This window comes from Ipomoea nil, unplaced genomic scaffold, assembly GCF_001879475.1.
Source record: "Ipomoea nil cultivar Tokyo-kokei standard unplaced genomic scaffold, Asagao_1.1 scaffold1936, whole genome shotgun sequence".
NCBI lineage: Eukaryota > Viridiplantae > Streptophyta > Magnoliopsida > Solanales > Convolvulaceae > Ipomoea > Ipomoea nil.
In genome coordinates this window covers 1,459,703-1,603,881 of record NW_017618364.1, presented here as the reverse complement: position 1 = coordinate 1,603,881, position 144,179 = coordinate 1,459,703, and the positions used below count along the sequence as shown (strand labels likewise).

General features: G+C 35.7%; 9 protein-coding genes and 2 long non-coding RNA genes across 20 annotated transcripts; 9 read left to right on the top strand and 2 right to left on the bottom strand.

Annotated features, from left to right (window-relative positions):
* Positions 1 to 36,946: 36,946 nt before the first annotated feature.
* Positions 36,947 to 37,930, bottom strand: LOC109146685. The gene has a single exon (XM_019294335.1). The coding sequence runs from the start codon at positions 37,928 to 37,930 to the stop codon at positions 36,947 to 36,949; it is 984 nt and encodes a 327-aa protein (XP_019149880.1).
* A 15,200-nt stretch (positions 37,931 to 53,130) lies between these two features.
* On the bottom strand, positions 53,131 to 80,106 carry LOC109146806 (serotonin N-acetyltransferase 2, chloroplastic). Of its 2 annotated transcripts, XM_019294454.1 has the most exons (4): positions 80,028 to 80,106; positions 79,336 to 79,996; positions 53,948 to 53,958; positions 53,131 to 53,146 (listed from the first exon to the last, which is right to left on the bottom strand). In XM_019294454.1, exon 2 carries the CDS (start codon positions 79,934 to 79,936, stop codon positions 79,340 to 79,342), a length of 597 nt encoding a protein of 198 aa, XP_019149999.1. In that variant the 5' UTR covers positions 79,937 to 79,996; positions 80,028 to 80,106; the 3' UTR covers positions 53,131 to 53,146; positions 53,948 to 53,958; positions 79,336 to 79,339. The 2 variants fall into 2 exon arrangements, with proteins under 2 accessions (XP_019149999.1, XP_019149997.1); XM_019294452.1 differs by lacking the exons at positions 53,131 to 53,146; positions 53,948 to 53,958 and having other exon boundaries at positions 79,173 to 79,996.
* LOC109146808 (basic leucine zipper 43-like) lies at positions 63,981 to 64,841 on the top strand. The gene has a single exon (XM_019294455.1). It carries the CDS (start codon positions 64,058 to 64,060, stop codon positions 64,646 to 64,648), a length of 591 nt encoding a protein of 196 aa, XP_019150000.1. The 5' UTR covers positions 63,981 to 64,057; the 3' UTR covers positions 64,649 to 64,841.
* Positions 69,593 to 74,646, top strand: LOC109146805 (chaperonin 60 subunit beta 4, chloroplastic). The gene is made up of 14 exons (XM_019294451.1): positions 69,593 to 69,908; positions 69,980 to 70,105; positions 70,682 to 70,819; positions 70,966 to 71,061; positions 71,433 to 71,675; positions 71,749 to 71,983; positions 72,083 to 72,252; positions 72,368 to 72,445; positions 72,529 to 72,600; positions 72,681 to 72,785; positions 72,952 to 73,044; positions 73,129 to 73,221; positions 73,403 to 73,532; positions 74,175 to 74,646. Exons 1-14 carry the CDS (start codon positions 69,759 to 69,761, stop codon positions 74,195 to 74,197), a joined length of 1,752 nt encoding a protein of 583 aa, XP_019149996.1. The 5' UTR covers positions 69,593 to 69,758; the 3' UTR covers positions 74,198 to 74,646.
* Positions 75,379 to 78,219, top strand: LOC109146809. Its single transcript, XR_002048514.1, has 2 exons — positions 75,379 to 75,815; positions 77,933 to 78,219. It is a non-coding gene; the product is annotated as an uncharacterized LOC109146809 (long non-coding RNA).
* Positions 80,107 to 96,342: 16,236 nt separating the features above from the next.
* Positions 96,343 to 99,942, top strand: LOC109146825 (6-phosphogluconate dehydrogenase, decarboxylating 3). The gene is made up of 2 exons (XM_019294489.1): positions 96,343 to 96,680; positions 98,263 to 99,942. Exon 2 carries the CDS (start codon positions 98,272 to 98,274, stop codon positions 99,727 to 99,729), a length of 1,458 nt encoding a protein of 485 aa, XP_019150034.1. The 5' UTR covers positions 96,343 to 96,680; positions 98,263 to 98,271; the 3' UTR covers positions 99,730 to 99,942.
* A 1,104-nt stretch (positions 99,943 to 101,046) lies between these two features.
* LOC109146631 lies at positions 101,047 to 105,368 on the top strand. 2 transcript variants are annotated; one of them, XR_002048474.1, is made up of 4 exons: positions 101,047 to 101,473; positions 102,479 to 102,705; positions 103,024 to 103,199; positions 104,769 to 105,368. It is a non-coding gene; the product is annotated as an uncharacterized LOC109146631 (long non-coding RNA). The 2 variants fall into 2 exon arrangements; XR_002048475.1 differs by lacking the exon at positions 104,769 to 105,368 and having other exon boundaries at positions 103,024 to 103,328.
* Positions 105,369 to 109,941: 4,573 nt separating this feature from the next.
* Positions 109,942 to 122,443, top strand: LOC109146810 (ASC1-like protein). 3 transcript variants are annotated; one of them, XM_019294458.1, is made up of 7 exons: positions 109,942 to 110,256; positions 110,800 to 111,029; positions 111,775 to 111,930; positions 112,569 to 112,754; positions 113,160 to 113,344; positions 119,383 to 119,454; positions 122,353 to 122,443. In XM_019294458.1, the coding sequence occupies exons 1-6, from the start codon at positions 110,119 to 110,121 to the stop codon at positions 119,412 to 119,414; spliced, it is 927 nt and encodes a 308-aa protein (XP_019150003.1). In that variant the 5' UTR covers positions 109,942 to 110,118; the 3' UTR covers positions 119,415 to 119,454; positions 122,353 to 122,443. The 3 variants fall into 3 exon arrangements, with proteins under 3 accessions (XP_019150003.1, XP_019150001.1, XP_019150004.1); XM_019294456.1 differs by lacking the exon at positions 122,353 to 122,443 and adding an exon at positions 119,572 to 119,905; XM_019294459.1 differs by lacking the exon at positions 122,353 to 122,443 and adding an exon at positions 119,538 to 119,575.
* LOC109146811 lies at positions 119,821 to 122,961 on the top strand. Of its 2 annotated transcripts, none has more exons than XM_019294461.1 (2): positions 119,821 to 119,856; positions 121,978 to 122,943. In XM_019294461.1, exon 2 carries the CDS (start codon positions 121,998 to 122,000, stop codon positions 122,808 to 122,810), a length of 813 nt encoding a protein of 270 aa, XP_019150006.1. In that variant the 5' UTR covers positions 119,821 to 119,856; positions 121,978 to 121,997; the 3' UTR covers positions 122,811 to 122,943. The 2 variants fall into 2 exon arrangements, with proteins under 2 accessions (XP_019150006.1, XP_019150005.1); XM_019294460.1 differs by lacking the exon at positions 119,821 to 119,856 and adding an exon at positions 120,506 to 120,692 and having other exon boundaries at positions 121,978 to 122,961.
* A 2,035-nt stretch (positions 122,962 to 124,996) lies between these two features.
* On the top strand, positions 124,997 to 128,782 carry LOC109146637 (peroxidase 11-like). The gene is made up of 4 exons (XM_019294292.1): positions 124,997 to 125,344; positions 125,477 to 125,668; positions 126,219 to 126,384; positions 128,262 to 128,782. Exons 1-4 carry the CDS (start codon positions 125,057 to 125,059, stop codon positions 128,684 to 128,686), a joined length of 1,071 nt encoding a protein of 356 aa, XP_019149837.1. The 5' UTR covers positions 124,997 to 125,056; the 3' UTR covers positions 128,687 to 128,782.
* Positions 128,783 to 135,381: 6,599 nt separating this feature from the next.
* LOC109146826 (uridine-cytidine kinase C) lies at positions 135,382 to 141,013 on the top strand. Of its 5 annotated transcripts, none has more exons than XM_019294491.1 (12): positions 135,384 to 135,548; positions 135,631 to 135,670; positions 136,332 to 136,697; positions 136,935 to 137,049; positions 137,596 to 137,791; positions 137,873 to 137,986; positions 138,085 to 138,258; positions 138,341 to 138,535; positions 138,623 to 138,939; positions 139,594 to 139,717; positions 139,866 to 140,138; positions 140,560 to 141,013. In XM_019294491.1, exons 3-12 carry the CDS (start codon positions 136,361 to 136,363, stop codon positions 140,788 to 140,790), a joined length of 2,076 nt encoding a protein of 691 aa, XP_019150036.1. In that variant the 5' UTR covers positions 135,384 to 135,548; positions 135,631 to 135,670; positions 136,332 to 136,360; the 3' UTR covers positions 140,791 to 141,013. The 5 variants fall into 5 exon arrangements, with proteins under 5 accessions (XP_019150040.1, XP_019150036.1, XP_019150039.1 ...); XM_019294494.1 differs by having other exon boundaries at positions 135,384 to 135,670; positions 138,623 to 138,745; positions 138,815 to 138,939; XM_019294490.1 differs by having other exon boundaries at positions 135,384 to 135,670.
* The last annotated feature ends 3,166 nt before the right edge of the window (positions 141,014 to 144,179 follow it).

The window sequence follows — 144,179 nt, the reverse complement described above, 5'->3', positions numbered from 1 at the left end:
TGACCATCCACTAGATGCCTTCATCCCATGTCTCGTACGGTTAGAGACTTTTTTTAAAAAATAATTTTTTAATTTTTAGAAAAATTGTATAATTTTATAATGTTGCACTTTTTTTTAGTTAGTTGAATAGTCAAATTGTATTTTCATATTATGTTAAATGGCTAATTTGACCATTATTTCAAAGTGAAACTTTGTTGAAGAATTAATCCCATTGATTTTCAAATAAGGGGGTGTTTGGTTGGATGTAATTATAATTCTTTTTCTATTTTATTCCGTTGCAAGACAAATTACCGTGTTTGGTTGTAGGGAATTACAATTCTCTCATTTTGTTGAATTGCAATTCATCGTGTACTTCATGAATTGCAATTAATCGGGTACCTCATGAATTGCAATTCAATACTTTTGAAAAAGGAAAAAATAGATGAAATGACAAAAATACCATTGGTGATTATTATTCTTCTTATTACACAAGGACATTTTAATCTTTATACTATTTTTTTCTTTATCATTCACAATAATCCTATTCTTCCCACCAAATAATATAATTTAAATTCTTACATTATTCTTTTCCCACTGAATTACAATTCATTTCTTTCTTAATTCCTTTCTCCCAATCAAACACCCTATAAATGGTTTTTATTGTTCGAATCTGGGGATATTCCTTATGGTGGATATCATACAATGGGGTGAACCGTAACCCAACCAATAAAAGAAAAAAATTACAAACTGAAATATCAGAAATAATAATAATACATGAACATTGGGTTACGTAAGACTGAACGAAGCTATATATGAGTGCCGCCGCCGCCGGGGCAAATATCTACCTCCTTGCCCCCTTGTGGATCTGTGCCGCCGCCGCCGCCGCCGGGAACTGCAGCCACTACAAAAGGCAGCAGGGAGAAACCCCAGCAGATGGCCGGAACGAAGCGGAGCTCCGGCGGGAGGTAATTCCCGACCAAGACGTTGAAGCCAAGGAACACCGACCCCACGCCCGCCTGCTCCACAACAGCGGCGATCCTCGGGCACGTCTTGCGGAGCAACAAGCCGTTCCAGATGGCCGTGCACCCCGCCACGTTTGCCACCAGAGTGAAATGCACCGCCGTCGGCGACAGCGTGGCGCTCTTGAAGAACACAAGCCCCGTGCTCATCGGAACCGCTAGCATGAACACCGCTTTTCCCAGTTCCTGCTTTTCCATCATCTCCACAATCGGGTTCTCTTCCTCGCCGGAGCCCGGGATATTCTTTCTTGGTGGCGCCGCCTCCCGGTTCCGGCCACTCCTGAGGCCTCTGATGAAACCCATGACGTTCATAAATTTTCTGGACACTTTAGACCAAACACCGCCGCCAGAGAGGGTGGTTTTGGGCGCGCTGTCCTCTTTACCGATCACCACCGCTAGACTCATCTCACCGGCCATGGACTCCGTCGAAGATCAAAGGATGTTGGGTTAGAAGAATATTGTACTCCTAGAGAAAGCTGAAAGTATAGTATGAAATTGTGAAGACTATATACACACTTATATATACAACTATACAAGCAAAGAATGGATCAATGTTGACTTTTAACACTCTCCTTCTATACTTTTAATTTTTATTCTGGCATTTAAAATCTTCATATAGATACTTTTATTAGGACTTACATGAGAAAAATAGTGATTGTGGTAAAAGTGAGGGGAGCTCACCCTAAATTTAGGTAGAGTCCGAGGGGATTCATTGTTTTCATGTAAGAAAATATATTTGATATATTATAAGCTTAAAATAATTAAATAATAAGGTATTGATGACCCTATTTGGTAAAATAGTTAGCCTATAGATCAATATTGACTTATTTGACCATAGTTGTTTGACTTGATTTAAAAATCATTATAAGTGTTTGGTTAATTAGTTTTTTTTTTTTTTTGTACTTTAAAATGCTAAAATTCAAAAAGTTATCAATAAAACATTTTTTTTTTCAATTAGCTTTTTGATAAAAAAAAATTATACCAAACAACTATCAGCTAACAGCTAATTTATCAAACACTTTTCTACCATCAGCTAATGTTATCAACTAGTTATACCCTCTAATTAACCCCTAACAATTATCAGCTAACAGCTATGTACCAAATAGGGCCAATAAGAAATGAATTATCAAAGTATATCAAATTGACTTTTAAAAAAATAATGATAATAAAATGAGGTTAGGGATACTTCTAATATCGTTTGTCTAACATTGAAAATATGAATTAAATATCATATAACTTTTTAAAAAGTTTAATTTTGTGCACAAGAAAAGTTGGGACACCCTAAACCCAAATAACCAACAAATTAAGAGTATATTTGGTTCATGAATTTACACACTAGGAATGAGAATTAAAATCATAATTAGTGTTTGGTTGGTAATTTTTAAAACATGATTATGAGATTTGATTACTCCTTCAATTAAAAACGGCATTCCTTAATTAAAAACGGGTATCATTCCATCTCATCGGTAATATGATATTTAAGTTTAAAGTAGTGCTTTTGGATTATTTTTTATTTTTTTTTGTTTATATTGGTATTTTGGATGTCATTATATTACGATCAATTGTCTTAAATTTTTTATTTTTTATTTTTAAAACCTTTATTCCCATTATAAAGTCATACATAACCAAACATCAAAATTGATAATCATTCAAATTCTATCCTACTAATAAACATGCAAAATATATTCACCAAAACACATAATCATTATTAAGTATTTAATTCTCGTTCTGATTCTGATTCCGATTTCCTTATACGAACCTAACACACCCAGACACCCTAAATCATATCAAGCCGGGCTAATGGAAGCTTCGATTGTGCAACACTACAATTAGACAAAAATGCTGACGCAATAACAAGAAATGCTGATGCTCCAGGTGTTGACGTAAGCGATGGCATGGTTTCTGGATCTACTTGGACGCCAAGTTTAGGATAATACTCTCCGTATCTGATCTTTTTTTAATTTAAATTGCATTTGATCTCTTGTTGCCGGCGAAGGCCTAGTTGTAAATGTTTTTAGTTTTTATTTTTTATCTATACATAAAAATTTTAAAATCTTGTAAATTTGCTCATAATTTTTTGTAATTATTTTCAGAAGATAAATGAGAATCGTTTCACTTTTTCAAAACTTTCTGTATCTAATCTTATGCTTATGTCATAATTTATTTATTTATCTGTTTGTTCACACTTGACTGATGACCAGCCGGCCAAGTTGTTTTGGCGGTCCTACGTAGGAAAATGGTGGCTTTGTGATATCCACTTATTTAATGACTGATCCACATGAAAGACTGCGTCATATGCCCAAAAATTGACACAATATAAATAAATGGATATTGTATATATAGTAGTTGGTGATATTAGGAAATATGATTCAAAGAATCCCAGTAAATCACATAAGATAAGTAATTATCTATTCGATCACCCTTAGAACAGCTACAACAAAAGAAATGAATTAGAGGTTGTTTAGCGTCTCATAAGAAAGATAAATGAAAAAAAAAAGAAGAAAAAACATACTCAGAGTGATCCCAATAAGCGACAATCCTGACACGCTTAGTAGGTATTACTAATGCACGACCCCAATAAGCGACAATCCTAACACGCCTAGTAGGCATTACTAGTGCACGTAATGCATTCGTCTCTCTTTCTCTCTTTTTTTCCTTCCGTGACAACACAAAAAATACAAAACAACATAAATTTGATTATATATATATATATATATATATATATATATATATATATATATATATATATATATATTTAATGAGTGATTAGAAAATGACCTAATATTTCAGTTGATTTGGCCAATTTTAAGTGTTTAACTTGGTCAAATCGCTAAAATTGGTATTTTGTAAAATAACTTATTGATATAGTTGATTGGTCTAATTAATGAGTTGATTTTCAAAAGCTAATTTAATCAGTGTTTCTCATTAGCTTATTGCACTTTTCTTTTTTTAACACTTGAGCGGAACTTTAAAGGTTCTATTGAGTATAATCAAACTTAAAAAGAACCTAGAGCAAAATTTTAAAGATTTTGTTGAACCATAAACAGATTTAAATAGAACCTTGAACATGACTTTAAAGGCACGGTTCTTTTGATCATAATTTAACAGGCTCAAAACATTTAAAGTTTGGATAGAAATTTACAAGTTTCCGCTAGAAGTGTGAGATAGAGTAAAGTGTTTCTACGAGAGTTTAAAGATTCCTTTAGAAACCTTAAAGATACGGCTAGGGGTGATCGCAGTTCTGATTCCGGTCCGGATCAGGTTCTGTAAATGGCCAAACCGGAATAGGAACCTTATAGTAAGGTTCTGGTTCTACTTTCGGTTCTAACCGGATTTAATAAAAAAAAATGATATTTTTGGCCAATGGCCATGCTATTGGCCAGTAGGCCGGCGCTAATGGCCTGCTGGCCTAGTTTTCAAATTTCAACTTCAATTTTAATTTTTTTTTTCAGTTGGAACCGGAACCGTCAGATTCCTTTATTACGAGAACCTTAACCAGAACTTTATTGGTTCTAGTTAGGAACCAAAATCGGAACCGTACGAACGGTTCGGTTCTGGTTCCGATTCAACAATGCACGGTTCGAAGGACTATGGTCTCGCCTAGATACAACTGGAAATGATAAGCTAGTGAAGCTTGTTAAAACTTAATGTTTGCTAAAATCTGTGAAATTATATATTCACATATATTGCCAAGCACCTTGTGCACAGATGGCACTCGGGTTGGACTCCCATATGGGAGATTGTGAGTTTGAGCCTCGGTGGATGCGTTATTGGCTCTTTGTGCTTTAGTAGATTGAGAAAGTAGTTATGAAGAGATACTACATTGTAATAGAGGGATAAATCAATTTATATTTAAAACTTAAAATAACACAATACACTGATACCTTATGTATCATTTTACAAGTAATCATTTAATAATAAACAAATAATTTGCGAAGTAAATTTTTACAACTAACTAATATTATCATTTGGTCAAAACATCTCATACAAAACATTATAGCTATATTAATTGCCAAACACCGTCTTAACATTTTCTTATCTTCTTCCCTTGTAACCTCAAAGATAATATAAAAGGGCAAATTATGCTGTGCATCCGTATGCACCCTGCATGGTACATACGAATGCAAAAAGGACGTCGTTTTGCATAAAACGCGCACCCTACTTAAAAAAAAAAATCAGTTTTGATTCCCAGCAACAACATTATGTTATTCATTTTTAGTTCATTCATTTTGAATTTTTTAGTTATGAAATTCTGGAAGTATAGTTATGCAATTCTGGAAGTGTAGTTATGCAATTCTGGAAGTGTAGTTATGAAGTTATGGATGTGTAGTTATACAATTCTGGAAGTGTAGTTATGCAATTCTGGAAGTGTAGTTATGCAATTCTGGAAGTGTAGTTATGAAGTTATGGATGTGTAGTTATACAATTCTGGAAGTGTAGTTATGCAATTCTGGATGTGTAGTTATGCAATTCTGGAAGTGTAATTATGCAATTCTGAATGTATAATTATGAAATTATGGATGTGTAGTTATGCAATTCTGAATTTTTTTATTTTAAGTTAGATGTCAAAACGACGTCGTTTTTGTATCCGTATGCACGTACCATGCATGGTGCATACGGATGCTCGGCATAACACTCCATATAAAAGCTTCTAACTCCTAGAAAGTAAGAGGCCCATTTAAAATGGATTACAATAGGATTTGAAATATCAAAACTTATTTAAGAAATAAGTTGAACAAGGACTTATGAGTGGATGATTATAAAACTTCAGTCACTAGACAAAGTGAAATTCACCCACCAAAGAAACATGAATTGGGCTAGAAGCATATGGACTATATTTCATGTATAAACAGGAGACCAATACTTATACATTGCACCAAGGTGCACATAGCAATGTGCGTCGTACGTTTCTCAAAACGACGTCGTTTTGTTAATCTCAGGTGTAAAATTCTGTGCATTTTATTATATAATTCTGTACATTCGAAATATGAATTTTTTTTTAAAGAGTTAACGGCAGACACACAAAAAGATACAAAATGACATCATTTTTACACGGTATAATTTGCCATACAAGAGACACATGTCATTAAGCGAGGTGGTAGAATGCACAAAAATAGAGCACCTTGGAAAAGTGGGTCCGATTGAGGTCCTCCTTTGGGAACGAGCAATTTATGACAAACACTACTCTCTACCCTCAACATCTTAACATCCATCAACTCTTCCAATACTCAAATCAACTCTTTTATATATAGACCACTTATAGTTGTAATAGATAGGTAGTTGTCAAAATATAACTTACATATCAATTAGAGAATTGCATTATTAAAATAATTTGAAACTCGTATGATTTTTTAATAATTTCTCACAATTACAACTATACTCGATCAAAATCAAATTTAATACAAACTTAAAAAATAACAACAATAGATTTAAATAATGTGAGTGTCTAGATATTCATTATGGGAGAACATAATCCAATAATATTAACTAAGTTAATCAAATAATTGACAAAGTTTTAAATTTGATGTATAGTTGAAACTATTTGGTTTTCTCTTTGTAATTTTATTGGGTATATGAAAACCTTTGGGCAGTCAACAGAATTACCAAAATATGTAAGGCGCGATATGCAATTTCACATAAAACGAAACTTCCACGAAAGTGAGGAAACTGCGTGCAAGTCAAACTTATTGAAAAGCAGCAATCCTAGAAAGTAGAAACTGCATATCATCAAAGTCCAAGGTATGTTACTCGTAGTTTCTCTTCTCCTTCCTCGGAAAGATTCCGTTTGCAGAGATTCCGAGCAATTTCCTCCCGTTCTGTATGCATAAAAGTGGTGAAAAACACGCCACAAAACCTCGTATCAGAGAGCACCGGCGATCGAGATGCCGAGGACGACGTGCTCGGAGGACGTAATATTTAGAGTAGCATTTGCGGCGGCGTTTCTGCTCCTGCCGTTGCCGTACGAGAGGATAGGCGGAAACCCAGTTCCCACCGTCATCTTCAATAGAAGGCCGGCGTTGTTTCACGTGTTCCTTATGTCCCTCGCTGTCGCGTTTTCCGGCGCCTTCGTCACCATGTCTTTCCGGGAAAGTAACCCGAAGTTCGCCGGACGTTGCCGCTGGCTTGCTCTGTGTTCGACTGCGACGGCCGCCGGAGTTTTGACGGTGTCTCTGCTGTTGCCTTCGTCGCCGATGGCAATAGCTCAATCCTAGCGGTTTATACAGAGTGGTATGATGTAATATATACCGACAGTTGATAGTGTTGGTTGCGGTTGTATCATGTATGTAGCCTCTTCGCTCTTAAGTGTATTTTGATTTTTGTTTTTTCGAAATAAGTAATGCAAAACATAAGGGAAATAGTATATGTGCACAACACTTTGTCTCTTAATTAAATTCACATAATATTTTGCCTTTTAATTAGATCAGCACAATGAGAATTGAGATTAATTAAGTATGCTATGAGCCTAAAGGTATCGACATACCCATGACACCTCATTGTTACACTACTTATATGTGTCATCTATTATAAATGCACATAATCAAAATAGAGTTACATCACATTGACTCCTAATCTCAACTTTTTCACTTTTACTTCTTAATGTAACAAGTAATGATATATTTTCATTTTGTGAATCTCAATCTTCATCATAAAAATGTCATTGTCAAAATTTTATGTAATAGAGTAGAAGTTGGAAGTTCAAGTGGTATTTCCCATCAAAAGAATTCATTATGCTAAAATGAAAGTTTATCTTGCTTCTACCATATACAAAGTAAAGATTTGAATCAAGTATACATTCATCATCTACTAACTGAATGTACGTAATATATTAACTGAAAGTACATAATCTAGATCAGACGATTAGAAAATTATACTGACCATGAATAAAATGTTTACTTTTATATACTGAAAGTACATTATTTGTGTGCTAGAAATTCATTATTTGATAGTATACTAAATAATGAACTTTCATCACACAAATAATATACATTCACTAAATAAACATTTAAAATATTAAAAATATATCTTATATCAGTGGTTCATATTGTAAAGTGGATCCTAGCCTATTGCAATCATTATTGTGTGGACCATGGTCCACACAAGTTGCGTGTGCTATATTTTGTCTACTGTAAAATAATGTACATTTAGTATAAAAATAATGTACATTCAATACAAAAGTAATGTACATTGTATTCAGGGGATGTACATTATTTGTGTTCTGAGTGTACATTGTATAATATACATTCAATACAAAAATAATGTATATTTAGTGTATTAAAAATGTACTTTTTGTTATGGTCCACACAACATTGTGTGGACCATGGTCCACACAATAATTTGCCAGCCTATTATATAATGATTGATAACGAATGGTCTGATGCTCATTAGGGGTGTAAATGAGCCGAGCCACTCGCGAGTCGCTCATGAGCGGTTCGGTCAACGCTCGGCTCAAACTCGGTCAAAATCGAGCTCGGCTCGAGCTCGAGCAGCTCGTGGATTAAACGAGCACGAGACAAGCTTAGGTATTGTAGGCTCGCGGCTCGACGAGCCGCTCGCAAGCCTTGTAATATATTATATAATATATAATATAATTATATTATATTTAGTATATAAAAATAATAATTAGGGGAGGGAAATTAAAATACTTTAATAATTATGTATGGATAAAAGTCATAAAACAAAGTAGTATAAATTTTAAATCAAACAGGTCAAATTCGAGATCACTCAAATTCAAGCCTAAACTCGAGCTCGAATTCAGGCCCACATAATAAGTTTGGGCCGGATCCAATAAAAATAGCCGGATTTACTACCAGCACAAATTATGCCCTGGAAACGTGTTCACCGTGAATGGTGAACACAAGTCCAAACGACGTCGTTTTTACGCAAAAAAAAAAAAAAAATCACGAATGTGGAGTTAACAGCGCGCGTTTGATCAAATTATGAATTTTCTGTTATGAGATTATGAATGTAATGAAAATTCATAATCTCATAACAGAAAATTCATAATCGCATAAAAGTAAAATATTTATTAAATTATGAATTTTCTGTTATGAGATTATGAATGTAATGTAGATTCATAATCTCATAACAAAAAATTCATAATTTCATAACAGAAAATTCATAATCTCATAACAGAAAATTCATAATCTCATAACTGAAAATTCATAATCTCATAACTGAAAATTCATAATCTTATAACAGAAAATTCATAATCTCATGGTTCCAAAGTGAATGTGTAGGCATGGTTCCAAAGTGAATGTGCATGCATGGATTCATAATTTATGAATGTCCTTAATTTCGGACGGGAATGTGTAGGCATGGTTCCAAAGTGAATGTGCAGGCATGAATTCATAATTTATGAATGTCCGAAATCATTGCTCACCTCAAATTAAAGTAAAACCGCGAAATGTGAAAATGAAGAAGAAAAGTCACGCAATTAATTAAAAAAAAAAAGAAGAAAAAAATAACGGTGTACTAACACCGTTGGAACCGTGTTCACCATGAATGGTGAACACGGTGAACACGGTTCCATGGCATAACGATTGAATACCCAGTCCGAATTAGAAATACTACGTTCTCTCCTCTTTTATTCTAGTCTAGTAATCCAAAACAGTTTGGGCCTTAATCTACATCGAACCCAAAATATGTTCTAAAACTGATCAAGGCCCATTGGACATCAACCCAATAGAAGATGCCCTATTGCAGTTGCTCATCATTTTTATCTATGCTTCAAGGTTTGAGAAATCGAATTTATCCCTTGTTAATTTGTTATTGTTAGGCATATTTAATAGTGGATAGCTATTTTTAGGGAGCCAAGACCTTAACTTCACCACAGAAGTTAATTCATGAGTAGAGGTTGGCCCCAACTTAAGTACCATTCCACAATTTTTTGTAGAGTCGATGTGGGATCGTATCACTATCCAAGAAGTCGATGTCCACGGCAGTCGGCAGCTTACTCTAGACGGTTCACACTCCGGACTCTTCTCGGCACCATGTAGCAATTTTCCCCTTTAGATCAAATACCAGGTTGCCATTTTCTAGATCGTCCCCTGCGCTAGGCGGCACCGGATGAGTGGACGACTTCACTTTGGATTGCTTTCACGCTCAATAAAAGCACCAAATGAGAGGTTTGGCCCCAACTTAAATACTACTACTCCACAATCTCTTGTGGAGTCGATGTGGGATCGTATCATAGGGTGTGTTTGGAAACCCGAAAAATAATTTCTTTATATTATTTTCTGGGTTTGTGTTTGGTAAGGATTGGAAAACTAAAATCAAGAAAAATAACTTATGGTCAAAGGGAAAATTGATTGTGTTTTCCTGGTAAATAACTTCTCTTTTTTGAGAAAGCCATTTTCCATATCCACACATGTTTTTTTCTTTCTCGACCTAGGCCATCTTATGGTCCAAAGTTTCGGGCGATGGGTAGCCGGAAACCAGATTGGTTATCTGGTTTCTGGTTTGCGATTTTTTTTCTCTGTTATTTGAAAGAAAATAAATAAATAAATAAATAAATAAAGAAGAAAGAGGAGATCCATCTCATTTTCTGATTTCAAATACACCCTTCATTTACTTAGTTTTCAAATTATAAAGTCAAGGATGGACCTATGGAGTATGGATGAGATGATGCTCATCTAAATCATTAATTGGAGTCATTCTAGAGTTTCTAATAAAGGATTGACATTGTTAAATCAACCTGCAAAAGGTTTTACTGTTTAAGGCATTTGCTCTTTCTACACGTTGTTGACTCGATGTAGACTAAGTTTATGTAATCTGTTTCTCCCCTCCTCCTTTTTATGGAAACATAAATCAACTTATTTGTTCATTTATTTTAAAAAAAAAATGTTTGCAAAATTGAATTTTCAAATAGCTTTTAAAATTAACTAGGTCCAAGAGTATATTTACTTTCACCTTTGTCTAGTATTCTTTAAACCACTCAGGTCCTTTTTTTTTTTTGAAAGCAAATTGACAGGATAATAGGGCTGGCACCCGACCCGGATCACAAATGGGCATTGACTCAGCATCACATGGGAACCCAACGGGCAGAACTCCAACGGTCAGGAATTCCAACAGGTGCCACTTTACTACCATTGAAGCCAGCATTGAAGTCCCCATTGATGAGAGAGAGTTAAAGGCTAGGCTCCCCATTTATATCACATGTTGTTACCGTTAGGACTCTAAGTATAAATGGGGCTCCCCTCAGCTAGCAATGGACACACTGTACTTTCTATACTGAGACAAGAAGCAATACAACTATTGTTACATCTATTGTTACTTTGTCACATCATTTGTTATTCTAATATTATTACCAGTAACGTTTTTACCGTCATTGGTGCTTTCATTGAGAGCCTGAGTCCAATACTCAAGCAGGCTGCAACACAACTCTTTTTCTCTTTCAACAGCAAGCTTGAGAGAATGGCGTCCCGCAGCTCCCACGGTTCTCGCAACGTGAACAATGGCAACGCCTCAGGTGACCTCCGTGACCTACTCACCAACAATCGCGGAGGGGACCTCCGAGAACATCTCAACAACGGGAGGCCCGGGGACCTTCGAGATCAACTCAACAATGGAGGAGACCTTCGAGACCAACTCAACAATGGAGGAGACCTCCGAGATCAACCCCACAATGGAGGGGCGAACCAAGTCATGAGCCTCCAGGCAACCATTCAGCAAGCAGTGACGGCGGCACTAAACCAAGTGGCGGTGGGACTGCAAGGCCAAGTGCCCCCGCCGCGGCCTCGGGAAATAGAGGTAGAGTCCCCACGGAGAGTGGATGCCCAGGACGCAACCCATGCCGCGAGGGACGCAGGGCGTCGCACTAGGACTGGGGGCCCGGGAGAGGGCACCCAAAAAAGCGGACCGGCCGGACGGCAACCCAGGCCCTCCCGCTCTGCTTTAGAACGGTTGGGACACGGGGCGCCCGCTCGGCAAAGGCCGGAATCGCGTGCCGAGGGGTCTTCCGCTAGAGGCCCTCGCCGACACGAGGAAAGAGAAGCGGAGAGATCGCCCATAGAAAGGATGGCCGAGTCTCGTGGGCCGGCCTCGCGCCGCCACGGTAATGAGTCGGCCCCGCGTCGACACTCGGAAGAGCGACGCTTCGACGAACCGGCCCCGCGTCGGCACTCGGCGGAGCGACGCGTGGATGAGCCGGCTCCGCGTCGGCACTCAGCGGGCGAACGATGCATTGGTGAGCGGGTTCCACATCGACACTTGGATGGACAAAACGTCGAGGAACCAGCTCCGCGTCGACATTCAGATGGACGACACGAACTAGCCCCATACATGGAGGAGCGGCAGCCGGCCCCGCATCGGCACCCTGATGAATCAGCCCTGGTCGAAAGGCTGCAGAGAAGGATCGAGGAGTTAGCAAGAAGGGTGGAGGCACGGGAGCAGTCGTCGGAACCCGAGGTACGAATGGCAGCACCGTTCTCCCCAAGCATCATGGACGTACCTCTGCCGAGGGACTTCAGGTTACCCGCCATCAAGGCATACACAGGAGCCACTGACCCACATGTCCACATGACTAGGTACAAGGCTGCTATGGTGATGATTGGGGCAGGGGACGCCATCATGTGCCGAGCGTTCTTGTCCACCCTGGATGGAACGGCCCAAGATTGGTTCAACACCATCCCAGACGGGTCGATCCAAAATTTTGGAGAGTTGTCCAAAAGCTTCCTGACATACTTCTCTGGTAGCATACAGCGTAAGAAACCGTTCTCCCACCTCTGTGTGGTAAAGGAAGATAGAGGCGAGAGCCTCAAAGACTTCCTGATCAAGTGGAAAAAGGAAGTCAATAATGTCTACGATTTCGACTCCAAGGCGGCGATCCCGATATTCATCCACGCCTTGAGATCAGGGTATTTTCACAAGCAGCTGAACGCCCACCACCCCCGTTCGTACGAAGATTTGATGAGGACGGCTAGCCGCTATGCCGAAGCAGAGGACGTCGACAGGAAGAAAAAAGATGAGGAGGACGGCAGGAAGAATGGGAAACCTGGGAAAGTTGGTCCGCCCAGCCAGGCGCCACGTTCGAACCACCCGGCCGCAGGGAAAGGCCGGGACCATGAACGGCCTCGCCTGGTTCCCTTGCGTAACCTAACTCCGCTTACCCATCCCGTCAGCGTCATCCTAAAACAGGCTGAGGAGATGGGAATAGTCGAGTTCCCACCGGAATGCATGAAAGTCTCCCCAAAAGGAGACCAAGCAAAGTACTGCAGGTTCCATAGGCAACCCGGGCACGACACGGATGAATGTAACGTGCTAAAGAGACAAATAGAAGAACTCATCCAGCAGGGCTACTTTCGGCATTTTGTCAAGCGATCCAAGCAGCAGCAACAGCCGCAACGCGACCCATCAAAAAATTCACCAAAAAATGTTTGGAGGAAGGAGGATGGCGCCGAGCCATCCACCTCGAACGCCAAGAAAAGAGACCACGACCAGATATCGGAGCAGGATGATAGCGAGAAGGAAACCGAGATGGCGCCCAGACGACAAAAGAAACACACTATACATTTCATCTATGGTGGACCAGCTGGCGGCGACACACCCACAGAGAGGAGGAAGTGGAGCAGGCAGCTGTACGTGGGAGAAGTGGTGAGTCTTCCAAAAGGGATGAAGAAGAGGCGGGAGGCCATCACTTTCTGTGACGAGGACCTTCCCGAGGGCCCCTTACCCCATCGCGACGCACTAGTGATTAAGATGGACATTAATGATATGATCGTACATCGCATCTTGGTCGACACGGGAAGCTCGGTTAACGTGATGTACTACGACGCCTTCACCAAGTTGGGGCTACCTAGAGGCCAGCTCAAAGAGGTACGAACTCCATTGTCTGGGTTTACTGGGGATTCCGTGGAAACAGAAGGGTCGGTGACCCTGCCCGTGGAGATAGGCACGAGCCCCAACATTCGCAAGATGGACATGGAGTTCATCGTGGTAAGGCTCACTTGTGCGCACAACATCATACTGGGGAGGCCAGCACTAGAGGACCTCAAGGCCATAATACCAGTGGAACACTTGTGCATGAAGTTCCCCACTCCGAATGGGATAGGAGTCGTCAGAGGTGACCGACGGGCAGCCCGCAGTTGCTACGTGAAGGCATGCAAGAAGATTGGCAGCAAGGACTTACAGGTCCACAGGATCGCGGAGAAAATTTTCAAAGAAGAAGAGGCCTGGCCCCGCGCCGAGCCCGTGTCAGAGACGGAAGATATAGTTCTGGATCCCTCCAGACCAGACCGAGTGGTGAAGATCGGCACAGGCTTAAGCCCAGAGCTAAGGGCCCAAATAGTGGATGTAATTCGCCGTTCTCACACGGTGTTCGCATGGGGGCCAGAGGACATGCCGGGCATAGATCGAAGGATCATAACCCACAAGCTCGCAGTCGACCCCAGCGGAAAACCAGTGCATCAGCGAAAAAGGTATATGTCGGCAGAACGAAGAGAGTTCGTGAAAAAGGAGGTGACCGCATTACTCAACGTAGGGCACATCAAGGAAATTTACTACCCACAGTGGCTGAGCAACGTAGTCTTAGCTCCCAAAGGATCGACATGGAGGATGTGCGTGGACTACACGGACCTCAATAGGGCATGCCCTATGGACCGTTTTCCACTACCCAATATAGATCAATTGGTGGATGAGACGGCAGGATGTGAACTCATGAGCTTCATGGACGCCTTCCGTGGGTACCATCAGATATCCATGCATGAGGAGGACGCAGAGAAGACCGCCTTCACCACTCCCGAGGGGATATTCTGCTACTTGGTCATGCCGTTCGGATTGAAGAATGCCGGGGCCACATACACTCGCATGGTGGCAAAGCTGTTCAAGTCAGTACTGGGACGAAACATAGAAGCGTACGTGGACGACATGATCGTCAAAAGTCGCAAGGCCACTTCCCATGCCGAGGATCTCAGCGAGGTATTTTCCATTATGAAAAAATTTAATTTGCGCTTGAACCCAAAAAAATGCACCTTCGCCGTTGATGGGGGCAAATTTTTGGGCTTCATGGTCACCAGGAACGGCATTGAGCCGAATCCAGAAAAAGTAAGGACTATCCTTGACATGGAGCCTCCGCGGTCCATAAAGGAAGTCCAGAGACTCAACGGGCGTCTGGCGGCCTTAGGCCGTTTTCTATCGAAATCGGCTGAACGTTCCCTCCCCTTCTCCCAAATCTTTAAAACGAGCAAAGGGTTCGAGTGGACGCCGGACTGTCAGAAGGCCTCCGAAGAGTTGAAAAAATACTTGTTGTCCCCGCCCTTGCTAGCAAAGCCAGAGGCAGGTGAAACCCTAATCCTGTACTTGGGCGTATCACAGGGTGCGATCAGCTCCGTGCTGGTTAAAGAAGAAGGAGGGACTCAGCGTCCCATCTACTACGTAAGCAAAGCCCTTCACGACGCGGAGCTCCAGTACAGTGTGTTGGAGAAAACAGTATTTGCCATAGTCACTTCATCAAAAAGGTTAGCTCACTACTTCCAAGCTCACCCCATCCACATACTTTCACATCAGCCGTTGGGAAGTTTCCTACGGAATACTAACAGCTCCGCCAGGATGGCACGGTGGGCCATGCACCTCAGTCAGTTTGACATAGATTTTAAACCGAGGCCCGCCATCAAAGGCCAAGCTCTTGTAGACTTTATAGTGGAGTGCACAGCTCGGGAAGTAACGGATCAAGTAGAAACTGAAGATGGAGGGTGGTGGACTTTGTCCACAGACGGCTCTTCCAACAGCAAAGGCTGCGGCGGCGGCGTGGTGCTCGTCACTCCGGAGGGATTCTGCGCCTACTATGCCATCCGATTCCACTTCAAGTTGTCTAACAATGAGGCGAAGTACGAGGCCCTCCTCAATGGACTGCGATTGGCGGCGGGACTACGAGCTGAAAAGGTCCGAATTCGATGCGACTCCAAGCTGGTTGTCAGCCAGGTGTCCGGGGAGTATGAAGCCAACGAAGGAAGCATGCAGAAATACAGAGACGCGGTGTTGAGAACCTTGCGCGAGTTCGAGGGATATGAGATACACCAGGTACCGAGAGAGCAGAACGCCGACGCCGACATGCTCTCAAAGCTAAGTACCGGAGTCCCCAGCCACATTAGGAAGATCGCTCGACTAGAAGACCTCGAGACTTCAAGTATCGACGTCTCGTGGGTCTTCCCTGTGCAGACTAGGGAGCCATGTTGGATTGATCATATCAAGCGATACAAGGCAGATGGCACCCTACCGCAAGACGAGGCAGACGCCAAGGTATCGAAGTTACGGGCACCTAGCTACGTTGTCTCGAGCGATAAGTTGTACAAACGCTCCTACAACGGCACATTATTGAGGTGTCTATATCCAGATGAAGCGAAGTTGGTGATAAAAGAAGTCAACGAGGGAGTATGCTCCGCGCACCAAGGGGCGTACACCATTGCGCGCCGCATCATGCAACAAGGGTATTTTTGGCCCAAAATGCTGAGGGATTGCGCCGAATATACAAAGCGATGTCCCAAGTGCCAAGAATTCCAAGCACTGCCGGGTCGACCTGCGACGAACTACACCCCGGTAAGCACCGCGATTCCTTTTTCAAGATGGGGAATTGACCTGGTAGGGGCCCTTCCCACGGGGACTGGAAGCAGAAAGTACATCATCGTGGCCATTGACTATTTCACGAAATGGGTGGAGGCCGAGCCCCTAGCGAGCATCACTACAGCAAGGTGCAAAAGGTTTGTCGAGAAAAACATCCTGTATCGTTTCGGTATCCCCCTCCAGGTAATCACAGACAATGGTCGTCAGTTCGAGGCACGAGAATTTTCAGAATTCTTAGCAGGATGGGGCGTTAAGCATAGCCGGGTAGCGGTATCTTATCCTCAGGCGAATGGGCAAGTGGAGAATGCGAATAGAACCATCCTCGACGGCCTCAAGAAAAAGCTAGAAGTAGCCGGCGGAGCCTGGGTGGAGGAACTCGATGGCATCCTCTGGGCTTATCGCACGACACCAAGAAGGGCCACCGGAGAAACCACGTTCGCACTCGCCTATGGATTTGAAGCTCGGGCCCCGGTGGAAGTAATCATACCTAGTAGAAGGGTGGAGGAATTCGAGTCAGAACAAAATGAACTCCACCAAAGGGTGGATCTAAACTTGTTGGATGAAAAGAGAGAGGCGGCATTCTGCAAGATGGAGAACTATGGTTGTCAACTAAAGTCCTACCACGACGCAAAAGTCCGACCCCGTTACTTCCAAGTCGGCGACCTTGTGCTGCGAAGAAGGGAAGCCAGCCAACCCCTTGAAGGGGGAAAATTCGCAAAAAAGTAGGAGGGGCCTTACGTCGTGGAGGAAGTCGTTCGTCCAAGGACATACAAGTTAAGAACTACAGGGGGAAGAATGATCGATCGGGTATGGAACTCGGAACATTTGATCAAATACTTTCCTTAAAAACCTTGTAGTAGCAATCATTAGAATTAGTGCTTGGCAATCGCGGTCCGTCCGCTTTACACACTAAAAGTCCTGGGAAATAATATCTTACTTTCATGGTCTGTCCATGTTACTTAATAAAACAAGCTCGTTATCATCTTTTACAAAAAATTTTCGAAGTAATATCTCGTGCTCGTGGTCCGCCCACGTTTAAAAAAAAAAAAAAAAGCAGCGCCTCGGCCCCGATCGAAAAAAAAAAAAAAAAAAGAAGAAGAAAAAGCTGAGGCCGCGCCTCAGCCAAGGCCGAGGCTGAGGCCACAAAAAAAAAAAAAATGTAACAACATGTTTATTCCGAAGTAACAGGTTTATTTCGAATATTCTAAAAATAATAGCAAGTTGTTCAAAAACAGGAAGCAAATTGTTCAACGACATAACCAGAAAGCAAGGGAAAATCTAAAAGACTACAAACTACTCATGATCCGAGAGCTCCTCAATCATAATCTGATCCAGTGGAACATTGGGGACGTTGCTAGTGTCAATGCCGTGAAACTCGTCCACCAAAGAATCCTCCCGAGCGTCCGTGACATCATCAGTGGATTCATTCTCAGCATCAGGATCCGGATTCTTCTCTATCACAGACAAGCCAAGGGACACGGGGTCAAAATTTGGAACCTTCTCCCTCAGCACTGAAAAGATCTCCTGTTGCTTCGTGTACCGCCCAATATTAAAAGCCACCTGTGCCTCAGCCTCGACCGCCTCTTGGCCAGCCCTAGTCTTGAGGAACTCTCGGATAGCCTCAGGAATGCACATATAGTGCATCGCGTCCTCCCTAAACTCGGCGGAACTCTTATAGACCTCCACAGCCCGGCCGAGGGCGTCGGCATGGCCAGCACGGGTCCTCTCGTGGTCCTCCCGCTCCTTCACGATGGCAAGTTTAGCCGCTTCGTGCTCCTTCCTTAGGGCCTCAAGCTCGCCCTCCATCTTGCTTATAGCCTCCGCCCGAGCCAACAATGCTTGGTGTTCCTTCCTTAGCACCCCGAGCTCGCCTTCCATCTTGCTCAAGGCCCCTTCTCGGATCGATAGCAGGTCCTTGAGGCTCTTGTTGTCCGCGTCCCTAATTTTAACATCCTCAATGAGCGAGTCCATCACCCGCCCTCGTTGGGCATGAATGATCTGTCCCTCTAGCAGGGCCTGAAAGTAAACAGAGTAAGACACACGCCAGGGCAGAGAGGGAACATTAAGTATGAAAACACTAACCTCAAAACTGTGCCTGAGATAACGCTCTTGCAGCATGTTGACATCCATGGCTACAAGGTGTTCCAAGTCCGCAGGAGGAGCGATACGGGCAGCATACTCAACCGCATCAAGACTCTTATTTATTAACGACACTCCGGGTGGCACGTCCATTCCCAGTCGAATCATGTTGGTCCGAACACGCGAGCCGGACTCAGTAGAAGTATCTCCTCGCACCTCGGGGGGTTGAGGGGAAAAGGTAACGGCCGTGGGCGTCCGAGCCGATGGAGGCTGCGTCACCCCCTCGTCAACCTCGGTTGGAATAGGCACACGCACCTTCGGGGCGACCTTTTTTGGGGTAGGCGTACGCTCAACGTCCTTGGATGGAGTTGGCGTGCGTGCCGGCGGAGGCGGCATCACCTCCGTGGCCTCGACTTGACTCTTCTTTCCTTTCTCCACCTTGCTCTTCTTAGAGGGGGGATCCGGTCGCGACAAGTATCGGCTAGTCCTCGAAGATGAAGACATGGTACCTGCAATAAAAAGAAGACAAGTTAGAGTTAGTGGTTGACGAATAAAATACTGAGTGGTAACTAAAGAGTACCCGTGGGCGAAAAAACAGCCGGATGAGTCCTCACAAAGCCTAAGCCCGCGAGCTTCCACTCGGTAGTATAATCAACGATCGATAAGAGACCATCCCCCAGTAAATCATCTACATCTCGGCGGAGGGAGGGACTCATGTCAAGAGTAGGAGGGTAACGTTAATGGGATCCCCACGTGACACGAAACGGAAACGGACGACTCACAAGAGTGACAAAGACATATTTGGGTTTCCAATCCTTGTTATAAGTAGGACGGTCCTCAAAGAGTTTGAAATGTGGCCTGCTCGAAATCTGGACGAATCCCTTACCCTCCTGAGAAGCCCTACCAACTATGAAAAGAGCCTGGAAAAGATCTAGCGTGGGTTCTATCCCTTTGTCCTTACATATAGCAAGAAAGCCCGCAATTACCTGGTGACCATTGGGAACTAGCTGGCCGGGGACTATCTCATAGTGGTTCATAAAATCTACCACAAACCTATGGAGGGGAAACCGCAGCCCAACCTGTAGCGACAGAAGGTGGACCCCAAAATACTTATCCGAGGGTGGGTCGGTGATATTACCCCGAGGTTCAGGAGGGAGAGTCAGAACGTCAGGACTAAGGAGGCCTCTAATATCATCCCAATCCCGTTCCCCTAATTGAGGCTGTATGGACAAGACAAGGGACTTATCAAGAACAGAATAGGAGGCCTTGCGTTTTTTCTTCTTTTTCATTTGGGGCTTAGGTGTAGGCGAGTCAGATACAAATGGAAGAGGGGAAAAATCTTCGAACAGAGGGGAATCATCATATTCCTCATCAAAATCAAGTTCTCCAACATTAAATAAGGGAGTGACATCCATTATGAAGCCAAAGACACTAAACTCACCTCGGTTACGGATGACTTGGGTACAAAAACTGCCTGTCAGGAAAAGAGCGTGTCAAAAAAAAAAAAAAAAAAAAAAGGGCCGAGGCACACGCCTCGGCCCCGATCGAAAAAAAAAAAAAAAAAAAAAAAAAAGGCCGAGGCACACGCCTCGGCCCCTGCACACGCTTCGGCCCCTATCGAAAAAAAAAAAAAGAAAAAAAAAAAGAAGCTGAGGCCGCACCTCAGCCAAGGCCGAGGCGCACGCCTCGGCCCCTATCGAAAAAGAAAAAAAAAAAAAAAAAAAAAAACTGAGGCCGTGCCTCAGCCAAGGCCGAGGCGCACGCCTCGGCCACAGGCTGAGGCAGCGCCTCGGCCCCGAAAAAAAAAAAAAGGGAGAAAGTATATTCATACATGCATAAATACGTTGTAAAATAAATTGCAAAATAATAATGACAGCGAAGACTTACAGAACTGTGGCAGAAAGTTGTTGAAGAAGTGCTCTCAGATTGCTCAGAGAGACAGGGGTTTATATTGGAGAGGAGCTTGAGATAAAAAAGTTAAGTGAAGCAGGAAAAGATTGGGAAAGCACAAATCAGGGATTTGGAAGGCAAGTTAGGGATTTGGAAAACAAAACCAAATATCCTAAATCAAGCAGAATTCTACACAGGATCAAATAAAATATCCTAAATCAAGAGAATTCTACACAAGATCAAAACAGATTCAGCTTTACTCCCAAGTCAACTCAAACACATCCGTTGACTCATGAGTAGGGGGGACTGGTGACAGGATAATAGGGCTGGCACCCGACCTGGATCACAAATGGGCATTGACTCAGCATCACATGGGAACCCAACGGGCAAAACTCCAACGGTCAGGAATTCCAACAGGTGCCACTTTACTACCATTGAAGCCAGCATTGAAGTCCCCATTGATGAGAGAGAGTTAAAGGCTAGGCTCCCCATTTATATCCCATGTTGTTACCGTTAGGACTCTAAGTATAAATGGGGCTCCCCTCAGCTAGCAATGGACACACTGTACTTTCTATACTGAGACAAGAAGCAATACAACTATTGTTACATCTATTGTTACTTTGTCACATCATTTGTTATTCTAATATTATTACCGGTAACGTTTTTACCGTCACAAATAAACCGAAGTAGATTACTGCAAAATTGCTGAGATAAAGTCAGGAGGGACGAAATTGACAAGATTTGGAGGGGAAGGTTCAACAGATTAGGAGGAAAAGAAAGTGTTTTCTCATTACATTCAAACTGCAGAACCGCAAGTTTTATATACAGGGAAGAAACTAACCACCTATACTGCTAAACTGAAAGCTAACAGATTAACAGAATAAACTAAATGTTTAACTTGGCATTTGACTTAGCTACTGTATCCTCTAATATCCCCGGCAAGCTGGATCATACATATTATGTAGACCAAACTTGGATATGAAAGCCATGAAGGTGTTGGGAGCATGAGGCTTGGTGAAAACATCAGCTAGTTGGCTTGTAGTGGTGACATGTAGCAGCTTGAGTACTCCAGACTGTAGCTTTTCCCTTATGAGATGGCAATCTAACTCAATGTGTTTAGTTCTCTAGTGGAACACTAGGTTCTAAGTAATGGTCATAGCCGATTTACTATCTGTGAATAGGGTGGCAGGTGAATGAGAATTGGCTTCCAATGCTTCCAGCAAAGGCAGCAAGTAACACAACCATTGTACTTCACAAGAGGCTGCCGTAATGGCTTTGTATTCTGCCTCTGAAGATGATCTCGACACTTTCAGCTGTTTCTTTGCCTTCCAAGAGATCAAGGCTGATCCTAAGAATATGCAGAAACCAGAGACTGAGCGCCTAGTATCCGGGCATGCAGCCCAATCTGAATCAGCAAAACCCTTTAAATGCAGCTGATCTGATTAGCTGCTGGGAAGAATAAGCCTTGGGTAGGTGCACCTTTGATGTACCTAAGGACTCTGTGAGCAGCTTGCAACTGTATATCTGTGGGGCAATCCAAAAGCTGGGACAATTGTTGTGTGGAAAGCTTATATTTGGTCTTGTGATGTTGAGATATAAGAGCTTACCCACTAATCTTCTGTACTCAGTACTGTCTGCAAGTTTAGTGCCACTTTCTTTGCTTAGCTTTATTGAGGGAATCATAGAGGATCTGACTGGTTTGCTATGCATGAAACCAGTACTTTCTAACAACTCCAATGCATATTTCCTTTGATTGACAGAGATGCCTTCCTTATTTCTTGCAATTTCCAGGCCCAAGAAGAACTTAAGTGGACCTAGATCCTTGATCTGGAAAGCCTTGTGAAGATGCCCCTTGATATCTTGAATCTGTAGTTTATCTGGACTGGCTAGGACCACATCATCTACATACACCAGCAGAGCAATGAACTTGTCACATGTGCCTCTTGTGAATAATGATGGATCAACAATTGTCTGCTTAAAACCAAGCTGGATTAGCTCTGTGGTGAGTTTGGCATTCCATTGCCTGCTGGCATGCTTTAAGCCATAAAGGGACTTAGTTAATCTGCAAACCATATCAGGTTTAGGTGCAACAAATCCTGGTGGTAGTGTCATGTAGACTTCTTCATGGAGATCACCATGAAGAAAAGCATTGTTCACATCCAACTGGTGTAGGCTCCCTTCCTTAGCAGCTGCAACAGCTAAGAGAGTTCTTATGGTAGTAATCTTTGCTACTGGGCTAAAAGTGTCTAGATAGTCCAGCGCAGCTGTTTGTGTGTATCACTTTGCAACCAATCTAATCTTATACCTTTTAATGCTCCCATCAGACTTATGTTTGACCTTGAATACCCACTTGCAACCAATGGCCTGCTTGGTGGGAGGTAAAACTGCAAGTGTCCATGTCTGATTTTCCTGTAAAGCTTCAATTTCAGCAGTCATAGCCTGCTTCCAATAGTCTTGTTGTATGGCTTCATTATATGTATTGGGCTCCTTGATAGAGGAAATGCTCATCACATAGGCTTGGTGAGCTGAGGAAAGCCTATCATGTGATATAACTGAGGCCAAAGTATGAGGAAAAACTCCCCCTTTCTGGAGGTCATAGTCTGCCAAGTAAGATGGAATGGCTCTATGTCTGGTAGATCTCCTTAGGTCTGGGAGTGGAGGTTGTACTTCAGGCTGGATTTGTACTTTAGGTGTAGCATTTGGTTGCATTTCAGGCATAATGTCTGGTTCATTTGGTTGTTCTTGATTTTGTTGAGTGACTGTGGGCTCATAGCCAGTTCTAGTGGATAGTAGGATTGGTTGTGGGCTCACTTTATTCTGGAAAGGAAAAGAGTCTTCATAGAATACCACATCTCTTGAAACAAGAATCTCTTTGGTTTGAACATCATATAGCTTGTAGCCTTTAACCTCATTAGTATAACCCAAGAACATGCACCTTCTTGCTCTAGGTGAGAATTTTGTCCTATGACCAGCAAGGAATGATGCATATGCAAGACAGCCAAAGACCTTAAGGTGCCCATAGTTGGAAGCTTATTGAACAAAAGTCGATAAGGTACCTTATTGTTCAAGGCTGCTGAGGGTAATCTGTTGATTATGTACACAGCAAGCAATATGCACTCACCCCAAAGGAAATCAGGTAATCCAGCTTTGAATTTTAAGGCTCTAGCTGTAGCTAGAATGTGGACATGCTTTCTTTCAACTACACTGTTCTGTGAGGAGTGTAAACACGTGATGTCTGATGCAATGTGTCTGCCTGTAGATAATACTCAGGCATTGAGAACTCCTTCCCATTATCTGATCTGATGTACAGGGAAGAAGCTAACCACCTAGACTGCTAAACTGAAAGCTAACAGATTAACAGAATAAACTAAGTACAATGTGTTAACCTGATTATAAGCTATAGAAGCTAGAGAATGTGCTATCATATTAGAGCAATCAAGAAAAGAGGACATAACAACTCTACAGACATCAATAGAAATGCCAATGTAAGAACAAACATCAATGCTCTAATTTATGGCAAAGATTAATGGGGATGTACAGAGTTTATATGTCTATTTTCAATGGTTTCTAATTATCATAGTGTTTTTCTCAACCTCCTAGACTGGAAACTCAGCTTACCTATGCAAGTACGTAGGTAGAACATAAAGTGTCATTTCAACCATCCCATCAACCCGAATCATCTCAGCATCAACACGTAGCGTGACCAATTCAGAGGTGAGCGCCACATACCCCTTTTCGGTGGAATCTCATTATGTGTTCTCCAGTCGAACACTAGCTATAAAACGCTAGTTTGCTCGTCAAAAGAAAAGACTTTTTGACCTAAATTCTCTTAGTATTACTAGATCTTACTAACGCTTCCTAACTGTTAGCTCTATTGAATGTACTAAAAATCATACATAACATATATCAATCATTACTTTTATTTTTTTCAAGAATACATCTAACTAGTTTACATATCAACATCCCGTATTGCCATAAGATAATAAACGTTATCCAAGCCCCGTGGGGCTAACTCAAATGATCTGCCACTTAACCTAAAGTGATAACGACTCCAGTGGAAGAAACAAAATCTTGGAACTAAGACTCTCCAAGCTAGAGTTTGGGCCTTGGGCTCCCGGAGAGATGTGGGAAACTAATGTACCAAAAACAAAAAACATTATCCAAGATATATATGCATTAAAATTGCATGATGAAACAAGCATTATATTTGTGCAAAAACTCGATCATGATATGATGATTAGTTAGTTTCCCTGAAATGGAGGCCATTATTCATATTAATTTCCAAAGCGAAAATGACCTTTTGGATGAACGAAAGAGTGTTAAAATAAAAGAAGACAGACAGGTAGACCTACCTCCACTGCACTGCACAAACGTTGTCTCAACATCCAAACAAAAGCTGTTGTTTCAACACCACACTAATAATAATACTGGATAACTCCTGATGACCCAAAAGACACTTGTGGGATTTGGGGTGGTGGCTCTTGCTTGTGCTCATTAAAGAATCATCAATAGTTATTGCATGGACCACAGTTCAAAAACGACATGGTTTCACAATTTTTTTTCATGTAACTCACCGAAATATGTATTTTTATAACTCATAATATACATTATTCTAACACATAAATTATATTATTCTAACACATACATAATGTATATTATCTTACCCCAAAAGTTTCATTATTCTAACTCATAAATTACGTTATTTTAACACATAAGGTACATTATTCTAACACATAAATACATTATCTTACCCCAGAAATTTTATTGTTCTAACACATACATATTGTATATTATTCTAACTCATAAAATTCAACGACGTTGTTTTGAACTGTGGTTCACACAGCTGACTAGGGTCCACACAATAATTTTCCTTAAACAATATCAAAGAACAGCTCCACATAGTACAGCCAGGTACAAGAAAAGAGTCTCTATATTTTATTACCAAACTTTAATTTTCTCATTTATTTAATAGTATGAATAGGACAGCTTTCTAGGGCCTTCACAAGAGTACAAATATCTAACTGACTTCAGGGACGGAGCCAGAAAATATGTTAGAGGGACAAAGAAGTAGGGATGAATTCAATGGCGAATTCAGAAAATTTTGTCAGTGAGGGGAAAAAATTAAAATAAAAGAGAAAGTTTGAAAAAAAAAATGAAACACTTAAACAAGTATAACAATAAATATTGTTGGATATAGCGAAAAATAAAACATATTAAAATTTTATAAAAATATTTATAACAAAATATGAAACATAATTAATTTGATAAAATAATTCGAATATAAAACACATTATAAATTATACATTCCATTATTAATATAAAGAAAGTTATATATACATCTCATTATTATTAATATAAAATAGAAAGACATCTCATTATTAATATAAAAGAAAGTTATATATATATATATATATATATATATATATATATATATATATATATATATATATATATATCATTTTAAAATTTAATTGTATTAAAAACATTGTAGCATTGTCCATACAAGGACTTAAACCCAAGCTATTTTGAAACTCATACACATTTCCTACCACCTTGGGTCTACCAAAGCTTTTGCTTACATACTATGTTTTATAATACTAATATAAATAATGTACTATATATACATATTATATACAATATAGGGTAGGGGTGGGGTGGGGTGAGGGGGGCACCCCCCCTGCCCTCCCTTTGGCTCCGTCTCTGACGGACTTGTAATTTAAGTAGACGGTGTCTCGATTTTTCCAAATAATCTCAGATCATTCCCATCGACTCTATAAAAGATCAAGGAATAGTAGTTAAGTTAGAGTCAAATTGTTACTATCGAACTAATTTTTGTGATAGAGTTACACTTTTGCATTGGTTTGAGTTTTATATCATTTGGTGCTTTTGTTGAGAAACTAGTGCATAATGCATAATGAAAAAATGGATTACTCGGTGCTTGATAAGGTTTAAAAGGAATCGAGAAGAGTGAAGTCGTCCATTATTCTGATGTCGGCCTAGCTGAGAGGTGACCTAAGAAAAGATTATCGGTGTTTGATAAGATTTGGAGTAAAGTTGTCCAAACGGGAAAAAGGCTACCTGGTGTTGAGTCGTTGAGAAGAATTTGAAGTGTGAGTCAGTGATTGGGCCAAATCTTTAATTTTAAATTAACTTTTGTAATAAAGTTAAAAATTTGAATTGAATGTCATTATAAATTTATAATGTTTTGATTTTTGAATTTGAACTTTTTAAATGAAGCAAAATGCATTAGAAGAGCCCCAGAAATAATAATAATAATAATAATAATAATAATAATAATAATAATAATAATAATAATAATAATAATAATAATAATAATAATAATAATAATAATAATAATAATAATAATAATAATAATAATAATAATAATAATAATAATAATAATAATAATAATAATAATAATAATAATAATAATAATAATAATAATAATAATAATAATAATAATAATAATAATAATAATAATAATAATAATAATAATAATAATAATAATAATAATAATAATAATAATAATAATAATAATAATAATAATAATAATAATAATAATAATAATAATAATAATAATAATAATAATAATAATAATAATAATAATAATAATAATAATAATAATAATAATAATAATAATAATAATAATAGTAACCATCATAGAGTAACTCTTTTTTACGGGGAGGAACTCACACACCAAATAACAAGAGTACAAAATCATTTTCCTTCTTAATTATTTGTGTGAAGTTCTAATTAATTTTTTTGTTTTTCATTTTTGTCTCACGATTATTGGGTCATTTTTACATTTCGTCCATAATTATTAAATTTTTTATATTTAATTTCATAACTTTGAATACATTACCACATTTTCCAATGTAATTTACAATTATTGATGACTACATCTTTTCAATCGTTATACCCTACACCACGGCGCACATAGCACTGTGCACCGCGCGCCTCCCAAAACAACGTCGTTTTGGGAGGCGCGGTAGGAAGTTGCTGGAATTATGTGTATTTGTTCACACAGTTATGTATATTTGTTCATACAGTTATGTGTATTGGTTCATACAGTTATGTACATTTTTTATACAATTATGTACGTTCTTTTTATACAATAATGTACATCCGAATCAGAAAATTTGTGTGTATTATGTTAATAGTTGATGTGTATTATGTTAAAAGTTTATGTTTATTATGTATTATGTTAGATTATGTATATTATCTTTTAAAAAGAGTATGTATATTTTGTTATATAATTATGTACATTCATGTATACAATTATGTGTATTTTAGTATAACATTATGTACATTCTTGAACAGCGGATTTTTTTTTTTAAGAAAAAACTACTACCATTCACTGGGGCGGGAAATTTCAAAAAAAAAAAAATTAAATTAAAACGACGTCGTTTTGCATCTGGGCGCATAGTGCAACGCGCGCCGTGATGTAGGATATAAATTGCCATATCTTTTAGTTGAAAAAGTCATAAAAGTTACAAGTTTGTCTTTCAAGATAAATTACTCTTCACAATTGGACTCATGTTCAATAACATATGGATACAAATTTTATCACCGACGATTTGAAATTAGCTCAGATGATCAAACACGGCAGGTTTTAAAAGTCGTTAGACTAATAATATCAATATATTGCCTCAAACCAATTATATATATATATATATATATATATATATATATATATATATATATATATATATATATATATATATATATATATATATATATAGAGAGAGAGAGAGAGAGAGAATTAAGTTTCAGTGCGGGTGCATGTTTCCCGTGTAGTTGTGCGGTGAGTAATGTGCGTGAGTTTGTACTTAAAGTGCGTGAGGCTAGCTTGTGCTTAAGGTGCGTGAGTTTTGTACTTAAGGTGCGTTGGTGTGTACTTAATGTGAGTAGTTGTTGAAACTTAAGTTGCATGAGTTTTGTGATGCTTAAGGTGCGTGAGTTTTGTACTTAAGGTGTGTGAGTCTTATGTTTAAGGTGCGTGAGTTTGTGCTTAATGTAAGTAGTTGTTGAAACTTAAGATGCGTGTGTTTTGTGCTCAAAGTGCGTGAGTTTTGTGTTTAAGGTGCGTGGGTTTGTGTTCTGAAGGTATTTTAGGGTCTGTTTGGAAACCCGGAAAATGATTTTTGGAAATCATTTTCCGAGTTTTTGGTGTTTGGGAAGGCTGAAAATGAAATAGTCAAAGGAAAATGCTAGCTAGTCAATCGAAAATGAGGGCTAAAATCCGAAAAATGACTTCCCCTTTTTTTGGCGAAAGTCATTTTCCATCTTCCAATCAACATACACTCAAGCCTTCTTCTCTCACTTCACCTTTTCCATCTTCCGCTCAAGCCTTCGCTGCTTCTTCTCCGACATCACCTCCTCCTTCAACATTCAACAGAGAACTACCAACACTTCTCCTCCAACAATCCACAACCACAAAAGCGTCACCAACACCAGAAAAGTTACAAGGTATATTATTTTCCCTTGTTGATTTTTTTTTTCTCCAAAGGTATGGCTTCTTCACTGGTTTCCCCAGCCAGAAACCAAACTGGTTTCCGGCTGGGGAAACCAGTGAGTCTGGTTTTCCGCATCGGAAACCAGATCTGGTTTCCGATGCGGAAAACCAGTGCATTCACTGATTTCCAATCGGAAACCAGTGCAGTCACTGGTTTTCCGCATCGGAAACCGCATCTGGTTTCCGATGCAGAAAACCATACTCATTGGTTTCTGCGGAAACCAGTGAACTGGTTTCGCATCGGAAACCAGTGCTGGTTTCCGATGCAAAACCAGATGCAATTTTTTGATTATGTATGCTAAATCAGTGAACTTGTTGTTGCTATTTTTTTTACTGATTATATAATAAAATGCTTTATTTAATTTGTGGTTATATGTTAGTTTTAATTGTTGTTATTTGTTGTTATATTATTTTGATTGTATAGATGGATAGAAATCATGTGCGTGCAACTGTTATGGGTGCTGCAAGTGCTATACTAGCTATGGGACTCCTTCTATTGCAACAACTTAGGAATAGAAACCAAATAGAACATGACATCCTCAATAGAGATGATGAGCGAGAGAGTTACATAAATAGTATCTTGTGTGAGGGTGTAACAAATGCATTAGCGTTATTAGAATGCGACCTATTTCCTTCTATAAATTGTGTGACATTTTTGCTACTAAAAACTTATTATGCACAACTAGAGCCGTAAGTATTAAGGAACAAGTGTTAATATTTTTACATATAATAGGTCACAATGTATGCTTTCGAGTAATTGGGTCAATGTATTATAGGTCAATTGAGACAGTTCATCGTTACTTTAGAAGTGTTTTGAGAGCCATTTTATTTTTGTATACGAACCTCATAGTATTACCGGATTGTGAAGTAACTCCTCATGAAATCATTAGCAATCCGAGATGGCAAGAACAAATGTGGAATGACTTTATTATTAGGAATTAGTTTCTAGTTTCTTATTGTTATGTATTTGAGTATGCTTTGTTAATGAATATTATTAGTTGTTGAACATTTCTTATTGTTGTGTACTTGATTATACTTTTTTATTGGATATTATTAGTTGTATTTGAGTATGCTTTGTTGTTATTGGTTGTTATTGTTTTTATGTTATTATAGCAACATGAATAAGGGAAAGGGAATTGCCACTTCTAAACAATTTCGGTGGACAAAGCCAATGGAGGGCGTATTTTTAAAGATATTAGCTGAAGAGGCCGGCTAGGAATCCCAACAATCCAACTAATAGTTTTAAAGCCTTTTCATTCAATCGTGTTGCAACAGCCATATCCGAACAATTTAATGTTGCATGTGAACTCAAACATGTTGAGAATCACTTGAAAACAGTGAAGAACACTTGGATGATGATTTTGAAGCTGAAGAACATGAGTGGTCTTGGATGGGATGATAACTTAAAAATGGTCACATGTGATGAAGCCTCGTATATGGAGCTTATCACGGTAATATTTTAGTATCATAATTTGACTATTGCATAAATAATGTTTTTTTAATTAGAAAAGATCTCATGTTTTTTTTTATTTATAGGCAACTCCCAAGTATGAAACATTGTTGAACAGGAAGATTGATTTCTATGATGAGATGTCCATTGTCGTTGGCAGAGGTTACATGTTTGATTTCTACCAATTTTCATCCACGACTATTGTTTTAGTGCCAATTTTCATCCAAGACTATTCTTTTAGTACCAAAATTCATCACGCCAGTCACCCATTCGTTTAAGACATGCCAAAATATGAAATTATTAAGGGTATCTTCGTCTTTTTCAAATTAAGATCCTAATTTGAATATAAATAAAGAGATTTAAGCTCTAAGATCGATCTCATTCGCAATTCTCCTCCTCAAATTAAGGTAGGATGAGGAAGAGAACTGCGAATTGAGATCGATCTTAGGGCTTAAATCCCTTTAGTCATGCTCAAATTGAGATCTTAAGTTGAAAAGGACGAAAATACCCTTAAAATTTTTAGATTTCGGCATGTCTTAAACGAAGGGGTTACCAACGTGATGAGTTTTGGCGCTAAAAAAATAGTCGTGGATGAAAATTGGTACTAAAACAATAATCGTGGATGAATTGAAAATTGGTAGGAATTAAACATGTGGACTAAAATTATTATTTTGCTAATTCTCGTGGGATTAAAATTGGTATTTGCTCCTAATTGAAATTATATGTAAAATCACAAAAAGTCATTTTATATATTGTACTAATTTATTGTACACATATATTATTTTCAATTTTAACCTTATTACTTTTTCTCTCTCCCTCTATGTTATTAATGTTGTTAAATATAATATACATTGTATTTATTTTCTTGTGCATTTATAAATTCATTTTTATTTTACATTTCTTCTTTGTTTATGGTGTATTAATTATTTGGGATAAGGGTCAAATAGACCCTCAAATTATATACCAAAGTTTAATTAGCCTCTCGAACTAAAAAAAAAAAAAAAAAACCTTTAATTAAACCCTTAAACTTGTTAAAATAGTGCAATTAACCTATTTGACCTAGCCCAACATCTTGTGCTCAGATGACATGTAGTGACTCTCCCATATGGGAGGTCATGAGATCGAGCCCTACTGGAGGCGATGTTAGAAAGCATAGATGAACAGATACTACAATCTAATAGAGTCAGTAGCACATAAGATGCTAAGTCAATTAATATTTTAAGATTATTTTTTTAAAAAGTAAATTAATTATATTATAAAAAAATTTAAAAATTTTAAAAAAAAATTTAAAAAGAAAAAGGACAACGCCATAGCAGGCTGGAAGGCTGGCAACTTGCCCAGTCTGCCGCCATGGACTAGAAGCTTCTCCGTCCAAATTTGGACGACTTCACAAATGGAGAAGCCATGGCTTCTCTTCTCGATCCGTACATGGAGAAGCCAGCGAGCTTCTCCGTCCAGATCTGGACGAAGAAGCTTGCTAGCTTCTCCATGAACGGAGAAGAGAAACCAATGAGCTTCTCTGTTCAAATGTAACGGCGGCGTCAAACGGACGAATCCGGAGGCTAATCCGTCGCGGGCAACCACGAACGGACGAATCCGGCGACTTTTCTTTTAAGTTTTTTTTTTTTTTTTAATATTTAAATGAAATGCCATCTAAATGCCAAGTAAGCAAATTAACTTGTTACTTTTTGATAACTTGTTAAAAAGTGTAATTGCACACTTTTTTAATTCAACGGACTAATTGCACTTTGATATATAGTTTGAGGGTCTATTTAACCCTTATCCTTAATTATTTCTGTTATCTTTTTCTCTTTATAATTTAATTACTGTGTCTTCTCATTAAACATTTATTTAATTACGTAATATGTGAAATTTGACCAATAATACTATAAATAGTAATGTTTCAGCAACACACAATTTATTTCTGTATCAATAGTTTTTACATAATACATAATCACTATAATTTTAATAACAAAAATCATTTTTCTCAGTTTTAGAATTGAGTTGCACACTTACACGATTGGAAATCTCACAATTTCAGAATGGCCAGTACCCTAGAGTTTCTTATTAAAAATAAAATTTCTAATCACTTTGTTTTACCACATTAGGAATTTGAAAAAAAAAAAAGATAATGTAAAGATATATGAAATGTAAATTTAAAAAGAGTAATGCTAGAGGCCTCTAATATTTTTCCCTTCAATCAATCTTTTATAACGTAATAATCCTAATGTAATTATTTAACACCAATTTGACTGAATAACAAACATGGGACTAAATTAAGCAAAAACGTAAAAGTATGGGACTACATTAGGTCCCCAAAGTCATTTATGAAAAAATTGAGAAAAATCACTATAGTCGTGGACCATTTTGGGTATTAACTCAATATTTTAAGTTTGATTCTCAGTGGAGGTTTTTTTTTTTTTTTTTGAAACAAACCTGAAGTATATTAAATCAAAGAGGAAATACAAATTGGTGGGTGAGTAATCCACACCCCAAGGACAGAAGAAGAACCAGCAGCTTGCGCAAGCACATGTGCCACATGATTCGCTGGCCTTTTGACATGACGAATGAGTACATTCCCGATGTCACGTGCAATGACACGGCATTGCTCGATTAACCGGCCCGTATATGATCGGTCCGGACTATTAGAATTAAAACAATTACAGAAATTAAGACAATCTGATTCTAAAATAAAGCGTGAAGCCTGTTGCGTCTTCATCCATGATAAAGCTTCTCTCGCCGCCATCACCTCCGCGCAGTACGGGTCTCGGATACAATGCAACTCGCCGCTGCATGCTGCCACAAATTCCCCTCGATGATCCCGAAGTACCGCCCCGAAGAAAGTACCGTGGTCGGCCACAGCCACATCAACATTGCACTTTAAAACTCCTTCCGGTGGAGAAGTCCAGCGGATAGGCTCAGTCTGGTGACGAGATGTAGGATCTGCTGGTAGAAGATCCTGCCAAGTCACAACGAGGCCGTCAACGTGTCGGCTTAACTCATCTATATTCCATCCTTTGTTATTCCACACCACGTTGTTCCGAGTTTTCCATATGACCCAGATCCTCGCTGCCATAACCAGAAGAGACGGTCCAGGAAGGGTACGCATGTTGTGTTCCATGAATCCTGCAAAAGTTCGCCCTTGTAAAATATCATTCGTGCCCCATAATAGACGAGAAACCATACAAGTACCAAACAGATGCTCAACTGTCTCGCTGTCGGATGCACATAAGGGACATCCTCCGCCAATCCACACGCCCTTCGTTCGTAATGCCTCCTGTACAGGTAGGAAACCCCTTAGGCAACGCCACAAAAGATTTTTAACTTTCGGCGGGATAGGGAGATGCCATAACTTTCCCCAATCCGTGAACTCCGAAGGTAGGGAGTGCCTAATGTGGTTTGAGAGTTGCATGTGATAGCCCTGTTTGACGGAATAAATACCTTTAATATCATGGATCCACCTCCAGTCATCTGCGTATTGCGGTGATAAAGGTGTTTTGAGAATGCGATCCACATCCTGAGCCAGAAAAATGTCTCGCAACAACTCTAGGTCCCAAGTGCCCTCGTTCGTGGTCAGATTGCACACTTTGGCCTCGCACAATTCAGGCACGCATGGCGTGAGTAAGCCTCCCTTTGTTGCGTCGGCCACCCAAGAATGGCCCCAGATGAGGGTGCTAGTGCCGTCTCCCACTCGGCGTGCAACGCCGTCCCGCAAAATGGTCTGCCCCGCAAGGATACTCCGCCACAAATAACTCGGGTTTGAGCCAAGTTCTGCCTCCAGAAAGCCGACTTTAGGAAAATATTTCGCCTTAAGGATCTTGGTCACCAACGAATCGGGTTTGGATAATATGCGCCAACCCTGTTTCGCTAGGAGGGCCACGTTAAATTCGTGAAGGCGCCGAAAGCCTAACCCGCCATCATGTTTCGACTCTGCTAGCCGAGACCAGGAAGCCCAATGGATGCCTCGTCCAGTGTTACCCCCGCTTGTCCACCAAAACCGGTTCATGATCTTCTCAATTGAGTCACAGGTAGCTCTCGGTAAAAGAAACACAGACATGGCAAAAATTGGCATTGACTGTGCAACGCTTTTTAAAAGTGTCTCTTTACCTGCTCTGGACAAAAGCTTCTTCTGCCACGACACCACTCGATCTCTTACTCGTTGTTCAATGTATTTAAAAACCAAAGATTTGTTACGGCCTAGAAAAGATGGCAGACCGAGGTAACGCCCGAAATCAGTAACATGTTGAACCCCAAAAATAGACGCTAGATGTGCTTGTGTGTTTGACGTGGTGTTGGCGCTAAACAGAATGCTGGACTTATCAAAATTGACTGCTTGACCCGACACACGGCTATATAGCTCAAGGCAATCCCGGACAGTGTGTGCCTCCCTCTCAACTGCTTTGAAATAAAGAATACTATCGTCGGCAAAGAAGAGGTGTGAGACCGGTGGAGCTGCTCGCGCTACACGAATACCATGAATATTACCCCGGGCCTCCTCTTGTTGCAGCAACAAAGACAAGCCTTCCGCGCAGACAATGAACATATACGGGGACAATGGGTCCCCCTGCCTAATGCCCCGCGTTGGTATAACTGAGCCCACTGTATCTCCATTGACTACGATATTGTACTGTACGGAGTCCACACACATTAGCACAAGGTCAACCCACCCTCGGGCGAACCCCAACGCTAATAACATACCCCTTAGAAAACCCCATTCCATCCTGTCGTAGGCCTTGGCCATATCCAGCTTCAGCGCCGCCCAACCGACATTCCCTGTACGCTTACCTCTGAGAAAGTGTCCCAGCTCCCCGGCTACTAATATGTTGTTCGTTATCAATCTGTCTGGGATAAACGCGCTTTGAGATGGCGAGATCACCACCTCTAGAATCTCTTTTAACCTGTTTGCCACGACTTTTACTATTACCTTATATGCCACATTGCAAAGCGCAATCGGACGTAAGTCTGACACCCGCTCTGGATTATTCTTCTTCGGTATTAAGACCACGTTGGATTCGTTCAAACCTGCTGGCAGCCGGCAATTATGGATACAGTCCCTGACAAACCTGCACAGATCCCCTCCAACAATGGACCAAAAATGTTGGTAAAACGACGGTGACATACCGTCTGGGCCCGGGGCCTTATCCGGTGCTATGGAATACAAAGCCGCCTTGATCTCCTCATCCATAACAGGCCTCATCAAATGCTCATTCATGGAGTCAGTTACCCGACTCGGAATCCTGTCCATGATGGTGTCATTACAGGGTGACGCCGTGAAGATGTCCCTATAATAGCGCAAAATTTCCGCATGCATGCCTTCTCCTTCGACGAAGTCTCCAGCAATGTCCCGAATGCGCACAAGGGTGTTCCGTTTGCGACAGCTGGACGCCACTTTGTGGAAGTACTTAGTGTTGTGGTCACCCTCATGAAGCCAAAGCTGTTTAGATCTTTGTCTCCAGTACAGTTCTTCTTGCGCCAGAAGTCTGCGGAGTTCGTCTTCAACACTCCAGTACACAGCTACATCTCTGTCAAGCCGGCTTCCCCTTAAATTCTCTAGCCGAGCCTTCAAACTTTGAATTCTCTTCCCAAATTTGCGAAAATGCTCTCCACCCCAACGCCACAAGTCTTTGCCACAACGTTCTAGCCGTTGTTGAAAAGCAAGGGCACATGAGAAACCCCACGAGTGTTCCACCACCTTCCCGCATTCCCCGTCCAGAAGCCAAGCGGCTTCAAATCTGAATTTTTTGATCCTCCTGCGTTCCGGCCTATCCTCCAGAGACAATAAAATGGCACTATGGTCCGAGTTCAAAGTTAAAATATTCCGTACCCCGGCTTCTGGATATATATCGCACCAAGTTGATGATGCAACCGCCCGATCGAGACGTTCCTCAACCCAATGCTCCGTACCCCGTCCCTTAACCCAAGTGAATTCATAGCCTGACATGCCCAGATCCGACAAGTCACAGTCCTGCAGCGCTTCATTGAAACCCCTCACCAATCTGTCCGGGTGTGGATGAACACCTCTCTTCTCCGCGTGACTAGCCAGGTCGTTAAAGTCTCCGATCACAAGCCATGGTAAATTTGATCGGGTACTCAACTCCCTTAAAAGATCCCAAGATTGGGGACTCTTCGATTGATCCGGATGTCCGTAGAAGCCAGTCAGTCGCCATACAGGTGCCCCTGGCATTGAAACCTCCACATCAATATGATTATCGGAGTAACTTAATAAGGTTGCCATATCCTTGTCCCGCCACAACATTGCCAATCCGCCTCCCATTCCTGTTCTATCAACACATAGTAAACCATCAAATCCCAGTCGTACTCTAACGCGTTCCAAGTGCTCAAGACATGATTTAGTTTCTATCAAGAACACTAATTTGGGTTGTTTAATGGACACGAAGTCCACTAGTTCCCGAACTGTCTTGGGGCCACCCAATCCCCGACAGTTCCAGCTCAAAACATTCATTGTGTAGGGCGAGTCTGAGCTGTCAGACCCGCCGGAGATGAGTTTTTTGGGTTCTCAAACATAACCACGTCCTGCTCAACGCTACTCCCTTCCCTGCGTCTCTTCAGCTCGCCCTGTATACCACTGGCTTCTTCGATCTCTGTCACATCTCGTGGCTTCTCCCCTACGATGGATTCCTGCATGACTGTCGGAGTTTGTGGGAGATCGGCTAAGAGCCATTTCGCCCCAATTGGACGAGCCTGACGTCGAGCCCCCGCCCGCATCCATGCCCCGTATGGGTATTCTTCAGGAGTGACGCCTTCCTCATACACTTTCCTACAGAATTTCTCTGAGTGCCCGAGCACCCCACAACAAAAGCAAAAAGTGCCTAACCTTTCATATTTGAAATTGATCCACTGGACCGTGCCATCCTTCCGGTGCATCTTCATACGTCGCTTCAGAGGAGTCTGTACCTCCAGACGCACACGAATACGAAAGAAACTGTGCCAAGATCCCCCAAAATTGTGAGGATCCGCCGCCAGAAAAGTGCCCACATAATCGCCAATGCGAGCAATGAAATCAGATGATGCGTAAATGGTGGGGAGATCGTGGATCTGGACCCAAATCGAGATACCGGTGAGAAGCACCTCATCAGGCCTGATGCCCGTCGGAACCGTGGCACATACGAGCGTTTGATTTTCGAACGACCAGGGGCCGTCATCTATCACGCGTTGAAGATCCTTCAGGTGCGGAAATTGGAATACGATCAGGTTGTCATCCATCGGGAGAACACGCATGCCCATCACTGGGCGCCATACTGAGGCCAGTACCTGCTGCATGTGGTCGAATTTGATCGGTCGATCCGTCAGGAATCGCCCAACCAGATCGTGATGAGAGTTTGTCGTTTGGATCGTATGAATGTCCGGTGCCTCGAGACCCCCGACATCCTCTTCCGACAATGATAAAACGGCACATCCAGAGGCGATCGCGTTGATGTCCATCACGGATCGTTGATGATCGGATAAACGCTCTTGTTTGATGTCTACGTAAAGGTGGTGGAGGGAGACCGGCGATATGCATGAGTATAAATACATCCACGTAACGTGGAAGAGTAATAATCGACGTAGTGGGGAGATAACAGCCATAGTGGGGAGGTGAAACCCTAGAAAACTAGGGAGATACTCTCTAAGCACTACCTAGAGAGAGAACCACGTATATGATTGTATAATACTGACTCAAATTTTCATATTAGTTACACAGAAATGGTCTGGGCTCAGTGGAGGTTGATTTACCTCTTTATAATCTTTTGTCGCCTAAATTTATTATAAAATAAATTTGAGTTAATTTCAATGGAAGTCCTTTGTCTTTGGAGTCAAGTAGAGTTAAAGACAACATATCAAAGACAACGGTTAAATAAAACCGTTGTCTTTAAAAAAAAAAAAAAAACGCACATAGACAACGATTTCTAAAAACCGTTGTTGTTGAAGTGTTGTCTTTTGTCAAATTGCACAAAGACAACACACTTATAACAACGGTTAAGTAAAAACTGTTGTCTTTGACAAAAGTGTTGCATCAAAGACAACGGTTTTGGACCAAACTGTTGTCGTTTATACAAAAGACAACACTTTTGTTAAAAACTGTTGTCTTTCTAGTGTTGTCTATGTGCATTTTTCTTGTAGTGATTGTGCCATAGGACGGTTTGCAAAGTCTTTTGCAGATGTTAATTTAGATGGTCCTCATGATGAGATATTGCCTGATAACAATAATGAAACCCTTCCTGATAACATTGATGAAGAAAGTAAGGGAAAAACATCTGCATCAACTGCGTCATCTCAAAGATCCGGTCGGAAGCGAAAGCCACTTGACTTGAAGGTGGATGAAATTGCTGAACAGCTCGGTAGCATTGCCACGACAATTAAATCTTTGAATACCGGTATTGATGAAAATCAATTGTTTGCGGATGTGATGAGCATAGGTGATGGCTTTCATGAGAATGACCTATGTAAGATATTTGAATACTTGATGACAAATGAGGTTCAGGCGCGAATTTTCAATGCGAAGAATGCAAGTTTGAAGAGGAAATGGATTGAGAAATTTATTTCTTCTACGGATTAAATTATGTATGTCTTTTTTGTTGGTTAACATGCATGTTAAGACTTGGATTGTAATCTTTAAGACTTTTTTTATGTATGTTTTGTAGTTGGTCTTTTTTTATGTATGTTTTGTAGTTGGTTGGTTATGTTGGATCTTAGTACTTGTTATATTGGATCCTAACACTTTGTGGACTTTAATTTTCAAGACTTGATTATTTATACATTTATGTTGTTTCTAACATGTAATTGTGATTTCAAATAGTTTCTTATTGACAATAGTTTTATTACTAGAAAGATAGAGAGCAATGACATTAGAATTAAATACAATCAAATTTTATGTTGCATATAATTTGTAATAAAAATTGTTATATTCTACAAACAAAAATAAAAGTATATTATTCGGTATATAATAATTAAAATGTTTTAAGTATGCCATTCTGTTCATTTTCTGGAAAATGAACCAAACACCAAAAGACAGTTTTCCATCATTTTCTGGAAAATGAACCAAACACCAAAAGACAGTTTTCCATTGTGCAGCCAAACACAGGAAAGGAAAATGACTTTTGGAAAATGACTCATTTTCCAGAAGTCATTTTCCGAGTTTCCAAACAGACCCTTAGTTGTGTACTTAAAGTGCGTCCGTTTAATGCTTATTAATGTAAGTCCAATCGCACAACCGCACCTGATCCCTTCCCTATATATATATATATATATATATATATATATATATATATATATATCACTACTGGAAATTATGAAATTTCCGACCACCTGAAAGTGATCTTAAATCAAATCGAAAGCAAAAAGTGGTCGGAAATAGCTATAAAGGTTTTTCTGGACACCAAAAGTGGTCAGAACAAGGCTTTCAACTTGATTTAAGATTTTTTTTCTGGTGGTCGGAAATTCCATAATTTTCAGTAGTATATATATATATATATATAGAAGAGCGCTCATATGCGGCGGTGCGGTCAAATTTCAGAATACACCAACAGTGTTAACAATATGCACCAACAGTGTAATAAAAACACACCCCAATGAAATGTAATAAAACATCACAAAATACACCACAGACTCAAAAAAACACACCATATAACTCACCACCCCCAATGGTGTATTTCCGAACAGTGTATGGTGTTTTTACTCACACCTAATGGTGTGTGTTTGGTGATGCAGGGCTCTATTTACTCTGTTTTGTGTGGTGTATTTCCTAACGTTGATGATGCATATTTGGTGAACTATTGGTGTTGCCGCACCGTAAGACACTGCCGCACCTGAACCCGCCTATATATATATATATATATATATATATATATATATATATATATATATATATATATATATATAGTTCAAAACTGTAATTATAAGGGTGTAATTAAAATTCTTTACATAAAATACAATCATATATTAATAATTTCTGATTTTTTGTAACCAATAATATCAATATATTGCCTCAAACCAACAAGAGTAAACCCTCCTTACATGTAGAGTACATGGTGACTTTTTTTTTTTTTTAATAATTTCAATCAAATATAAATTTATTTTTCAAATTTATTTTTTATACTAACGTTATAAAATTAAGTAATTAACACAAGTTTAATTTTGCTTAATTTTTTGACCTTATACTTCAAATCTTTTTGGATATGTTCGTTTTAAATGAAATGAATATAATTTTTAATTTTAAGTCTAATATATATAAGATTTTTACATTTTATATCTGAACCAAATTCATATCCGTATATAACATAAATAAAAATATATCCGACTAAAACTAAAACTTATTAAGTTCCTCTAAAATTTAGTTTAGATAATATTAATATTTTTTGAGTTAATATTTAAAATATCTTTGGATATATTTATTTGAGTGAAAAGATGGAAGATGGTGATAAGTAAAAGAAGATGATAATGAATGTAATTGTAGTAATGAATAAATATGTAAGTAAATAATGGTGATAATGAATGTAATCATAGTAATGAATAAATATGTAAGTAAATAATAATGATATATATATATATATATATATATATATATATATATATATATATATAGTCAAATACTCAAATAGATTATAGAGCTGATCTGTTTTCAATTTAGAAAATAATTTTTAAAAGTTCTCCAATTTTCTAAAATATTGGAAAATGTTTTCAGTTTTCAAAATGGAAAATTGTGCTAGTAAACATGTTTTATATTCTTTAATTCTCTAGTTTTCTGAAAAACTGAAGAAATTTTCCCGTTAGTAAACGGGCCCTTATGGTTGTGGGCGTTGTATTCTGATTAAATAAATATAATAAATAATAAATATTTTTATTTATTTTATTTTTGGCTTAATTAATATTTGATATTATTACATAGAATCTTCTTAATTATTCATTATTAAGAGTATGGGTGTGCAAATTTCGGAAAAATTTCGATTAACCGACCGAACCGGCGATATTCGGTTAACCGTTTTCGAACCGAAATATTTCGGTTCGGTTAATGGTTAAAGGTTTTTCCAAAATTCGGTTAACGGTTAATTCGGTTCGAAAGTGTCGGTTAACCGAATTAACTGAACGGTTAACCGAATTTTGGAAAATATATATAATATATTAAATATTAAATATATAATTACTAAAATTATAAATAGTCAAAATGTCAAATAGAATAAATAATAATCTGAATTTATTATGATATGTATGTTATTTTAATTGGAATTATTATTTTAGGAATTATTTTATGAATTTTAAATTTTAAGGTTAAAAGTTTTGGTTAATCGGTTAACCGAAAAAAAATTTGGTTCGGTCAATTCGGTAGAGTAAATTTCGGTTCGGTTAACGGTTAAAGCAAAAAAAAAAATCGGTTAATTCGGTTCGGTTAACCGAATGAACACCCCTAATTAAGAGTTAAGAATATGAGTGACGAAGAATTTATTAATAAAGTATTGTAAAAATGTTTCGAGTCATAGAAATTCTATTTAGGCATTAGAATTCTGATAAAACTACCACATTGTCCTTCTTATGGTGAGTCACATGTCATTCCGTGTGAGATATGGAGAGTGAACATGTGGATGATTATTAGAGAACAAGTCGTTGAATAATATATGATTGACTATAACATACCGCATGGTGGTTACCTATGTGTCATCGGTATGTTGTATGTTACAAGTATGCAATAGTCCTTTGACTTGAGACGACATCGTTGTCTCGTACATATGGTGGACTAGTGTTTGCCAGTATATGTCTTTTGTTCCTTTATGGGACTATAAGTGTACTTGGTGGCCTAGTATAGTATTGTACGGAGACATGTGTATATTCAATAGAGGATCAAATCTACCGCATTGAGGTAACGATGTTGTTCTAGTCTATTCAATAATGAGAATCTCATGCCAGAGTATAATGAAGTTGGACTTCAGTTAAAAATATTGAATACACATTTTAAACCAGGTCTATGGGTTTGATCAAGTTTAACCATGGCATTTACCTAGTTTGGAACAAGTTTCTTTTGTGGAAGGAATGTTGCATGATGTTTGTAAAGGAAATGTTTATTATAATATATATACATATATTTCATTGTCAACTAGGTAATCATGACATACTGCTAGGTGTCACTCATAACTTACGAGTTATTTAATAATGAGTTATTAAATATTACTCGTTACTAGTTTGACTATGAACCTAGAAAGTCACACCTTAATGGTTCGTGGTAATGCTAAGAACTTTAATTTAAAAGAAATTGATAAGGAGTTATCGATATTGAATTAATACATTAATATCTTATTAATACATTAGTTTCATATTGGGTAGTTATAGGTTTTTAAAGGCTAGCACCTTTGGTCCCAAACCAGGCTATATAAATAAGCCTTGTCCATTTCTTAAAGAGAGAAGAAGAAAGAGATTTTAGTTAGAGAGAAAAAATAGTTTTTCACGTAAAATCTCTGGACAGATTAGAGGTCGTACATTTGGACCGTATATTGGATTTGCGTCTGCAAAAGCACGCTTCAAGGCTAATATTACTCTCAACTCATTCAATAACGTAAAATCTAAGAAAAAGTGATTGATGCTTCTGCTGCGTTTGTATGGATATTTCTCTAACATGAACAGGGCCTGCCCTGGGCAAGTCTTCCCAGGACCGGCGCACAGGACCCCCTAATTTTTGGGGCCCCTTATTTAAAAAAAAAAAATTAGTATATATATAAATCGGCAAATCGCAGCTCTCGAACAAAGCTACCCTAAATCCCTTTCCCTAATCGGCTAATCTAGCGTTAGAGTGCAGACAGAGAGGTCAGCCTACAAGCTTACAACAATTGACCAAGGTAATTGAAAAAAATATAATATTTAATTTGATTATTTGAGTTGCTGGTGTAGAATGTAGTATGCTATTTTAAGTAAATTAAAGTTGAATATTCTCAATTGTATTCTTTGTTGTTTGATTTTATATATTTTTTTGTTGTAGTAATTTAATTATTTAATTTGGTTGTTTGTTTGTATTCTTGGGTTCTTTGCTGTTTTACGTCTCTTAGGCAATGTAATTTAGTGAATTGACGCAAAAACGATAGACACAGCTCGTGTGCTACTGATTCTTTAATTTTTTTTTATCATACAAATTCTCAAGTTCTTCAATTTTCTTGACAGGTAATTAAAATTATTTATTATTTCATAATTCTTATTTATTGCTTAATTTACATGAATTAATAATTCTGATTTCATAATAATATATTCAAGAATTCGTTTCTTGATTAATTATTTATTGATATAGTTTCTAAATAAATTTTTATTTTTTCCTTAGGATTTTATGTCTTCTAAAAAATATTCATCTGAGGTTGAGGTTGAGAAGCGTAAAAAGAAAATAAGAATTGAGCAACTAACTCAATCTCAAAAGGGAGCTCTTGAAAAATTCATTACAAAAAAATTCAAATAGATGATAAAAAAGATGATGCCAAGGAAAAATTGTTAGATGCTAATCTTCCTATAGAATATCAAGATGATTGTGAGATTGGAAAAAATTTAATCAATATTTATGTTTTGAATTTTTGACACAACTTTTTAAGCAACTATTATTTATATATAGAAATTATTTTAAAAAATGGGGTCCAAATTAAAATACTGCACAGGACCCCAATTTTTATTGGAACGGCCCTGAACATGAATTAGGTACAACCATCTATGATATACTTGATCGTATTGAAATTCAGATATTATTGACACTCATGTTAATAGTACTGACACAATAAAAAATAACTAACATACTTTTTTTGTGGATGATAAGGAAATTCATAACCATTACTCAATAGTGTGCACTAGGTAAAACTCGTTCTTATGTAATAGCCTGCAAATTGATACAAGAGAGATAAATTGCACTACGAAGACCATATGTAATGTGCTCGACCAATAGAGTGTTAGTATATACTATTGAAATCATAAACAATTGGAATAAATGTCAAATAGGTCATTGAACTACACACCAGACTACAATTGGACCATCGAACTAAAAAAAACAAAGGTTACAATTGAATCCCTAAACTATACAAATTCATGTAATTAAACCTAAAATGACATGATTACCTAGTAATAGTTTATGTGACGATCACACTATTAAAAACATCATTTTTAAAAATTTATTTTAATTATTTTAAATAAAATAAACTTAAAAAGGGGCGAAAACACACCCTTCCCCGCCTTCATCTCTGCCGGAGATGATTTTTTTTGTTTATTTTATTTAATATTATTAAAATAAATTTTAATTTTTTTTAATTTGGTAACCACCATGTCCGTTATTACTAGGTGAATACGTCATTTTAGATTCAATTGCATGAATATGCATTGTTTAAGAATTCAATTGCAACTTTTTAAATTTTGATTGCTCAATTACTATTTGACGTGCAGTTTGATTAACTATTTAATCCTTATTCCTAAACCATTCCCCATATGATCTTCCAATTAATTTTTAATGGTAGGGCAGAGGTGTATCCGGGCAAAAGCAATCAACAGACCACTCATTACCACCCAACAACTTATGTGTGTTGATTTATGTTGTGATGTATGGTTTTTAATTTGTTGACTCTCCGAATTAGTGTATTTTTTTTTTTTTTCCAAATTAAAGTGATATGATGCATTAATTCCAACAATAATGGGGACTAGAATTACAGGAGTCTCAATAAGTCAGAACTTATGCGAATATAAATGCTAGCTAATATCATTAACAGAATAAAATTAATCTAGTCAAGTTTAAATGAAACTCATTCGAAACTCTCCTAAAAACACATTAAAATATACAACGGTTTCTTTGATGATTACAATGACGATAACAACAAAGAATTATATGAGGTATAATTGTGTGCAGGACAGGGTGCAAGGTTTGAATCCTACTAATGACCAAAAAAAGAGGTATGAATTTGATTTTGTTGTAGACACTAGTTTACAAGTATTTGGAGACATGTAAGTCAGGTAAGATACATCTAAGAGACATTATTTATATGGACTTATCCATGGGAAAAGATGATGAATAATGAATGGATATATAAAATTACCAGAAAATTATGAGTTTGATTATTGCTAACACCATTTCGATTGAGTCTTATTATATAGATATAGAAGTAAAGTTTAATCAATACACATTCTCGAATAATGTCATTCAAATAACAATAATTAATATAATTAAGTCAAAGTTGCAATATTTTTCCAACATGAAACAAGATGTCTCTCATCTCCACAATAGAGAAGTTATCAGTTTCTAGAATTTATTTGTCCATATTTCCGTTTCTTTCAATGATGACAAATTAAATATATAATAATATATGATAGATGACCTATTTGTCCATATTTCCGTTTCTTTCAATGATGACAAATTAAATATATAATAATATATGATAGATGACCACATTTAGATCGAATACACTAACTCCCAACCCACTTCATCTTTTTTACAATTAGTTTTTTTTTTTTTTTAAACATGATCTATAGATAGTAAAAATAAATAACTCTGGTCATAGCTCAATTAGTCACAGGATTTAAAATAAGTTCATAAATTTTGTTTTAAATTTGACATAGTTGTGGTACATTCTACGATTTACTTTATCCACCAGTTTCAATTCTATGACAGGAGCGAATAAATTTAAATACGTCTGTTTGAATGAAAACAAACTCAAAAAGAGATTTTTATTCATTTTTAGGTGGATGAGAAATCTCGATTTTTAAATGTGTCAAATAGAGAAGATTTTCAAGAGGATTCTAAATGGATTAAATAAAATTAAATAATAATGTTTTCCATCATTATTATTATTATTATTATTATTATTATTATTATTATTATTATTATTAAAAAATACATATTTGAAGGAAACCATGGTTGCTTTTGTGGAAAAATTTTGAATATTGAGGGCAATATGAGTTAATAATGGTGGCATTAAAAGGTTGACGTTGACAAGTTCATGTGCCACCTTTAATTAAATATTATTAATTAATATTATTTATCTTCTTTAATTTGGTGTTCGGTTCAAAGATGACGATTAGGCATATACTCAACATAATCTTAACGGGGCGTTTGGTTCAGGTCATCTTAGATTATCTAGGTAATCTGAGTCTGTTAATGTTATATTACCTTGTTTGGTTCAAGTTATAAGATTACCTGGTAATGTTATATTACCCGAAAGCTGATGTGGCGGTAATGTTTTAATGTAATGTGATTATCCCCATTTTTTTTAAGTAATCTTAGATTACCTTGAATTATTCCAACTTTGCCCTTGTTAACTAATCCTTATATAATAATAATAATAATAATAATAATAATAATAATAATAATAATAATAAAATTAATATATGTTTATATAATCAAATATAGATGTGTATATTTATATATTTAGTTTTTTTTTTAATATTTAAGCATTGATATACATTCATACATATAAATAAATACACACACATTATATATATATATATATATATATATATATATATATATATATATATATATATATATATATATATATATATATATATATATATAATTGAGGACATTATTATAAATTGATCCATATAAACTAAAATATAACCTTGAACCAAACAAGGTAATATTATATTACACCATCCAAACCAAACACACAAGGTAATCTTACATTCCCAACATCTCACATTACCTTCCTGGAGGTAATCCTATTACCTGGGGTAATCCAAGATTCCGTGAACCAAACGCCCCCTAAGGGTGTTGCTATTTGCACTACCCTTTGACCAAAATGGGATAAAAAGTACATTGAAAATATAAAAAGTTAAAAAGTTATAATAAATACATAGGTGGTGCAAATAACCTAATGAGTGGTGAAAATGCTATTTGCACCACCTTAATTAAATCACATTTATTATGTTTAAATAATAATTAATTAATTCAAAATTAAAAAAAAAAAAAAAAAAAAAAAAAAAAAAAAAAAAGATTAATGTCGCCTTCTCCGGTGCTGCCTTCTCCGGTGAGAAGGCAGCCCAGTAGGTTGCCTTCTCCGGTGAGAAGGCAACTCACTGGGCTGCCTTCTCACCGGAGAAGGCTACATGGGTCGCCTTCTCCGGTGAGAAGGCGACCCCTGGGTTGCCTTCTCACCAGAGAAGGCAACCCAGTTGCCTTCTCACCAGAGAAGGCAACCCAGTTGCCGTCTCCAGTGAGAAGGCATGTCCATAGCCTTCTCACTGGAGAAAGCATGGTTTCCTTCGTTGTTGTTGTTTTTTTTTTTTTTTTTTAAACAACCCACTGGGTTGCCTTTTCCGGTGAGAAGGCAGTCCCTGTCTTCTCACCGGAGAAGGTGACGGGATGGAGGAGGTTTGTTTGGCTTTTTTTTTTTTTTTGTAATTTAAAAAAAATGAAAAATAAATAATAATCCTTGACCACATTTAATGCTTGCATTTACACCACCTATAAAGCTATTTGACCTACTAAATAGGTGGTGCAAATAGCAAAATAGGTGGTATAAATAGAATTTTCCAATCCTAATTAGGGATGAGAATTTCTTGCTGTCGCTGACGGGATCCTCGATCCTCGCGTCAACAAGGACGGGAAAGAAAAAACAAGGAGAGGGGTATCCTGTCCTCATTCCCGATTGGAAATTAAAAACATTTCTCGAATTTGCATGAATACTATATGAATATTATATTTGACATTTTGATTTTCAATTTTGAATGCTATTAAATAACAACATTAAATATAATAATTTGTACATTATACATTTTCTTTTTGAATATTATTGACTCCATTACAAGGTAGTATCTGTTCTATACTTTCTCTAACTACTACAGCTCAATAAGTCAATACCCACCACGAGGTTCGATCCTGTGACCTTCCCTTAAGGGGAGCCACGAAGGTGTTACATGAGCACAAGGTACTTGACAATTTGTACATTATACTTACTTTCGTGTACACTTATAAATTATTTCAAAGTTTACATACTCCTTCTTTACTCTTGATATATTAATTATTAATTTTTAAATAATTTTACTATTTTTTTCATTGATCATTTATTCAATGGGCAACATACATTTGACACTCTCTCTCGGTCATATGCAAAGCAAGGCTTTAGGTTTATAATAATAATAATAATAATAATAATAATAATAATAATAATAATAATAATAATAATAATAATAAAGAGGTTAAATCTCAATCATAGATCTAGTCTAAATCAACAGTCCAGAATAAATAAGAATTAAAAAACACGCGGTGACATATTGTAATTTTGAGTAGGTAAGTTTAGATGTTCTTTGTCTTTGAGTTCACATTTTTTCCTTCTTCGAGTGCACATTTTTCTTCTTCGAGTGCATATTTTCCTTCTTCGAGTGCATATGTTTTGTCTTAGTGCATAGTTTTCATTTTGAGTACTTGCACATTTTTAAGCTTTCAAGTGCAGAATTTTGGCATTCAATACAAGTGCACATTTTTGTGCCTTCAAGTGCACAATTATGAGTCAATGCTTATTATACCTTTTGCCTTTTTTTCATTAATATATAACTAAATTTCTAATAAAATTTGTGAGATTTACAAATAATTTGTAAGGGTAATTGCTTCAATAACACTTAAGTTGAATAACTTTTCATTTTGGTACCATAAATTGCTTCAATTGCACACCTTTGTGCCTTTAATTGCATAATTTGGCCTTCAAGTGTACAATTATGGACCAGTGCATTGTAATTTTTCATATTCTCTTAATCTGGATATTGATTTAGTTTCTTGCAAACTGAATAAGGGACTGACAAACTCAGATTCTTAATCAAGCAGTCATTCAGATAGATAGGCAGATATTGTGTAATGCGGAAAACTAAGGCAGAAAGTAAATCAACACATATGTTTGTTTATCCAGTTCGATACAGTGTGTATCTACATCTGGGGGATGATCACCGATGCGTCCAATCCACTAACTCATAATCCAATGTACAAAGGTAGAGAAAGACAATCTCACCCAAGTGCCCCACACAAGGTCAATACCCAGTCTACAAAGGTTTAGTGGATTGTTGAAGTCGGAGAGCCACGCATTCAGAAATCCAATGAAATCCCTTCAATTGGAGAGCTAACTCTGATGCAGTCCGCTTCAATGACACAGTCCCACGTTGTTCCCACAACTGAGTGATCTTCGCGTCCAATCGTTTAAGCGACATTGATACTTCTCAAGTTCTTCTTCGTAATCACCATGAACTATTGTCTTGAAAAGAGGCATAACGTACAACCAGAGATGTGTATTCTGTTTAGTATAAAGTGTTGCGGCTTCAACCAATGCAACACTAACTTCTGAACGAATAAGTATATTTATACTTCTTGATTTGGACACTCTCCAAATATATCTCTGGTTGTAGATGGTAGGACTTTTTGTGAAGAAAGAAATCTTAAGATTCGGTCCATACCTCTCAAGATGATTCGCTGATATTCTTTCCAAAACAATCATCTCATGACCGCGTACCAGCCTTTAGAAACTTTCCTTTATCAGACCTTCGGTGGCTTGATCTAGAGGTGCGTCTGTTGACTTCACTGATCAATCAGTCTTCTTCAAAGACGGACAGACACCAAGCTAAACTCTATCTTAATTTGCCATAATAATATTGCCAATTATATGTTGAGTTTTTCTTAATTTTGACATTCAAGTGCATATCTTTATATTATGCCTTCAAGTTCACAGTACAATTTTGGCCTTGGAATGCATATTTTTTGTGCCTCCAAGTGCACATTTTTGTATAGAAATTTTATTTTAGGAGCTATTGATCACATTTTCCGCACTTTTGCACGGGAACTTTCCTTCGCACCTGATCCTAAGCCTACAATATAGGAAAAGAGTACAATAACAATCAACATGGTAGAATTCACACACACACACACACATATATATTTATTTATTTATTTAACACAGAAAATCACCCACACAAATATTTATTTATTTATTTATTTAACACAGAAAATCACACACACATATTTATTTATTTAACATATAAAATCATATTAAAAAAAAAAAAAAAAAAAAAAAAAAAAAAAAAAAAAAAAAAAAAAAAACCTCAAACACCTATATACACTCATCATATGATCATGCAAATTAAATAGAAAAAATTTTGTGCAAAAATAAGTTTTTTTTAAAAAAAACGTAGGAGTTGAAAAGTTTGAAATTGGAAGAGATGTAAAAGGTATATGGTTAAAGAGATGAGTGTTGTGATGGGAAAGAAGAAACAATCTTGATAAATTTTAGATTTTTTAAAACATAAATTAAGCATCAACAAAAATATTATATTCTTGAATTCTCAATTCTCTTAATATGTATCAAAGCGTCCAAGAATATATGTTCCCCTACACAAGGGGTATATATTCATTCTCAGAAATAGTTATGAGAATTTAAAATCTAGCGTCTATTCATAAGAATGTTATTCTATTATAAATTTATTTCGTAAATCAAAGATGTTATAAAAGTGTAAGATTTTTTTTTTTTTTAAAATGTTATAGTTAAAATACTTGACTTTTTCATTTTTTTAAAATAACATTTTTGTTTAAGGAAAAAAACAAAATAAAATTATTCTTTCAATAAAAACAAAATAATTATTTGTAGTGCAATTTATTTGTGTGGTGTATAACGTTCTTTTGTTCAATGGGTGGGTGGTGATATGACTCTTTGTTTATGATATTGATTTTCCTAGCTAGCATGTGTATATAATTATATAGTATAGTTAACTTTTTCAAAGCCAATTTGCTTTTAGAAATTGATTGTGATGAGTCAATTAAGGGTTAATCCACCAATTAATAGCCATAAAGAGATCACTTATCTTCAATTACTTGCCATAAACGAAGATTAATGTCATAAACGTGTCGATTTCGTGTTCGTCATCGTCGAACACTACTATAGAGTATAGACTGTGCTAGTCAAGAATTTGGCAGACAGGAATCAAGGGATAATGAATTTTCTTAAGATCGATGTTCTTTGGTACTTTTGCATCAATCAAATTTTTGTAAAAATATTTTTAAAGGAATATATTTGATGAGAATAATTTTGTAGAGAAAATTGATTAACATGTTTGGTGTTATTTAAGAAACATAACAATTAAGAGTCAGTTTGGAAACTTAAAAAATATTTTTTGAAAAAATAATTTCTAGAAAATAACTCATTTTTCGAAAAATATTTTAATTTTCTGGTGTTTGCGTGAATATCATAAATTTTTATTTTTATTTTTTTGTTTGGCTAAAAGTTAAGAAATTGTATTTTTCTGTTTTGTTCATTTTCTCGAAAATGAGGTGATGGTGGTGGTGTGGTGTGGTGCTGTTATGGTAGTGATGAAGATAGTGGCGCTGATGGTAGAGCTATCAAAACGGACCAGACCCACCGGGTTGGACTTGTTTAACCCGTATTTTAGGTGGGCTATGGTTGGAGAATTTCCAACCCGACCCGTATAACATCAATCGTTATGCCATGGAACCGTGTTCACCATTCATGGTGAACACAGTCCCAACGGTAATGGTGCACCGTTATCGTTTTTTTTTTTCTTAATTAACTGCGCGACTTTTCTTCTTCATTTTCATATTTCGCGGTTTCACTTCCTCTTCGCGCAAGTTTCTTCAACATTCATAAATTATGAATGTGCAGGCATATATGGATTTATGAATGTGCAGTTATGAAATTATGAATTTTCTTTTATGAGATTATGAATTTTCTGTTATGAAATTATGAATTTTCTTTTATGAGATTATGAATTTTCTGTTATGATATTATGAATTTTCTGTTATGATATTATGAATTTACAGTAAATTCATAATCTCATAACAGAAAATTCATAATTTATTAAATGTTTTTCTTTTATGCGATTATGAATTTTCTGTTATGAAATTATGAATTTTCTGTTATGAGATTATGATTTTACAGAAAATTCATAATTACATAACTGTAAATTCATAATCTCATAATAGAAAATTCATAATTTAATAAATGTTTTTCTTTTATGCGATTATGAATTTTCTATTATGAGATTATGAATTTACAGTACATTCATAATCTCATAACAGAAAATTCATAATCTGAACAAACGCGCGCGCCGTTAACAGCACATTAACTAAAAAAAAAAAAATTCGTAAAAACGACACCGTGGACCCGTGTTCACCATTCATGGTGAACACGTTTCCAGGGCATAATTTGCGGTATAACATGTACCCTCACCCCCAAATTTGTTTTGTGTAATTGGGTATTGTATTAATATTTTAAAATGTTGTTGATAACAAAAATTAAACCCTTGACCTTTCAATTAAAGTTTTTTTTGAAAGTTGCTGGCTCTATTACATTGTAGTATCTGTTCATATACTTTCTCAACCTACTGAAACACAAAAAACCAATAACGCCTCCACTGAGGCTCGAACTCATAATCTTCCAAATGGAAGTCCAACCCAGGTACAATTAGACCACATAGTCCTGGTGACCTTTCAATTAATTTAAGACTATTTAAAAGGATGAATTTAATTACCCGGGGTGGACCCGAACTATTAAACCCGATAAAGAATGTACTATGGAAATAGATAAGTAGATGAAACGATGTCGCAAGGTCGTGGAGATCGTATATTATTATATTATAATAATAGGCGGACTATTACAACGATTGGTTAGGACAATAGTAGTGGAAAAGTAGTGAACATGTCTTAATGAGACAATGTGGGTTTTTTTTTTTTTTTTTTTTTTATACAAACCCAACCCTCAACCACCACCCCCTAAACCAGGGGTGGTTACATCTCTATGCTGACCAGGTCCCCGTGCGGACCGGGTCCGTAGGTCACACGAGTGAGCTCCTAGGGTCGAGCTCAACGCGGCCGAGCTCGTGGTCGAGCTCAGTTCAGCCGAGGTGTCTTGATCCGGGCATGGGTCCACTTTCTTTCTCTGTTTCCTCGGGTCGATTTGCTCCGGTCATAATATATCCATCAGAAACCAAGTGTACTACAAACATTTGTTAAATATCTTTATATAATTATATATTTATTTAGGTCATTCCCGAGCATTATATGTGTAATTTATTTATATTACATTTATTACAAGTATTAATTGATACAATTAATTGTATCTTTATATAAATATTAATATAAATTTTATTTATTACACACACACACATATATATAGACACACACGGACACATAGATGTTGTTTGTTCAAGAAGTTTAATGTGTTTGATTGAAAATTGTGTTAATTGTTAACTTAGATTAAAAGTTGGGAGTTTGATTCTTGAGTTATACAAAAACTCATATATTTTAATATACAAATTAAAAAATAAAAAATAATAATAAACAGACTGACGAGCTGGCCCGTTTAGCCTGTCAGCCCGTCCAACCACGGGTTGGGTTAGGATGGTGTTGGTGAGTAAATTATTATTATTATTATTATTATTATTATTATTATTATTATTATGGATTACAAAGATGAGGGAAATCAAAAAGAAAGAAAAACATTATTATTGTTGTTACGGAAACAGGAAAAAAAAAAAGAAAAAAAGAAAAAAAAGGGCAAGACAGATGAACAACAACGAGAGATATAAATAACCTAGGGGTGTGGTTGAGTGTGAAGGGATTCATCCATTCTTAACCAAATGTCAAGGGTTTGATCTTTTCCTTTGGGTATGGAATAACCTTAAATCGCGAGGGGATTAGTCATTGTGTCTAACGGTGAAAACCAATCAACCAACCAAAAACTCTACTTTTCTTAGCTTTTTAGATTTTGGCTTATTGCCCCAATAAACTAATGCAATAAGTTATTTTACCAAACACTTAAAGTAGCATATTGACTAGTCAAACCAACTAAAATGGGCTTATTAGCTATGTTACTAAATAGGACTTATATGATAAAAAGTAGAGATGCAAACAAGTCGAGGCAAGCTAGAACCTAGACAGGTGCAATATCGAAATCAAAATAATTATAGTGATTTGAGTTAGAGTTTTAAAATTTAACCTCAAGTTCAGTTCGCAAATTTTATATGGTTGACTCAATTTGATTGACTTGAATTGAGCTCAAGTTTGAATTATAAATGTATGTGTGTGTAACTCTAGCAATTCAATGAGTCATGAGCCAAAAAGCTTTAATTAACTTCAAGCTCCACACAATTACTTAGTCAGCTCGAGTTCAAATTTGACTAAATTCAAACCATGTTTTCGATCAAACAACTCGCAATCGGCTCAACTTGATTTCACTCGTAATAAAACTTGTTTTTTATCTTTTAAATATTTTTAGTTGGTCATTTTCTCTTAATTCTTCATAGTCAAAACTTGCAAAACATACCATTTAATTTGAAATACTATGTAGTTTTGGTCCTCTAACAAACATAAACACAAGGGTTATTTCTTCCCGATTTAGTTATTTTGTCCAAATTAAGCGAACACCCAAAATACTAAAATGTTCATGAAAATATTTGAAATTTAACGTTGTCTTACTTTTTTTTTACTAAAGTACTAAAACTACTAAAATCTTACAAATCTAATAGTATATTTTACAACTTTTAATCACGAGAATTATATCAAAATGACCAGTCATGAATAATTAAGGAAAAAAATATGCCTTTTTACTCTTCAATATAATTTTTTTTTACCGCCATAATTACTAAAATAACTACTTTATTCCCGTGGATAAAAGCGCACTATCGAACTACATAAATTCTATATGTTTTTCTTTTCGTTTTTTTGTTTTTTTGTTTTTGTTCTTAATTTCTTAATCTCATTTTCTCAATATTTAGTAGATGAAAAAGTTGGATAATAATAATCCGACAACTTTAATTTGTTTGAATTAAAAAAAGGTGGAAGTAAATAAAAAATGGACATTATATTTGTAAGTGGATTAAGAGCTACGTAAGCAAAGGGACAACATGCGTGCAAGTTTGTAACATTATTCTACAACCCATAATTGGCCACTAATCAAGTCAGACAAAGTACAATCAATAAATTACTTCTCTATGAAAGGGTGGAAAATTATTATTTTTGTGGTTGAAAATGATTTATTAATTAATTAATACACAGGGGAATGTTAGAGAATGACAGGCATGTAATTCCACAATCGTTTTATTATTATTATTATAATTTAAAAATATTATTATAATATTATACATTAGAGAAATAATTTTAATAACTATATTAAGAGAGTATGCACACAAGATGATGACAAAGCTTATCCTCTTTGAGCCAATCAGAGAGTGGTGACTTCAAATATAAAATATATATGTAATTACAACACAATAAGTTTGTCCCTTGAAAAAAAAATACTCTAAAAATGTTTTTTTTTTTAATTTAATTTACTTAAAATTTTATGTCCCCGACTCAGTATCTAAAAAGAAAATATGAAATTAGCCTTATTGTAATCACAAATATACAAGTATCTTGGTTCAATGGTCCCTGAGAGTCAGTTAAAGCACATCATGCGATTAACCTCCTTTACCAAATCTCCATGACAGAAGCGATGGGGTCATTGAAATTAGAGTGCAATCTTTTTACATACTCAATGTATATTTATTACTCGTTTGGCCGAAATAACTACTGTAATATTTTTCTTGTATACTCATGAACTATAATAATCATACTAAATATTAACTAAACTACACTGTCTACACATGAACTCAAACTCTACAGAGCGATCCAATGAAGTTCTTTTAACGTGAATCGATACCTTTTATTGGCTATATATTAAAATATTAAAATTTTAATATTTTATAACTAGTATATATATTGACTCTATGTAATGGTAAGAATTTACTATTTTTTAAAGCCAACTTTTAAATAAATTTTACCAAAATGAAAAAGAATATTGGATAATATTGCAGTATGTATAATGCATACAAGAATGGGAAACAAGGCAAGTAATTGCAAGTAGTGAAGATGTACCTAAAACTTTAATAAAGTAGTATGAGCTCATATATCATAAAAGCTTGCATGTATAAAAGGTTAATTGTTCATGACACCATAATGGTGTGAGAAAATATCTACTAACAATTATAATAAATCTTGACCATACAAAAGAATCATACCATATTTATGCTAATTACTATTCCTTTCATTAATTAGAGCAAATAATGGAAATGAATGGATTGAGGATTTATATTGAATGATCATTCCAAAAAAACAAAAACAAAAACAAAAAACAAAACAAAACAAAACAAAATAAAAACAAAAACAAAAACAAAAACAAAACAAAACAAAAACAAAAACAAAAACAAAAAACAAAAAACAAAAAAAAAAAAAAAAAAAAAAAAAAAAAAAACCAACCGGGCATTTGGTTGGAGAGGGGGAATTACGTGGGAAAGGAATTGCAATTCCATGGGAGATGAATTGCTGGGAATAAAGTGAGAATTTAAATTCCAGTATTTGGTTCACAGGAATAGAATTACTGGGAATTTCAATTCCAATGTTTGGTATACATGAGAATTAAAAGGGAATAAGTAGTATAAAGTCAAAAATGTTCATTGTTGTTGTTAGACATTAATTTTAAGTTTAAAAAAAGGAAAGGGTAATTTTGACTTATTACCATCTTTTTTTCTTCCTAAAATCTTAGGGAGACATGAGATTTTAATTCCATAAAAATGGGGAAATTGCAATTCCTTTCAACCAAACAAGGGAATTTTGTGGTGTCTGGAATTAGGTGGGAATTAAGTGGGAAAGGAATTTAAGTTCACTTCAACCAAGCAAAGGAATTAGGGATGAAAATTATAATTTTATGGAGAAACCTCTAAATAATTTGAAGAAACTTTTTATGGCTGACGTTATAAGTATCTTGATATTATATATCTGGATCATTTCAAAATAACTCTCCATCATTTAATATTTTTGCTTATGCTCTGCAAGGAGGTTCTCGCATTTGTTCCTTTGTTTAAGTATATGTTATTAAACATGTTATATGTTATTATACAACCTTCATTGATGGGATTCTTGCAACGGGCAAGAGAAGGAACATCCCCTCCCCTTTAACCCGGTCGCACCATATAAGACTTTAATTATATGGAGTAATTTTTAAGTTCAATTCTGTATTTCTACACCGCAAAACTCTTTCCACGCTCACGATTGTAGCTAAACTAATATTTTTTATTTTTTTTTTACAAAACCTCTCTATTGATTACTCTAGTAAAAACTATAAATTAACCAGACTTTTACAATGAAACTAACCATCCAATTCCTCGATCTAAAAATCTAAAACATGCAACCTCTCTAGCATTGCTCAATCCATTAATCATTCACTCCCAACCTTTCTATCACAACTTTGTATATTAATATAAACCCTACATATAACACCATGGCTCTTCTGTCACATATATTTGTTTGTCCTTTCTCTCTCTCTCTCTCTCTTGCTTTTTTTATTTTTTATTTTTGTTGGGTTTTTCCTCTCATTGAAATTGTTGTCTACAAACCTCAAGGCAGAAGGGTGGTGTCCTCGATCATGATTGATGAGTAGAATAATAGGTTTGGCAATTTGTTATTAATAATGTTTAGTTTGAGGAATGAGGAATGCCTATGTAACACCATTTTCTCTTCAACAGTTCCTCTATCTAAGCTTTTCTAAAAAATATCTCTTAGCTCTATGGAAATGGAGCTCATCATGTCTTTTTCAATTCATCACTTGCAATCACGGAAGACAAACCATGAAAAGAACTTAACGATAATAAAATGTCATTTTTTAGGAGCCTTTCAATATTCTCTACTATTTTGGTACTGTTAATCACATTCGTTAGAGAGACTAATTACGGGTAATGATTGGTTTGATTTGTTTTGAAGCACCTTCCAAAGAATTAGATCATTTCTCTTTGATGGTGTAGTTGGTGTTGATTGGTCTATATTGATATAGTGTTTTTCTTTTTCTTTGTATCAAAAGAAAAGTTGATATAACTCTTAATCTCTTGACTATAATTATAATCTTACTATTTACGGGAGAGTAATGCTATTCATCCCTAAAAAAATTTCTCTTATACATGATACTACTTGATTGGTTACTCTACTTTTTTTTTTTTATAAAAAGTTGGTAGGGTCGGCCGTCAGCCAATTCATGATACCAAATGATTATAAGACATGTTATGTAGCGAATAAATTAGGAGGGGTAAGAAGCATTTTCCTCATGAGCGAAACTCAACTGGTTAACCAATCCAAAATAAGTTCATAAACTTTGTTTGCTAGCCGCGACTTCCACTAATTTTTAGGACAAGAGCGGTGATAGACTCTTAAGTTAGGGATTTAAACTTATAATTATAATTTTAGTTTTGGTCTTCGGTTTTGATTTGTTTTATTCTTTTAGTTCTTGACTTTTAAAAATGTTTTACTTTTAGTCTTAAATACTTAAATGTTTTCAGTTTATAAAATTTTACTAAATTTCACCCCTATTGGCTATTGCATTTAAGGACATTTTAAACTAAAAGCGGGAAGCCAAGATGACATGTAGTGACTTCTCCCATGTGGGAGGTCATAGGATTGAGCCTCAGTCGAGGCGTTGTGCCTCTTTGTGTTTCATTAGGTTGAGAAAGTATGTTGAACATGTAATAGAGTCAGCGGCATTCAAAAAAAAAAAAAAAAAAAAAAAAAAAAAAAAAAAAAAAAAAAAAAAGTGGGAGAAATTAAGGTTAAAAATCAAAGTAAAAAATAACATTATATAACTGATAAATCAAAAGTGAAGTGAATTCTAGCAGAAGACAATAATAATAAACAACAAACATAAGACAAGGTTAATTAGAGACACCAAATTTGATCCCATCATGTGATGATAAAAATGGATCAATTGATTTAACAAGGATGACTTATATCCTTTATAAGAACAGGGAAAAACAATCATTGTTCGAGCACCACACTAGTAATTACTAATTCAAAGATCAACCACACTTGCAAGATGTGACAAAATTAAATCAAAAAATTCCAATAATTAAGTCATTACCCGAGAGTATCCATAGAATAAATTCTAATCCTGTATAATAGTTAGCAAGTCACATAGAAGAGATAAATTGCACTAAAAAGACCATGTTTAACCGAGACAATCTTGACAAGAACTGAACTCGTAATCTTTTGAAACGAGAATCATGCTTCGCTCACTCGTGTGTCCCTTTTGGGTAAGAAATTTTGACCACATGAATATTGGGCTGCTACAATCATTACCATCAGCAATCAAAATTCTCAAATTAAGTAAATCAGTGCCAATCAATCAAGTAATTAAAATGGTGAAATGCTTACGTCTAGGAACATAAGAAATGAACTTCATGTGAGTGTCTTCCCACTGGGCCATATCAAGATTTTCAAGATCATTATAACAGTATTTGTAGAATAATTACTATACATATATTGATATATATATGCCTCTCACCATCATCAATCAGCTGGCCATGGAAGATTGGAAGATAAATAAATTTTTAAACATTTACTCTCCTGCACCAATTACAAGACAATGGCAAGTGAAACCTTGAAAAAACATTTGAAATGTCACTGTTTTTGTATGACTTGTTTACATTTCTATGGTTCCTAGGATTTTTACCTAGAAAATACATGGCCTACTTCAAGATTGTATGCCAACTTCAACTCAAAATCATCCAAGTGGAACAATATGGTTCACTAAACACATGAATAATCTAACCAACCTGAAAAAGAGCTTTCTCTATTCTCTAATGGAGATATGTATAGTATCTAACCTCAAGCAATGCCTTTAATTGTTTTTTTTTTTTCTTTTTTTTCTTTTGGGTTGTGCCAAAAGATGACATAGTAGTGTGAGAGTGTGACAAGTTTTTCGAGTAGAGTTTGACTTATAGGCACAGCTCACTATAGGAATTACAATTTTGAATGCACGTCTTTCTAGTGTGAGGTAAACATAACTCAGATATACCTTAAGGTTGTGAACGCACCAATGTAAAGTCGATCGAGGTTATTATAATGGCAAGATGAATATGGTCATGAAATGACAGGCGGAGCAATTGGGTGGGGAGATGGTGCAATGGGCACCCAGAGCTGAGGGACCCCACTACCTTTGTGTGCAAAGATGAAGGGAAATATTTGTCATTTTCATTGCCACTATGTCTCTCAATACCCCCATTTGTTTCACTTTCTTGGCTGAGAAATGGTATAATGTTTGGTGCAGAATGTCTATGCTGTTAAATCGAGTTCCCCACCCCCTCTAGCGTCATCTTTTGCGGTTTCCAGTCGGACCATCTCTCCTACCCACCTTGTCTCTTTTTCCCTGCAGCCATGACTCAAAACACTTAGTATCATTACCATGGAGGAAAATCATGATTAGTCATTGATACGAATCTAAACATTAAGTAAATTTCGGTCATTACCATGGAAGAAAATCATGACTAGTCCTAGATTTCGGTCAATAACCGGTGTGGGAGGCCCGACTCACGGCTCAGGTACCAAATGATATGAACCCAAACCCTAACTACACCAGTCACAGCTAGCCAGATGATTTTGACATATACCGTCTTATATATTGGTCTGAATTCCCATCAGCTGATGTGTGAGGCATCAGTCATTTTCCATCATTCTCCTCAGTTTATCCAATTAGCAGATCGAGGAAACAAGCAAATCTGAGGAGATAACAAAATACAAACTGAACTGATTAAGAAAAAGGAAGAAGAAGACAAAAGAACAAAGGATCTTGTCCTGGAAGAATATGGCTTTTTTCCATGAAGTGTTTTTAAATGTTTCCAAGTCTGAAAATGGGCACATAAGTCTACAATGATCTGTCTGGTTCTAAAGGTTTACGACATGTTTAGGCTTCTTCTATGATTGGAAGGAGCAGAACCACCTAACTTAAATTACATTGTTTGTTTGAACCATTTTTCTGCAACTTTTTAAAGGATTTATCATATCATCACCTTTTTACATGAAATGCATGGAACCTTAACACTATTGTTTAGTACTTGTCTTCCTGGTTCTTATCCAAACAGCAATGCATAGTAGTTTCATAGTGGGGAATCACCAGAACAAGATAGCCACAAAAAATAAAAAGGAGAGAAGAAGAAAAAGGAAAGCTAAGAAAGGAAAAAAGAAAATGCTGCCTCTGAGATTTGGCAAGACTTTTTTGATACAGCTGCAGATTTTAATATTATTTCTTCATAATTTAAGATATATTATAATGATTTCTCATCAAATGGTTAGTGGCCGTCAGAAGCATATTAGATTGGGAACACTGCAAATAAATAATTAATTAATTAAATAAGCTAATAACACTCAGCCACAATCTTAATAAGAAAACCACTTTTTTTTCAGTTCACAAATGCATATCCAGTTGCTCATATGATTGGAACACAAAAAAAAAAAATGGCATTCATTTGGTGTTTTGTATTCTCTTATCCTGATTTGTATGAACCCCTTCAACAAGATGTGAAAATAGAAATTACGTATGGGCAAGTTCCTCAAAAAAGTAATAATGTTTTTTAAAGAGTCTAATGTATACTTGCATCATCACATCCTATCATGTTCAAAGCAGTGTTTTCAACTGTAATTTTAAATATTATAGATATTTAAATTCTTTTATCATTCAAGGAAAGGACCATTTTCTTTGGAAGTAACTCATTCACATAACCAATTCAGACAAGTCCAAATCCCAATGGCTGTGTATCTACGGGGTGTGTGTGTGTGTGTGCACACGTGTATAGTACAACATATATAAATGAGCATATACAAGGGAGGGGGGAGATGTGGTGGTAAATAATTTGGCAAAGTAGCACGGAATATTGACACGAATGTGAACCCATTGCAGAAATGAACAGCAAATCATGCTCAACAGTACCTAACAAGAGTTTCTGAGAATGACAGGATTGTGAGCAACTGAGAGTGAAATGTGACAATATTTTAATGAGTGGGATTAGTTTGCTGCTAAAGTGGCCTTTCCAAGTGGTTACAATCCTTCTTAATTAGTTTTCAGTAGACCAACATATTTTTCTTTGGTGGGTATTTTTATGCAGTGGGTGGCTAGACTAACAAGGTGGCATTTGCAGAAACCAGTAGCAGCACACGCCACTATACCTCAAAACAAAAAAGGTTAGGTATATGAAGTGGAATAAAGGGAGGGAGAGAAATATGTTATCATTTTATTTATTTAACTGAAACCTTTATCTTAATTCTTATCAGATATTGGTAGAGAAAAGAAGAAATGGAGAACTTTTATAAGGGTTTGAGTTCATTTTGGGATATTGCCGATCGTCTCCGTGGTTGATGTTACATCCATAGTGCATCTAAAGAATAGTTCAGATAAAACCATACCACAAACTATTATTTATACAGGGAAAAGATGATCAATGAAATAGCTACAAGTTGGTGTAGGCACAGGATTGAAGTACATATTCCTAACTTAAATAAATCAAGCACCATCCAACTGAGACATTAAGATTAACTCTCTAAACTCAGACTATTATATTATTGTTTATTCATAATTTACTCTTTGTGTTCAATTGAAAAACCTTAACTTGTTTAACTTGATAAAATTTAGAAGAAACAGACAGAAGATTGCAATATATTAAGGATTTTCAGCCTCTTAAATAGATCATTTCATCATGGGAAAAAATGTCAGCCACACCATTAATATTAAAAAAATTGACAATGCTTCCATAAAGATTGTCTTTCCTTTTTTATATTGTATTCAGGTTATACCTATCATATTCCAGAATACCACGCTTGTTTTACTTCCAAAGACTAGTTGGTTTCACCTTTATACAAGCATTTACTAAAGCAAAAAATGAAAAAAATATCAGCAACTTGTCAAGAAAGTCAACCAATGCATTCACTTGAACACTTTCAATACTGGAATTTCTTCTAACTTTTCTATGTTTTTCCCCATTGGAGGAAGAAAGGGTTGAAGGTGAGAAGCAATAGGAAGCAAACCAAAATTAAAAAAGTTTACATATGTAGATGAGTTATAGAAAATTCAGCTAAATTGCAAAGTTCATGGGTCCCTTCTATCCCTATCGCAAGTGCCCTGTGAGTCATCATTGTTAAAATAATCAAATTTTGATGTATTGAATAATTTCCACCTTTCCAATTGATCTAGATTTCATCATCAATCTGAATATGTGACTGGAAATGAGACTTTTAATGGGACTCTGAAATTGGCTAGCCTTTAATTAAAAGATGACTCTTTGGTATTGACTTTGGACTATTTGCTATTTTGCCTCAGCTTTTTCTTCTTCCCCCAAAACATTTCCTGCTTAAATAATTACAATTCCATCATCATAAACTTTTGTGTTCTATAAAACATCATATTTACTGTTCAGGAATTATATAATAAAATAGGAATTTTCATTTTATGTGACATGCATGAAGATACAAATATACATACATGTCATCATATATGTGACATATACACATCATAGGATCCTTGTTTAGGTAGAAATAAAGAAAACACAACACATTGCATGGATGTTTAATGTACTCTTACTTGCATGCATCCATGATGGCTTTTTGTGTGCTGCAGAAATGGATGATAAATTCCTAATTTCGTCAGCCATCCTACTGTTAATCATGTTGCTGAAGCTGGCCCACTTCTCAAGTCTTCTCTTCCTATAAAATCCCTTTCTCATGCGATACTCCCGTACCTTCTCACTGCTATCTGCAGACAAAAACCCTCTAAACATATCACCTTCAATCTAGTCAACATGATATCATCAGAGATAACCGGCATCAACTATGTTGCTGCTGATAACCCCTTACCTCTTCCTCTTGATTACAGCTTCATGCCGAATGATATACCTGCACTCCATTTCAGTAAGTTTATAACCAACTGGGCGAATTATCAAACCACTCTTCCTTTCCCAGAGTTCCCTGCGCCTTTGTCATGTGTCAGCAATAATTCAACCTCAGATGAGTCAGATGAACACCAGCTTAGAATCATTGGTGAGAGAAAACAGAGGAGGATGATATCTAACAGAGAATCAGCTAGGAGGTCAAGGATGCGGAAACAGAGGCATTTGGATGAGCTGCGGTCCCAAGTGTTTCACCTTAGAACAGAGAATCACAATCTGTTAGATAAGTTGAATCAAGTGTCAGACTGTCATGACAAGGTGCTTCAAGAGAATGCCTGCCTCAAGGAAGAAGCTTCTGGTCTTCGTCAAATGGTCATGGAGCTCCAACTTCGAAGTCCTTTCAGTGATTTAGGCGAGCTGGAAGAGATTACATGCACCACAGATCATCTGAAGACTGAACCTTCAAACCAAACCAATAGCAGTTCTATAAATATGTTTCACTAGGCATGATCTCCATTACTAATACTCTGAGAGATTCAGAGAAGGGAAATGGGGGAGAGTGAGGGTGAGAGTGCTAGATGTTTTCTCTTTTGCTTTCTGTTTTTACATGAATGTCAATCAGTCTTTAAGTTCACCTAACAGAATGAACACAGACAGAATGTGCAATAATACCTTATGACCATATTAATCTGAGTAACCAAATGCTATTTTCATGCTTAAATCAATGGAAAATTTTCAACTCTCATCATGCTGCATAATCCTGAAGCTGCTGATGGAGAAAATTTTAAGAAAGTGAAACCTTTATTAGTGGTCCATGATAGACAAATCAAATCACGTCATCACTGTTTTCATTCAGTGATCATTATGAAAACCCAATCAGGTTCAGTTATGTAGTAGGCGCTTAAGATGTGGATCAGAAGAAGTGTCATCAACAAGAAGAAAGAAACCCATCCGAGTTGAGATCTTACCCAAAAAAAAAAAAAAAAAAAAAAAAAAAAAAAAAAAAAACGCATGGAGTTTCCTTGGATATTAACTGTAGGTAAAAGGTATTTATATTCATATGCATTTCCAAATCTGTGAAGACAAGGCTAAACGAGGAGGAAACAAGGGATAAAGAAAGTGGCCACATATTGATCAGGTTTGGCCAAAGCAGGCCCCATCACATTTCCTGCTTGGCTCACAATAGCGCAAGCAAAGAGACATATAGAGGTGGAGATGCTGGTGATAGTGGCTCATACTTTAAGGAACTACTATATCAAGCAAAACAGTTGAAAGGAAATTCACTATGGTCAAGTGACTGTTATTAACTTTTCTTGAGAGTATCAGGTCTCAGGTAGGTGATCCTAGAATACATAGTTTCTGGAATCAGATATCATACAAGTATACAACACAGTACCATATTCAGTAGCTCTAATGGTGCATTTCTTTCTGTAGTTCAACATCCATTGCACTTGCAGGCAGTTCAATTTTACCTCATAATTTCTCTCCTCTGGGTTCTCCCCAGGCTCCCTCTAAGATATCATAATCTTGTTAATATAATTAAAGCATAAGAATTTTAAAATATAACCTAGCCAGGTTCAGGACTTCCTTTTATCTTAAGAAGATAGTTTTTGCTGGGGTGCCTTCTCATAGTCCTTAAAGAGTTTCACTACATGGTGCATCAGCAAGGAAAGCCCCTCTTGACACACAAATAGATCATCAATGGATAAGGTGGCCGACCTTCCAAAAAAAAAAAATTCCAATCACTGCAAGGCACACATCAGGTGGAAAAATTCTTGCCAACGTACCCTACAGAGTTTTCTATCTTTAAATGCTTGGCTTTATATATTGAAGACCTATTTCTTAGGTTTTGTTTCAGCTAACCTTAACATCTGTTACACCAATAACTTTGACATTAGCATTATGTTAAATATCCAATCGGCAGTGCTACTTTTAGCGTTTTAATTTCTCTTGTGGTGCCTCTGGGCCTCTGAGGTTGCTTTCATCAAAGTTAATTTTCTGACTTCAGGACAGTAAACAAAACTAATTTCAATAATGATCATAAAGCCTATAGAACCTATATTCCATCGCCAGACGCCAGCATCAACTGATGTTTTTTAATCATTAAATATTTCTCTATGCCTCAAATACCAGATAAAACAACAACTGTTCACATAAATTGACAGACATGAGCCTTACCTAATTTGCCCTGATTTTTGAAAGGTTATCTGTAGGACATAAGCACAAAAATAAATAAATAAGCACATCAGATATCTTCCCATCAACCTCTTTGGTATAAAATATTCCTTTTTAAATTGCCACTTGTCTTCATGAGAGAGGGTGGAAAGAGAGCATAACATCAATGAACCAGCAAAAATGCAAAAATGTTATCACCAGATGTTAATGAAAGATATATTATACAGTTTCACTAGCACTCCACTATCTCTTTCATCACCAAAGTCCTCACTCTCTTTTATCAGTGCAAAAGGGCTGTTGACACATCAAAATGAAAGGATAATGGCGAAAAATTCCATTCCACTTTTGCTGGCAAGTGAAGAGACGCCATTACCGTACACTGATTTGAGAATTGGAAATCCACAGCGGAAGCATTCACAAATACAGTCATGGAACTAACAATGAGGAAAAGAAATCAGATGAATCCAGAACACACAACTATATAGGAAACAACTAACCCTCGGCCATGGCTGCCTCTTCTGTACCATTTAAACCCCCCAAATCTTCACTAACACTATCAAGTTTTAAACCTAATCTCCATGAAAACAGAACCAATCAACGAAGCATATAGTAGAGTCGTACTAAATATTTGAAAATAAAAAACAATAATTCAACTTTTCAAGTTAAGATGAATTGGAAAGTAAACAAATAATCCAAATAATTATAGGTTAAAACACAGAAATTGACCTGAATATTGGGATGACGAAGGCCACAGTTGAAGCACTTCAGAATTCGGATGATGATCAGTTGATTCTGTTGGCGCCGGAGGGAAGAGCAGAGATGGGCCATTGAAGCTTTTTTAGCAGGCCTAATGAGCTATTTGTTGGGCCCAATGCTCTTTGGACGGCAAATTATGCCCTGGAAACGTGTTCACCGAGAATGGTGAACACAAGGCCAAACGACGTCGTTTTTAGGCAAAAAAAAAAAAAAAATTCGCGGATGTGAAGTTAACGGCGCGCGTTGATCAAATTATGAATTTTCTGTTATGAGATTATGAATTTTCATAAAATTCATAATCTCATAACAGAAAATTCATAATCTCATAACTGAAAATTCATAATCGCATAACAGAAAATTCATAATCGCATAACAGAAAATTCATAATCGCATAACAGAAAATTCATAATCTCATAACTGAAAATTCATAATCTCATGGTTCCAAAGTGAATGTGTAGGCATGGTTCCAAAGTGAATGTGCAGGCATGAATTCATAATTTATGAATGTTCGTGATTTCGGACGGGAATGTGTAAGCATGGTTCCAAAGTGAATGTGCACATATGAATTCATAATTTATGAATGTCCGAAATCATTGTTCACCTCAAATTAAAGTGAAACCACAAAATGTGAAAATGAAGAAGAAAAGTCACGCAATTAATTAAGGGGAAAAAAAAAAAAAAAAAAAGGAGATAACAGTGTACTAACACCGTTGGAATGGTGAACACGGTTTCATGGCATAACGCTCCTCTTTGGACGGCAAATTATGTTATGGAAAGCAAGGTGGACACGATTCTATATTTATAATTTATATACGGTAGATTTATAATTATAGAGCTATATGTTCATAATTTTATAAATATATGTTCATAATTATAGAGCTATATGTTCATAATTTTCGATGTTCATATTCCCAATTGTTGAATTCTGTTTGCACAAATCACAGAACTATATGTTCATAATTCATAATTTGATAACTATACAGTTTAGAAATTATGAATTTACGGTACAAATATCATGAATCTGCAGTATAGAAATTATAAATCTATTGTATTTAAGTTATAAATCTACAATTTAGAAATTATGAATCTAAAGCATAGATTTTATGAATCTACAATATAAAAATTATGAATCTACAGTATAGAAATTATGAATATGGAACTGTGCTCACCTTGCAAAGTGCGCACGATTCCACAACATATCGTTCCTCTTTGGACGAGAATTTTTTCTTTTAGTCCATCAGCTTAGTCAGCTCAATCATTATTGCGTATTTGCGTGAACCGTGGTCCACACAGCAAAAACACATAGAGTACATTATTATAACTCATAAAATACATTATTTTACCTCCAAAATTTCATTATTCTAGTACATAAAGTATATGATTCTAACTCATACAAAATATTATCTGACCCTATTCATTATTCTAACACGCGCACGGAGCAAGAAATTGTTTTAAATATCAAAACGACGTTATTTTTGAACTGTGGTCAGCTCTGTGGATCGTTGCCTAGTAAGCTATGATACTGACAAATTATACTATGGACTATGACCACATTACAATGTGAATTGTAAATAAATATTTATTTTTAGTATATTGCATATTCATTTTTAATATACTGAAAGTTCATTTTTAGATAATATACCAAATAATGAAAGTATGACACAAAAAATGAACATTCAATTTATTAAAAATAAACATTAAATATATTAAAAATGAATCTTATATTCATGGTTATCTTGTAAGCGAACCATGAGTCCATGATTCATGGTATAATGATTGTATCGAGTTAATACCATCTAGCGTCCTACGAGTATAGTGGTTTTGTCACGTTTAGTCCTAAATTTTTAAATTACTACTCATAATCCTTCAACTTTTAAGTTGTTACCATTCATAGTCCAAGTTAACCACCCATGGTCCTTCAACTTTTAAAATTTAACCAGTCACGGTCCTTTTGGAAGGAAGGACCATAGGTGGTTAAATTTTGATAATTGAAGGACCTGTGTGGTTCACTTGAACCATGTATGGTAACAATTTAAAAGTCGAAGGACCACGAATGGTAAATTTGAAAGTTTAGGAATAAATATTACGAAATCACTCTACTCGGAGCACTCTAAGATGGTATTAACTCGATTATATTAGTATGATAGCTCTCTCAAATGAAGTCATCGACTATCAAAATGTCTAATATGGTGCATGCTATTCAATTTCTTTCAGATATGATCTCTCATTCAATTTTCTAAGTCACCTTAAGTTGAGAAAATGTACAAAACATAACTCTTAACTTTTTTCTTTTAAAAAAAAAAAAAAAAAAACTCTTAAATTTTTAGTATTTACTTTTTGATTTTCTTAACTTGACTGTCTTATTTTTACTTTTTAGCTTTAGATTATTTAAAAAGTTTAACAAAGAATTAAATATGAAAGAAAATAAATAGTCATCCAGTAAAATTAAAAATCTTGATTATTATGCATTTAATTTGAGAGGAATATTATAATTGAGGGACCGGGGAAAAAAACTCTCTCTGGACGCCGGAGCTCTGGGACTCCGGAATAGCGCCAAAATAGATTTGTAGATATTTTCTTTCAGTTAAAAATCTCACCTTTTCCCTCTGTCTTATCCTGGAGTCTGTATTGCTAAGCACCCATTTGAGCATTTTCTCAAGATCTTTAACGAGGAGTTGAAACCATGGGGTGTTTAATGAACCCAAAATCGCCAGCAATTTCTTTAACCAGTGTACAGTTACCAAGAATCTCAAGGAGGCCCATGCTGAATGCAAGAGCTATGGCCAAAGAATTATATTTCAACCATGATGGTTCTGCCACAGAAAAACTTCTGGTATAACACTCACATAATGTACCTGGATAAACCAGTGGTCTTTATTTGCTTTGATGGTGGGTTTTGTGCAGGCAGGAGTGAACCTGGTAGCTGACCTGGTTGGAGTGACCTTGGGTCCAAAAGGAAGGAATGTGGTTTTGGGGAATAAGTATGGACCTCCCAAGATTGTTAATGATGGTGAAACTGTTCTTAAACAGGTAAATTGGACAATCTAGCCAAGTTGGTCAGGTTGTTAGACTCGTTTACTATTAAGATTATAAGTTTGATTCCCAATGGGAGTGGGCTATTGGTCTTTCTGGCATTTCTTGGTTTGAGCTAGTAAGCTATGGGCAACCCAGGCTAGTATACCTCCTTATTGGTCATTTGTCGACTAGAGAATCAAGATTGGTTACCCAATGCACACCATTGGTAATTTGGTAGTGGTTGCAAGTTTTCCTCGCCACTCAAAATTATTGCATGGTAGGACAATCTAGCCAAGTTGGTCAGAATGTTAGACTCGTTAACTATTAAGGTTATAAGTTTGATTCCCAATGGGAGTGGCCTATTGGCTTTTTAGGCATTTCTTGGTTTGAGCTTTTATCTCATTGTTGGTACTTTGTCGACTAGAGTATAAGGCTGGTTACCCGGTGCACAGCATTGGTAATTTGGTAGTGACTGCAGATTTTCCCCGTTACTCAGAATTATTACATGGTTTAAGTTAAATGCAAAATTGATGATATGTTTGATTGTTTCTTTGTTCTATATTCTTAAACCACTTGCATTTGCATGCATAGATTGAACTTGAGGATCCTTTGGAGAATGTGGGAGTTAAGTTGGTGAGGCAAGCTGGGGCAAAGACAAATGATATTGCTGGTGATGGTAGCACTACATCCATAGTGCTTGCCCAAGGCCTGATAACTGAAGGTGTCAAGGTGCATTGCAATATAACTTAAATCAAGGGACATATATAGGAACCCCCTTCATTATTGGGCATATAATGATGTACTTTAAGAATGAATCTTCAATGACTTCATTCTTTACTTGGTTGAATGTCACTTAAAATTTACCTTTCCTAAAGGTTACTGCAACAGGCACAAATGCTGTACAAGTATCACGCGGGATTGAGAAAACTGCTAAAGCGCTTGTTTCTGAACTCAAGTCCATGTCCAAAGAGGTATATTCAATAGAGCTTACATGTCTTTTCATCATTGTGGAAACTAGAAGACTAGAATTTCTCGAGTAGGAATATATCTAATGTAGTTTTAGTGTAAAGGGATAGGTATGGAGTTATGCAAATGTGTAACTTTCAAGTTCAGGAATACTGCCAAGCACCTTATGCTCAGATGGCACCTCTGTGACTCTCCTTGAGGGAAGGTTACAGGATTAAACCCCGGTGGTGGTGTATTGACTCTTTGATCTGCAATAGATAAAGTATAGAACAGATACTACCTTGTAATAGAGTCAATAGTACTCAAAAAAAAAAGTTCAGGAATAGTGGAATACGCAATTTTGGAATTGCCTACCTACCGCCTTGACACATTGCAGGTTGAGGATCGTGAACTTGCAGATGTTGCAGCTGTTAGTGCGGGGAATGATTATTCTGTTGGAAATATGATCGCTGAAGCTATTCGCCGAGTAGGCAGAAAAGGTGTTATTACAATTGAGAAAGGGAACTACAGTGAGACGAGCTTAGAGATTGTAGAAGGAATGCATTTTGATCGTGGTTACTTGTCCCCTTATTTTGTCACTGATCGCCGAAAAATGGCAGTAGAGTTTCACGATTGCAAGGTAAACATTACATGTTTTCGTTATAGCCTGTTTTTCAGTGGATACTTACAGGCCATGAAATTTTCGCTTGCAGTTGCTGTTGGTTGATAAAACAATCTCGAATCCAAAAGAGTTGATTAAAATATTGGACAATGCTGCTAAGGAGAAGTACCCTATTGTGATAATTGCAGAGGCCATCAAAGAGGAAGCTCTTGCTCCCGTAATTAGGAACAAACTCATGGGCGTCCTTAAGGCAGCCGCTATTAAAGCCCCCGCCTTTAATGAGCGCAAGAGCCACTACCTAGAGGACATTGCCGTTTTGACTGGAGGTTAGTGTGACCCGAACATTAAGAAGCTCGTGCTAAATTTGGTGTCTCCAATTTTCTTCCTGTTGCTGCTTGCTTGCTAAGTTCATCGTGTCTTTCTAGGAACCGTGATAAGAGAGGACAAGGGTTTGACACTCGAGAATGCTAATAAGGAGTTACTGGGGACTGCTTCGAAGGTGGTGATAACCAAGGACTCTACACTGATAGTTACCGATGGAAGGCATCAAGAGGCTGTTAACAAGAGGGTCTCTCAAATACAAAATCTCGTCAAGGTGCGAATTGCAATGCAAAAATAAGAGAGAACATATTGGTTTATAAGGGCATGGGTTAAACTAGCTAATTGATTGGATTCAGTCTTTTAGTGTGGTATGTGTTTTTACTTTGCAGAACACTGATGAAAATTTTCAAAAGAAAATTTTGAATGAAAGGATAGCAAGATTGTCCGGTGGGATTGCTATTCTTCAGGTATGGCAAAGAGAATTGGCACATAACGATGTAGTCTAGTCTCGGGTTGTAAAGCTAATCTGATTTTATCGACTAAATTATAGGTAGGAGCTCAAACAGTAGTCGAATTGAAGGATAAACAACTAAGGGTTGAAGATGCTCTCAATGCAACCCGGGTAACTACTATTTACTTTCTCTCTTATGCTTGATTGCAAAATCCATCAAACGACAATGGAAATTCTGTCTCGCTCGTTAGGCTGCTATCGAGGAAGGAGTAGTAGTGGGCGGTGGCTGTTGCCTTTTAAGGTTGTCATCGAAGGTTGATGCTATCAAAGAAACATTAGACAACGAAGAGCAAAAGGTATCTCTCGTACTTTTATTTTGCCCATCGATATAGTTACATCTCCTCTGTTTTTATGTGATTCTTTTTGGACTGTACAATACGAAATCTCTGAAGGGTAAGTGACATTTTCCTTTTTCACAACTCGATAGATAATATTTTACGGCATCTATGTCTATGAAAGCAGATAGGAGCCGAGATTTTCAAAAGAGCTTTGGCCTATCCTATAAGACAGATATCGCAAAATGCTGGTGTAAACGGGAATGTTATTATAGAGAAGGTCTGCATTCTTCACAAATGTTGTCAGAATTGCTATTCCAATTACTGAAAAATAACTCGCCAACTTATATGTCATGATGTGCAGATTCTTTCAACTGATGACACGAGTTATGGATATAATGCTGCTAAGGGCGAATATGAAGATTTGATGGCTGCTGGGATTTTGGATCCTGCAAAGGTCAAACTAAAGAAAGCAGCTTTACTGATTCAGATGGTTTTGGTTAAATCTAATCAAGCTTTTACATTGCCAGAATATAACAGAACATGAGAAAAACACAGATTAATCTTTATAGTATTCTTATCAGTTTGTGAATCTCATGAATGCATCTCTTATATCATACAATGAATGTGTTGAACAGGTGGTTAGATGTTGCCTGGAGCATGCAGCATCTGTTGCCAAGTCCTTCCTGACTTCTGATGCTGTGATTGTTGACATCCGGGAGCCGGTATCCCGCCTAAGGAGAAATCCAATGATGCCCCCCACCTCAGGTACCATTTGCTGCACAAAAAAACACTTGCATACACACACATCACATAATGATATCAATATACGCCCCCTTGGGGCAACCCCAACCAAACTGGTCAGGCTGTTAGCTTGGTAACCACAAGGTTACAATCTCAACAGGAGCGACCTATTGGCTTTCTTGGTTTAAGCCGGTTAGCTATGGGCAATCTGGATTGGTTTACCTCCTTGTGGTCCTTTGCCGGCTAGGGTCACAAGGCAGGGTTACCTAGTGCATACCCTCGGGCTAGTAGTGGCTGCGGGTTTCCCTCGTCACTCAATATACGCCCCCTCGAAGGCAACTCAGCCAAGTTGGTTAGGCTGTTGACTGGGTAACCACAAGGTTACAAGTTCAACTCCCAAACAGGAGCGACCTATTGGCCTTCTTGGTTTGAGCCAATCAGCTATGGACAATCTAGGCTGGTTTACCTCCTTGTGGTCCTTTGCCGGCACTCACAAGGCAGGGTTTACCTAGTGTGTACTCTCGGAGTAGTGGCTGCTAGTTTCCCTCGTCACTCAATATACACCCCCTCCCCATGAAGCATGGTTTGTGTGCATTCAAGACTATGCACTTTCAATCTGTTGCAAGCATTCAATCCTGGCAAACTGCATTGTTGTCCATCCTGCAGGTATTGGACCAGTTGGGTTTTAATCATGCAGCTGAATACTTTAGCTTTGTTCAAGAAGAGGAAAATTGCAGACTGTTCAACTCATGCAATGGCTTTGCTTCTAAATGATATTGCTACCCATCAGGAAGAACAAACTTGATGGCATGGGTAGCTTGATCAAGATGCACAGAATTCCAGTCTCATCATCATTGTATTTCCCAACTGGTGAAGAGGAATCCATTGTTTTTCCCACTTAGTGCCTTCTTGTTTTCAATTCTCATTGTCAAAAGACAATGCATCCCAACACTTCAACATGTATTTGTAAATATATAGTCATATATTCCTTTCCTAGCTAGAATCACAAGGTGGAGTTTAGCCCGTGCACACCCTCAAGCAGTGGATGTGTGTTTCCTCGTCACCCCAAAATATTAATCGTATAAATGTAACACAATATGAACTTTTTTTACAACTAACTTAAACAAAGTTTCTGTCACTTTTGGTCCCACGAGTTTGATAGCATTCTCACTATTGATACACACAATGATAAAGATATATTGTAACTATAGGTAACAATTTCTCCTTTTTTTTTTTTTTTTTTTTTTTTTTTTGGTATAAGAGACTAAGAGTCAAATAGGCTATCGAACTACACACGAAATTGCAATTGGACTGTTGAACTAAAAATAAGTATAATTAGGTCCCTGAATAATGCAAAAGCATCCAATTGAACCAAAAATTATATGTTTACTTGTTGATGGCTGACGTGGTGGTTACTGTATCAAAAAAAAATTAAAAATTTTATTTTAATAATTTAAAAATTAAAAATTAAAAGAAAAAAAAAACCTCCGACAGCTTGGAGACGAAGAAGTCTGACTTCTTCGTCTCCGGGCTGCTAGAGAAGACAAGACCTTTGTTTCCAGGCTACCTGGAGACTCTTGACTCTTCATCTCCAAGTTCCTTTGTTTCCAGGCTACTTGGAGACTTGACTCTTCGTCTCCAAGTTTGCTTCTTCCGAAATGAATACTTCTAGTGATAATTGGCCAAAAATTAGACGACAAAATTAAATGTGATACAAATACATAGTCATACACATAATTAAAAAAATTCAAAAATCAAGAACTAAATGTGATTTATATATAATAGTCAGGGAGCCAAAATGTTTAAAATTTATTCTACTAAAATTTTATTTTTATTGTACCCCATGTTCAATATTTCAGTTAATATATTAAAAATTACTCCGTAAATTATAATACACTCAACCTATTACTAATTCAGCTAGGATGATGGTCTGATTAATCGGCAAGGCGATCTGGTGATGTCCATCTTTCCATTTCCTAGGACTCCCTCTGAAACGCTGTCATTTTCCCTCTCTCCATGTCAAAGAAGAATGATTTAGGAATGACCCATTTCCAGATTTTGAGAAACAGATATAGGGTAGTAGTGTGGAGATATAGTGTACAGAAATAATAAGAGTATGATGGTGGGGATGTTGATTAGCGTGCAACGCTTGATGGACTTGATGGTCGCCGGATTCTCTCTGGTGATCGTGCTTTGGATTTTCGCCTTCATTGCTTCAATTCTCTGCTGTATTGCTTTCTTCCAAAATGCCAAGGAATTTTCCTGATTCGAGATGACCCAATTGCCCAAATTACGGATTTTTGCTAGGTACCTCTCTCTATTGCTCTCTTCCTATGGATGATTCCTCAATTCCTGTGTTTGATATTGTTTCCCGGATTCTTCAATTTCTCATGTTTATTCGTTGTTTTGCTGGCTTTGGTGGGGTTGATCTGTGTTCTATCGGAGCTTTATTTGAAGATTTGGTCTTATTCAAAAGAGTCTTTTGAATTTTGATTGATTTCTTGGACAGATTAGTTTTGGTTTTTTTGGATTCATTTTCCTGACATTATTTGCATCTTGACATCAATAATTTGTTTGCTTAATTCCCCATTTATGGTTTGTCTGGTTATGATAAATGGCAAACTATTAATATCTGCCATGCTAATCTTTTGCAACAAAATGCGAAATTTCCACACCCAGGATAGCGGATAGATAAATCATGGTAACTCAGCGGTCCATTATGTTGGTGGACTAATACTTGGTGCTCACATGGAGCCTATCATATTGGATGTAACTTCTACTTAGGCTGCTAGGTTTGATCCTATGTCATTTACCCACAATCTATCACTCAGGAACCAACTAAGCTGTCCGTGTAAGCTTTGCCATGCTAATCTCTGTTATTGCATTGTTATCTGGCTTTATGTACCTTCTGTACTAGCTAGAGTCTCATACGAAAGAAGGGAAAATTGTAATTTATACCCCTCCATAATATGTCAATTATCGATGTCACTCTTGAATTATTAGTGGTGTAGATGTTGCCCTTCAATTTTCAAACCGGTACATATATTGCCCCTCCCGTAGTGTAAATGTTGCCCTTCAATTTTCCTCTCGTACGGTACGGGAGGGGCAATATATGTACTATTTTGAAAATTGAGGGGCAACATTTACACCACTAATAATTCAGGAATGACATTGATAATAGGTATATTATGGACGGGCATAAATTACAATTTTCCCTATGAAAGAATCTTGGAGTTGCAGTGCCCAAAAGAAATGGAATGTATTATCAGGTGTTCATTTTTATTCTTAGCAATAAAGCCCCCAACTTTAATGGGATCTTTAGATTAAAAGGGGAGTGAAAGTTGTATTGCAGGGAGTGAGCGCCATTGATAGGACCTGGAAAGCTTTGGGTATATGAGCAGCCAGTTCTGTATAGCATATGCAATTATGCTTGGATAGTAGGATCTACTTGTTTCACATCTGCCCTTCATCCTCTAGGCAAGATTCAGTTTTGCTCCTTTGTTGGGACTTGAGAGTCATTTCACTTGAACACGGAAATTATATTTTAGTTATATATTACTGCTTAACTTTCTGATAATGGTTGAAACCTGTAAGGCTGTAGGTTTCCGACATTAAACATTGCCTAAACATATTTAGGATCAATGGACTTTTAGCAAAGTTTGTGGTATAATCTTAGTGATATCACCAAGGTTTACACCGACCGAGTAATGAACTAGTTGAGAGATTGGAAGACTGAGAACTTTTATACATTGAGAAGACAATAGAAAACCTCATTCTGGGATTAAGGTGTCAGTTTAGGAAGAGTGCATCATCATTCTGGACATAATCAGCGCCCATACACCTTAAGGGGGTGTTTGGTTCAAGTTATATAAGATAACTAAGGTTATATTTGCTTGGGAATATAAGATTCCCATGTTTGGTTCAGGTTATGTAATTTTCCCGGGAACGTCACATAACCTCCATATTAAGTTTTTAGCTATTGGAAGGGAATGTGAGATACCCTCCAATTTCTTAGGTAATTTCACATTCCCTTGTCTTATTACTAATTTTGGGCTTTTGGCATTTTAATCAATTTGTCTTGTTACCTTGTCTTATTTACATACCTTAGTTTTAAATTAAGTGCCTCCTCAAGTTCTAACTCGTCAAGTAGGCATTCCTAAGATCCCGAAGTTTAAAATCTATGCTACCATTCAATAACTGAAGGAAATGTTTCTTGGAACATGAATGGATTGATATATACATCACTACAGCTGTCATGTTCTCCCACGTAATTTTTCAACGTTTGGTCCTTGGTTTTGATGTCTGGTTGGTATTGATGCAGTAGTTCTAACTTCTATCTCTTTCCCCCATTGGTTTGCAGACTGTTACAATCTCTCTGTGTTTCAGGATGTTCATTGATTGGATTCCATGGCTTCATTTTTCAGGTTAGAGTTAATAGGAAAAGAAAAACCGAAAAACATGAAGCACCAAGCATTCAGTTGAATAACATGCCAAGTTGAGAACTTCACAGTTTGGGCATGGAGTCCCATCACTTCTGTTACTTATTTGTTGTTTGTATTTGTAGATAATCTTCTTGAAAATTAGAGCAGAATGTTTTTTTTTTTTTTTTTTTTTAATAGATGAATTATTATGGATCTGTTTGAATATTAGATCCTCAAAAATGACAATGACTTTTTAATCCAATTTTTATTATAGATGAATTTTAATCCAATGTTATTCGTGTTAATTGTCTTGGTTTTAATCTCACCCCGTTAAATATATTGATTTATCTTCTTGTGGTCCTTTCTGCTAAAGTATCATTTCTGCTATCTAGTTTCATTTTATACACAGGTTATATTTTGGTAAATCTAGTTGAAAAGGTAGCTGAAAGCTGAAAAGCTATAAACTAGGAGTTGAAAACTGAAAGCTGTTAATCTATGCTTGAAAGTGTTTGGTAAAATTAGCTTTTGATAAGCTGATAAATGTAAAAACAAAAAAAAAAAACCAAAAAAAAAAACCAAAAAAAAAAAAAAACAAAAAAAAAAACCAAAAAAAAAAAAAACAAAAAAGACATCCTCATAAAATTTAAATTAGTTTGTTTTCATATTAAAATTTAACATTTTGTCTTTAAAAAAGTCATTTTGAAATAAAATTATTAACATAATCATGATCTAACATGAGCTCATAGCTTATTAGTAACTTAAAATAAACCATAAGCTCCTAAACAAGTTCTGTCAAACAGACTCACAAAATTGGTTCATTATAGCAATACTAAAGTATCATTTTATTTTCAAAACATGTTCATCTCACAATATACATATATGTATGAGTTTTATTATTCAGTTTCATTTTATACATACAATAAACTCATTATAACAACATTAAGTTATCATTTTAAATTTATTACAGATTCGTTTGGCAATATATATACTTATATGAATTATTTAGTTTCATTTTATACAAACAATTGTCCATAACAATACTAAAGTATCATTTCAATTATACTATAGATTCATTCGACAATATATATATATATATATATATATATATATATATATATATATATATATATATATATATATATATATATATATATTTGTGGTGTATCACCATAATTTACACAGTTGCGTGGAGCATAGTCTATTGTATGATTAATCTTTTGCCATCTCAGATCACAAGATAAAATTTAACCAATGCATACTCAAATTTTCCTCGCCACTCAAATATATGTACTAAAAAATTGTTAAAACTTATTGCTTTTCAATCCAAAAAAAAATGCGAAAAACCTTTGCTTGTAACATATCAGAAATGTTGAACTGAGTACAATTGTGTTTTTTTTTTTTTTTTTTGAATCACCTTTTCTTTTTTTGTTTTCTTGAATACACCATTCCCCTAATGCCATCCGGGTCGGCTACAAAACCCAGGGAGCGATAGAAGCCGAGAACCCGGGGCTCCGAATAGAGGGCAATGTTAGTAATACCCTTGTCTAACAGCTTGGTGACGATCCTCTCCATGACAGCCTTCCCCAGGCCAATCCCTTGGAAGCTGGGGTCCACCACGACGTCCCAGATGATTGCATTGAAGACGCCGTCGCCGGTGGCTCTGGCGAACGCCACCGGCCGCTTAGCCTTCTGGTGCTCCACCCACAGCAGCGCGTCGGTGTGCTCCAACGCCAGCTGTATCTTGGCGGTGTCGCGGCGGGGGAACCCCACGGCGGCGAACACGGAGTTGAGGTGGTCTAGGTTGAGGTTGGTGAAGGTGGTGTGGAGGTTGAAGCCTCGGGACTGGAGCTCCTCATCGGAGATGGAGAACTTCGCGGCGGCGGCTATGGGGGGTTGTTGTTCCTGGGCTACGACGGCGAGGCTTTTGTAGTGGCGGTGGGTGGTGGGTTTGAGAGTGAAGTGGGTGTGAACATGGCGAGCTGAAATAATGGTGTTATAGAGAAGCATTTTTCATGGCTGATATGATCGATCGATCTTTTTAATTTGCAGAACAGTAAATGGGTTTGTCACTCTATCTATGGTTAGCAAATGAAAACGTAGATAGATATCTTTTGGTTTCGAGTGTGTGGTTCTCATGCAACCTTCCAACCTTATAATGCATTCATTCAATGTGGTTTGGTTGGAGGAAATTACAACTCAACTTATTAAATTGGAATAAGTAAATATCCAAAATGGTCCCTCGACTATAACTAAATTCACAAATTGGTCTTCGACTTTCAATTTTAACCAATTAAGTCCTTAACTTTGCAATTTTAACACAATTTGATCATTTGTCTGTTTGACCGTTTGTTGACTGTGATTTTTGAGGATATATATGTGATTTCATGGTCCATCGTCGGGTTTTTAAGGTTCCGGTTGCATTTCCAGACCGCACTGTTACATTTTAATCCACTGCCGAAAGCAATCTACCAAATCCGGTTGCCTTTCTTCATCCTCCCTTTGGATTCAATGTAGTTGAGTTCGTACCAGAGTGAAGAAGACGACATGTTTCCGAACCGGTGCAACGTCATCCTGGAGGCCTCCACGGGCTCCGACGAGAGCTGAAGGTTCTTCTAAAGATCGTCGATCACGGTCAACAAATGGTCAAATAGATGGAGGACCAAATCGTGTCAAAATTGCAAAGTTAAGGACTTAATTGGTTGAAATTGAAAGTCGAAGACCAATTTGTGAATTTAGCTATAGTCGAGGGACCATTTTAGGTATTTACTCAATTGGAATTCATAGCTCACCTTCTATTTCTCAATGATACAAAGAATAAGGGTCAAATAGGTTATGGAATTACACATCAAAATGCAATTAAGTCATTGAATTCAAAAAAATGCAATTAAGTCATTGAACAACACAAAATGATGCAATCTGTCCTGAACAACACAAAATAATTCAATTGAATCAAAAGTGATTTGTTTACTTTTTAGTTTGCTGACGTGTAGGTTATCTTATTAAAATAATAATTTATTTTATTTTATTTTAATAATTTTAAATAACAATTTTTTTAGAAAAAAAAAAAAAAAAAAGGAGGGGTGGGGGCAGGGGCGGAGCCACCCTTGAGGTAGGGGGCCTTGGCCCCCGCCCCATAGGTATATAACTATATACTATTATAATATGGATAAATTACACTTTTGGCCCCTCCTCTTAATTTTTTTTTAAATTATGTATATATTAAATGAACTCGAAAGTTACACTTTTCGTCCCGAAGTTATAGAATAATTGTAGAATTCGTCTATAATTGTTGGTCGTGTTCACTTTTCGTCCCTAAGCTATAATTGACGTTGCAAATTTCGTCCTTTTAATAACAGGTTGTGGTTACTCTTCCTTTCTAAGCTATACTCTGTTCCTAATGTTTTTGTTAGTAAATGGACGAAATTTGCAACATCAATTACGGAGTATATTTTAGAGACGAAAAGTAAGCACGACTAATATAATAATTATGAATTCTTCAATTACCCTATAACTTAGTGATTAAAAGTGTAATTTTTCCTATTTTTTACTATTGTATAATTTTTGTATTATGTAAAAAATTCAAAAATAATGTTTGACAATCTTAACGATCGTACCCATATAATTATATATTTCATATATTATTGCACATAGTATAATTAAAAATCTATATCTATATATATATATATATATATATATATATATATATATATATATATATATATATATATATATATATATATATATATATATATATATATATATAACAAAATCCTCCAATTTCATTTTCCCGCTCAAACTTTTGGAGTTAAATTTATTTGGTAAGTAAATGTCAAATGGAAATTAAATAAAATCTATTAATTAATAATAAATTGTATAATTGGTAATATTATATAAAGTATTATATTCTATAATATAATAATATAATTGATAATATTACTGTTCATATTAAAACCCCTGTGAAATAATGTAATAATAAAAAAATAAATTACAATAATAACAATAACAATAATAATAATAATAATAATAATAATAATAATAATAAGAATAATAATAATAATAATAATAATAATAATAATAATAATAATATACAAAATAAAATTAAAATTAAAAAAAAAAAACAAAAAAAAAAAAAAAAAAGACAAAGGGGAGCCACGGGCTCCCCTTTGTAATTGATGTAGGATCATTTTTTTGGTCCCACATTGAAAATGTTTGGAAAGAGGAGCTCTTGAGCTCCTCTATATAAGAGGAGCAATGCTCCTCTCACAAACATAATTGATTGTCCATCAATGTACGCAAGTATTGAGAAGTTCAAAGGCTTTTTTTTTTTTTAAGTACTATTGACCCGACAAATTATGTTGTGGAATTGTGTGATTTGTGTCCACCTTGCAAGTTGCAAGGTAGACACGATTCTAAAATTGTTCATAATTATGAATATATAGTTCAAAAATTATGAACATATAGTTATGTAATTATGAATATAGAGATTCAATAATTGTGAATATGTTCACATATAGTTCATTAATTATGAATATAAAGTTCAATTATTTGTTAACATTTTGACGAATTTATCAATAATCAAAGTACAATAATAATCATAATAATAATAATCCAAACAAAACAATATGCAAAATAAAATTAAAATTAAAAAAAATAAAAAATAACACAAAAGGGAGCCACGGGTTTCCATTTGTAAATGATGTCGGATCATTTTAATCCCACATAAAATAATAATAATAATAATAATAATAATAATAATAATAATAATAATAATAATAATAATAATAATAATAATAATAATAATAATAATCCAAACAAAACTATATACAAAATAAAAATAAAAATAATTTTTTTTTAAAAAAAAAAAAAAAAAAAAAAAAAAAGAAGAAGAAGACAAACGGGCTCCCCTTTGTAATTGATGTAGGATCATTTTTTATCCCACATTGAAAATGTTTGGAAAGAGGAGCTCTTGAGCTTCTCTATATAAGAGGAGCAATGCTCCTCTCACAAACATAATTGATTGCCATCAATGTACGCAAGTATTGAGAAGTCCAAATGTTTTTTTTTAGGAATAAGGGTTAAATAGGCCACTGAACTGCACACCAAAGTGCAATTAGGCCATCGAACTCAAAAACAATGCAATTGGATCCCTGAACTACACAAAATCATGCAATTAGGTCCAAAATGACTTGTTTACCTGAAATGCAGGTTACCAATTTTAAAAATAATTTATAAATATATTTTAAAATTATATAATTAATTAAAATTATATAATTAAAAAAAAAAACTAAAACTAAAACTAAAACTGCCGGAGACGATTGTCTTTCGTCTCCATGGCCGGAGACGAAAGCTTCGTCTCCGGCCATGGAGACGAAGGCTTCGTTTCTATGGCCGGAGACGAAGCTTTCGTCTCCGGCCATGGAGACACAGAGACCTTCGTCTCCATGGCCGGAGACGATAAGTCTCCAGTCTCCGGCATTTCTAGTTTTTTTTTAAAAAAAAAAAATTAATTAATTATTTTATTTAAAATTATATTAAAAATTTATTTTTAAAATTGGTAACCGCCACGTCAGCACAATTTCAGGTCAACATGTCATTTTAGACCTAATTGCATGATTTTGTGTAGTTTAGGGACCCAATTGCATTATTTTTGAGTTTGATGGCCTAATTGTACTTTGGTGTGCAGTTCAGTGGCCTATTTGACCCTTATTCCTTTTTTTTTTAAGTACTATTGACCCGACAAATTATGTTGTGGAATTGTGTCCGCCTTGCAAGGTAGACACAATTCTAAAATCGTTCATAATTATGAATATATAGTTCAAAAATTATGAATATATAGTTATGTAATTATGAATATAGAGATTCAATAATTGTGAATATGTTCACATATAGTTCAGTAATTGTGAATATAAAGTTCAATAATTTATAAGTACAATAATAATAATAATAACCAAGACTATGTGGTCTAATGATACTCGGATTGGATTTCCATTTGGAAGGTTGTGAGTTCGAGCCTCAGTGGAGGCTGGTTCTTTGTGTTTCAGTAGGTTGAGAAAGTATATAAACAAATACTACATTGTAATAGAGTCAGTAGCATTAAAAAAAAATGGGTTCCCGTTTGTGTAAATGATGTTGGCATTGAAATATTTGGAAAGAGGAGCTCTTGAGAGCAAACATAATTGATTGTCCATCAATGTGGGCATGTATTGAGAAGTTCAAAGGCTCTTCCCGTTTGTGTAAATGATGTTGGATCATTTTAATCCCACATTTAAATATTTGAAAAGAGGAGCTCTTGAGAGCAAACATAATTGATTGTCCATCAATGTGGACATGTATTGAGAAGTTCAATCGTTATATCCTACACCACGGTGCACATAGCACTGTGCGCCGCGCGCCTCCCAAAACGACGTCGTTTTGGGGTCGTGTTGGGAGGCGCGGTAGGAAGTTGCTGAGATTATGTGTATTCGTTCACAACGTTATGTGTATTCGTTCACAACGTTATGTGTATTGGTTCATACAGTTATGTGTATTTTTTATACAATTATGTACATTGTTTTTATACAATTATGTACATCCGAATCAGAAAATTTGTGTGTATTATGTTAAGAGTTGATGTGTATTATGTTAAAAGTTTATGTTTATTATGTATTGTGTTAGATTATGTGTATTATCTTTTAAAAAGAGTATGTATATTTTGTTATAACATTATGTGTATTCATGTATAACATTATGTGTATTCAAGTATAACATTATGTACATTCTTGAACAGCGGGTTTTTTTTTAAAGAAAAGCCTACTGCCATTCACTGGGGCGGGAAATTTCAAAAAAAAAAATAATAATTAAAACGACGTCGTTTTGCATCTGGGCGCATAGTGCAATGTACGCCGTGGTGTAGGATATAAATTGCCAAGTTGTTCAAAGGCTCTTAATTTTGTTTAGTACCATTGACCCGTCAAATTGTGCTGTGAAACCGTGTCCACCTTGCAAGGTAAACACGGTTACAAAATTGTTCATAATATATATATATATATATATATATATATATATATATATATATATATATATATATATATATATATATGTATATAATTTTGATGTAGGATCATTTTTGATCCCACATTGAAAATGTTTGGCAAGATGAGCTCTTGAGCTCCTCTATATAAGAGAAGCAATGCTCCTCTCACAAACATAATTGCTTGCCCATCAATGTACGCAAGTATTGAAAAGTCAAAAGGTTTTTTTTTTTTTTTTTTTTTTTTCGAAATACTATTGACCCAACAAATTATGTTGTGGAATTGTGTCCACCTTGCAAGATAGACACGATTCTAAAATTGTTCATAATTATGAATATGTAGTTCAAAAATTTTAAACATATAGTTATGTATCTATGAAAATAGAGATTCAATATTTGTGAATATGTTCACATATAGTTCAGTAATTATGAATATAAAGTTCAATTATTTGTTAAAATTTTGATGAATTTATCAATAATCAAAGTACAATAATAATACCAAGACTATGTGGTCTAATGGTACCCGAGTTGGACTTCTATTTGAAATGTTTGCAATGCTCCTCTCACAAACATAATTGCTTGCCCATAAGTATTGAGAAGTTCAAAGGCTCTTAATTTTTTTTAATACTATTGACCCAGCAAATTGTGCTGTGGAACCGTGTCCACCTTGCAAGTAAACACGGTTCCAAAATTGGTCATAATATATATATATATATATATATATATATATATATATATATATATATATATATATATATATATATATATATATAATACATACAATTCTAATAAGAGCCAATAATGTTTGGCCCTTAACTGGAATAAAAAAATATGTCGGTACTACTTGTTTCTTAAAATGAATGGTTTATAGTATTTTGATTTTAGTATTTTTAATGATTTTCCTTATTTACCCTTTATTATATTATTTTATTTCCTTAAATAACTTTAAATTCCGTTAGTATAAATTTTATTAACGGAATATTCCGTTAACTATTTATTATTCTTAACTTACTCATTAATTTTTATAAGAAAGGTCTTAGGTTCGAACCTCATTCCAATTAGAGTTAGCATAATTGTTAAACATATACTACGAATATGCTAAAATGTATTAAAAAATAAAATATAAAATTTAACAAAAACTTTGGTCAAATAATTATCCTGACTAAATACATAGCATTCAATGATTATAAATCAGGAACTTTGATAATCATTTGATTTTCTTTCATTAAAAAAATAATAAATTTAAGTTTTCAATTTTCTTTCGTTTAATTAATCTTCCTTTGATTATTGAGAACAAAATTTAATATTTCAATTATGCTTTTATCAATGTATGAAAACTTTTAAAGAAATTTGTAAGTTAATTTTTACTATATTATTATAATAATATCTATTGTAACCTTATATTTTGAATTATTTATTATCATCATCTATATTGACAGCAATTGTCATTGACAAACTCTCAAAACAATTTGTCTCAACAACGAATGGAAATTAAAAAAAAAATCAATAATTTCATTATTGTGGATGAAAAGTATGTACACCACTTTATTCAATCGTTATGTTGTGGAACTATGTCCACCTTGCAATGTGGACACAGTTCTATGTTCATAATTACTAAACTATATGTTCATAATTATAAAGCTATATATTCATAATTTTTGAACTTCATATTCATAAGTATTGAACTCTATATTCACAATTACAGAACTCTATGTTCATAATTACTGAACTATATGTTCATAATTATAAAGTTATATATTTATAATTTTTTAACTTCATATTCACAATTATTGAATCTCTATATTCATAATTACAGAACTATATGTTCATAATTATGTTCACAACTCTATGTTCATAATTATAGAATTATATGTTCATAATTTTTGAACTATATATTCATAATTATGAACAGTTTTGGAACAGTGTCCACCTTAGTCCACCTTGCAAGGTGGACACGGTTCCACATCATAATTTTCCCACTTTATTGCTCCTATTACTTAAATTTAAAAACTAAATTAGTAGCTACAACAAAAAATAATACATATTCATTTAATTAATTTAGAATTTGATGTCTCACAACACATGAAACATGTAGGGGAAAACTATTGCTACCAAATATCAACATGTGCTTCTAAGATAAAGAGTTCATAGCACAACTAAGATCTCAGTCATATACACAACAAGACAAATCTAAAACTTCATACACCATAATCTCATTGCATGATGAATCCCTCTATGATACTACCAATAACCCAATTGCATATGACACACTAAAAAAAAAAATAAATAAATAAAAGAGAAGGAGACATGTACTGAAGGTGAAAACAATAATAATGCTACCAAAAAGAGAATTAGAAAAATTTAAACCAAAAATAGTATTTATTTAAACTATCACTTAGCTTTTAGACTTAGTACTTAGATTAGCGTTATTACAAAGTTGCAAACATTTATTTTTGTGACAATTATATATAATCAATCTCTCATATATTATCTTGCATTTATATACTTTATATTAAATTACCGATTTAAATAAACAAATTTAACATTTATTTACATATGCACGAACATCTTCTATATAATATTGCATTGATATACTTTGAAATATTTATTTAAAAATAAGTATTGGGCATTATCCTATTCGCACAAAGCGCGTAGAAAAACTAGTATATATATATATATATATATATATATATATATATATATATATATATATATATATAAGTAAAATCCTCCTAACTAACTTTTCCCCCTAAAACCTAGGGGCATTTCTGTAATAATAATAATAATAATAATAATAATAATAATAATAATAATGTTATTACGTACCTTAAATAGATAAATTATTATACTTTCCTTTTGAATTAGTATTTTATACATATAAATACAAATTTATAATTCTTTTAATCCCTAGCATCCCCCATCATTTCCTTCTCCACATCAGGTCTTCTCCTCCACCCCGTATCTTCGTCTTCTCCATCATTTCATTGACTTTTGTTAATCATCCTGTGATCTTCCACAGTTGAGGCTGATACGTGATTTGCGCGGGTGAGGTTTTCATTATCTTAGTTTTTTTTTTCTTTCTTTTTGGGTTTTATTTTGTTTTTTTTTTTTGTTTCTTTTTTGTTTTTTTTTTTTTTAATTTTCCGATATTTAAATAAGAAAAGTGGTTTGTAATAAAAATGTTGATATATTCTTTTCTTTTTTTTTTTTTTTTTTTTTTTTGTGGAGAAGATACGGATCTAGAAAGATTGATGGGGAAGCAATAGAGTTCGTTGCTCATCAAGTGGATAAAGTTTGGAGAGGGACGGATTCTGTTGTTAATATATCAAAGCGTTGAGCTTTGTTTCGATTCAATCTCTTCGTCTTTAAAGTGTGCATTTTCTATAATAAGAGAGTAGTTTGTCTTTCCCTTCAAGAGGTTTTTCTTGCCATTGGAACTCTTTTTTTTTTTTTTTTTTTTTACAAAAAAATTATGAAGTACTGTAGCTTAGTTTGAATAGAGTATTATTTTGATTTTATTCTTTAGTTGACTAATTCCCTTGATTAAAATCACTTTTCTAATGTGAAATAATGCTATTGACTTACCATATTTGCTTCGATATGCTAAAGCATTTAAAATATAATAAAATTTATAATTGTAATACTTTCGTAATAATATTGAATAAATATTAACCATATGTTTAGATTTAATAATATTTTATATTAAAAGAATTATATATTAATATAATATAGTGATGGTTAATACGGGTAAACCATATATAAGCATAATCTAATATTTAATTTTTTTCCGCCCAAACTTTTGTAGAGTCAATTAATTAAATATTTTATTGGTCAAATAATTAATAAAGTTTATTTGGTAAGAAAATTTAAAATGGAAGTTAACTAAAATCTATTAATTGGTAATATTATTATTCAAATATAATAAAAACCCTAATTTTAATTCGCAATATAATAAAAATCATAACCATGACTATTCATCTTAATTTATAATCTATACTATAATTAAAAACAAAATCTTATTTACCTGATTTCCAACCAAAACAATAGCAAATAGTAAAGGTAAATTAAAAAAAAACGAAAATTAAAAAAGGAACAAAAATATTTGACAATAATATTCTACATTATCAAATACAAATGGAACGAAAATTAGGTAAATTGGAAAATTAAATGAATATTAATATTGACTGAAAATTAAAAATTGAAAAAAGAATGAAAATTAGGTTAATTGGAGAGAGAAATAAATATTAATAATTGGCTGGAAAAAAAAGATCCATAATTGACTAAAATGGAAAAAGAAATGGTCAGATCATTACTTTTTAATTTTTCTCTATAATATTACACGGTAGAATAAATCAAATCACAATTTTATATAAATATTTCACAAATTTAAACAATGGAACGGAAATTAAAAATAGAACGAAAATATTTCAATAATAATATTCTACATCATCAAGGAAAGGTAAATTTAAAATGAAAACAAAAATATTTCATTAAGAATATTCTACATCATCAATAGTAAAGGCATATTTTAAACAATAGTAAAGGTAAATTAAAAATAAAACAAAAATTAAAAATGAAACGAAAATATTTCAATAATAATATTCTGCATCATCAGTTAAAATTGGAATGAAAATTATGTAAAATATCACTGCATCTGATTTCTAATTAACTTATCGACTGAAAAAGAAAAAATAATTGGATGAAAATGAATATGATATTACTAATTGACTAAAAATATAAAAGGATTGACTACAAATAAAAAATTATTCATAATTGACTAAAGTGAACAACAAATGGTCAGATCATTGCATTTTAATTAAAAATTGGACGGAAATATTTCAATAATAATATTCTACATCATTAATAGTAAATGCATATTTTAAACAATAGTAAAGGTAAATTAAAAATGGAACAGAAATATTTCAATAATAATATTTTACATCATCAATTAAAAATAGAACGGAAATTAGGTAAAAATATCACTATATCTGATATTCGAATTGACTAATTGAAAGAAAATAAAAAAGAATAATTGGCTGAAAATGAATATGATATTACTAATTGACTGAAAATATAAAAGGATCACTAATTGACTGATATTCTACGATTATATATTTTCATCCGAGTCACCCATCCTAATGGACTGAAGATGTTAACTATAGACGAGGATTGACAAGATTGTGTTGCTACTACTAATGTCATATACAATGAGGTTTCAATAACGTGTAAATACAATCGGTGATATTATGTTTTTTTAAATGACAAAATTGCTATATATCTAGACAAAAAATATATTTTTCATACAAATGAATTAGGATATCAATTTATTCTTATAACTGAGTTGCTAAAGAATTAACATGTTTGCCTAGTTTATAAAAATACTAAACAATGATAAATAAAATCTTCAAAGTTACAGCACCGCATGCGTACATTTACACATTAGCTATTAATTTTAGCAATTATTTGCTCAAATTCAAGCAATGATAACATCAAAATATATAAACGATCCAAACCATATTTTCAATTGCACTATATAATATTTGATATTCTAATTTAAATAATTATATATCAATCCAAATATTATTAATATATTACAACAAATTCATTCTGTGCATCGCACGGGCGCAAATACTAGTAATTATCAATAATAATTGGCACAATCATATATGGTATGTATATAATAATATTGTGTGGTTGGTACTAATATCAACTAAGATGATAAATTTTCTTTATAAATTTGGCCCCCCAACTCTGACTTTTTGTCACTTGGGGGGGGGGGGGGGGGGGGTCTTCGTCTTCAGGCTGCCGGAGACGAAGAGGTCTCTTCGTGCCCTCCGACATGGAGACGAAGGGACCTCTTCGTCTCTTCTGGCATGGGATGAAGAGGTCTCTTCGTGTCCTCTGGCACCCTTCGTCTCCAGGCTACCGGAGACGAAGCCCCCCTTCCCCCCCTTCTTAGCCTAATTACATTTTAGTGTCTAGTTCGATGGCCACATTTGATTATGAAATATTATTTTTTATTATAAGCGAATGAGATATCCATATATACAAACGAATCAATTAGAAGGGTGTCCAGGTACTCCATCGATTGATTAATTTTTTATTTTTTATTTTTAAAAAAGATTAACAACCTACTTCATCAGTAGTCGCAGTATGTGAGTTCGAATATTTTTCAAGTAATGTTGAATGCACGAGTAATAATTAAGCCTAAAAATCATATTGTCCCACATTTGATTTGTATTCTATAGAAGCATCATTAACCATAGACCAAGCCCAAGTCTAATTTGTCATGTTATAGTGACCAATGTACAAACATTTTGGAATTTTAAGAATGCCACTACATATTTGAATGTGCACTTTGAGTGAAGTTTGTATTGTGACTTTAGACGGCAAAGAATCACAATAATGTAAATCAGCTTAGATTCATAATTGTGCATTTTAAGGGTGCCACTACATATTCGATGATTGTCTTTAAAAAATTTAAATAAAAATAATAAATAAATTATAAATTATTATTAATAATATCATTAATGTACATTATTATATAATGGACATATTTATGTTATATATAACCTCTTGTAAGATGTAAAGGTGATGCAAGTGGAATGAAAACTTGACTCTTGTCCCTATCTCTCTACTCTTGTACTATGTTGCTATTTCTTGTTTTAGCTTATACTTTGAATACTATACTCAAATCACCAATTAGGAGTTAATGGGCCAACAGACATCCCACTTTACAACATGTTATCAACATGAAACATGAGTATGATATAGTAATGTCAATGGGGAAAAATTACAAATAAATACTTAAATAGACGAACCTCGAAATTCTGAAGATTATGCCTTGAAGGCTCATGATTGTACTCTTTTTCCTTTAACTAAATTTTTTCCACAAGGTTTTCTTAAGTTAAGGTTTTTAATGACACAACCAGCTAGCTAGCACAATATGAGTTTACAAATATTATGTAGTCTTTTCTTCAATAAGTTTTTCCCATATAGTTTTCCTAGTGAAGTTTTTAAACGAGGCATGAATGTATATTATATTCAAATATACCATCCATATACCTTTTACGCTGTTCTTGTCTATATTTTTTCCACCAGGTTTTCCTAACAAGTTTTTAACGATGCAAGATCATAGTCAGATAATGTCCAAGGGGGAGTGTTATAAATAATATCATTAGTGGACATTATTATGTAACAGACATATTTATGTCCCCATTTATATTTCCCGTTATAGTTTATTATTATTATTATTATAGTTTATTATTATTATTATATATCAAGGTTGAAAAAATCGCTAGGCGCCTGGGGACCGCCTAGGGTGCCTAGAGCGCCTAGAGCGATTAATCGGCGCCTAGGACGCCTAGGTGGCCGACCGCCTAGCGCCTAGGCGCCGATTAATCGGCGCCTAGACCCAATTTTTGAAACACTGTTATATATATATATATATATATATATATATATATATATATATATATCTTGTAAGATGTAAAGATGATACAAGTGGAATGACAACTTGACTCTTCTCCCTATCTCTACTCTTGTACTATGTTGTTATTTCTTGTTTTAGCTTATACTTTGAATACTATACCCAAATTGCCAGTTAGGAGTTAATGGGCCAATGGACATCCCACTTTACAACATGTTATCAGCACGAAACATGAGTATGATATGGTAATATCAATGGGGGAAAATTGCAAATAAATACTTAAATAGACGAACCCCGAAATCCTGAAAATTATGCCTTGAAGGCTCATGATTGTACTATTTTTCCTTTAACTAAGTTTTTTCCACAGGGTTTTCTTAAGTTAAGATTTTTAATGAGGCAACCAGCTAGCTAGCACAATATGAGTTTACAAATATTATGTACTCTTTTCTTCAATAAGTTTTTCCCATATAATTTTCCTAATGAAGTTTTTAACGAGGCATGAATGTATTCAAATATACTATCCATATACCTTTTACGCTTTTCTTGTCTAGATTTTTCTCACCAGTTTTCCTAACAAGTTTTTAACGATGCAAGATCATAGTTATATAATGTCCAAAGGGGGTGTTATAAATAATATCATTAGTGGACATTATTATGTAACGGACATATTTATGTCCCCATTTATATTTTCCGTTATATATATATATATATATATATATATATATATATATATATATATATATATATATATATATATCATCTTGTAAGATGATACAAGTGGAATGACAACTTGACTCTTCTCCCTATCTCTACTCTTGTACTATGTTGCTATTTCTTGTTTTAGCTTATACTTTAAATACTATACTCAAATCACCGGTTAGAGTTTTTTCCCAAAATGGTCCCTCGACTATCGCTTATTCTCAATTTTGCATTTCAACTTTTAATTGCACCTAATGTGGTCCATTGACTTTTAAAAACTCCCCCAAATTGGTCCTCCGTTAGAAATTCCATCTATTGAGTGTTAAAATGAAGGGCATTTTCGTCCATTCACCTATTATATGCCTAATATACTCTGAAAAATAGTCGAGGGACCATTTTGGGAATAGTCGAGGGATCATTTTGAGAAAAACTCATTTATTTATTTCCATTTTTTAACACTATCAAATTAGAATTTCTATACATTTTTTTTTCTTACAAAGATAAATAGTTAAAATCCACAATCAAATATCAAAATTTTAAACGTTCTCTACAATTTTTTTCCTTTTGTCTATACGTACAAATTTTTCCCCTATCCATATCAAGTTTTACAATAAATTTCGTAACATTCATAAATACTCATATATATATATATATATATATATATATATATACTCCCTCTGTCCCATTTTGCATGTCCTGTTTACTATTCATTGGTCAATCCAACCCTTTCTTCATTGTTTATTTTCTTTAGTAATTTTTAATTATTTTTAAATTTGATTTTTTATGTTTAATAGTACTTTTAATGTAGTTTCTAAATATATAAATTTTATATACTAAAAATAAATTTAATATTATGAAAAATTTAAGTAAAAATAGCTTCAGTCAAGCCTCGTTAACCGAACCAGACAAACAAAATGGGACGGAGGTAGTATATATATATATATATATATATATATATATATATATATATATATATATATATAGAGTCATATAATCATATTAAAACTTCAAAAGACAATCAATCACTATGTATTACATTAAATATTATTTTTAAAGTTAAAATAAAATTATTATTTTTTACGTACTTTGGTAAACAAGTTTAAATTTCGAATTTAAGTTTATTAACATTCATATATAAAATACAAACACTTTCAAAAAAAAATATATATATATATATATATATATATATAAAATACAAACAAACTTCAAAATGACAAGAACTTGTAATATTGGTAAATGATGAGACTTTAGGTTTAAAATTGTTTGTTTTGTGCTAATTATTTTTGCATTTGGTTTATTTTACTTGTTATTTAAGACATAAAATTGATAGCCATAGTTCTAGACTCTCTTTAGCATGATGTACTTCTGGGTAGATAGGCATTTGGAAATGGTAGCTATGGTTTGTACTAACTTTGGAATGAAACTAATGGCCTTACAGGCTAAGTTAAGCCAACTTTCCAAAAATATTTTCTAAGATTTTGTCATTGACCGAGAAGTGACGCGTACTTCTCTGTTCAAAGAAGTGTCAGAGCATAGCGATTGATTGTAAAAATAATAATTTTATTTTCAAAAGGCATAGTGACCGAGAAGTGAAGCGTACATTTTGGGTGTCTAAACTGATAAAAATAGTAACGTTATTTTCAATGGTAAAAATAATATTTAATATGATACATAGTGATTGATTGTCTATTGAAGTTTTAGTGTGTGTGTGAACATAAAAAGTATATGAGTATTATATTTTTGAAATTTACAGAACTTATTGTAAAACTTGATAGGATTAGAGGAAAAGTTTGTATGTTTAGACAGAAGGAACAAATTTGTATAGAAAGTTTAAAATTTTGAGTTTTGATTGTGGATTTTAACTGTTTATATTTGTAAAAAAAAAAATGTATAGAAACTCTAAGTTGATAGTCTTACAAAAATGGAAATAAACAAAAAAATGAAATAAATAAATAAGTTTTTCTCAAAATGATCCCTCGACTATTCCCAAAATGGTCCCTTGATTATTTTTCAGAGTATATTAGGCATATAATAGGTAAATGGACGAAAATGCCCTTCATTTTAACACTCAATAGACGGAATTTCTAACGGAGGACCAATTTGGGGAAGTTTTTAAAAGTCAAGGGACCACATTGGGTGCAATTAAAAGTCGAAATGCAAAATTGAGAATGAGCAATAGTCGAGGGACCATTTTGGGAAAAAACTCTCACCGGTTAGGAGTTAACGGCCAGGCATCCCACTTTACACCATAAATGATGATTATATATATATTTTAAAAAAGAGTAAATACCCAAAATGGTCCCTCGACTATAGCTAAATTCACAAATTGGTCTTCAACTTTCAATTTCACCCAATTAAGTCCTTAACTTTGTAGTTTTAACACAATTTGGTCCTCTGTCTATTTGACCGTTTGTTGACTGTGATTTTTGAGGATATATATGTAATTTCATGGTTCATCATCGGTTTTTTAAGGTTCCGGTTGTATTTCTAGAACGCACTGTTACATTTGAATCCACTGTCGAAAGCAATCTACCAAACCCGGTCACCTTCTTCATCCTCCCTTTGGATTCAATGTAGTTGAATTCGTACCAGAGCGAAGAAGACGACGTGTTTCCGAACCGGTGCAACGTCATCCTGGAGGCCTCCACGTGCTCCGACGAGAGCTGAAGGTTCTTCTGGAGATCGTCGATCACGGTCAACAAACGATCAATTAGATGGAGGACCAAATCGTGTCAAAATTGCAAAGTTAAGGACTTAATTGGGTGAAATTGAAAGTTGAGGACCAATTTGTGAATTTAGCTACAGTCGATGGACCATTTTGGGTATTTACTCTTTAAAAAAATATAAAGTAATCAATTGTTACCGAGTACTATTTTATAAAAATAAAAATAATAAAATAAAATTAAATAATACACTCAGCAACCACCTAAACTTAGAATACCACATGTTAACCAAGTTAGAGTTTTTTTTTTTTTTTTTTTTTTTTTTTAAGAAAGCTAGATAGAGCTAAATTAACAATAATATGTTGAAAAGTAAAATTAGACTTCTCTATATCATTTCAATTTTATCGGATGTACTTGAAGGGATAAGTAAAATTAGATTTAATTACACTATTTTACCCATTATGGAGCTTCATTGAAATTGGTTAATTATGAACCCAATTGTACTATTAGTTTGATTTAGATAGCCAATTTGATATCTTTTTCCATAATGGTTTTTCTATACCTTTTGGTGGTTGTGATCTTCATAAACTAAAATGCACGCAATTTTTTTTTACCATTTTCTTCACCCAATTTGGCCAACCATCTACTGACCTACCACGACACCAACCAATCAACCATACCCGAGGCAAAACAATTATTCCAGAAAAAGAAAAACCTAAAATTTAATTGCATTACTACTAAAAATTCAGAATATACAGTGAAGATGCCGTTGTAGTTTGACTTAGGGAAGGAAAACATAGCTAGTGGTTAGGTGACTCACATTTTCGTATTTATCAATCATAATTGATCTTGTTTTACAGAACCCAGATCTTGATTTTTGTTTCCCAGTTCATATTTTTGCCATACAGTTCCATACCTTGTACAATTTTGAGCGCTCCGAACTGATTAGAGGTAAAAATTGAATCTTTTTCCCCTTGTAGTTTCATTTTAACATTGTACTTATCCGATCTTTGATCTTGAAGTTTGTTTGTTCAGTTGTGTTTGAGGATATCTTCACATTGTTAATGTTTAATTGTATACTATATCTCTTTAATTCCACTGTAGATTTGCAGCGTTTATTGTGTTTTGATTCCTATTGTTTGCAGTTGTTGTGTTGCTATCAAATTGCTAAATTGCGCTCTAGTTCACTTGGGAATCAAACATTTGTGTGTTTCTTTGTTGTAGTAGTGCTTTTTGTTTTGAATGTGGAGAACTTGCCTTCTGCATTCTTGGATCTGAAATCTAGCAATGCAAAAATTTACCTTTTTTTTTTTTTTGGGTTTTCAAAATCTTCTTCTCCAACCATAAGGGCTCCACGCCCTGGCCCGACTGAGTATGTGTGAGGATGTAAATCACGGTAACTCAGTGATAGGGCCAAATCCTGGGCCCACTGTGGGCATAATCCCGCGCTCATAGTTTTGAATCTTGGTATCTTCTCCCAACTATCTACTAAACCAGTGAACTAATAGGGTGTTTGGTAGGATGGAATTGCAATTCCATTTCTACCAAATTCCATGGTTTGGTTGGAAGGAATTACAATTCCATGGAATTGCAATTCGTAGGGGACCTAGGAATTGCAATTCCATGCTTTGTGGAATTGCAATTCCATTGTAAATTACCACTTTACCCTCATTATCATTATTATATTTATATTATATAAGGGCATTTTAATATTTATTCACTTCTTCCCTCTCAATTCCTCATCACCCTATTCCTTCCTACCAAACAATGTAATTTAAATTCTCACTTTATTCTTTTCCCACCGAATTACAATTCCTTTCCTCCCTAATTCCCTCCTTCCAACCAAACGCCCTGTAAGTCCGTGAGATTGGTTTTTCAAAAGCTTATATTACTAAGTTGTGCTTTTTTAATTACTAAAAATATTACATGTTTGAACTTTGTCAGTTTCATTTTTGGTAATATGCAGTATTCCTGTAAAAATTGAATCTTTATTATAGCCTTTATAGAGGGCAGATGGTTTTCTTCATCCATTACAGTTAACTAAAGCAATATTTGATCTTTTTGTTTCCTTTGCTTCATCAACCTTATTGTGTATAACTTGTGTTGTTAGATTTGATGGTGACAAATAAAAAACTGAAATGGATTGATTAATTTGTTAAACCCCAATACTGTACAATTCTAATTATTTATAATTCTATCCATTCATATATTTACCACTGCATACTGGTTGTGCTTAGGTAGTTAGAAGATCTAATAACTATTTTATTTACGGATTAATTTTATCGGTTTTGATTCACCAACATTTGTTACAGACTTACAGTATTCAGGTTGTAACAGTGGTACTGATGTGCGAACTCGTAATGACCTTTATATATACTTTGGTTTATGATGCATACAAAAATTCTGAAGTGCTATGGGGAAAATTAGATCTTAAATAGTTTTAGATCCAAAAGCCTTTTTGCATTATATGAATTCTTCTCCAAAACCTTTTCCTGCATTATGTGAATTCTAAAATTCAAAATCTCTGGAACAGGAAAACAGTATGGCAACACCAACAAGAATTGGTCTGGCTGGCCTTGCTGTTATGGGGCAAAATCTTGCTCTTAACATAGCTGATAAAGGATTTCCTATATCCGTCTACAACCGAACCACTTCAAAAGTTGATGAGACTGTTGAGCGAGCTAAAGCAGAAGGGAACCTTCCTCTCTATGGTTTTCATGATCCCGAATCCTTTATTCGCTCTATTCAGAAGCCTCGTGTTGTGATTATTCTTGTTAAGGCGGGTGCCCCGGTTGATCAAACCATCAAAACTCTTTCCGCTTACATGGAGAAAGGAGACTGCATTATTGATGGTGGGAACGAATGGTATGAGAATACCGAGAGGAGGGAGAAAGAAGTGGCTGAATTGGGTCTGCTTTATCTCGGAATGGGAGTCTCGGGTGGCGAAGAAGGTGCTAGGCGTGGACCCTCACTGATGCCGGGAGGCTCTTTTGAGGCATACAAGTATATTGAAGACATCGTACTGAAAGTAGCCGCTCAAGTTCCCGACAGTGGCCCGTGTGTTACTTACATCGGCAGAGGAGGTTCTGGTAACTTTGTTAAGATGGTTCACAATGGGATTGAATACGGTGATATGCAGTTGATTGCTGAAGCTTATGATGTACTGAAATCTGTGGGGAAACTCTCTAACGATGAATTGCACAAAGTTTTCACAGATTGGAACCAAGGGGAGCTTCTTAGCTTTTTGATTGAAATCACAGCTGATATATTTGGAATCAAGGATGACAAGGCGGATGGGTATTTGGTAGACAAGGTTCTGGATAAAACGGGCATGAAGGGCACTGGCAAGTGGACTGTTCAGCAAGCTGCCGAGCTCTCAGTTGCAGCACCAACAATAGCTTCGTCACTGGATTCAAGATTCCTTAGTGGATTGAAGGACGAGAGGGTTCAAGCTGCCAAGGTCTTCAAATCTGCCGGGATTGGTGATATCCTTACCGACCAGGCTGTTGATAAGAAGCAGTTGATCGATGATGTGAGAAAGGCGCTGTATGCATCCAAAATATGTAGTTATGCCCAGGGAATGAACTTGCTTCGTGCAAAGAGCATTGAACAAGGGTGGGGCTTGAAGCTCGGGGAACTGGCTAGAATTTGGAAGGGTGGTTGCATTATCCGTGCTATATTTTTGGACCGTATCAAGAAAGCTTATGACAGGAACCCAGACCTCGCTAGCTTACTCGTGGATGAAGAGTTCGCAAAGGAGATAATTGAACGACAATCTGCTTGGCGAAGGGTTGTATGCCTCGCTATCAACTCTGGTATTAGCGTTCCCGGGATGTCTACAAGTTTAGCTTATTTTGACACTTACAGGAGGGAAAACCTCCCTGCCAACTTAGTCCAGGCTCAAAGGGATTACTTTGGTGCCCACACATACGAGAGGATTGACATGCCCGGGTCTTTCCATACCGAGTGGTTCAAGATTGCCAAACAGTCGAAAATTTGAATCTCTTCGGGGCCTACTTGTTGAACCGATGCTTTCATTACTCTACTGAATAAAGGTTTTTCTTGTGATTCAAAATACTAGATGCAGTCATATTATCATCTAGTTATGCAACATTTAGATGTAACCCTTTGAAATGTCCCGAAACATTTACGATTTATTGAAGTTTTTCACAATAAACCCCTTGTGGGTTTCTTGGTCCAGATTTGGCTTTCACTCTATGAAGCCTATTTCATCAGATGCATTAAACATAGGAATACATTTTATTCATTACACAAACACACAAAACAGATATATTTAATGCATTCTCCTGAGAGAGAAATCCTCAAACGACACAATACAAAACCATCTGCCAGAAGAATACATTCTAGCTTTGTAACTGTTATGGAATATAGAATATATATTTGATATATAGAATCCCTATAGATTAGGCAGTCTTAGGGATTTAGGAAGGTAGGGTATATGGAAACTTGTTTCCTATATGTAGTCTTCTGGTACCTATTTATAGGGCCTTGTATTCTCTATTCTATAAGACAGTTTGAGACAATATACGACAGAACATTAGAAACTCTCTCTCTTCACTTTCGTAACAGTAACATTGTGTTATGGTGAGCCGGTGGGGAATCTACATGTATCTCGGTGAGTGTATTTACTTGAGAATGGTGTGAAACAGTCCTTGCAGACACAAGTTTTCATTTGTTTTCTTTTTTCAGTTGTGTATTTCATCTTGGGGGATGAAAAAGACAACCATAATGAGATTTTCATGTGGACTTGCTAATAATGTTTACTGTTTGTAACTGTTGCTGAGTGGTTTCTTCACGGCTGTTCAATCCGCATGCTTTGTCTCCATTAGGCTGTGTCACCTGTAAGCAATAATTGAAGAGATAGAAGTCTTTTTCACCATGCTTGCTTTCCCAACATCATGACCTTAGATTTCATATCTGTGTTAGAATCTGTCTGGATGTTTTTAGTGATTATTCCTCTGCAATACTTTAGAATTTGTCTGAACACTTCTTGTGATTATGGAATCTGCTAATCACCGAAGAATGTATGGAAGAGATAGGTGATCGAGAAGTTAGAAACGACAATAGCATGCTGTCAGGATCAAACACTTACTCCCCGTCAAAAGTTTTAGCTAGTGAGGAACGTGCAACTTTATTTCTTTATATTCAAGCACGTTCCAAATCTAGACTTGGTGGCAAGGCCCTCTAGGCCTCCGCCTAACGCCCTAACACATGTTTATTTCTTGAGTTATAGCACCGATTTGAATAGAGATCTTCAAGATTGAACTGCCCAAAAGACTATAAACTCAGGTCACTATGGTTTTCTTTTTGATGTTTTTTTTTTTTTAATAACGTTTGCTAACGTGTTGTTCTCGCTTGTGTTGGAAGGTGAGGCAGCTGACCTACCTGCATATGCCTGGAAGAGGCTGGAAAGGAGAGTGGGTTACTAACTGCTTCAACGAACAACGGGCTGGAATGTCTTGAACATCTTCTTGCTAAAATTTGCGACTTTTCTTTGCCAACTCTGCAATTCTCTTATGAAAATTTACTCTTACACATTCTAAATATGCTGCATATGAAACTGATGACATCAAAAAACACGAGATTTTTGCACATGCAATGGTTAAACCGTGACATTTTATGAACTGTACTGACAGTGTTGGTTCGATTGCTTGATTCCACAGCATTTGAACTGGAGATTCAGCGGGATTTCTGTTCTGTTAATCCATGGACATCATCGACAGGTAAACAAAGCAATATTGAACTGCTTGGACAGGTGTTGGCATTTCTGAATTGTTACTTTTTTCTTAGAAATGATCTGCTTTGACCGTAAGAACTCTTTCCCCTATGTGCATCTTCTCTTACGAGTTTGCTGTTCTTACTAGCCTTAACCCCTTCTTCTTTCTGGTGTTTCTTGACTGAGTACTTCCCCGCGCCTTTCTCCTTGAGTTTCTCCTTTCCATGGCTTCTCTCCAAGCCTCTGCAGATTTCTTGATAACTCGGGCCCGAAGAGGCATCTGAAGCCATGGAATCATCGCTGTCGCCATGTTCAGTGCCTGCAACACCGCCGCCAAAATTCTTACCCCTCACCCTCTCTGAATCTCTATGATCGTCTTCATAGCCATCTTGATCGTCGTATCCTTGGCTGACTGAAGCAATATACATTGTCCACCCCGACTCGTTGCTGCTACACCCTTCTGCTCCTCCCGGGATGTCAGAAGGCTCCATCGTGAACAGAAAGGATCGATGATACCCTTTACCAGAAACTCACAGAAAACATGAAATCTTTACACCTAGCTAGGCTGATGCAGAAACTCTGGGAGACTTCCATGAATGGAACAAACCAACAAAGTCATTCTTCACATAAAACCTTATTGTTTTGCAGCCACCATAAATTCTCTGGCTTTTTTATTTGCAGCAGACAGCTAGAACAGAGAGGATAAACTAATCCTCCAAGAAATAACAAAAACCGGGTGTTTTTATTTCGGTTCTCCTCCCTTGCCCTTTTTTTTTTTTAATTTTTATTTGGACAACTTGGTTGCTGACTTGTTATACCTGAAATGGAGTCTTCTTTACTGACTCTGCCTACCTCATAAATACCCAGCTGCTTTAGATAGCCCCACTCCACTGTTGTCAAATAAGTAAATAACACAAATCACCAATGACCTTGAATGGCTTAATTGCATGAACCTTTAAAGTTTCTGTCTTTCTCATCCACTAAGACCTGCCTTTTGATGTGATACATGCAGGTGTTGGGTGGCAGCTTGGAGAGCCGAGTCCAGCATCCTTCCATCGAAACGTGGTGTTGACAGCTATGCTAGTAGAAAGAAATAAAGTTGCGCTTTCGCTACTAGCTATATAGCTTTTGGCGTAGTGGTAAGCGCTTGATCCTGACAATTGGTATCAGAGCAGCTTTTGGTGTAGTGGTAAGCGTTTGGTCCTGACAATTGGTATCGGAACAACTTTTGGCGTAGTGGTAAGCGTTTGATCCTAGCTGTGTTCTTTGGCAGCTTTTATGAGGTTAATTTGGATGAATGATTCAGGAAAGGCTATCCTGCTACTGTTATTCCACCCTATTTCTTGCAATTGTCTGTGTCATAGTAAGGCATGCATGTGTTTTTTGTGGTAAAAAACTTAGGATTTTCACTGTTGAGTTTCTCATTATACCATCACATATACAGTAACTGGACAGACATTTACACTTGTTGCAGAAAGTAGTTGAGGTAGATTTGAGATTACATTTGAAACATAAATGCAACTCAGTACTATTTCTTTCTTGTTTTTTTTTGTGTAGTTACCATCACCTTGGTTGTTGCAATGGGGACCTTTGCATGGTAGTGTTAATTTTAGGGTTTGGAGACCCCAAACTCGAGTGCCCCCACCAATTCTTTACCCTAGAGTCTCGGTGAAGGATGTAAGCACGGGATATGCCTCAACAACATTAGGCTCCCCAAAGCGCCCGCCCACTCGGTAGGATACAAATCCGAATACTCATATACTATTACTGTCAACAAAGCAAGTTACCAGCTTGGTTGACGTGAGTGTCCGTGCACTCTCGTCCCTTGAAAGAGGTCGGGAGTTCGAACTCTCTCTCGTATGGAAAAACCAATCTGGCCAGCACTTTGCCCCTTAATTGACTGGCCCGGTGAGGTGCCTCCTACAATTAGGGTCTGCTCAGGACACCTCGTGGTCTGACAAAAATGAAGCGGAAAACAACAGACTAGACTTTACCATTGAACAGTCATCCATGACACACAATGTTTAACACCAAAAAGGGATAAGTTTGAATTCATTTTCCTATCATTTTGGCAGTATTGACACTTAAATTTTTCTCCCCCACATTGGCATATTATTATCTGGTAAGACTGGACAAGAGAGGTTGCTTGCTTGCATGATTTTCTGCCTGTAAATGGTGGCCAAATCCTTTGTTTTGATTGTATCTTTAAAACTCTCTCTCTCCTGGGCTCCATCTGGGGATAATTCTTTGGAAGCTTTTTAAACAAATGGACAACAATTCCTTAGCTGGGGAGATTTTGATTAAACAACTATGTTTGTTTGCAGCCATGTGTTTCAGTATCTCAATTATGGCAATCAAACATCCTGTGCACTGATGTGGATGCATGACTTCCACTATATGTGTTTATATATATAAATACACACACATATATAAGGGCAGAATCCCATAAGAATCACCTATCCTGTGAGAACTGCGAACAAATCTCATCCGTCCATCTAAGATGATCAAAGGTTGAAAATTAAGGCCAGGTCATGTTTAGTAACATAATTAGCTTATCAGTCAATTTTGACTTATTTGACCACTATTAGCTGTTTGACTTGATTAAAAGACAATACAAGTGTTTGATTAATTAGCTTTTTTTTATAACTTATTGCTCTAAAACGCTAAAATTTAAAAAAATTGCTCAAAGTAGCTTTTTCGATAAGCTTTTTGAGACAACTAATTTACCAAACATCTTTCTACAATCAGGTAATGCTATCAATTAGTCAAACCCGCTAATCCAATCAACTAACAACTATTTACCAAACACCCCCTAAGGAAAAAATGTGTTAGCATTTCTATAATTATGATTGTGTATCTTGTAATGCTTAATTTTGCATCCGCGGGTAACTGATTGTGCATCTGGAAACATTCTCCAAACACGCTGTCAAGTATTTTCCTAAAAACTGTGTTGGCATTTCTTTAATTACTGATTGCGTAGATGCATGATTGTGCATTCACGAATAACTGATTGTGCATTTTCAAACTTTTATCCAACTTCATTGTCAATTATTTTCCAAATACACAACTTTAATTACAAAAATGTCAGATTATCTTTAGATGGATAGATGAGATTAGTTCTCACATTCTCGTCAGAGGGTAGTTCTCATTTGATCTCAATCATATATATATATGGATAGATAGATCTTTTTCATTCAAACATACATGTGGCAGGCTTGGTGACAAATCATCATTATCATTAATTAAATCCTAAAATTCCCAGAATACAGTGAGCTGGGAAAATTGTTTTTTCTCCCTTGCAGAAACAGACAAGAGCAAGCAGGTTGAGCTAAAACACTCCAAAACTGGAGATGATGGAAGTCTCTTCAATTCATCCTAATTCCTACTACCCTTTTGGCCATGGCATTGTTTGTCCAAACTCTATCCCATAAATGATTAACAGTGACAGATGTGTGAGGGGCAGTTAGCTAGGAATATATACATATATATATATATATATATATATATATATATATGGATGGATTTTGTTGTTTAAGTTTGAGGTGTGATTGGAGCAAGCAGAGTTTAGGATGACAAAAACTGTATGTGTTGTTGAAGGGTGTTTTTCTAGGATTGTAGTTGGGGTGTCATCTGTCATGGCTTACTATATTGAGGGTGACACAGAATAAGTGTGGAGGTTCATGGTGGGATTGAAATTGGATGCTTTTATCTGCATCATTTTCAATCATTGTTCATGTATATATGTATATATATGTTATACCCACAGCTGGATATTCTCCTAACAGCTGATGCCAAACATGACACACCACCACACAAGAGAATAAACCAGCCTGTGCATGGCTGCTTTGCCATGTTGTTTGGCACAACTCCACCAACAACTTTATTAGCCAACAACTCGATACCCGCACTGGTAGATTGAGTCTTGGCAGCCGCAGTATGGTTAGACGACGTGACAATTCGTGTATACGGGTTCGTTAACGAGTTGACATAATAACGACACGAACAACACGACACCTTAAGGTTAACGGGTTCAAATTTTTAACACGAACACGATTTGTTAACAAGTTAAACGGGTTGACACGATAGACATGTTTTGTTAACAGGTTTCGGATTGTGTCGACACGATATGACACGAAACCCGTTAAACCTATTAATATATTAAAACAAAAAATTAAAATTTAAAGTTAAGTTATACAAAAAAGAAATAAAACTTACAATTCAATCCATCAAACTAAAAAAATATTCAATTTATATTTATAAAATGTAAAATAACATCCAAAAATCATAATTAAAGAAGTTCATGCTAGTTTTTAGAATACAATTGAACACAATAAAAATCTCATTCATGACAATGGTTCTTAACGGGTTATAAACAGGTTTGTGTAAACGGGTTAACACGATAATATTAACGGGTTAAACATGTTCTTAATAGGTTTAACGGGTTGACCCCGTTAAGACACCAAACATAACGGGTCAATCCGTTAACGACCCGGGACACATTAAGGCTAAACACTAACCCGTTATTTTCGTGTCCGATATCGTGTCGTGTCCATAATTGACAGGTCTAAGTATGGGAGTTACACTCAATGTGGTGAGCTCCTTATGGGCAACAAGCAATGGGTTTTCCCACCTAATGGGTCGCTAAGTCACCGTGATTTACTCCACTGCACTATCATGTCGGGTGGGATGTGGGGCCTTGACAGTGAGAGAATTTTGCCTATTCGTGCATTGGGTAAACCTAGTCTATCTTGTGACCCTAGTTAGCAAAGGATCACAAAATTAACCGGCTCAAACCAAGAAGACCAATAGATCACTTCTACAGCCAGTCGAACTTGTATCATTGTGGTTACCAAATCAACAACCTAACTAACTTAACCCCAAATGTCCTTGTGCTATTCAAACAAGTTTTTTTTTTTCTTTTTACAATTATTTTAAAATTTTAGAAAACAAATAAATTTTGGGAAATTGAAATTACAAAATGTAAACTCCCACTACCAAATTTGCCCTAGGGACTTAGATCGATTTTGGACCCTAAATGTATAAAATATGGGCCAGCAACAGTATTGGGCTTATAAGCCCAATCTAATGGAAGAATGATAGTAATAATTGAATAGCCCAATTGTATATGCAGCCTAGTAGTCAATAGTCCAGGGCCTACCTTGAATGGGCTACACTTGACTTGAGAGCATCTCCAATGAGGATATTTAAAGGCAAATTATTGTAGAGAGTGTATGGACTAGGGTCCAAAATGACTGTCGTTGAATATTATGTGTTAGAATAATGTATATTATATGTTAGAATAATGTGTATTATGTCTTAGAATAATGTATATTACATGTTAGAATAATGAAATTCCTGAGAAATATAATATACATTATGTTTTAGAATAATATACATTATGCTTTAGAATAATGTACATTATGTTTTAGAATAATATACATTATGCTTTAGAATAATGTACATTATGATTTAGATTAATGTATATTATGCTTTAGAATAATGTACATTATGAATTCTAAAAATGTATGTTGCAGTGGATCATGTGAAAAAAATGCACAAAACAACATCATTTTTGGACTGTAGTCCACATAACCGTGTGACCTTCTGAATATGAATCGGTCAATTATGAACAACCTAAATTGATTTATCTCTTACCAATACTATGTGGTCTAATGGTACCCGGGTTGGACTTCCATTTGGAAGATTGTGAGTTTAAGCCTCAGTAAATGTGTTATTGATTCTTTGTGTTTCAATAAGTTGAAAAAGCATATGAACATATCAGATACTACATTGTAATAGAGCCAGTAACATTCAAAATAAAAAAAAAAAATTGATTTATCTCTTTATAATTTGAGTTAGTGCACTATAAAAAGGGTTTACCTCGGGTTGCGGGCTTTTCCTCAAATTTATGTGGTTGGACCACTCTAATATATGATTCACTTACTAATTAATTTGTGTGAGTTGTAAATGTATGTATAACGTGTATGGTGTATCCATTATCCAACCTATACATAACTCAAACTAATTTGTTGTACTGTATTCGTATACAAAATTTATTCCTTAAAAAATTAATATTTGAAACTCCGTCTATTGTAAGAAATGGCAAAACTGCCAAAACATACGATGTCGTTAAACACGAGGAATGACGGCATAAAAATTTAAAAATGACAAAACACACGAAATTGTTAAACACGAGTCATGGCGGCATACAAATTTTAAAATGACAAAACCTATAAAACACTGCAAATCAATCATAGTGTTTATATATTGAATCCAACTTATATTCTATTTTCTTTTGGTTAAAGTGTCATCCCGCACCCTGAACCATTTATGATTATTCATGCCACATCATGATCTTTAATAAGAGAACTTTTTATAGGTTTCTTATAGGTTACCGGTAATAATATTGCTGACATGAAGTATTAATTTTGTTGGTACTTTTCTTCTTTCGCCTTCGTATTATTATTTTTAATATTTTTCTTTTTTCCTAAACGTATAGGCTTGCTCTGCGTCTTTCGCTTCTCGTTTCTCCGAGACCAAACTCCGCAGAGCAGGTCTATACAGAGCAGGCCTGATCGGAGAAACAAGAAGCGAAAAACACAGAGCATGCCTATACGTTTATGAAAAAAATAGAAAAAAAAAATGATACGAAGGCGAAAGAAGAAAAATACCAACAAAAATTAATAACAAATTTCATGTTAGCAATATTACTGGTAACCTATAGGAAACCTGTAAAAAGTTATAGACGAAAAAAAAAATTATGGTTTGTGTCTCTAAATATCACTTATTAAATGTCATGGTGCGGCATGAATAATCATGAATGGTTCATGGTGCGGGATGAAACTTTAACCTTTTTTTTTTTTATTAATCTTTTTATTTTATTTTATTTTATGTGTTAAGTTTAATTAATATATGAAATTTGACTCAAGTTATTTATCAAATTATTATAAACTTTTTCTTTAAATACTCATGATTCTTTAATATATAAAAATTACATATTTAGAAACTATGTCAAACACAAAATGTTAAATTTAAAAATTATTATAAAATTTTAAAGGAAATAAAAAAAGGGAAAATGACACTTTCCCCCCAAGTTATATACTTATAGCACTTTTCCCCCTTGAATTATTCAAGTGGCTATTTTCTCTTCTGAAATGTTAAATGGACATATTTAGCCTTAGAATAAATATTTCATTTATTTTTCTTTTCCAACAAATTATGACCACAATTCTGTTCAAACCGAACAGACACTGTAGCAACTAAATTGAAATATTCCAATTACAATTTAGAATCGAAACTTGATATTTAGAGTTTATTAAAATCGCGAACCGAAACTGCTGGTTCATGTTCCGAACTGAAAAAAATAAAATACATTTATTGCTGAATTTAGACTATTTTAAAAATAGAAATAAAATGTTAAAATAAAGATGATTCAAAATCGCGAACCGGATCCGAAACCGTCGGTTCACGGCTCAGAATCCAGTTTTTTTGATTCATAATTTTAATAAACTGAAATCTAAATATTGTGTTCTAGATCTGAATCATAACCGAAAACTTTCAATTCGATTGCTATAGTGTCCGGTTCAGTTCGAACCGAACCGTGGTCATCCCTACGTATAAGCAATAATTTGTTGGAGAAGAAAAATAAATAAAATGTTAACTTTAAAGGGTAGGAATGTCAATTTAATATATCAAGGGGGAAAATTGTCACTTTTAGAATAATTGAGGGGGCTAATGTGCTTACATAAATAACTCAGTGGAAAAAATGCTATAAGTATATAACTCGGGGGGGGGGGGGGGGGGGGGGGGGAAGTGCCATTTTCTCATAAAGAAATGAAGAAGTTTTGATTTTACCAATAAATAGTAAGACATGTAAAATGAATAGATTGATTGAGTGAGTACACATTTTTTTGGATGACAAGGAAACTTGTAACCACTAACCACTTACTACCCCCAATATATTCATTGGGTAATAACTCATAAATCACACATGAAAAGTAAATCTCACTATAAAGACTTTGTACGACGAGTTCAATTGAGAGGGTTTTAGTAATAATAAACTCGTAACATTTTGATACAAAAATCATACTTCTTCACATATTTCGCCACACCTTTTAGGGCACTAAGTGAGTATATGTTAACTTATGTGTTTTGAATAAACGTTTTTCTTTTATGCGATTATGAATTTTCTGTTATGAGATTATGAATTTATAGTACATTCATAATCTCATAACAGAAAATTCATAATCTAACCAAATGCGCACCGTTAACACCACATTAGTTAAAATTTTTTTTTTTGTAAAAATGGCACCTATTGAACTCGTGTTCACTATTCATGGTGAACACGTTTCCATGGCATAATTTGCTTAGGCAAAGGGCACAAATGAAATTACAAGGCGGTCCAATCGGGCCCCACAATGCCACCACCAAAGTAAAGAAACTTTTACTGCCTCCATTCACATTTCACAATCTGATCCAATCTACTCTTCCAGTAATCCAGTGGTCTTCGCTTGCTTAATTCGAGCTCTTCAATGAAGTGTCACAGCCAATATAATATTTCTGATTCGCCGCCACGCCCCCATATTCATACTTCAATAAACAATTTCTCTTCTTCTCCTTTTCATCTTTAACCTGTTTGGCAATTTTTCGGACATGGAGGTATTGGAAAAGCTGGGTATGATAGATTGGGAGCAGGAATCATACCCAAGATACGAGGATTTCGTGGTTCTTCCCTTGTTCGCGCTGTTCTTCCCCACTGTCAGATTCTTGCTCGATAGATTCGTGTTTGAGGTGCTCATCTTTTGCTCTTTTCTTGTACATTATAATGTTTTTTTTTTTCTTCTTCTTCTTTTTAGAGTACTTGGATTAGTTGCAGAAGTTTGTGGAAAAAAACATGGGAATTTTGCAGCAAGACTTGATTTTTCTTGATGATGATGCTCTTTTGTAGATGGTTGGTCATGTTTCAAGTTGCATAAGCAGGTTTTGTTGTGTTTGATATGTAATGGGAATATGGGATGAGATACATGTTGCATAAACATTTTTTTTTTTCCTTATTTTTAGAGTACTTGGATTAGTTGCAGAAGTTTGTGGAAAAAAACCATGGAAATTTTGCAGCAAGACTTGATTTTTCTTGATGATGATGCTCTTTTGTAGATGTTTGGTTATGTTTTAAGTTGCATAAGCAGGTTTTGTTGTGTTTGATATGTAATGGGAATATGGGATGAGATACATGTTGCATAAGCATTGTTGTTTTTTTGATTGATTTGCTTTTCAGTTTTGTATTGCCCTTGTTGGGAGATCTTTGTAATTTTGAATTGGATGTGCGTGTTGTAGAATGTAGCTAGGTGGTTGATGTTTCCAAAGGGACAACGGGTGCTGAAAAATGAGACAGATGAAAGGAGGAAAAAAGTGAGGAAATTCAAGGAATCAGCATGGAAGTGTGTGTATTTTCTTTCTGCTGAAATCTTTTCACTTGTGGTAACTTACAATGAGCCATGGTTCAAGAAAACAAAGTACTTCTGGGTAGGTCCTGGGGATCAGGTCTGGCCCGACCAAAAATACAAGTAAGAGCTTTTGGTTCCTTTGAAGGTTATGTTCTTTATGGCATGAGTCTACACACACATTTTTTGCTTCAGTTCCTTCACTGCTAAACTTGCCCCTTCTTATATTTTTGATTTTGGGTTTTCTTCTTTTCCTTGGTTGGTTTACTTTTTTTGGGGTGGGGGGAGGGTTGTTGGTAGTGGTTGACCATGTGATATCTCTTCTATGTTTAACTTGCCCACAAATGAAGAAATTTCCTCGCCCCCAGGGCCCACACCCCGGCTCGACAGGGTAGTGGAGGGTGAATCACGGTGACCCAACGGTCCATTAGTTGGGAGGACTTTGCTTTTGGGTTATCTTCTTTTCCTTGGTTGGTTTACTTTTTTTTAGGGTGGGGGGAGGGTTGTTGGTAGTGGTTGACCATGTGATATCTCTTCTATGTTTAACTTGCCTACAAATAAAGAAATTTCCTAGCCCCCAGGGCCCCACACCCTGGCTCGACAGGACAGTGGAGGGTGAATCACGGTGACTCAGCGGTCCATTAGTTGGGAGGACCAGTGCCAGGTGCCAACTATATTTTGGGTATAACTCCCACATTGCGGCTGTCAGGGTTTGATCTTGTGTTCTTGCCCACAATCTACTACCCAAGAACTAACCGAGCTGCCCGTGCATGCCTCTTCTACATTTACCTAGTTTACCTATGTATGGTTGAAAAATTATTACCTTTTCCTAGTTTTGAGAGGTCAGTGGTTTTGTTTTGCAATTTAGGTTGAAATTGAAGGCACTTTATATGTATGCTGGTGGATTCTACACATATTCCATATTTGCTCTTATCTTTTGGGAAACAAGGCGGGCTGATTTCGGTGTCTCGATGGGCCATCATTTTGCAACTGCTATTCTCATTGTTCTGTCCTATATATTCAGGTGTGTTTTTGTGGGGGTGAGCCTTTTGCTTTTTCGGCAATTTTCAAATCATTGGTAAACATTACACTTCATATGCAAATTTTTATGAGCTACTAGCGTAAAGGAAAGTGATATGGCCTCAGCAAAATGAAGCATATGTTTACAATTTTCGACTACTTCAAAAACTTGAGGACATTAGTTGTTCACAAATTAAGGAATATGGAATAACCTAAGGTAAACAATGCATATCTTTCAATAGGATCTAAATATATTTGTGCATCACTATCAACAGGCATTCTAATCAAGTCTTGGATCTTGCAATTGGGACAGATATTAGATATATTAACTCTGGATAATTCACAGTATAGACATTTTGAAGTGTGTCATGTTTTATAGCACAAGTTACTACAAGTAACATATATTGGATGGTGGTATAAGGTATAATGTGATAAATCACATTCATAAATAAATCAGATCAGTATAGCGAAAAAAGCTAAAAAATTTCTTGTCAAAAGGACTTTTGGTGTAGCTTGCATCTCACCTGAATTCCGTCATATACAATAGCCATATGATTCACACAACTAAATCGTGTCATGCTATTTCATTGATGTTGATATTCGACATTCAATGTTTTTACTGCCTATAATTTCTTTGTGCAGGTTTGCACGTGCTGGTTCAATTGTTTTAGCTATCCATGATGCCAATGACATATTTCTGGAAATAGGGAAGATGTCCAAATATAGTGGCGCTGAAACTCTTGCTAGCTTTGCGTTTGTTCTGTTTGTTTTATCTTGGCTTGTGCTTCGTCTTACGTACTATCCTTTCTGGATTCTATGGAGTACAAGGTGAGTCATGGCTTTCTTGTTTTACATTTTTCGTAGTTTTCCCAAGTTCAAAGGTGGTTTCCCCAAACCAGCTTGGTTGGGTGAGTGGCCGTGCACTCTTGTCCCTTAAGAAAGGTCGGGAGTTCGAACCCCCTCTCGTATGGAAAAATCAATCTGGCCAGCACTTTGCCCCTTAATTGGGCTGGCCCGGTGCGTACAGGGATTAGTCTGAGTATGGTACGGGCTTGAAGGTGTCTCCTACAGTTAGGGCCTGCTCAGGACACCTCGTGGTCTGACAAAAAAAAAAGTTGGTTTTCCAAAATCCCAACACAGTCCACATGCAACACGCTAAAGTTGCTTTCAAATGAAGCATACATTTATGAGCTTGGCATTGCAATAATCTTACTTTTGTTTTCTAAATGCCAGCTATGAAGCTCTCCTGACGTTGGATAAGGAGAAACACAGAATCGACGGACCACTTATTTACTACATCTTCAACACTCTTCTATTTAGCTTGCTCGTTCTTCATGTGTATTGGTGGGTGTTGATGTACAGGATGCTTGTTAAACAAATCCAAGAAAGAGGCAAAGTTAGTGAAGATGTTCGATCTGGTATGTCCAGTTACGAGTTTCTTATATGTATTTTATGTTATTAACTAATGGCTAATGCACGTCCAAATATCTGTAAAATAAATGAATAGGCATAAAGAGAATGATTCTCAGTTCTCACACCACCTTATTTTGGTCATTGTTGCAGTACTATTTTTTTAACCTAAAAACCTCTTTGCATAGATAACTTTCGAGTTAATTCCATATTTACGTCTTTTGACTATCACTCATTTTCAATTTTAGTCATTGACTTTTAAAGTTGTTATAGAATATTCTGTGTGATTGAGTATCCTATATTTTAGGAAACTAGAATATTAGCATACCATATTAGTCTAGATCAAGCTAGTATTTAAGGGGAGGTTGACTAACCCTAAAGACATACAGAAAGAGGGAGAACTCTCAAGAGGTATTCTTTTTCTCTCCCAGTACTCTAACATGGTATTAGAGCCACCTCAATAAATTTTTTTCCGTCGATCTCCTGTCGTCACCGCCGGTTCAGAAGGGTCCGCCGGAGTCCGGCGACCACAGCTGCAGAAGTTTCCCGGCGAACTGCCCCACGCGCCACCTTCGCCGCCGCCACCCCCTCCACGCGCCGGCGCGTGGGCCGTCTCCGGCCACCGGAAAAATTTTCCGACGACAGTTTCTGGGTCGCCTAAGTCCCCTCTTCTCAGTTCTAGACTTAGTTTGGACCATCGCCGCTCCGGTTCTAAGGTTAGGTTGTTTCGTACCCCTTCAGGCTCACTTTTAGGCATAAATTCTGGTCTGTTTGGGCTCAAATATTTGTGGGTATGGCTGAGAATAAGTCTGTGGTTGTTACTGATATAGTTCCTGTTAGTTCTAAAATCACGGATTGTAAGCTTAATGACTCTAATTACTTGGAATGGATTCATGTCGTTAAACTTTATCTTACTAGTTTGGATAAGAGTGACCACTTGTCCAAACCTTTGGCTGACCAAGATGCTTCTTGGGTTCGAGATGATGCCCGTTTGTTCCTACAAATCCGTAATTCTATTGATGAGGGTGTTGTTGGGTTCATTAGTCATTGTGCCTCTGTTAAGGAGTTAATGGAGTATTTGGAATACTTGTATGCTGGAAAGGGGAATGTCACTCGAGTTTATGATGTTTGCAAGTCTTTTTTCCGTGCTGAAAAACGTGATTTGTCTCTCCCTGCATACTTTATGGAATTTAAGAAGACTTTTGAGGCACTTAATCAGCTTATGCCATTCACTGCTGACATTAAAGAGCAGCAAACCCAACGTGAACAGTTGGGTGTTCTGAGTTTTTTGGCAGGTCTCCCTTCTGAGTATGACACGGCGAGGTCTGCAATTCTTAGTAGCTCTGCAATCCCTTCTCTTGCTGATGTTTTCCCACGTCTAAGTCGATCGGTGCAATCGCAACCAAATGTGCTTGAGGCTACTATCCCGTCAAACAATGCTCTTGTTGGCCGTCATCCTCGCAGTGGGAATGGTAAAAATTCTCAGGGATACACTTCTGGTGGTATTGTGTGTCATTATTGCCATAAGCCTGGCCACATAAAAAGGGATTGTCGGAGATGGTTGAGGGAACGAGGAAATCCGACTGCTAATGTTGCATCCACCGCTGAGGCGTCTTCCAAGACGGTCACTGTCTCTGCTGATGAGTTTGCTGAGTTCTCTCAGTATCGAGAATCTTTAAAGCGTTCATCCTCCTCTTCAGTCACTGCTATTGCTGACTCAAGTAATGCAACTACGTGCCTTCTCTCATCCTCCTCCAAGTGGGTTATAGACTCGGGTGCCACAGATCATATGACAGGTAACTCTAGTTTGTTTTCCACACTTTCTTCTCGCCCACATAGTTCCCCCGTCACCTTAGCAGATGGTTCTACCTCCCATGTTCTTGGGTCCGGTACCATTACGCCCATCCCCTCGCTCCCCTTGTCTTCTGTCTTGCATCTACCTAACTTTTCGTTCAACTTAATTTCAGTCAGCCAGCTTACCCGTACTTTAAACTGTTATGTTACGTTTTTCCCTGATTATTGTCTGTTTCAGGATCTTTTGACGAAGAGGGTTATTGGTAAGGGGCGCGAGTCTGGGGGCCTCTACGTTCTTGACACCACGAGGCGAGACCTTATTGCTTGTTCAGGTGCTGTCACTCCAGTAGAAGCTCATTGTCGTTTGGGGCATCCTTCCCTTCCCTTGTTGAAGAAATTGTGTCCGCAGTTTTCTAGTTTGTCTTCTTTACATTGTGAGTCGTGTCAGTTGTCCAAGCACCATCGTGTGCCTTTGAGTCCTAGAGTTTACAAACGAGCGTCTGCTCCTTTTGAGTTAGTACATTCTGATATTTGGGGTCCATGTTCTGTGACCTCTAAACTTGGTTTTAAATATTTTGTTACGTTTGTTGATGATTTTTCCCGAATAACATGGTTATATCTAATGAAGTCTCGTTCTGAACTTTTTGAGGTGTTTTGTGGATTCTGTGTTGAAATTGAGACTCAATTTGGTGTTCCTGTCAAAGTTTTACGTAGTGACAATGCAAAAGAATATTTTTCTTTTCCCTTTGTCTCTTATATGTGTAAGAAGGGTATGTTACATCAGTCCTCTTGTGTTGATACACCTTCCCAAAATGGGGTCGGTGAACGCAAAAATCGGCATCTACTTGAAACTGCAAGGGCCTTGATGTTTCAAATGGGGGTTCCCAAGCAGTTTTGGAGTGATGCCGTTTCCACGGCCTGTTTCTTGATTAATCGGATGCCCTCTGCGGTCTTGGGTGGGAAAACACCTTTCCATACTCTGTATCCTTCAAAGCCTATGTTCCATGTTGACCCACGTATATTTGGCTGCGTGTGCTTTGTTCGAGATGTCCGTCCCCATGTCACCAAGTTAGATCCCAAGTCTTTGAAGTGTGTGTTTCTTGGATATTCCCGTGTGCAGAAAGGGTATCGGTGTTACTCTCCTGAGATTGGTAGGTACCTTGTTTCCATTGATGTTGCCTTTCATGAGGACGTCCCTTTCTTTCCTTCATCCCCAGATGCTGTTCGTAAGGGGGAGGAGGATGATATATTGATGTATACGGTAACGTCGTCCGTTCCTTCCCCTGTTCCTACCCCTCCTGTCTTGCAAGTGTATTCTCGTCGACCTCGACCTGACACACTCGTACCGGCACCGCCTCCCATTCCAGACTCGGTACAGACTCCGTGCCCTGACACCACCTCTATGTCATCAGATCCAGTCTTAATTGATGACCGTCCGATTGCCACCCGGAAAGGTAAACGTACCTGTACTTATCCTATATCTTCTGTTGCATCATATGATAGGTTGTCACATGCCTCGTGTTCTTTTATTGCTTCCCTTGAGTCTATTTCCATTCCTAAGACTGTTAGGGATGCCTTGTCCCATCCTGGGTGGCGAAATGCTATGATTGAGGAGATGAACGCTTTGGATCACAATGGTACTTGGGAGTTGGTCACTATGCCTGCGGGTAAAAGATCTATTGGTTGTAAATGAGTGTTTACTGTCAAAGTTAATTCTGATGGGTCTGTGGCTCGATTGAAGGCTCGTCTTGTGGCTAAGGGATATGCCCAAACTTATGGAGTTGATTATTCTGACACTTTTTCTCCTGTGGCTAAGCTTACTTCTGTCAGGTTACTCATCTCAATGGCTGCCATTCATGATTGGCCTTTGCATCAGCTTGATATCAAGAACGCCTTTTTGCATGGGGATCTTCATGAAGAGGTGTACATGGAGCAACCTCCTGGGTTTGTTGCTCAGGGGGAGTCTGGGAAAGTATGTCGTCTTCGGCGATCGTTGTACGGGCTGAAACAAAGTCCACGTGCATGGTTTGGAAAATTTAGCCAAGTTGTTGAGAAGTTTGGGATGGTGAAAGGCAAATCGGATCATTCCATGTTCTACAAGTGGTCCAAAACAGGTATCATCTGGTTGGTGGTTTACGTAGATGACATTGTCATTACAGGGAGCGACACCGAAGGGATTTTGTCTCTCAAGTCATTTCTTCACAGTCAATTCCAAACGAAAGATTTGGGACCACTAAAGTATTTCCTGGGTATTGAAGTTATGAGGAACAAAACAGGTATATTACTCTCCCAACGAAAATATGTTATTGACTTACTTTCTGAAACAGGAAAACTAGGTACTAAACCATGCAATACTCCCATGATACCGAACTTGCAATTGTCAAAGGAAGGGGAATTGTTTGAAAATCCTGAGAGGTATAGGAGATTGGTTGGGAAGCTAAACTACTTGACCGTAACCCGTCCAGATATTGCATACCCAGTTAGCGTTTTGAGTCAGTACATGTCATCTCCAACTATTGATCACTGGGCAGCTGTAGAGCACATCTTGAGTTACTTAAAGGGAGCTCCGAGACACGGAATTTTGTATAAGAATCACGGTCACACTCGGATTGAGTGTTTTACTGATGCGGATTGGGCAGGTTCCAAAGAGGATCGTAGATCAACAACTGGATATTGTGTTTTCTTTGGAGGTAATCTGGTTTCCTGGAAGAGTAAGAAGCAGAATGTAGTCTCTCGTTCGAGTGCAGAGTCTGAATATAGAGCGATGGCACAATCAACGAGTGAAGTAATGTGGATACACAACCTTTTGTATGAGTCTGGTTTCAAAGCTCCAATTCCTGCAAAGTTATGGTGTGATAACCAAGCTGCTCTTCATATTGCATCAAACCCGGTGTTCCATGAACGAACTAAGCACATAGAGATTGACTGTCATTTTGTACGTGAGAAGATACAACAAGGGCTAATCTCCACAGGATTTGTGAAGACAGGAGAACAACTTGGGGACTTATTCACGAAGGCCCTTACTGGAACCCGAGTCAGTTATTTGTGTAACAAGTTGGGCATGATCAATGTCTTTGCTCCAACTTGAGGGGGAGTGTTATAGAATATTCTGTGTGATTGAGTATCCTATATTTTAGGAAACTAGAATATTAGCATACCATATCAGTCTAGATCAAGCTAGTATTTAAGGGGAGGTTGACTAACCCTAAAGACATACAGAAAGAGGGAGAACTCTCAAGAGGTATTCTTTTTCTCTCCCAGTACTCTAACAAAAGTTACCAAATTTAGTCCTTTAAGTATTGAGGCCCTCTTTGGTAACATAGTTAGATTATCAGCCAATTTTGGCTTATTTGACCACTATTAGCTGTTTGACTTGGTTAAACATTCAATATAAGTGTCTGATTAATTAGCTTTTTGTAACAGCTTATTGCTCCAAAATGCTAAAATTCAAAAAGCTGGTCAAAGCAGCTTTTTCGATCAGGTTTTTGAGAAAGTCATTTTACATGTAATCAGTTATCAGCTAACAACTAATTTACCAAACATTTTTTTACAATCAGTTAATGCTATCAACTAGTCAAACCCACTAACTCAATTAGCTAACAGCTATTTAACAAACACCCCTTGAATCATTTCCAATCGTAATTCATTGTTAGATTTTTCTTGTGTGAATCATTAACATTGAGGGTAAAATTTGAAAGTCATGACCATTGCGCCGATTGTTTCTCACACGCAGAAAACAAAGCCCGATTTTAGCAGCCCTAGTTGGCTAATTTCACCCTCAATGTTAACAGTTCACACGGAAAAATTTACAGTGGATTAAAATTGGTAAGGATTTAATACTCTAGGACTAAATTTGGTAGTTTTAAAAGTCAAGGGCTAAAATTAGACATGAGTGATAGTTAGAGGACTAAATATGGAATTAACTCGTAACTTTGTTATACTGTAGATGTTGGGGTGACACTACATAGTAGTTTTGTGTTTGACTCGTATCTATAGATTTTTGTGATTTTTGAAATGAATGAATTTGCAGTCAATATGTGCCTGTTATAAGTTCTGCGTTTTTAGTTGCTTCACGGTTCACTCTATCGAGGATGTAACCTTGATCACATATTAAATCATAATTTAGACATGGAAAACTTGGTCTTCTGGTTCATGATCTGTTATACCAATGTGATCTTGATGTGCACCGTGTATTGTTTCGATATTGATCTTCAAGTGTTTGCAATCTTTCGTAACCTTTTACCTTGTGCAGATTCCGAGGATGAGAATGAGCATGAAGATTGACCAAGCCCGAACATTTTTACTTTTCGTCTTCCACATAAAGGTAACAGATTTCCTCGTATCTAATCCATTAAGTTCCACACTTCTTCTGTATACGGATTTCTTTGTCTGGGATTTATACGGCAGGTTAAATCAACCGCTTTTTGTTCTTCGTTTGCAGTGAGAAGACGAGATTCGTTATGGTTACTTCGAGGAAGATGATCTGATATGACAGCTTTGGCTTTTGTGTATTGTGAAATGTTGTTAGATGAGTAGGGGATTGATTGAAAACATTGCAACTCAAAGGAAAATTGATCTGTTATTAGAAACCGATTTAATCAAACCATTATTGTAGTTCTTCTGGTGGCTATGGGACTTCACCATTCATTCCTTTTTGCTTTCCACTTGAGACATTGTAAGATAACCTGTTTTGCTAGGACTCATGGCTTGCCCAGAAAGCAATGGTGTAAGCCAATTCATATTTTACTTGTGTGGTAGATTAAGTTCAACAATCAGATTGTGCATTATTATTATTTTTTTTAAATATTGTGCAAAATACTAGACTTTATTGTGAATTTCATAACTTTTATCTCCATGAAAGATTTTTTTTTTTTTAATAAGGTAAATCTATTAAATTGATGTATATAATATGAGTTTTTACTTTGTTATTCAATATTGTGCTTTGATTGAAGTTCATCATATGACCTTAGTCATCGAAGAACAAGAACTATATTGGGGTACGTTAGTTTAGGTTGTTTATAAGCTAATATTGTCTAGCTCGATTCAAGAAAGTCAATATATAACTCACATCGATAACTTAGAATCTTGTGATAACTAAGTCAATTACTTATGGGTAACTTAAGTCAAATAGCCAATCAATAGTCAAATTGGTCGAATAGTTTACTTGATAATTTCAGCTAGGAGCTGTTTAATGATTTTCTTTGAATAAGTCGATTTACCTTTGTAGTTCTTTGTTAATTAGGGTTATAAGTGTTAATTATAGTATTCTTTTTGTGACGATTCAAGTATGACTGTATGAGAATTCTACTCCACCAATTCGGGTCTTTTCGGAGCTTTAATTAATTATAGTGTTTTTAATTAATATTGTAGGAAGAAAAATTATTTTCTTGCACAACACACCAGAGATTATACGACGCCGTAAATTACCCGCGGAGTACTTTCCTGAGCAGTGTACCCGATTTCACTTTGGTCTGAGCTTCCAAATTTCTGTCGCTCGAAACGGTTCTCCTCTTCGCCGGTCGCCGCCGCCGCCGCTCTCCGTTTCCCCGATTTTGACTGCAGGTATCTCTAAAACCTAATCTATTGTGTGTATGTATACATTCTTCCCGCTTTCCTTTTCTCCAAGGAACTAGCTTGATACTGCGATCTTTACAATTCTTAGAAATTTTAGGGATTAATGTTCAATATGTGTTCGTAATGCGATTGAAATTGAATGAAACGATTCCAAATTTTGATTTGTTTGTGTTTACTTCTCTGCAATTATGTTAGAGTTTTCTACCCGCTTTAGTACTACATACTGTGTATAATCCAGCTGAAACACGTCAATAAGATAGCCTTTTGTTTCCCCTTATTTGAAGCTAACCTAGAAAGAAACTGAGCTGTGTGCAGGAACTAATACACCGCATTTTGGGAATAAAAGAAGTTAGTACAATGAAATGAAAGACAGGTGTTCATGGAAAAGCTGAGGAACGCTAAATAAAAATGAAAGGATTATTGAAAAATAAAAGCAGGAGAAAATTTGTTTCAAAATTTAGTTGCTTTAAAATTTAAATAGACTAGATTTAGAAAATTATATAACTGGGTGGATTTTAGGGGTTTTAGGATGGTTATAACATGGGAACTACAGAAGGTGAATATAAAAGCACCACTGATATATGGTAAATATGTACCTTTCAAAATCATATCGTCCATTTATTTATTGTACCTTTCAAAATCATATCGTCCATGTCAGGGGAGCCTTCCTAATGGATTTTGGTTGATCCAAGTTTAAATTGTCCATGTGTTCCTTTTTGTTTCCCATCCCATGGCACACGTACACACTATCATCTCACAAATGCAACAAAATCTTGCTTTTGAGGTGTTGATGCATCTTAAAAAGCTCGTCCTGATTTTAGAAAATTTTGAGTGTACTAATCCTTTTACCGTAATCATGCTTCATGCTTCTACAGCCAAAAGCTCATAATAAGCTCATTGGGTTAAGATAGGCACTCTATAAAATTTTCATCTTGGATACGGTGAAGAATTTTTCTTAGTTGTCACTTTAGGGTAATGGTTACTAATCGTGTAATAGTGAAATAAAAGTTTGCAGAAGCCAGTTGGTAATTGGTATCAGACCTAAATGATGGAAAAGTACCTGCTTATAATGGTGACTGGGTAAATTTTTTCCTTTGAAGACACCATATTTCTGTAAAACGATTCCAGTTAACTTTTGGTAGTCTTTTTTTTAACAATTGAAGCTGGTCTTTGGCTTTCAATTTTGTAATGCTTTCGATTTCTTTCCATTTAATGCTTGTGATATACAATTAATTATCTGCTTGACACAACAGATTTTCTTGCATTTTTGCAAGGAATAGGGCCTCTTAGAAGATGGAAGACATCTTGACTGATATTCCTCCACCCTCAAGGTTCTTCTTGGAAGACCTCAACAATTTTGCCCCGCGATTGCCTCCTCTTCCGTCTCCATTCCTGTTGTTTTCTACACCTAACCCCGAGAAATATTCTCACCCCTCTCTCCTTATAATTGCAATGTCTTTTCCATCCGTTCACTTTTTTCACCATTTGTCTTCCAAAATCTTAGTTGGAACACTTATCCTACCCGAGATACCCTTATCTGGCAACTCCGTTGTACCATCTCTTAAAGACAAATCCTGCAATATATACGCCCTAAACCATACTGATAAATCGATCTTGGTAGTCTCAGTCCAGTATCCAATCACTTCAGAGAGATCTCATGCAGTGGCAAAGCTGCTTGTTGGACAGCAGATCATCCCAGAACAGGTTTTAATTCTGGATACAATTCAGAGTAGTAACTTTAGGGGTAAGCTTCCACCCGATGAAACACTTGCGTTCAAGCTGGAGACATCATTAGAGAGAGAAGGTAAGGCCGATAGCCATGATGATTCTCGGTTGGTTAAATGTTTGGACTATTTCCCATCCGGGAGTGTAGTGGATGGCTTGGCTGCCGCACTATTGAGCAGATGCGAGATGAGTAAAATAAGAGGGGCAGTGTGTGTTTCATGGCCGGAACTCGGTTCTCCTGTGACATCACTCGTGAAATCTCTGCTGCTCAAGGATGTCTTACCGGGACTGGATCATACTAGCGCTGACAATGGGAAGAGCGACTTTGCTTGGACTGGGCGGAGGAAAGATCATCTTCTTGACTCTGATCTGTACACCTGATGTTTAGATTTTAGATGATGGCAAGATAGAAAGAACTGTGTTTTTTTCAGTTTTATATATTTTCCCTTTGTCTCGGACAATTCCAGTTTCCTTTTCTTGTCAACTTAAATCCATCTTGAGTTCCTAAGTTCAACTCTTCTCCTTGTTTTTTACATGCTTAATTGGCATGTCTGCTCTGCTGATTATTGTAGAACAATTTTGCATTCATTCTTATTCCGTCGTATTAGCGGAGTTAATTACCGATTTGGTCCCTCAACTATGAGAATTTTACTAATATGTTCTTCGACTTTCAAAATTTCTCAATTTAGTCCCTGACTATGCTTTTTTTTTTTTTTTTTAATCTGAAATGGTCCTAATTGTTAGACGTCCGTTAACTCGAAACCAAATTAGTAATTTTGCTATTGTTAAGGAACCATTTTAGTAATTAACTTTTGGAGAAAATGGTGCATGTGATGGTCGAAATGATTCATTGATTATAGTGAAATTATCAATTTGGTAATGAGTTAACGGATGTCTAACGATTAAGACCATTTCGGATAAAAAAAAAACATAGTCGGGATACTAAATTAAAGAATTTTGAAAGTCAAAGAGCAGATTGGTGAAATCCTCATAGTCGAGGGATCAAATCAATAATTAACTCTATTAGAAAGTGAGTTTAACCAGGTGTAAAAGCAATATTTTTCAGGGTGCTTTCTACGGGGAGGAAAAGTTTTTAAATTGAATTCCTAAGTGGGAACGATTTTAAAATTAGACAAAAGAAGGAAAAGGTGTTCTCATGAAGCCGTGTTATACATTTTTGGAATCCAATTTAAAATATGTTCTCCGATGAGTTTATGATTCTATTTTTCATACTTAAGAAACATAAAATTAAAATAAACCAAGAAACTAATTAGAAGTTCAGTGTTTGATACGCAATTCAAGTAGAAATTTCAACGTCAAACAGGGATGGATTATCAATTAATCCTTCTGTTAAAGCAGTTGGGAAAATACATGCTTCGGATGAACCCATTTTTTGAAGTCAAATGGTTTAACAAATAAAATACTCCACTTGATCACATTTTTTAAATCCAACATTTAGCATTATTAATCACTCAATTCCAACTTTGTAGTACTTAAACTTTACTTTAATTTTGAAGTAATACTAAAAATGGTTCTTGAGGTAGTTTTTCTCAATTTTGTCTTTAATCACTTTTGTGACCTAATGTAGTTCCATACTTGTGAGTTTTTGCTCAATATAGTCCTACGTTTGTTATTCCGTCTAATTGATATTAAATAAATGGACAATTTGATAATTTTAATATTTGCCTCTCATTTACCCTCTTTCACCCTATTCGTTTGTCACTCTTAATTTGTCATTATTTTCAAAATTAAGATCTTTCCCATTCTTAATGCCGTAATTCTCTATAGGTTCTTTAAACTATTCTCTACTAGCAAATGTTAATCATTTGCAATAGATGGGTTTTCCATGTTAGTTTATGAGAGCGAGCTAGTATTGAAATTACTAAACTGTCTCTATATTCAACACCAATTGGACAGAATAACAAACAGAGGACTACATTGAGTAAAAACACACAAGTCTAGGACTACATTGGGTCACAAAAGTCGTTTAGGACAAAACTGAAAAAAAACCACCATAGTCAAGAACTATTTTGGGTATTAACTCCTTAATTTTGCATGTACTGTATTAGAACTGTCAATACGGACCGATGAAGTGGGCTTCTTAGTCCTTCTACATAACGAGCCTAGAGTAGGTTGGCCCGCAGGTTGATCAGGCTAGCACATTCAATTTTTTAATATATTTTAAGGTAATATTCTAATATATATATATATATATATATATATATTTTATAAGGGTGCTAGAGTTACAGAATTGAAATTCATCCCCTACCTATATAAGGAGCGGGATGAGATAGGTTGGCCCAACGAGCAAAACCCGTTTTCAGGTATCTACACGCTAATCATATAGCAGGATTTGATTCAGCTGTGTGTTAATTTGGTGATTATAGTTTGATTACTCTCACCCACCCTGCCAACATTATATTAGTTACATCCTCTATTGACTCTCTACACATGCTTACAAGGTCTCATCAGCTTGCACAGTTGTACCCCAACAACGTAAGACAGTGAAAAACATCATGGGACTTTTCGGTCTGTCATCAATGCCTATATATACACTACAATTCTGACCCAACCATGAGACAATAATAATCCCTTCCCCTCCTCTTAATTAACCTAAACTAACAACAATGGCTACAACTTCATCATCATCTGCAACATCTTCCTTTGGTCTGAGGGCTTGCAAGAAGATGTTGCAGTGTCATTATTTCTGCATAATGGTTTTGGTTGTGTGTATGTTGTTTGGTCGCAGGTTAGTCCATGCAGAAAGTGATCCACATTTAACGTTGGATTACTACAAGAAAACCTGTCCTTCTGTGATTGGGTTGGTGAGGAAAGAAATGGAGTGCGCCGTCCTGTCTGATCCTCGAAACGCCGCCTTGATCTTGAGGTTGCATTTCCATGACTGCTTCGTTCAGGTCAGTTTAAGATTATTGTCAGGCTTGAAATCCTCAGAAAAAAATTGACATATTATAAGCTTAAAGTGTTAAATTAAAGTTGGTGGAATTGAAGTTTCTTGTATGTTTTTGTTGGATGTAAATACTAAATAGGGTTGCGATGGGTCGGTTTTGTTGGATGATACGGCGACACTAAAAGGAGAAAAGGGAGCTCCGGAGAACAAAGATGCATTGAAAGGGTTCAGAGTCATTGACAAGATCAAGAACCGGATTGAATCTGAATGTCCGGGGATTGTATCATGTGCTGACATTCTTACTGTTGCAGCTAGGGATGCAGTCGTTTTGGTAATTGATTCTAACGATACATATGACGGCTTTAGGACCTATAAAACAATTCTATAATCCTAACGTCACGACTTAAAAATAAGAAAGTGGTCTATTTGTCTCTATTTATTTTCAAGTTATGGTGTGATATCATGCTATGTGATAAAAGTTTTTAGTATATGATATGCCCAAGATTAATTGAGTTGGAATATTTTACTTCTTGGAGGAATCCCTAGCTAAATTGGTCGGACAATTAGCTAATTGGTAACAGCAAAGTTTCAAGTTTAACATACTCTGTCTGGGAGCTGTCTATGGGTCTTTTTAGCTTAAGCCAATCAGCTATTAGTAACCTATGCAGGTTTACCTACCTCTTTATGATTTTTTGCTGGCTAGAGTCTTAAGGTCGGCCAATAACACACCTTTTGGGTAACCGTTGTGGGCCTTTTCAATTCGTGAATCAATGAAATATGTTACTTTGCATCTTTAGGGTTTTTGTTTATGTTTTTGGTTTTTTTTTTTAATTTTTTTTTGGTGGTGTACTAAAAGTTGAAGAATGTTTGTTTGAATGTAGGTTGGTGGACCTTATTGGGATGTTCCTTTAGGTAGGAAAGACTCAAAGAATGCTGGGTATGAACTTGTTGAGACAAATATTCCAACTTCTGATGAATCCCTTGCCTCTATTATTACCAAGTTTCTTTCTCAAGGACTTTCCATTACTGACATGGTGGCTCTTTCAGGTAAGGGCCCTCTATCTATGTCCAAATATATACCATCTTAACATTCCTTATATATGTAGAAGATTTTTTTTTTTTTTTTTAGAGAACCATATACAACTATAATACAAGTTTAATTTATAAAATATTGTATATATGTTTCAGATTATTATAGTTCTAGAGTCATCGTTGAAAAATTCAAAATTTTTAACCATTTATCAATATGTTCAGGTTATTATAGTTCTTTTTTTTTTTGAGTGAAGGTTATTATAGTTCAATTCTAATGTTACTCCCGAAAAACATAAAGATTTTTACCCCTAAAAATGGTTAGAAACCTAGGATTTACAATTAGAAATGGTCTTTTAACTACTATGGAGATCTAAAAAACTCTTAGTTGGAAATAAGATTTTTCTAGGGTTTCTTGAGATGGTTGAAAATGTTAGAAAATTGACTTATTTCCATCCATTTTTCTGACTGGTCAAAAAAAGTGATTTGTAATTGATGAATTTCTAGTAGCTAATGTATGTATTGTGTTATGTGACATTATATGTTACTCCTTTGTAGATTTAGAATATCTAACAATCGGCTATAAATTCAAAAAAAAAAAATAATAAGTCACGAATTTAGTCCAATTAAAAAATCTCCAATACAAGTCTCACCAAATTATAAGGGATTTGGATCAACTTTGGTTTAAATAGCTTAATCAATCCTTAAAATGATGTGTACTCCAAAAATACAATTATATATGCACCAACACCCTTAGGGGAGCTATCAATCCCAATCGGATCCAACCAAGACTCAGTTGTATTAGTCTCATCCTGTGAAATACAAATACCAGCACATAATGCAAACATATACTATATATATATATATATATATATATATATATATATATATATATATATATATACTAGTCTTTTCTATGCGCGATGCGCAAAAACATATGCCCAATATTTATATTTTTAAAAATAACTAACAAATTTTTACTAATTAAAATCAATGTGAAATAAAATGTATTTAGTATATTAATCTAATATATAATGAATATATAATGTTTTACAAATATTGTTATAATTAAAGAATATAAGAAAAGATATGGTAGATTCATGTGCATGGTAAGTAACGGAAAAGATAACGAAGTTATAACGGTAAGGGTATTTTTGTCCAAAAAATTGTATAGTACAACTCTAAAAGCACAATGTACAAAATGATTAACATTAAAAATATGGACATAAATGAGGGATATAACTTTGATTGAGACTTATTTTGTTTTTAGATATATATATATATATATATATATATATATATATATATATATATATATATATATATATATATACATACTCAATAAGCTATCAACAATGCACCAAATTTCTAGTAGTATATGTCTTATATGACATTATATTTTCGGATCGAGCTACTCGAATCGACTCATCAACCGAAACTCATTTGTATTAAGTCTCATCCCACAAAACATTGTTGTAAAAATCGGCTTAGGCGGCCGCCTAGCGGTAGGCGCCCATAGGTCGAGGCCATTTAAGCCCTAGGCGACTTTTAGTCAGCCGACTGACTAGGCGCCGAGTTGGCGCTCAACTCGGTCCACTGGTTTCTTTTTGCCTGCTCGACTACGTACTACTCCTCTATATTTCTCCAACCATGTACTCAATTAACCATCTAATATGCATTTGACTAGTTTGGGGGTTATAACAGTCTAACAATTCCTAGCTCTGAGTTAGAAAAGTGGAAACAATATACTCGAATTATTCGACCGCCTAGGTAGCTCCTAGGTGTCCCCGAATGCCCAATTAGAGCCTAGCACCTTCTGCAACATTGCCACAAAATACAAATATCACTACAAAATGCAAAAAAAAATATATTCATGTATACTCTATATTTGACAGGTGCCCACACCATTGGGATGGCAAGATGTGTGAACTTCAGGAGCAGAGTATATGGAAATCTCCCATTCACACTAACCCAATCCTCCGACACATACCTTAACAACATCAAAACCATGTGCCCTGCTGTTGACGATGGACACAGCAACAACAATGAATCCGCCATGGATTATGTCTCTCCCAACCTCTTCGACAACTCCTACTACAACTTACTGCTAAAGAAACAGGGGCTCTTGAACTCAGATCAAGCACTGTATTCCACCTATCTCCCTGCCGGAACAAGCAAGCTTGTGGAGAAATACGCCGCCAATCCGGCGGCGTTTTTCGACCAGTTTGCAGAGTCTATGGTGAAGATGGGGAACATCACGAACCAGGAGACTTATAGTGATGGAGAAGTTAGGAAGAATTGCAGGTTTGTGAACACATAGGGATTTGTATGTGAAGATGCACATCTTTGGATTTGTGGTTTTATAAAGTATTAATTCATTTTCGTGGTCCGAATATTAAGTTTAGTATTAATATATGGTATCGAATTCGTTGTGGGTTAATTGATTAAAAGGGCTTATGCAGACTATGAGGTATGAAATAGATCGGTGTTTGGTATGACAAGCTTTTCTAGATTAAATTGAATTGAAATACTTAGAATAATGAGTAATGTTATTTTATTTTTGAGTGACGAAAGAAATTAAATTCACAACAATTATTTGAAGATGTGCACTAGATAAATACATTCTTATATAATAACCCGCAAATAACATAAGAAGAAATACTCTACTTGACCATTAAAAATTGTCATGGGAATAAAGATTGGTTGTATTAAAAATGGCATGGAAATTTTGTGCTTTAAGATAAAGGAGCTTTTATGGAAGTCAAGATTATTTTACTTGGCATCGCATCAAATTGCGTAGGATAAATTTTTTTTTTTTGACGAAATAAGAATCAAGAATATTAAATTGGAGCCTTTATGGAAGTCAACATTATATTACTTGGCATCGCATCAAATTGCGTAGGATAATTTTTTTTGACGAAATAAGAATCAAGAATATTAAATTGGAGTTCTAGAAGAGATTTATAGTCATATGAGTTAGGTTGTCCTTATCCCTGCAAACATCTCCCACTCTCAAAAATGGGTCCCACTTCCACATTATTCCATTTGCAAATCATCTACTATTCACACTACATCCCTACAAATCTTTCTCACTTTCAAAAATGGGTCCCACTTTTATTTTATATTATATATTATATTATAATCAGGGGCGGAGCCAGAATTTTTGTTAAGTGGGGGCGGAACATTACAACAAAAAGATAGTTTGAAAAATAAAATAAAACACTTAAGAAGTTATCCATAAATACTGTTGGATATAGATAAAAAAATAAAACACATCAAAACATTATAAAAATATTTATAACAAAATATGAAATATAATTAATTTGATATGATAATTTGTATGTGTGTAAAAATCTAAAGTAATTTTAAAAACTGACTCACTATTAATAATAGTGAAGCCATAAAAGTGTAGAACAAGCAACTATTAATAAAAATAGTGAAAGTCTACACTATAGCCATAGGAAGGATTTGAACCCGAGAACTCTCATTACATAACACGCATTCCTTGCCACCTGATCTGCCTCAACTCCTATTAAAATTTTATGTTTTCTTCTATTTATACTATAACTTGTACTATATATACATATATAGATACAATGTTATATATGGGGTGGGTGTGGGAGGAGTGGGGGCAGCTGCCCCCATTGTAACTCCGCCCCTGATTATAATAATAAAATAATAAAAAGATAAAGCAAAGGACCGCAACCTTGCTGCCTTGAATTACTAAAGTACAAAAAGGTTGTCATTTGGCTGTCTTTTTTGTACTTTGCAAATTTGCATTCCACCTCAACTTGTTATCATATAAAAAAATTAATAAGAAAAAGAAAACCACAAGCCATGTCAGCTTGCAAAGATGAAAATTGTTGGGATAACTTCAGCCTTAAACATGATTTTTATATGTGAAAGTCAGGAGTCCGATTTTTGGATAATGACTTCGAAAATGCAATGTAATTGTGTAGGAAAATATTGTTTTTATCAAATCTGTTATACCATTTGATGTGATTCGTTGAACTAAGTGTCACAATTACAGAGAGTCAATAGCGTCTCCACTGAGGTTCCATTGAAGTCCGAACCCACAACCTCCTATGTAAGAGTTCAACTTGGTACCATTGGACTACAAGGTCCTTGGTAGAGAATTTAGACATTAATTAAAAAAAAAAAAACTAATATACCATAAGACGTACGTTGGTTTAGGTGGATTGTGGACAACTATTAAGTTGTTTAAGCATGAGTCCATAGTTGAAAGTCAAGTTTACATACATATAACAACGCTCTTAGGTGGGACTTGAGTTGAGATATAGATATCAGTCCGTGAGATATGAAAATAATAATAATAATAATTAAAGTATATCAAAACATTGATGATAAGGCTATTGGTTGTGCCTAACACTAGGGCCCTCAACAGCACAATGAACAAAAAGGAAGTTGAGACATATCTTTATTTGGATTTGTATGTCAAGAATCAACAATGGAAAAAGGCACTGAATTTGTCCTTAAAATTTCAATCTCAACTTTATTAGGGAACTTTGTACCTTCCTTTCTCAATGCACCAATGAACAACTTACTTGCATTTGCCACATCAGATCAACAAATCTTTAGAAAAGATTGGGAAAATTTGGTGAGAAATTCTCATTATATCTTCAAAGTCCAATCATAGATCTACCTATATTATTATATTCCAACATTATGGTACTATAACTTCAAAAGGCATTTTCATGGATGAACACCACAACTTTGATTGATTGGTGGGTTATCTCTTTCCTACCAAAAGCTTATTAGTTTTTTTTTTTTTTTTTTTTTTTTTTTTTTTTTGAAGAAAACTTGCCGCTACTTTTCAAGGGGTGCCCGCACTTAGTAGATCTCATTTTTCTGTAATAGGCCGCAAATCACATAGGCAAGGTAAACTGCAAACTAAACTTAGAAGACCCTATGCGTTATGGATGAACTGACCAAGAAGAGGTTGATAAGAAGATTCATATTTTATTACACATCACTTTAATTAGATACTGAACTACCTGAAAAAATAAATAATACGAATAACATTTTTTAATTTTCGATACTAAGTAATGACATGCAAAAATGAAAAAAGAGTTATAAAAATTATGACCATCCAAGTCACTCTAATACAATTTGTTTTATTCAGAGAAGACCAAAACATTGCCCAAATTTATATATATGCATACAAAGAGAGATTCCTATTTCATGCTTGTGAAGCTCAATTCAATTGCTTCATTGGCCAAAATCTTGCCATCTTTAATGATGCTTTTTGTTTGGGAAAGGCTGGAATTATGATTAAAATAGTCAACTTTACATTTTATAATGAAAAAACACAACTTTATGTATTTATTTTTAAATTAAGAATCTAGTAATAATGACAATGTTGTACTAAAACAATACAAATAATTTGAGCAAATACCAATTTTAGTCTCATGAGTATTAGCAAAATGACAGTTTTAATTTGGTCTACATGTTTAATTTCTATTAATTTTCATCCACGACTATTGTTTTAGTACCAATTTTCATCCACAATTATTGTTTTAGTGCCAAAATTCATCACGCTGGTCACTCCTCCTTTTAAGACATGCCGAAATCTAAAATTTTAATTTCAACTTAAGATCCTAATTTGAACATTAATAAATGGATTTAAGCCCTAAGATCGATCACAATTCGCAGTTCTCCTCCTCATCCCATCTTAATTTTAGAAGGAAAACTGCGAAGGAAAGAGATCGATCTTAGAGCTTAAATTTATTTATTTATGCTCAAACGAAGGAAAGAGATCGATTAAAATACCATTAATAATTTCATATTTCAGCATGTCTTAAACAAAGAGGTGACCAACATGATGAATTTTGGGGCTAGATTAAAATAATAGGTGTGGAATTGTGGATGAAAATTGGTACTAAAACAATAGTCATGAATAAAAATTGGTAGGAATTAAATATGTGGATCAAAACTGTCATTTTGTCGTAGGACCAAAATTGGTATTTGCTCCAAATAAGTTTGTCCTATTTCCTAACTTTTTGAATGCTACTAGCTCTATTACATTGTAGTATTGTAGTATCTGTTCATATACTTTCTCAACCTACTGAAACACAAAGAGCTAATAACGCCTCCACTGAGGCTTGAACTCACAACCTTCCTAATGGAAGTCCAACCTGGGTACCATTGGACCACATAGTCCTATTTCCTAACTAGTTAACCAAAATAAAAAATAAAAAAATCATTGTAGTGTTCTAGTTATCATTTTCGATCATCTCAACTAATTTTAAAATAAAGATGAAAAAATAATCAATTTAACACTATTTACATTGAAAAATTGATATTAAAAAACAAACAAACAAACAAAAAGAAAAAATTAGCAGTGTTGTAGTGACCTTTCAAATTTTTTATTGAGAAAATGACACTTTCAAGTATTAATCCTTAGATTATAGAAAAATAATATTTTGATCATATTACTCAATTATACGTATTATTATTTTCAAAAAATTAAAATTAAAAAAAAAAACCATTTTTTTTTTTTAAATTTCAGAAGAATGTACTCATTCGTCCTTCATCCACAGTACATTCTTCTGATTTTTTATTTTTTAAAAAAATTTTAATTTTTTGAAAATAATAATTAAAATAACTTTTTATATATAATTTGACATTATGACATCATATTTAAGGGAAACCTAGAAGTAACCTGTAAAAAATGCCATTTGCACAATTTTTAAAATGTTAATGGTCTAATTGCACACTTTTTTTGTTCGATGGTTCAACTGTACAATGTGTAAAAGTTCAGTGGCCTACTTGACACATTTTCCTATATGGGTTATTATATTATAAAACTTTTCTTATATAATATATAAACAATTATAAGATACCGATTGATGGATTTAATTAACATGGATAGCCCGAATTACTAAACCCGATAATATTAAGAATAAATAAATGGATAACAAAATACGATGAATATATGTCACGCATAGTGTTGTAAGAAAATTATAAGTAAATGTAATGATTGAACATGTAAATAGATGTCCTAAACAAGACAATAATGATAATTTTTATACTAAAACTTCTTCTTAATTGCCCCCATGAGAATAGGGTGGGCGGTTGGATCTCCTTTGACCGAGCCCACACGTGTAGCGCACAAGGTGGGCACCCCGACCGAGGCCACCTCCCACCGAGGCTGTCCTAGGCCGAGGCCGCCCCGGGCTAGGGGCCACCGCTAGCGCAGGTCGCCTCTACCTCTCTCGGGTCGGGTCCATCTTCAATATATCCATCACAAATGTACCTTTTGTACGGTGTAAAATCATCATATCGTTCATATATTAAATTAGGAATTTAAATATGGTGTAATGTGTATAATATATATTATATATTTATTTATTTTGCATTTTGATTTCTATTTATTACCAAATTTAAAAAATCACTTCTTCTAATCTATTTTAATTACTTTACTTTATTTCTGAAATGCCAAAATAATTAATAATACTTTATTCACCCATCTCAATTTATGTATTTGATTTGGTTAACGAGGTTTGAATGATGTTATTTACAATTTAAATTTTTATATTATTTAATTTGGTGGTAATATATAAAAATTATATATTTAAAAACTGTATAAAAAATACTACGGAGTATTAAATATTTAAAAATCAAATTTATAAATTATAAAAAAATATTAAAGTAATAACCAAAAAAAATAGTCGAATGGACTAATACATATTTAAAAAAGTAAAATAAAACTGATACGATCCCACATCGGGTTCACAAGAAATTGTGGAGTAGTATTTAAGTTGGGGCTAAATCTCAGGCCAAGGTGTGGTGTTAAGGTTCAAAGGAAACCGAGAAAGAAAGATGACGTGATATTACGTCGTGGCGTGGAGAGGCAAACTATATTATGGGTAGTACCGCAAATTATATTGACTTAATAATGATTGAGAAATCTCATTCAAGACCACATGTCGTGGCGCGCTTACTTTCAGTAATAATGTGGAGATTTTAATTCATGCTGTCAATATTGAAAGTTTGGGTTTGAATTTGAGTGAATAGTTTTGGGAACGGATAAATCAAAAATCGAATCAACTGAACTATCCGTGTTGGCAATCTAGATTAGGCAAGTTTTACTGTGGACCGTGGTCTATGTAGCAACGTGAACCATGAAATATGTATTATTTTAGTTACACTTCAGTTTCATTTTACAATATTGCTAAAATTTTTAGTTTCATTTCCCCTCCACACTAGTTTCATTATAGCAATACTAAAGTAACATTTTTTTTTTTGAAAGGAAGTAACATTTTAATTCTACTATAATTTCATTTGACAATATACATTATTGCTTGAGCTATATTTTTTTGTTTCATTTTTGAAGTATTATTTTAATTGCACTTCAGGTCATTTGACGTTATTATGACTCTGAATTTTAGTTTCATTCTCCACGCACACTAGTTTCATTATAGCAATACTAAAATATCATTTTAATTGTTTAAAAAAAAGTATCATTTTAATTATATTACAGTTCCATTTGATAATAATGTACTCGCTTTTTAGTTTCATTTTCCGCACACACTAGTTTCACTATAGTAATACTCCGTACTAAAGTATGAGGTTTGGGGGTTCGACTCCACGTCTCCACCCATGTGAATGGAGCAGATCATTTGGCCAGTCCCCTACCACTTAGTGTGCGGACAGTAAGGACGGAAGATTGATCTTCTGACTATTGATAAAAAAAAAAATCATTTCAATTGTACTCCAATTTCATTCTACGATCATAGTATACAACTATACACAACGATATGTGGGTCATGGTCCATTGTATAACAACTGTCTGGATTGATGATTGGCCTGGATAGAGGTGGGCCATGAGCACCGCATTTATAGGCAAAATTTTCCGAGAGTTTTAATTGTGGTGGGTAAACAAACGTTATCTACAGAAGCAGTAATTTATTTTTACCAGTCATAAAAAAAATTATTGAACTTGTTTAGGAAAAAAAAAAAAAAAACTTGCCAATAAATATCCTCTTCGGAGTCCAGTCTTCCATGTCCATCTGTTTCTAGTCTGTGAAATCTGTAGTTTTCGCAACTCCGTGGCAAAACCTCCAGAATTCTCAATTTTCCAGGAAAATCCCTTTATTAATCTTTCCCCAAAGTTTAATCTTTGGTAATAAATTCAGAGAAATTTATAAAGATCAAAATAGGTAAATAAATCTTAATACACCGCCTTGGTCCCAAGAACTCCCCAAAATAGACCGCCTAAAGCTTGTATGCTTTTCTTTGCAGGACTAGAGCCCCACTGCCTGTCTACCCATTGTTCTTTTAGGTGGGGTTTCTCAGCCTTCTGCATTGGATTTCACTCTGATATTTTCATTTGATCTAAATGCTTCCTGGGTTTACTCTTTTTCTTCTGTTTTTCTTATTGTATTTTATGGCTATTGTCCATTTTCTTGTTTTATTTAGTCTGTTTGTGGTAGCATTTGATGAGCTGTGTCTGTTGCATTGAGTATATTTTTGTGTTGAATTCTAGTATGGGGCAATGCTGTTTTGCCTTGTTTGTTTGTGAATGATCACATTTTGATGCTGTTGAGGATTGTGTACTTGTGGGATTGTGCAAAATTGTCTTTTGGAACCTTTTTTTTTTTTTTTTTTTTTTTTTTGTAATCATTGTGATACTCTTTGTATCTGGATTTTGTATTGTTATGATTAGTACAATGAAAGCTAGCATCTTTTTAGTATTGGTGGAATAAGAGGAAACATTAGTCCTTCTAGATTTAGCTGTGTTTTTGTTCATTTCTGATGATATATAATACAAATCTATGATTTGAGTTAATCCCCCTCAAAATATTTTGAGCATTTTTGTGGATATATTATGAGATCACCTGCTATTCAAAAGTTGAAGATTTTAACTGGTCTTTAGGTCAATCTACCATATCATACTGCCACTTTACTTGCAGTTGATTCTGTGTTTTTTTCTTCTCTTTCAGATAAGAGTTTAGGATTATTTCAACTTTAGATGGCAAGGAATACTACTAACAATGGATCGACTCATCAAAAATCCAGTCTCTTGAAAGACCAAGTTCGATTGGTTAAGCGAAAGGATTGTGATCGATATGAGATTGCACCAATACCAGATAATTTGTCATTTGAGAAAGGGTTCTTTGTTGTAATCCGTGCATGCCAATTGTTGGCTCAGAAAAACGACGGGATTACATTGGTAGGATTTGCTGGGCCTTCAGGTGCTGGAAAGACCATGTTTACTGAAAAAATACTTAATTTCATGCCAACTGTTGCTGTTATTTCAATGGATAATTACAATGATGCAAGTCGTATCATTGATGGCAACTTTGATGGTAAGAAAGCATTTTACCATAAGTCTTATTGTAATTCCTTTGGAACAACTTTTCTACAATGTTCATTTGACAGTACTTTGCAATACAGTGATTTTTGTGTGGTTTCAAGAAAACATTTATTTATATCTTTCAAATTTGATGTCTTGTAGAGGATTTGGGATTTAAGTTTTCCATAGTGAAAGTGTAACTTAATGCAGTTGTTTGTATTGTTTCTGATTTTTTATATTTTTGAGACAGACCCGCGCCTGACAGACTATGATACGCTGCTCCAAAACATCCAAGATCTGAAGGTGGGCAAACCCGTTGAAATTCCAATATATGATTTCAAATCTAGCTCCCGAGTAGGATACAGGTTAAATTCCTTCATTTTGTATTCTGATGCAAACTTTTTTGGCTCGTGTAATTTATTGAATCCATTAGGGCTAAGTAATTGCAAATAGTATGAATGTAGCTTCTTAAGCTCCCATTATCGAAAGATGTGCTTGTATTCAATTAGCTCTAGCCTTTCACTGTGTCACGTGTTTTAGCTTACCTAAGTGTACTGTGGTCTAGTGGCACGAAGTGACTCTCTCATACGAGAAGTCATGGGTTCGATATTGACTCTTTGTGCTTCAGTAGGTTGAGAAAGTAGTTATGAACAGATATTGACTCTTTATGGTTCAATAGGTTGAGAAAGTAGTTATGAACAGATACTGCATTGTAACAGAGTCAGTAGTACTCAGAAAGTGTATTGTGACTTAATTGGTGCGGGTTAGGCTTCCAATTTCCGATTCATTTTGACGTTTACTATCTTCCCTTGAAATGCTTTCACGTGCTCCTTTCTTTTCAATGTTGGGGAATATGCCTCTGTATTCCATCAATCCACGAGTACGATCTTATGCCTCGGGTGCTGGTGCAGGACGCTTGAAGTCCCCGACTCCCGTATTGTACTTATAGAGGGCATCTATGCATTGAACGAGAAACTGCGGCCTTTTCTTGATCTTCGAGTATCTGTAACGGGGGGTGTTCATTTTGATCTAGTAAAACGAGTGTTGCGTGATATACAACGTGTTGAGCAAGAACCGGAAGAGATAATCCAGCAGATATCTGAAACGGTTTGTTTCCACATCATCAACTGAAACCGATTCATTCAAAAATTCCTCTCATAATGTTGTACGGTTTAAAACTAAATGCAGGTTTATCCAATGTATAAGGCGTTTATCGAGCCTGATCTACAAACAGCACATATAAAAATAATCAATAAATTTAATCCCTTCACTGGATTTCAGAGTCCTACTTATATTCTAAAGGTAATTGCGTTCCTCTATCCTTACAGAAACCCTGGAGTTACTGCTATATAAAAGTTTTTTTTTTTCATTGACGTTTAAGCTAATTTCATCCTCTGCAGTCTTCAAAGGAAGTGGAGGTGGAAACGATCAAATCGTTATTGTCTGAGGAACATACGGAGGGTATGGAAGAGACTTATGATATTTATCTTTTGCCACCTGGCGAAGATCCAGAGTCGTGCCATTCGTATCTGAGGATGAGGAACAGAGAAGGAAGATATAATCTCATGTTTGAGGTTTGCTTTAAGGACTTTTCTGCTTTGTTGAAATCTTGAGTTTCTGTTACAAATTGCAATTGTTTATGCATTTGAATTGCAGGAATGGGTCACAGATTCTCCGTTTATTATATCTCCGAGGATCACTTTTGAAGTTAGTGTGCGGCTTCTCGGTGGGTTGATGGCTTTGGGATATACAATGGCGGCAATCCTCAAACGGAGTAGCCATGTGTTTCGTGACGAAAGGGTTTGTGTTAAAATTGATTGGCTCGAACAGCTGAATCGGCAATATGTTCAGGTAGTCTTTAAATTATATGCCGAGGTTTTGTTTTATAGTTAATTCTTTGTTGGTGAAGTTACTAAAACCTTGAATTGATATACTAAGGTTCAAGGAAGAGATCGTTTGGTCGTAAAATCTATTGCTGATCAGTTAGGGTTGGAAGGCTCATACATCCCGCGAACATATATCGAACAAATTCAGCTAGAAAAGCTTGTGAACGAAGTTATGGTATGTTGTTGCTTCAACAACTTTGGTGCATTTCCCCTGCATCTTGCTTTTCACCTTATAATTTTGCAGGTATTGCCAGATGATTTGAAAACAAAGCTTAGCTTAGATGAAGATTTTGTGTCGAGCCCTAAGGATGTTGTACTTTCCCTTGCCTCAGCCGAAAGGTTGGCATTGAGAAACAAAAAGTCCCGAAGGTACAATTTTCTTCTCATCATCGACCATTAACTTATATAATGATACCGTCATTTTAACGTTTTGGCGGCTCTGGGGAGTAACCGATAATGGATTGAAGGTTGTTCCTTAATTTTCACTTTCTCCCCTTTTTCCGAATAAAGGGAAACTCAAAACTCGAAGCTAAGTAGACCTCCCGGCATTCTTGCCTCGGGTAATGTGAATAAACTATAATCTGCCTCGGGTAAGTGATGTTTCGATGAAACTTTTTGAGTGACGAGGGAAATCTGCCATCACGGCTAAGTAGACCTCCCGGCATTCTTGCCTCGGGTAATGTGAATAAACTATAATCTGCCTCGGGTAAGTGATGTTTCGATGAAACTTTTTGAGTGACGAGGGAAATCTGCCATCACTACCCGATGGTGTGCACTGGGTAAATCCCGTCTTGTGATCCTAACTGGCAAAGGATCACAAGGAGGTAAATCAGCCTAGGTTGCCCATAGTTGACCCGTTGACTGGCTCAAACCAAGAAGGCCAGGAAGCCACTCCCGCTGGGAGTGGAACATGTAACTTTGTGGTTACCAAGTCAACAGTTTGACCAACTTGACTGGGGTTGTTTTGTTTCGATGTAACTTTTTGATATCAAACTAGTTTGTTATTGACGTACATTTTTGCAGCGGGATGTCACATTCCTATTCAACACATAGGGACACAAACCTATCCAAAGTCGATGAATTTTCGACCACCGATCAGAAGCTTGATGACAGGGCTCTAGTCTCACAATCAACATTAGCAAACCAGGTGACGTTATGCACACTACAAGAGTCGAATATATTTGTTTATTGTCTTTAGGTACATTATTTTACTTGCTTTGCACCTCATTTTATCCATCCTATGTTTGTTATGTTTATTGGTTTCATATTTTTCCTCCTTCGTTTTATTCTGTTAGGGAGCTATTGCACAGCTATCGGAACAGATTTCTACTCTAAACGATAGGATGGACGACTTCACGTCTAGGCTGGAAGAACTGAATTCCAATTTAAGCAACCGACGAAGTTCCCCTCGCACCCCGAATATCGCTCAGCTATCTGAAACCGGCAATGGATCTGCCCCGACTTCTCACTTCATATCTAGTTTAGAGAACGGTTCCTTGACTGGATCTATAATGCCACACTCGTCTTCTTCTTCCCATATCGCAAGGGATTCCACTTTGACTGAAGAGGTATCCTCTATCCTCCTCGCGTTTCTTCTTAAACCCTCTTTTTCTTTTTATTTACAATTTGCTTGCTCGTGCAACCACCCATCCCCCCCCCCCCCCCCCCCCAAAACTGAGAAATGACGATTAGAGAATCGACTAGAAACCCAACAGGGTAGCTCAAGTAGCAAATGAGCTCTCTTTGTGGGGGAGAATTTCGGGATAACCCTGGTTCGATTCCCACAAGTGGCGATTCCTTTTAGGCCAGATCCTGTGCCTCCCGGAGCGAAGGGGAATTAGTCAGGTGGACCTGTACCGTTAAACGGACAGAGAAAGACCCGGACCACCTCGTGGTTTACACCAAAAAAAACAAAAGAGAATCGACTAGACATAGGAAGAGTATTTGTTTGCTTCTTAAATGATATGTCAACTCGTTCTTTGAAACCAGCTGTCGAACATTGCGCGTAGCCAACGCCAAATTATGCTTCAACTCGACAACCTTAGCACTCTTCTCCGCGAGAGGGCGGGACCCAGATCGCAACATCAACCGAGGACGAGGCGACACAGGTTAATATCTGAGCTTGACCACCCTGTCAAAGTATCTGCTATCTCTGCTCTCTCGGTTGCAGGCCTTGGCCTGGGAATCTTGTTTTTTCGGAGTTTTCGACACAGAAACTGAACATTCTTTCCAGTGATCTTTTTACCAATCTGGTGCTAACAGAGATCTTTACAGCCATTTTCTTGGACACCAAATATTGAGTTCCTTGGGGATCCTATGATTTAGTTGTTTTTGTCACACATTTTACAATCAATTCTTTATAGCACTAATATCATGATCCTATCAAAAACACTTGTACTACTCCTTTTGCACTAGTATAACAATTGTTTCTATTTTTGATTTATTTTTTTCTCCCACCCTTTTCTAATTGTTGATTTAGAGGCATATTTGAACTTTTGAAGGAACTTCATCTTGTAGCTCAAATTCATGATTGTTGTGTATCTTGAAAAATTTACTTTAAAAGAGTTTAAAGCAAAAAAAGAGAGTTAATACCTAAAATAGTCCCTCGATTATGACGTAATTACCAATTTAGTCCTCGACTATCATTCTTACCCAATTAAGTCCTCAATTATACAATTTTTACCCAATTAAGTCCTCAACTATACAATTTTTATCCAATTCAGTCCTTTGTCAATTTGACTGTTTGTTGACTGTCAAAAGTGGAAATAAAGTTGTAATTTTACAAGTTTTCTCCTTCCTCCTCATTTAGCAGTGCCAAACCATGTAGCAATAAACTCCGGTTGGGTTCTAAACCTGTCAGTATCGAAGTAGTGGTTATGCATCGGATAGTCCATGAATTTGATTTCCAACGATTTTTTGACGATCGAAATCTGATCGGAGTGTATTGCTGCATGGTTTGGCGCTGCTAAATGGAGAGGAAGGAGAAATCTTGTAAAATTATAATTTTATCCTGACTTTTGACAGTCAACAAACAATCAAATTAATACAGAGGACTAAATTGGATAAGAATTGTATAGTTGAGGACTAAATTGGGTAAGAATTGTATAGTTGAGGACTTAATTGAGTAAAAGTTACATAGTTGAGGACTTAATTGGGTAAGAATGGTAGTTGAGGACCAAATTGGTAATTATAGCATAGTCGAGGGACTATTTTAGGTATTAACTCCAAAAAAAATTTACTTTAAAAAAGAGTTTAAAATTCTATTTGAAATCAGTTAAATAGGAATATGGCAAATAGGACCCAGGTCTAAAATGGTGTCATTTTGCTTCAAAATGACTTTGGAACTTAAAATTAACAATTTCAGAATTGAATATTCACAATTTTAGATTTTAATATACAAAATTACGGAACGTAATATTCACAATTGCATAATTTTATATTTAACAATTTTTAAATTCTATATTAACAATTACAGAACTCTGTATTCACAATTTCATAACTTTATATTCACGATTAAAGAATTCTATATTCACAATTATAGAATATTCACTCGCTGAATCATTTTCAATATTTAAAAAAAAAAAATCATTGGATGAAGAAACAGTGTGACTCTCAGGCACCGATAGCATCGTTATTTTCACACGTTTAAATTGCGCGTCCATGGTATAACAATTGATTCGACTAGCCACCAGTTTTAGCCTAATTCCATTTATTCAACTATTATACTATGAACTAGAGTCCATCTTGCATTATAGATTTTGATTTAATAATTACTCCATATATTTTTAAAATTAACATATTATGCAATTTCAGTTAATAAATTATTTGAATTTAAATAAATTAAAAACATATTACTAAGTGCTAAAATATTTTCTTATTGTTATCTTTTTTGTTTTCCTTCCCTGATACTCCTCCCACTAATTTAGGAGTTTGTTGGATGGCTAGAATATAGGGATGAGTATTGTAGAATTGCAGATCATCTTGGAAATGAATATGAATTGCCATTTTTAGTTCATTTGTTCTTTGATTTGCATATATTTAAGTTTTCTAAGATTATGGGTGGTGGACGGCGGCGTAGAGGGCAACGGAGGGATAGAATTAGTGAACTTCCGGCAGATATACTTGACAAGATTTTGGTGTTATTGGCGACTGTTGAAGCTGCTAGACTTGCTGTTTTTTCTACCCATTGGAGAAATGTTTAGCTCAATCTCACAGAACTCGACTTTGGTTGTGACTTCTTTATTCACATTCTGGGAAAATATTACCATGACAAAAAGGAAGGCTTTGATAACTGGGCATCTATGGGGTTTTATGTGATCAACAATCTTCTCATGCAACACAAAGGACTTATTCGTAAATTTGCCTTCAGTTTTCCTTTTAGCGCTGTCAAAGAGTTTAGTTATTTTGACCAATGGCTCCCTTATGTCACACAAAAGGGTGTTGAAGAAATCCACATTAATGTTATGCGAAATCGTATATTCAAGTTGCCGGATTGCATATTTTCTTGCCTAACACTAAGGAGCTTGCCTCCAAAACGGTTGCCCGAGCAAGCTCATGAGCCACACATGATCACAATCCGGATTGATGATGAAGGAGCTTGAAGATTCGCGCGCAACTGATGCGATCATGGCGAAGGAGAGAAGAACAGTGTAGTACCAAAACCTACCCAAAAGCTCAAATAGAGGACGAAAATGGAGAAATTTCAGCTAAATATTTTGAATTTTTTTCAATAAAATTGCTGATATCGATTGTAGAGACTGAGAAGAGGGAGGGGGATGGGAGAATTGTATCGGCGGCAGAAGACTGAGAAGATGGAGAGAAATTAGGAAAGGTAATTAATAATTAATTTGATAAAAAATAAAAGGAAAATGAAATTACAATGTTAATATTGTTATTAACAGCTAAAGTGTGTAAAACCATTAAAGTCGATAACTAAATAGAGTACAAAAAGTCACTTAGAACTAAATTGAGTAAAATTATTATAATCGAAGACTATATTGGGTATTAACATTTTTTTTTTTTGAAACCAAACGAAAATAGCATTAATGACTTAGCAAACTAGAAATATAAGCAGGTGGGGCAACAGCTCACGAATCCGAGACGAGACAGTCGATGAACCAGTCGCCCGTGCGAACACATAGGCTACTCGATTAGCTGATCTCTTGACATGGCGAACAGACACGTTCTCAATGTCATTAGCAATTAAAAGACATTTCTTGACAATCAGACCTACATAAAAATAATCTAGAAAGCGAGAATTGAAAGCAGTACAAAAGTTTAAACAATATGTTTCGATGATTAAATTATTATGTCCTAAACCTTTTAACCAAGTAAGTGCCTCTTTGACCGCAACTGCTTCCGCCATAAAAGGATCATTGTTGCATTCTAGACGACCACTTCTAGCTTCCACGAAACAGCCACTTCTAGCTGCCACGAAACAGCCACCGTGACCGCGGACTACTGCTCCAAAGCCAACTCCATCCTCAAAGGTTGCCACGTCCATATTGCACTTGAAGTAATTGTGAGGCGACGGCGGCTCCCAGCTTACTGGAGAACCCAGTCTTTGTTCTCTCGTTCTTGTGCTCGAAAAGGCCTCCTTCCATGAAAGT

Bases quoted from the DNA above. Each gene is read 5' to 3' on its own strand.
- LOC109146806 (XM_019294454.1), bottom strand. From the start codon at position 79,936: ATGCTTCTCTATAACACCATTATTTCAGCTCGCCATGTTCACACCCAC.
- LOC109146805 (XM_019294451.1), top strand. From the start codon at position 69,759: ATGGGGTGTTTAATGAACCCAAAATCGCCAGCAATTTCTTTAACCAGT. The intron at 71,062-71,432 runs GTATATTCAATA...GACACATTGCAG, and splicing joins TCAAGTCCATGTCCAAAGAG to GTTGAGGATCGTGAACTTGC. The intron at 72,253-72,367 runs GTGCGAATTGCA...TTTACTTTGCAG, and splicing joins AAATACAAAATCTCGTCAAG to AACACTGATGAAAATTTTCA.
- LOC109146810 (XM_019294458.1), top strand. From the start codon at position 110,119: ATGGAGGTATTGGAAAAGCTGGGTATGATAGATTGGGAGCAGGAATCA. The intron at 112,755-113,159 runs GTGAGTCATGGC...TCTAAATGCCAG, and splicing joins TGGATTCTATGGAGTACAAG to CTATGAAGCTCTCCTGACGT. The intron at 113,345-119,382 runs GTATGTCCAGTT...TACCTTGTGCAG, and splicing joins TAGTGAAGATGTTCGATCTG to ATTCCGAGGATGAGAATGAG.
- LOC109146685 (XM_019294335.1), bottom strand. From the start codon at position 37,930: ATGGACATCAACGCGATCGCCTCTGGATGTGCCGTTTTATCATTGTCG.
- LOC109146811 (XM_019294460.1), top strand. From the start codon at position 121,998: ATGGAAGACATCTTGACTGATATTCCTCCACCCTCAAGGTTCTTCTTG.
- LOC109146637 (XM_019294292.1), top strand. From the start codon at position 125,057: ATGGCTACAACTTCATCATCATCTGCAACATCTTCCTTTGGTCTGAGG. The intron at 125,345-125,476 runs GTCAGTTTAAGA...AATACTAAATAG, and splicing joins TCCATGACTGCTTCGTTCAG to GGTTGCGATGGGTCGGTTTT. The intron at 125,669-126,218 runs GTAATTGATTCT...GTTTGAATGTAG, and splicing joins CTAGGGATGCAGTCGTTTTG to GTTGGTGGACCTTATTGGGA.
- LOC109146808 (XM_019294455.1), top strand. From the start codon at position 64,058: ATGATATCATCAGAGATAACCGGCATCAACTATGTTGCTGCTGATAAC.
- LOC109146826 (XM_019294491.1), top strand. From the start codon at position 136,361: ATGGCAAGGAATACTACTAACAATGGATCGACTCATCAAAAATCCAGT. The intron at 137,792-137,872 runs GTTTGTTTCCAC...AACTAAATGCAG, and splicing joins TCCAGCAGATATCTGAAACG to GTTTATCCAATGTATAAGGC. The intron at 138,940-139,593 runs GTACAATTTTCT...ACATTTTTGCAG, and splicing joins AGAAACAAAAAGTCCCGAAG to CGGGATGTCACATTCCTATT.
- LOC109146825 (XM_019294489.1), top strand. From the start codon at position 98,272: ATGGCAACACCAACAAGAATTGGTCTGGCTGGCCTTGCTGTTATGGGG.